Source organism: Dendrobates tinctorius, unplaced genomic scaffold, assembly GCF_039654945.1.
Source record: "Dendrobates tinctorius isolate UK_male_01 unplaced genomic scaffold, ASM3965494v1 ptg000250l, whole genome shotgun sequence".
NCBI lineage: Eukaryota > Metazoa > Chordata > Amphibia > Anura > Dendrobatidae > Dendrobates > Dendrobates tinctorius.
In genome coordinates, this window is record NW_027361917.1 from 58,818,438 (window position 1) to 58,962,616 (window position 144,179).

Genomic DNA, 144,179 nt, shown 5'->3' on the forward strand with positions numbered 1-144,179 from the left:
CTTTTGTTTCACAAAGTAAGGATTTTAAAATGTGCCCCCTGACAAAGGCAAGGCCAAAATGTGGTTGGGCGGGCACACACTCCTCCCTTGGTCCTCATCAGGAGCTGCACACTCTGCGCAATACACACAGGTAATTACCATTAATCCCCTAGGCTTTACAATAGAGACTGTGGTCTATTTTTCAATACTCTATGGGATCTTGCATTATAGCATTTGGATGTATTGTGGGTTCATTTTGGATGATAATATAATAGACATATATCTATGGTGCCTTTACTGACTAATATTTTGGTATGATGAGATGTACTGCGATATTCATGTGCAGATGTGTGTGCCCCTTTTTGTAACAGCATTTTTGCACAACTAGTCTGACATTTTATATAATCCCTTGTCCGTTATCTAGCTGTGTCTATTTTAAATATTTATAATTAATACATTTTTTTTATCTTTATTTGGACTTGCACATCATTGTTTCCTTTGGTTACTGGTTAGACGGTAGTTTTTGATGTGTCCTCTTTATGTCCAATTTTCTACATGATGTCTGATATACTGTTTTCTTAATTGTAGGCTAATGACCATGTGGTTTTGTTGGTGGAGTATTTCATATTGAAGGTTGGATGTACAAGGAACACAAAAAACACATAACTTTAGTCTATCTTAATCTCATCGCAAAAAGTAGAGTATAGGCAATCAGTAATTTTCAGACAGTCGTAAAACAGTTTTGGACACCTCCACATTAAATGGGTCCAGTTAGTCTCAGGCAATAAACACTTGGGGTATTGTGCAGTTTTTCTAATCATAATTGTTTTAATAAATAGGCTATATAGTGCTTCTTGTTTATCAGCTATTGAATCGGTTGCCTCACTTATGCACAAGAGAAATTGTTATTCAACAGTTTCAATGATCTCTGTCAACCAAAATTGCTCCCTCCAACATGCTTCATTTCTCGGTTTCACATTTAAAAAATAAGATTGAGCACATCGGACAAAGCTTTATTGTTCAACAACAAACCACAACCCCATTTGCCTTAACTAATTTCACTCCAAATTACACCTCATCACTTTTGTGCTTGTCTCATTCTCATCCGACCTCCTTTTCTACCCTCACCACTATGCTCATTTCACTCATAACCTATTTGTTCAATTTATCAAGAACCTCTGGTGTTTTTGGTTCCACTTTCAAATACTCAACAATCATTCCTCTCCTGTGGAAGACATCCCTTTACCCAACCTCAACGTCCAGCTTTCGCTCCATATAGCTACTCCCTTTCACTTCAGAACTCCTTAAGAAGCACATACAAATTGAACTTTGCTTTCACTTTTCATCCAACCCATTCTTTGACAACCTACTATCTGGTTTTGGTCCCCACCACTCTACTAAACCTTCCCTAACCAAAGTTGCAGGTGTCTTACTTAACGACAAAGCTAACCCAGAAGCTATAGGAGAGATCAGCGCAAATAGATCCTTATCCGTGAAATACAGTAAGCTTTACACTCAGAAATTAACTCACGTGTTCAATCTGTTAAAACAGCATATAACGTACTGTAGAATATCATCTGCAATGGATACACGGGTCAGCAAGCGACCATCAGACATCAGACTTTAAGGGGAGTTAGTGAACATATTCCGTGCTGCCAACAGAATTGAGGCGTATATCCAGTATGGTACAGTAAGGTGGTGATTTATTTCAACGCATTTCAAAGTATATCAAAGGGTCCTCCCATCAGTTCCTGGATCACTTTGCCACCTGGCTTCCACATTTTCTCTCCTGTGACATCCCCACCCTCATCATGGGTGATTTCAACATCCCCATCACTCTTCCCCTCTCCCCATCTGCTATTAACCTTTTATCTCTAATCTCCTCTTTAAGCCTTTCGCAGCTTACGAACTCTCCAACTCATGAAGACGGAAACTCCCTCGACTTGGTCTTCTCTTGGCTTTGCTCAGTGGATGATTTCACAAACTCTCCTCTCCCACTCTCTGACCACAACCTTCTCTCATTCTCTATCAAGAACTGCCATCCCGCTCAGGTCACCCCCACTGTCCATACTTATAGAAACACACAGGCCATTAACACTCAGAAACTCATGAAGAACTTGCAGTCATCATTGGCCCCTATCTCCTACCTCTCATGTCCTGACTCTGCACTGAAGCATTACAATGAAACACTTCAAAGTGCCCTAGATGCACTATCACCTCCTATACATAGAAAAACATGACACAGACGGCGACAACCCTGACACACCCTGCAAACACGTTTCCTGCAGCGGTGCTCCAGGTGCGCCGAACGTCTGTGGAGAAAATCCAACCTACACGAAGATTTCATCCATTAAAAGTTTATGCTTAGAACATACAACACTGCCCTTTACCTCTCCAAACAAACCTATTTCAACACCCTCACTACCTCACTGTCCAAGAACCCTAAACGTCTCTTTGACACTTTTCATTCCCTACTCAACCCAATAGTGCAGGCCCCAACCACGGATCTTCGAGCCGACGATCTGGCCAATTACTTCAATGAAAAAATTGACCATATCCGACAGGAAATTATCTCCCAATCACCTCATACCATGCATCTTCCTTCCTCCCCCAGTGCAGCTAGCTCACTCTCTGATTTAAACAATCACAGAAGAAGTAATCAGGCTCCTTGCATCTTCTCGCCCAACCACTTGCATCAGTGACCCAATTCTGTCACATCAACTCCAGTTCCTTTCCGCTGCTGTCACTGCCCACCTAACAAAAAATTTAACCTCTCTCTCTCTTCTGGTATCTTTCCCTCATTTAAGCATGCCATCATACATCCATTACTTAAAAAACCATCCCTCGACCAAAACTGTGCCGCTAACTATAGACCTGTCTCTAATCTTCCCTTCATCTCTAAACTCCTGGAACGCCTGGTCCTCTCCCATCTTATACGCTATCTCTCTGATAACTCTCTTCTCGAACCTCTACAATCCAGTTTCCGCTCTTTACACTCTACTGAAACTGCCCTCACTAAAGTCTCTAATGATCTACTAACAGCTGAATCTAATGGTCGCTACTCCATGCTAATTCTCCTGGATCTCTCAGAAGCATTCGACACTGTGGATCATCAGCTCCTCCTCACTATGCTCCGCTCCATCGGCCTCAAGGACACCATTCTCTCCTGGTTCTCCTCCTATCTCACTGACCACTCCTTCACTGTATCTCTTGCTGGCTCCTCCTCCTCTCATCTTCCACTTACTGTTGGGGTTCCTCAAGGATCGGTTCTAGGCCCCCTTCTATTCTCTTTGTATACTGCCCCTATTGGTCAAACAATCAGTAGATTTGGTTTCCAGTACCATCTCAATGCTGATGACACCCAATTATACGTTTCTTCTCCTGACATCACGCCTGCCTTTTTAGAAAACACCAGTGATTGTCTAAACGCTGTCTCTAACATCATGTCCTCCCTCTACTTGAAACTGAACCTGTCAAAAACTGAACTCCTTGTGTTTCCTCCTTCTACTAATGTACCTATGCCCAACATTGCCATTTCCGTGGGTGGTTCCACTATTACTCCTCAGCAACATGCCTGCTGTCTTGGGGTCATACTTGACTCCGAGCTTTCCTTTGCTCCCCACATCCTATCACTGGTTCGCACTTGTTATCTACACCTCAAAAACACTTCCAGAATTCGATCTTTTCTTACTTTTGATTCTGCATAAACTCTTACTGTTTCTCTTATTCATTCTCGTCTGGACTATTGCAACTCTCTACTAATCAGTCTCCCTCTTATCAAACTCTCCCCTCTCCAATCTGTCTTAAATTCTGCAGCCAGGATAATATTCCTCGCCAATCGTTACATCGATGCCTCTACCTTGTGCCAGTCATTACACTGGTTACCCATCCACTCCAGAATCCAGTACAAACTTATTACCCTCACCTACAAAGCAGTCCACCGCTCATCACCAGCCTATATCGCCTCCCTCATCTCAGTCTACCACCCTATCTGTGCCCTCCTTTCAGCTGATGACCTGAGGTTAGCATCCTCAATGATCAGAACCTCCCACTCCCGTCTCCAAGACTTTACATGTGCTGCGCCAATTCTTTGGAATGCACTACCCAGGTCAATACGATTAGTCCCCAATCCCTACAATTTTAAGCGTGCCCTAAAAACGCATTTATTCAGACTGGCCTAGCGCCTCAACACATTAACCTAACTATCCCTGTGTGGCACAGTCAAAAGTTTTACCATAACCAGGTTCCCCGAATCATGTTCCCACATGCTTTATGCATCTATTAGCCCTCTGTGTCTGTACTGTTACACACTCAACACTATGGCTGGTCTGAACAATGAAGGCAACTGTTACCTCCCACCTTTTGTGACTCCCTTTTTTCCCACATAGATTGTAAGCTTGCGAGCAGGGCCCTTATTCCTCTTGGTATCTGTTATGACCTATGTGATTACTGTTATGCTGTTATGTCTATCGTCTGTACAAGTCCCCTCTAAAATGTAAAGTGCTGCGGAATATGTCGGTACTATATAAATAAAATTATTATTATTATAGTTACTTCTTCAGGAAAAAACACATGTATGACGAGACAGCAGGAGTATCATTTAAATAGGTTAACACTTTGAATCTGGGCACCAAAAAACTAAACCACACGACAACATGTCAGGGTTCAGTCTGTTACCACATGATATATAAAACCGTTAGTAGACATCAATATAATACAATAATGTCACTTTTAAAAATGATCTGCAGTATATAAAAATCTGTTTTAATAGGACCCGCATTTACACTGTGTTCTAAATAAATTTATAAAGATGAGCCCAACACACACATTTTAAAATTTATTTTAATTTATTAAAGCAAAAAGTAAGGTTTTATTTTCATTCTTTTTTCAATTTAAGGGCTGCATTCCGAGAACAGCTAAACAATTGATACTGAACATAGTCCTTTTCCTCTTGACAAGATAGCTCACTGATCAGGGATGTTCTTTTAGTTATTCAGTTGTCCTTAGTGTTCCTCACACATTGGCCTCCTTTGGAATTTTTTTTTCTTTCTTGTGAATTCACTGCATCACTTCTTTGTCTCTTCTCTCAAGTTTCCATTTGCGAGTCCTATTAAAACAGTTTTTTATACAGTTCATTTTCAAAAATGACATTATTGTATTATATTGAAATTTACTAACATTTTTATATATCATGTGTCATACCGTGTGGTACAGGACTGAACCCTGATATGTTGTCATGTGTTTCAGTTTTTTGGCGCCTGCATTCAAAGCGTTAACGATTTAAATTATACTCCTGCTGTCTCATCATACATGTGGTTTTTCCTGAAGAAGTAACTATATACTTTGAAACTCGTTCAAATAAACCATCACCTTACTGTACCATACTGGAATATACGTCTCAATTCTGTTGGCAGCGTGGAATTTGTCCACTAACTCCCTTTAGGGTATGTTCACACGCTGCGGATTCCGCTGCGTTTCCGCAGCGTTTTTGGCCGCTGCGGACCCGCAGCAGTTTTAGCTGCGGTGTACAGTACCATTCAAATGAATGGTAAAAAAAAAACGCTGTGTAGACGTTGCGGAAAAATCAGCGAGGATTTGCTGCGGTTCTGAAACCGCAGAAAGAAGTGACATGTCAATTCTTTCTGCGGAATCCGCAGCGGGTTCCTATCTCCACCATTTTGGAGATGGTGAATCCGCAGGACCAAACCGCAGTCAAAACCGCAGATAATCCGCAGATCTTTTGACCTGCGGTTTATCTGCGGTTTTTGCAAAATCCATGCGGATTAATCCGCAGCGTCTGCACACACCCTAAAAGACACAGCAACATGCGGTTAACAAATAACCAAAAGAGCATAAACCCTTAAAACTATTTTTATTAAGTCCAAAAGTTGGTTAACATATATAAAATAGTAATACCACTGGACAATTACATGATATAACAGGGACGCCACATACGTATCCAATCAAATATCTTAGTGCATAAAAACTGCCCAGTCCTATCCTATTAACCATGGCAATAAACCATCAACTTGCTCTGCATAGTATCAGATAACAAATAACAACATTGAAATAAAGGACAGAAGATAAGGCAAATAACACTTACATAGAATAAGTAGTAAGTAGCGTCCCCGTTGCCCCAACGCACTTCATCAGGAGGCGTGTGAAGAAGAAGTAACTATATACTTTGAAACGCATTGAAATAAACTACCACCTTACTGTACCATACTGGAATTCTGTTGGCAGCGCGGAATTTGTCCACTAACTCCCTTTACAGTCTTAATGCCAAAGCTAACAGACAGTATTCTATACTTTTCCTAGACTCGTTCTCTGCTTTTGACACAGCTTAGTATTACACCCTTTTAAATATCCTCCCTTCCCTTGGCATCAAATGTCTTGCACTTCCCTCCATGTTCAATGTGGAGACACAGGGATCGGCGTGCACCCTGGTCCGATAGGCGAAACAGCATGGACCAGGGATCGCCCCCCGAATGCCCGTTCTCCTTTTAACATGTGCATAACACTACTCATACAACACAGGGTGATGGTAAAACAGTGTGACAATGCTTTATTGAATGACAAAACAGGCAGATAACATTTAGAACAGTTCAAGCAAAATACCCTAAGATGGTGCACATTACAGAGTCTCACCCTTCAGCTGACTCGCCGAGATAATGGCAGCTGTTACTTCAGAGCTCCCAGGGTCGGCTACCACACCTGTGGCATGCACAGAGAGAAGGTAACAACAAGCTTAGGAAGATGACACTCCATTGAGGTACAAGGCCAGTTGACCCGAGGGTCACAACCTGGCTTCTCTGAACATCTCCATGAGCCAGGAGTCCGGTGGGTCAATTGATGTTTGAAGAGGTGGAGGATAACCATGAGGCACAGTTGCCATCAGGTCAGCCTCAAATCGCAATTCAGAAGGAGAATCAGATTGAGGAATTCAAAGCTGGCGTGGTCGATGATGAGGCCACTAATCCAACCTGGCACGATGGCATGCCTAGTGAACACAGCAGTGCAGAGAGGGATGTATCCATATCAAGAAAACAGGCAATAAGAGGTAGTGGTTTGCCAAGATGTAGAATTCGGTCCACTGTTCCACAGATCCTCCCACTCAGCTAGATAACAGACTAAGACTGCGTTGTTCCCCTGTATGGCAGTTTTTTCTGAAAGTCCTTCAGATAAAACATCTGTAATCTGTAGCATATGCCAAACCAAGCTAAGGAGATGTTAGGGCTGGCGGAAGACACCAAATAATGAGATGGTAATAATAAGGTGCGTTCGCAGCCCGGGGTCCACTGTGTAGAGATGTTACCTGCTGCCTGGTAATGGTGGACACTATATGGCAGTATAATAGAAGAACACACACGGGTTAATGTCACCAGGTGTGTACAGAGACGGACTCTGTTGCTTCACAGAACTGCAGTACCGTGGAATATAAATGCCGTAGCCTGTTAAAGCTCACAGAGCTCGACAAAGTGAGTGCTAGTGTACAGTCACAGAACTCTGCCACAAAGACACAGGGTTAGAGTCCCTCTAGACCCATTAAGCGCGGCGCGCTGCACCTGCGAACACCACTAATAGACACTTGCTACTGTGGAGTGCAGACCAAGTGCACAGTGGCGTACAGGCAAAGCCACTACTTGGCGCTGATGCTAGTCCCTGACTCTGCCTCCTACCTGCACTATCAGCCTAGGCACTAACTGGCAAGGCTGAACAACACATGTGTAGTATGTGTGCCGACTGGGGGGTGGTCCATACAGCACACTCCGTACTTCCGATGCAATACTCGATCCTTTCCCCGATGAGCGAACAGACTTGAGTCCAGAGCAGGAGTGCTTCACACAAAACTGTTTATTCTTCTCCAGAACACAGTAACCTTTCGGACAGCTTCCATACACCTGCCTGGGTGCCTGTTGCACGTTTGATCCTTCCCTCCTCCGCTTTCCCGGTGCGACGTCGTTTCAGCCTGTTTCACTGTGCATGCCTTAGGCCATCGGCCACAGTGATCACTTACTCGGCCCGTCTGTCATGATCCATGCTGGATCATGACAGATAAAAGCACATGTAACCTTTTTTTTTTTCTCTTAAGCTTGTGCTTAAGTTTTGGTTTTGCCCCCAGTGGCCATTAGGATTATTACACAGTGGTGTCTTTTGCTCTAGTTTGCCCCTGGTGGTGGTGAGCACAATTGCACTCTGGTTTCTATAGTTTAGTGCATGTGATTATAAAGCAGGTGATTGCTCTGGCTCTGCTATATAAGAGTGTCAGGTGTTGCAATCACTGTTGGTGATAGTGTTCATTTCAAACATTCTTGGTGGAGGAAGGATCTAGAGAGAGGTCCTGGCAGCTCAGTCAGAGCCCTGTTGTGGAAGGAGTCAGAGGGGATTTCCTTGCAGCTCTGACAGAGCTTGGTGGCAGCTATTCAGGAGGAAAGCTGCATTCTGGTGGTGGACTCAGCTTTGCTCTGTTGCTCTTGCTCCCAGCAGCAAAGTGGTGTTTCCCTGTTTATATTTTTCCCTGGTGTGTATTGGTACAGCGGTGGGGCCAGTGCCTGCATCACCCAGCTCCCTAGCAAGGGATAGGTGTAGGGTGTGCTAGGGTGACAGGTATCCTGATCGGCGCCCGGTGCGGAACTGGCCTAGGGAACATTAGGAGTGTGAGGGACCCTGACTCAGGGGAGTGCAGAAGGTCTCCACATCCCCGTTCCCTATCGCAGGGCCCACCATTGTAACTATTTCCCCTTCCCCCGTGTCTTGTTTTTTAAGTTACCGGCCTGCAGGCCGTATCACACAGGACAGTTTCACGTGCCGTGTCTTGCTGTTTCAGTTACCGATCTGTGGGTCGTGTCACACAGGACGGGTCCACGTGACACCGTCCACCCACTGCCACACCTACATCCCTTCAGTGTGCAGCTCTACAACAATTTGGTACCCCAGGCTCTCGTTTCCTTCAGCTGTCTTCCAGGTTCCACCCCCTCTCTCTCTGCTGCTCTTCTCTCTCTCCCAGGTCTGGGAAAGCCCCCTCCTTTTAGTCTCTGAGTGTGGAAATCCCCTACTTGCTCCACCCACCATCCAGACTGTTCTCAGACCTTCCCTGGTGTTATGTCTCCCCCTAGTGGCCGGGTTCTGAACTCCACTGTTCCTATCTCCTGTTTTAATCACCAGTACCCATACATTTATAACAATATGAGACATACTAATACAGATACATATATTGTCACAGAAATGCATGTCACATAACCCATACACATATTAACTATTTACAGTCAGATTAGTCCATGCTTTAGTCCACCCTCCTACACATGCATACCAAGAGTAGGGGTTTCATAATGAGGCATTCACCAGAGACATTCATACATGCATACAACACTCACTCCACATGGTCTATACTAGCGCACGGCCATGTGGCCATGTGATCCTTTTATAACTGCAGCCTTCCAGGGCCTTGCTGATGGCCCAATCTGAGCTGCTTGAGGACCTGAGCATGTGACCTCCGACCACCAATGAGCGGTCATCTCATGGGCATGCTCAGATGGAGAAAAGCAGGACTTAGTCTCAGGGGCGTCTGCTAGCTGCTGACTAATGCTGGATGCTATAGCTGAACCTGTTGCAGCAGCAGCAACAAAACGCATAGCATTAGCCTGAGCAAGACGCTGAGACTAACATCTCTGCTGAGCAGGAACCTCTGTGGCTGAAAAAGAATGGGAGACTGCAGAGGACATGGCTTGAGATTCTCCCTGTGCAGTGGCTGGAACTTGACGCCTAACAGAAGAGACAAGAATACTGCTAACCTGAACACCACCAGCATGCAAAAGCACATGGCAGCCAAATTCCCCAGTAGGTGGGAGGAACTACTGGGTACCAAATCTGTGTCTGAAGGTGAAGCCACTGCCCCTTCCCCTGTGTTGCGGCCTTCTCGATCTGCTGACCATGAAGCAGGTGCTGATGTCTCCTGCCCATAACCAGCAGTTGCACACACGACAGTCAGGAACCATGTCTTCTTCATTGTCCCAGCAAAGCATTCAGTTGTCCCTGCCCCCGGCACTTACTAGAAAGCAGAACTATCCAGCCACCCACCCACAGTCCTAAATGCTAAACTTCCAGATTACTAGGCCTGAAAATTTTGCCGTTAAGACTTGAGGGAACTGAAACTTTCTGCGACCTCTTGGCCACATGGTACCCGATTCAAAGGTGACACTATTTTTTCCTGGTATGCCGTCCCCGCGTTACATAAGCACACATTACAAAATATCAGCCATGCTCAGCCCACACATAACAACTGCCGAATGGGTGTGGATTGCTGACATATGTGAAGTTCTTCAAAACTTTGAGTACTGCACCAAGATGGTGAGTGCTGATGACGATATTATGAGAGTAACCATCCCACTGCTCTGACAATTAAGACATTTGCTGCAGAATCTGAAAGAGGAAGCTATAAATGCTGAGCAGGTGGCTATGGGGCAAGACGGTACAATAGCTGATACCGTACAGCCCTACCTCACATAGTATTCTCTGGCCACATTGGGTGATGTTGAGGAAAAGGAGGATGAGGAGGAGGAACAGGATTTTTTTCTTGTGCGCTACAGCTTCATGCCTGTCCAGCATGGATGGCCTGAAGAGGAGGAGGAAAAAGCTATGCATTGTGAGCAGGAGAGTATGGTTAGTGCTGTTTCTGGTAAGGACACTGAATGTTTGACTCTTTTAGTCAGCCAATGCACAGTTCATGTCCTAATGCCTTTCCCAAGACCCTCAGATGAAAGACATTTTGCCCACCATGAAAGACTGGCTGTGCACCTTTCTTGACCCATGGTACTAGGAGAAATTTGTCCCTCTAACGTCGGAGGCAGAAGTGCCATTTTCAGTGCATGCATGCCAAAGGGCTGTAGTGGAAGGCTTGCTCAAAAGATTACCCTCAGACAAAGCTGTTGGCAGATGTACCGTCTCTTTTCACCCACAAGGATTAAAGGGGAGGGCCACAAACACCAGGTGCAACTCGGGGGGGGGGGGAGTCCATCAACTGGGCTATTTTCATGATACCGTCCCTTCAGCTAGAGCAATCTGTGGTTATAACTAGAGTTGAGCGACTTTGCCTTTTTTTGGGTCGAGTCAGGTTTCATGAAACCCGACTTTCGCAAAAGTCGGGTCGAACAAAATCGACCGATTTTTGTGAAAAGTCAAAGGCCGACTGAAACACGAAACCCAATGCAAGTCAATGGGGAAGCAAAGTCGGCAGGGAGTGGAGGCCAGGAAACACACCTACAGTGTCCTTTTGAATGCAAAAACATCAAATCTTATTACTGAAGCTTTTCAACCTTAATTTACTTCATAATACTAGTTACGCACTGAAAAATGGGGGTTATTTGGCTAAATTTGTGGGGGGGGTAGGGCTAGCTCCAGGTTTTCATGTGCCCTGGGCCAAAGAGCGCCCCTTTAACACATAGCACAACTCATGATGCTCCGATACTGCAGAGAAATAGCGGTATAGTACAATAAAAAATACTTCACTTTTTACATCTCATGACTGATATCCATTTTAAATTCTCCAATAGCTCCAAAAACGGACAGTATCTTCCTCCATACAGTATTATGGCCATCGCATAGTGCGCTATACAGAGTAATGAGGCCCATATATTTCACCATACAGAATCATTGGTCCCATATAATGTTTGAAACAGTATATGATGAGCTCCACATAATGCTACAGTATATGTTGGTCCCCATGGATGAAACTCCACTGTCTTATGGGCCCAAATAATGCTCCAAACATAATGGGCCCCATTTCTAATGCTCTAGTGTATAATGGGCCCTGTAAATGCTGCTCCAGTGTCTGATGTCCACCTTTGGAATGCTCCAGTGTATGTTGGGCCCCATATATCATTCTCCAGAGTATAGTGCTCCCCAAAAATTGCTGTCCCAACATTGAAAACAATTAAATAAGTCTCCTCAAATAAGTCTCCTCGCTAGGGAATCCCTGTACTAGTCTGGGCGTACAGACGTGTTGTCATTGCGCTCTCTGAGCAGAATATCACTGTCATGAAACGCGGAAGACGTCATGGCGGAGGAGCAGGGAGAGGTAAGTATTTCAACTTTGCAAGTGCTGTGATCCAGAGCAAGCAGGGGAGGCCCACTCGTTGGCGATGGCACTGGCACAGGGCCCCTCATAGTACGGCGGTGTGTCTGACGGCGGGTGGGCCGAACCTGCACTTTCAGCTGCACCTTCCTTTTTGTCACCGTGTAAGGTGGTACAGTATATGGGAAGGGTAATCTGAGTTTCATCTGGGTCACATTCAGGCTATGTAGAGTGCGAGGGGAATGTAGTGGTCTGGGTCAATGTACCAGCAGAATCATCTAGCAGTGGCTGGGCCTCAGTGCACTTGTGGCGCCCCCAGGAGTACGGTCGCCACAGTGGCATTACCTTCCTCCTAGGGAGTGTGATGTCATGCTTGGGAGCAACGAAGGATCTCTCTAGCAGTTAAACCAACACACAACACATTTCCCACTCCAGGCCAGCAGGGAGACCTCTGAACCTGACTGCTGAGGAGCTGCTGTCTGTGGTCGGGAGGAGGTAAGTTAGGGCAGTCTGTGAAGGGAAGGGGAAGTGTGTGGATGTGAGAAGGGGAGCTGGAGGATGAGCAGAGTTAAGGCTCACTCCTAGCTTGAGCGCATGGTCCGGATTCCGGTCCCCGAGTTTGTAAGGACACTGACGTCTCTGCAGCAGAAACCGGAGGAAGTAGCAGCTGTAAATGCTCTGTACCCAACTAAGGCTCGGAGGCCCCAGCAGCGACGTGTGGGAGCCGGAAGGAAAAGGCTATGGCTGCCTGCCATATGAGAAAGTTCCAAGAGAGAGTCAACAGGGGGAACTTCATTGAACTCAGCACTGCGAGTACCTCAAATAAGCGCTAGAACGGAGGCCACACTACCTATTTGCAGATAGAGAATTCCAAATTGACTTACAGGCTGACCAACTCCTTCTCCATCTGTACTCTGGGTCCTGGACGGCACTTACCAAGTGCAGGTAAAGGAACTGCACGACTGTGTCTGTCCTCTTTCTCCTGCTACATCCTGCACTGCACACCATCTACCAACTCTTTCATGTGCCCTGCGACAATGGCCATACCTGTGCAGGGCTTCTACATCTTAGCTGCACCACAACTTCTGTCCCAGAGAAGCGCCACTGCAGCGCTGGTCAATCTACTCAGAAACCACAGGTGGTGTCACGTATCATTCACCTATAAATGTAATTCACCCCTTTGCATGGACGCCCAGGGCCACGGAACGGGTCACCACCACTGTGACACATCCCAGGGAGACACCGTCCCAGTACCGATTAACCCCACTGCCCTGCCTGGCCACCCATACTCCATATCAGATTCATCTTGGACTGGGGAATTCACGATTTGACTTGATAACCCATGCATGGTATGATAGAAAGAGCTACATGGACTAATGTGAAGTGTGGCCTGCTGCATCATTCACTTTGGGTGGGGGTGCAGGAGACAAGGAAAGGGGTTCTTCTTGACCAGGAGCCAGCACTTGACGACTCAGTCCTTGCATTTTTTGAAACTTCAGAAGAGGAGGGCATATTTGCTGGAGTCTGTTTCGGCAATGTAAGCCCAAACCAGTTCCTCATGCTCCGGCTTTAAAAACGGTTAACCTACTCCCAGAAAAGGTAGCCTTCCAGGCGTTCCGTAGACAGACCATGACGCAGGCTCAACACCTCCTGCCTTAGCTGCTATTGTGCTTTTGCCACTACCAGCAGATGCACCACCACCATCAGCACCAGCTGCCCCCCCCACGCCCACGTCCACGGCCTCTTCCACCAAACTTTCAAGTTTAGCACAAAATAGACACAAAATAACATCACATATATGGTACTGTATCAGAAGCGTACAGCTCTATTCAGTCAAAGGATAATTGTCAATTTCCATATATATTCCATTAGTCACACAGAGACATTCCCAGGCTCAGTATGGATTAGACAAGAATATAAAAAGTAGACAAAGTGTACAGTATCATCAGATAGCAGGTATATATAGCATAGTTTAAACATTAACAATGTATGTCTATATATCATGAGGAGGCAAGTTTGTCGAATGTTCGTCGAACCACACTAAAAACAATGGCAGGCAAACACAAACTAACACATACAAAACAATTACAAAACACCTTAAAAGGTGTCCCAAAGCCGACAAAATGCTCAGAAGCCAAGAATAACATTTGGAAAAGGGCAACTACATTTACAAAAGAGATGGAGGAGTAAAAGGAGGAGGTGGAGGAGACACAGATCAAGGCTTGTCATGCCCTTATTAAGTCAAGAAAGTCTGGACTAAAAATGTAAAAACCAAACCCAAAAAAGCAAAATCTGAAAACGAACACGATCATATAACGTCGTACTTCCCACCAATAAATTATGGCAACTGACGATCTGGCGGCGTTATTCCCATGAACCTCCACACAGCATCCATGAAGCCAAAGTGTTTGCTTTCCGGGGGCAGTATGATTGCAAAGCTGAACCTTAAAGGAATGTCCAAAAGGGCACCACCAGGAGTGGAGCCTGCAGCTTAATTGGACTCCACCCGGGAAACCACAACCATGCCACCTCAAAAAAAGATGCACACATTGAAAGCTTTGTCGATTGTGTGTGTGTGGTGTGGTATGTCCGTTTGTAGTTGTGCTAGTGATTTGTCAGCTTTATTCCGTTAACGAACAAGTGTAAAGCTTACTAGAGGGATACGCGAGGCTCTGGCACGCGCAATCGAGCAATAACAGGGCTATCATGGCCTTCCATGTCCGGTTCTACATGCGCGCTACACTGAAAGGACCATCTTTTGTCGCTTACAGGTACAGATAACCCGCTGAACACCGTTAGTGATGGGGATCTGGGATTCCAATAATTCGCCGAGAACGATGATTTCCCAGTAAGTGCAGGTCAACAGCAATTCCTGATTTCGGCCTAACCGCCATTCCAGAAAAAATGCAAAACATTACGTGTCCAAACCACAGGTGCTGTAGCTTGCTTAACAGCTCTGCACCCGTTCTCAGGCCCAGTATGGATTCTACAAGATTCGAGAAAGTTGATAAAGGGTACAGTTTCACCGGATAACACGTATACATTTATATTTCTGTCTCAGTAAGACAGCCCAGACTCTCTGCAATAGGAAATTAGATGCATACAATTATTTACCTAAAGTCTAGTGATTGCAGAAATCTACGAATTACTATTCACGGGAACAACTTCTGTCACAATTCTCAGCGGCGATGCTGACCCTCAATTAATTAGTGTGTGGACACAGCAAAAACCTTTCTTTGTGAAGAAAGTGTTGCTGCATCACAGTACCGTTGATCCCATCGCCGTTACTCATATCCATCCAATTTTGATCACAGGGAGAGATGTAAACATGGTGCTCACTGCCTATCATGATCTGTCACGTAACTTTGGAGTGCAAAACACAGAAGCCACAGGCCATAGGCGATTCATTTGGATTGGCATGAGAGGGAGGGCACATTTAAAAATGTGCGCTGGAATGTCACATGTCTGTGGGTAGGAAAACTGTTAAAGCTGATGAGAAACCACCACTGCATCTCATTGTGAGTCGACGTCCATAAGAAATGGAAGCCAATGATCATCTGAAGCTGGATCCCGGCCAGCGGGACAGGGCATAGCTATGTCTTAACCATCATCTTCTATCAGTTCACCAAATTTGAAGTGCCAGTCCCAGTGATGAATTTGACAGCCCAGACTACACAGCGGAGGAGCAGGGAGAGGTAAACATTGCAAATGCTGGGGCCCTGCCCAAGCAAGGGGAGCCCACTCGTGGGCGTCGGCACTGGCACTGGGCCCCTCATAGTACGGCGGTGTGTCTGACGGCGGGTGTGCACCCCCACCGTCAGAGACACTTGATTGCACTATGAAAGACCCTGTGTCAGTGCCCATGCCCACGAGCCGGCCCACCCACCTGTCCAGGGCAATGGCACTCGCACGGTTGCGTGCGCTCGGTGGTGACCCCGGCCATTGGGGGAGGAGGCTGCCCAGTTAGGGAGGTTTGCAAAATGGCATATGTTGATGTGGGACATTCACCTGCTGCTAAAAGCGAAATTGGTCAAGTCCCAGGAACAGGCGGACCAAAGAAAACAATTTTTCTGGCAACCTATGTGTCATCAGTAGTGTTGAGCATTCCGATACCGCAAGTATCGGGTATCGGCCGATACTTGCTGTATCGGAATTCCGATACCGACTTCCGATATTTTTTCAATATCGGAATTCGGCATCGGAATCGGAAGTTCAGTTGATTGACGGCCTGACGTCATCATGATGCGCGGTGTGTGCGCATCATGATGCGCCGTCATTTCGGGCCTTCCGGGGGTCTCTGCCGGCCTGCCGGGGGGCTGTGCCGGCCTGCCGGGGGGCTGTGTGGACTGCCCGGGGTCTCTGCCGGCCTGCCGGGGGGCTGTGCCGGCCTGCCGGGGGGCTGTGCACCCAGTGGGGGTCTGTACCGGCCTGCCGGGGGGCTGTGCCGGCCTGCCGGGGGGCTGTGCTGATGTCCGGGGGTCTGTGCAAGCATCGTCCGATGGGACTACAAGTCCCATCGGGCGATGCCTGCTACCATGACAGTGATTGACACATTAGCCAATGATGGGACAGTAGTAGTCCCATCATCCGGCTAATGTGTTAAATGTTAAAAAAAAAAAAAAAAAATACTACATACATACTACATATATACTACATACATACTACATACATGCTACATACATACTACATGCATGCTACATACATACTACATATATACTACATACATACTGCATGCTACATACATACTACATACATACTACATACATACTACATGCATGCTACATATATACTACATGCTACATACATACCACATACATACTACATGCATGCTACATATATACTACATGCATGCTACATACATACTACATATATACTACATGCATGCTACATACATACTACATGCTACATGCATGCTACATACATACTACATACATGCTACATATATACTACATACATACTACATATATACTACATGCATGCTACATATATACTACATGCATGCTACATATATACTACATGCATGCTACATATATACTACATACATACTACATATATACTACATACATGCTACATACATACTACATACATACTACATATATACTACATGCATGCTACATATATACTACATGCTACATACATACCACATACATACTACATACATGCTACATATATACTACATGCATGCTACATACATACTACATATATACTACATGCATGCTACATACATACTACATGCTACATGCATGCTACATACATACTACATACATACTACATGCTACATACATACCACATATATACTACATACATACAATACATTCATACAATACATACATAGACATACAGTACATATAACATAGAGTAACATACTTACCAATACTTGTCACATTGTTCCCCGAAGCCATTGTCTTTCCGGAATAAATATTAACATAACAAACCACAAAAATACTCACCCACGATCCGAAGCAGTCCACGAGTGTGTCCCACGACGATCTTGGGTAGAGAACGGCAGCATCAGATGATGCTGCCGTTCTCTACGGGCTGCAGGAATCCAATGACGGAAGGTAGGTATCCTTCCGCACTGTATTCCTCCGCCACTTAAAAAAAAAAAAGTCCCTAGTCTCACTTTATGCCATTGCTGTGTGGGAAATTCCCACACAGCAATGGCATAAAGTGAGACTAGGGACTTTTTTTTTTTTTAAGTGGCGGAGGAATACAGTGCGGAAGGATACCTACCTTCCGTCATTGGATTCCTGCAGCCCGTAGAGAACGGCAGCATCAGCTGATGCTGCCGTTCTCTACCCAAGATCGTCGTGGGACACACTCGTGGACTGCTTCGGATCGTGGGTGAGTATTTTTGTGGTTTGTTATGTTAATATTTATTCCGTAGACGACAATGGCTTCGGGGAACAATGTGACAAGTATTGGTAAGTATGTTACTCTATGTTATATGTACTGTATGTCTATGTATGTATTGTATGAATGTATTGTATGTATGTAGTATATATGTGGTATGTATGTAGCATGTAGTATGTATGTAGTATGTATGTAGCATGCATGTAGCATGTAGTATGTATGTAGCATGCATGTAGTATATATGTAGTATGTATGTAGCATGCATGTAGTATATATGTAGCATGTATGTAGTATGTATGTGGTATGTATGTAGCATGTAGTATATATGTAGCATGCATGTAGTATATATGTAGTATGTATGTAGCATGTATGTAGTATATATGTAGTATGTATGTAGTATATATGTAGCATGCATGTAGTATATATGTAGTATGTATGTAGTATATATGTAGCATGCATGTAGTATATATGTAGTATGTATGTAGTATATATGTAGCATGTATGTAGTATGTATGTAGCATGCATGTAGCATGTAGTATGTATGTAGCATGCATGTAGTATATATGTAGTATGTATGTAGCATGCATGTAGTATATATGTAGCATGCATGTAGTATGTATGTGGTATGTATGTAGTATATATGTAGTATGTATGTAGTATATATGTAGCATGTATGTAGTATGTATGTAGCATGCATGTAGCATGTAGTATGTATGTAGCATGCATGTAGTATATATGTAGTATGTATGTAGCATGCATGTAGTATATATGTAGCATGCATGTAGTATATATGTAGTATGTATGTAGTATATATGTAGCATGTATGTAGTATGTATGTAGCATGCATGTAGCATGTAGTATGTATGTAGCATGCATGTAGTATATATGTAGTATGTATGTAGCATGCATGTAGTATATATGTAGCATGCATGTAGTATATATGTAGTATGTATGTAGCATGCATGTAGTATATATGTAGCATGCATGTAGTATATATGTAGCATGCATGTAGTATATATGTAGTATGTATGTAGTATATATGTAGCATGTATGTAGTATGTATGTAGCATGCATGTAGCATGTAGTATGTATGTAGCATGCATGTAGTATATATGTAGTATGTATGTAGCATGCATGTAGTATATATGTAGTATGTATGTAGTATATATGTAGTATGTATGTTGCATGTAGTATGAATGTAGCATGTATGTAGTATGTATGTAGCATGCATGTAGCATGTAGTATGTATGTAGCATGCATGTAGTATATATGTAGTATGTATGTAGCATGCATGTAGTATATATGTAGCATGCATGTAGTATATATGTAGTATGTATGTAGCATGTAATTTTTTTTTTTTTTTTTTTTTACATTTAACACATTAGCCGGATGATGGGACTACTACTGTCCCATCATTGGCTAATGTGTCAATCACTGTCATGGTAGCAGGCATCGCCCGATGGGACTTGTAGTCCCATCGGACGATGCCTGCACAGACCCCCGGAGCCTGCACAGACCACCGGCAGGCCGGCACAGCCCCCCGGCAGGCCGGCACAGCCCCCCGGAGCCTGCACAGACCACCGGCAGGCCGGCACAGACCACCGGAGCCTGCACAGACCCCCTGGCAGGCCGGCACAGCCCCCCGGCAGGCCGGCACAGCCCCCCGGCAGGCCGGCACAGCCCCCCGGAGCCTGCACAGACCACCGGCAGGCCGGCACAGACCACCGGAGCCTGCACAGACCCCCTGGCAGGCCGGCACAGCCCCCCGAAAGGCCCGTACAGACCCCAGAGAGGCTGTACAAGGGCAGGAAAGGGTTTTTCTTATTCCGATACCGGAAGTCCCATAGACTTGAATGGGACTTCCGGTATCGGAATCGGCGATACCGATACTTTTTTTAAAGATCGGCCGATACCATCCGATACGATACTTTGAAGTATCGGATGGTATCGCTCAACTCTAGTCATCAGGGTAAGGTGGGACAAAATCCTTGGAAACCCATGCATGGTTCATTTTAATGAAGGTTAGATCATCCACATTTTGGGTCAACAGACGGGTCCTTTTTTCTTCTGTCAGTATTGATCCAGCAGCACTGAAGACTCTTTCCGATAGCACACTTGCAGCTGGGCATGCGAGCTCCTGTAAGGCATATTGTGCCAATTCAGGCCAGGTGTCCAGTTTAGCTGCCCAATAGTCAAATGGGAATGACCTGTGAGGGAGAACATCGATATGGGAGGAAAAGTAGTTTGTAACCATACTTGACAAGTGTTGTCTCCTGTCACTTTCAATCGATGCAGTATTACCAGTCGTGTGAGGGGGACTTGAAAAATCAGTCCACAACATGGTCATGAAACCCCTGTCTCCAACGCCACTTCTGATGTGTCCACCACCAACACCACTTCCAAGTTGCCCCCGGCCCCTACGGCTCGTGTGAGAACCATCACCACTGCTGTGTGCTGGGAATGCCTCAACCAACCAGTTACCAGAGTAGCTTGTTTGTTAGCCAATATTAGGTCAAGGTTCTCCTGTGGCATGATGTTTTGGAATTTACCTTTATAGCGTGGATCCAGGATGCTGGCCAACCAGTAGTCATCATCGTTCATCATTTTGGCAATGCGGGGTCCCTTTTTAGGATCTATAAGGCATAATCTGACATGTGAGCCAATGTTCCCGGTGTCAATGATACACTGCGAGTGCTGGGTGGAGGAGCACTTTCTGGCAAAACCATATCCCTCCAGTCATGCACAAACCCTGTACCAGACCTTGCAAAGCCAACATTTTCTCTTGCCCCACGAGAAGCATCCTCCTCCCCTAAATAATCATCCCCATCATCATCCTCCTCCTCTTCCTCTTCTTCCTCCACCTCGTCCACGACAGTTCCCTGACCAGACAATGGCTGAATGTCATCAAGGCTTCCCTCCTCCTCTTCCTCATCAACCTCGGCTGCAGACGCCTGCTCCTTAATGTGCGTCAAAGTTTGCATGAGCAGACGCATACGTGGGATGCTCATGCTTATTATGGCGTCGTCAGCGCTTACCAGCCGTGTGCATTCCTCAAAACACTGAAGGACTTTACAGAGGTCTTTCAGCTTCGACCACTGCACACCTGTCAATTCCATGTCTGCCCTCAAAGTGCCTGCCCGTATATCCTCCCACAAATGCATTACGGCCTGCCTTTGTTCGCACAGCCGCTCAACCATGTGCAGGGTGGAGTTCCACCTTGTTGCAACGTTGATAATTAGGCGGTGCTTGGGAAGGTGGAGCAATCGTTGCAGCTTCTGCATACAACTGGAGTGTACCGGCGACCGGCGGATGTGCGAGCACAGTCTTCGCAACCTTAAGGAGCAGGCCTGTTAAATCTGGATAAATAGTGAGGAAGCACTGCACCACCAGGTTCAAGGTGTGAGCCAAGCAAGGTATGTGTTTGAGTTTTGAAAGGGCTATGGCTGCCACAAAATTCCGGCCGTTATCACTAACTACCTTGCCTGCCTCAAGATGTAGACTGCTCAGCCATGACTCAGTTTGTCACTGAAAGTAGTCGGCCAGTACCTCTGCGGTGTGTCTGTCGCCCAAACACATCATCTGCAACACAGCCTGCTGACGTTTTCCACTAGCTGATCGATAGGGGGACACCTCATTTGCAACACTGTCAACTGTGGATGCAGTGCTCATGCGACTGCGCTCTGTGAACCAGCTTTTGCTTCTGGAGGAGCCAACTGATTCCTATACCGTTGGCTAGGCAGCACTGTGCCACCACCGCTGTCCCCTGTGGACCTGCATCCACCACATTAACCCAGTGCGCAGTGATGGACACGTAACGGCCCTGGGAGGTGCACCTTTCCACTCACTGACAGCTTGAGTGCATAGACAATGCGGTCTTTCACATGAAGGTGGAGGGCTGGGATGGCTTTGCGTGAAAAGAAGTGGTGACTTGGTAGTTCATAGCATGGAACTGCCTAGGCCATTAGTTCGCGGAAAGCTGCGCTTTCAACCGACTGATAGGGCATCATCTCTAATGAGATTAGTTTGGCAATGTGGGTGTTCAAAGCCAGTGTACGCGGATGAGAGGATGAGTACTTTTTTGTCCTACTCATAGTCTCTGGTAGGGTGAGCTGGACTTGAGAGTTGGATATGGTGGAAGTAGCGTGGACATGGTGGACTGAGAGAGGGTTGATGATGGTGATGGAGTTGATGTTCTTTCTGATGGCCTAGATTCAGTCTTTCGCTGCAATAACAGTGTGATTCCCTGAATGATTTGCCCTTGCGACGACAACTCAACATTTGCTGTTGGTGGTGTGCTAGCCGGTGGACTTACAGTGGGGGAAACAATGTTGCGTTGCTGACTACCTTCTTTGGGAGCAGTAGCACATGTGGTACGTGAGTTTTGGTAGTCCTTCCACGCTTGCAAGTGCATGGTGGTTAAATGTCTTAGCATGCAACTGGTATTCAAATTTCTCAGATTTTTCCCTCGGCTAAAGGTCTTTGCTCACTTCTTACAGATTACCTTTGCCTGATCATTAGGATTTTGTTAAAAAAAGTGCCACACTGCACTCTTCCTACTATGGAAGACAGTTTTAGGCCTTGCATGCTGTGCTTTTTTGACCGTCTGGCCAAGCTGTCCTGCAATTTTTTGGGTTTTTGTAACCCGTTTTTGTACTGCTCCGGGCCTGTCAGATAACAACTGTTGCGATGTCGATGCCCGCTGCGGATGCTCCTCCTCCTCTTCTGAGCTATTGGCAGCGGCACACTCTACCCCCAATGGATGCCAATCTGGGTCAACAACTGGGTCATCCATCACCTCCTCTTCAATGTCATGTGCACCTTCCTCTGTGTCACCGTGTATGGTGGTATAGTATGCGGGAGGGGGCAACTGAGTTTCATCAGGGTCAGATTCTAGCTCAGTACACTGCGAGGACAATGTAGTGCTCTGAGTGAATGTACCAGCAGATAAATCTAGCAGTGGCTGTGCATCAGTGCACTCCATGTCAGATTCATCTTGGCCTGGGTAATTCCCGATTTGACTTGATAACCCAGGCATGGTATGTGAAAACAGCTCCTTGGAGTAATCTGTAGTGTGGCCTACCGCATCCTTCAATTTTGGTAGGGGTGAAAGACACAAGGAAAGGTGTGGTTCATGACCATGAGCCTCCAATGACGACTCAGTGCTTTTATTTTTTAAAACTTCAGAAGAGGAGGCGATAGAGCTGGAGGCTGAGTCAGCAATGTAAGCCAAAACTTGTTCTTGAAGCTCCAGCTTTAGAAGCGGTTTACCTACTCCCAGAAAAGGGAGCCTTCGAGGCCTTGTGGAGCCAGACGATGACACAGCCTCAACACCTCCAGTATTAGGTGCTATTTTGCTTTTGCCACTACCAGCAGATCCACCACCAACACCAACACCATCATTACCAGCTGCAAACCCCCGCCCATTTCCACGGACTCTTCCACCACACTTCCTCATTTTTTGGAAAAATTTGCCCAAATTTACACCAACTCTCTGGTACTGTAAATCAAGGTACAAGGTGTATATAGTACTGGGGAGAATTGGAATGTCTCTACACTTCAGGACACTGTGGGATTCAGTCAGGCCCTGTTTATTTAACACCGCAGTATGACAGGCAGATTCTCTATGCTGTTAGAAAGGTTTATAGAGGACTGTGGAGAATTAGAATGTCTCTACACTTCAGGATACTGTGGGATTCAGTCAGGCCCTGTTTATTTAACACCGCAATATGACAGGCAGATTATCTATGCTGTTAGAAGGGTGTATAGAGGACTGTGTAGAATTGGAATGTCTCTACACTTCAGGACACTGTGGGATTCAGTCAAGCCCTGTTTATTTAACACCGCAATATGACAGGCAGATTCTCTATGCTTTTAGAAGGGTGTATAGAGGACTGTGTAGAATTGGAATGTCTCTACACTTCAGGACACTGTGGGATTCAGTCAGGCCCTGTTTATTTAACACCGTAATGTGACTGGCAGAAATTGCCTAGTGTATGACAAACTACAAGGTGTATATAGAATTGTGCGGAACTGGAATCTCCCTACAGTGTAGGTCTGTAAGAACGGAACAACTCCTCGACTTATCCGTACAGAGTCACACACAGATAACTTCACTGTGGCCGTGATAACAGTCGTTACACGGTACTGAGAGAGGAGCGTGCAAGTACACCGCTTTCCAGTGTATGTAAAATTGTCAAGCTCCGTGTTTTAGTATACAGACTGACACATGCTGTCTCTCTATAGTTTTGAATGTAATCAAACAGCATATATACTAAACTGTTTGAAAACCTGACAAAACTATAATGTGGAGGTCTGTAAGAACGGAACAACTCCTCGACTTATCCTTACAGAGTCACACACAGATAGCTTCACTGTGGCCATGATAACAGCCGTTACACGGTACTGAGAGAGGAGCATGCACGTACACCGCTGTCCAGTGTATGTAAAATTGTCAAGCTCCGTGTTTTAGTATACAGACTGACACATGCTGTCTCTCTATAGTTTTGAATGTAATCAAACAGCAAATATACTAAATTGTTTGAAAACCAGACAAAACTATAAGGTGGAGGTCTGTAAGAATGGAACAACTCCTCGACTTATCCTTATAGAGTCACACACAGATAGCTTCACTGTGGCCGTGATAAAAGCCGTTACACGGTACTGAGAGAGGAGCGTGCACGTACACCGCTGTCCAGTGTATGTAAAATTGTCAAGCTCCGTGTTTTAGTATACGGACTGACACACGCTGTCTCTCAATAGTTTTGAATGTAATCAAACAGCATATATACTAAACTGTTTGAAAACCTGACAAAACTATAAGGTGGAGGTCTGTAAGAATGGAACAACTCCTCAACTTATCGTTACAGAGTCACACACAGATAGCTTCACTGTGGCCATGATAACAGCCGTTACACGGTACTGAGAGAGGAGCGTGCACGCACACTGCTGTCCAGTGTATGTAAAATTGTCAAGCTCTGTGTTTTAGTATACGGACTGACACATGCTGTCTCTCTATAGTTTTGAATGTAATCAAACAGCAAATATACTAAACTGTTTGAAAACCTGACAAAACTATAAGGTGGAGGTCTGTAAGAACGGAACAACTCCTCGACTTATCCTTACAGAGTCACACACAGATAGCTTCACTGTGGCCGTGATAACAGCCGTTACACGGTACTGAGAGAGGAGCGTGCACTGTTATGTATGAGTCACCGGAGGAGGAAAAAACAAAAGTACAAGCTAAGTCCAGAAAACCGGAGAGGTTGGTAGCTAGCGGATTGCAGACCCCTGATCCTATTCACAACAACTAACAGTAGCCGTGGGGTGTTCCTACGGTGGTCCTAGACACCTCGTTCACAGCCGGAGAACTAAATAAACCTAAAGAAAGAAAGGGGAAATCTAAACTGCCCCAGAGCAGACCCCAAAGCAATAGACAGCCCCCAACATGTATTGATGGTGAAAACAGATGAAAACACAAACACAGACAGAAAGACAGGCTGAGCAAATGATGGGGCCCTCACTAACTAGATTGGACAGGAAAGAAAAGCAACTGTCTGCAATCACGCAAAAACCCTGCCAAAAATAATGTCCAGCACGTCTGATAGAAAAGGCTCTGAAGTCACTAGACTTCAAAATCACTATATCAGCACTCAGGTATATTCTGAAAACAGAGCAAAGAGATCAACTGATCAGAGACAAAAATGGAGTTCAGCCAGTCCCAACCAGGGCTGGCTGAACACAAACACTAAGTAAACAGACAAAATCTCATGGAACAATAGCAGAGCAAAAACTTAGCTTTAGTAGACAGGACTAAACTAGAGGCCAGAGCTCAGAGCAGAGAGTATCACCAGCCACCCAGCAGGGCGTCGGCGGCCTTATATTCACTCAGAGATTCCGGATGTCCAATCACACTCCACCTGTTCAGATGACAGGTTTTTCCCATCCAAATCAATTTCACTACCTCCTTTCACCAGCAGAGGGAGTTCATCGGACATCAAAGGTGAAGGAGAAAATGAGCTCATAACAGTACCTCCCCCTTGAGGAGGGGTCACCAATCCCTCATCCACGCCACCAGGGCGATCAGGATGGGCCCGATGAAAAGGACGAACCAATCTTTCGGCATGAAAATCGGATGCAGAAACCCAAGAATTATCCTCCTGGCCATAACCCTTCCACTTAACCAAATACTGGAGTCTCCGTCTATCCAGACGAGAATCCAGTATCTTCTCAACCTCATATTCCACATTACCTTCAACCAATACAGGGTTAGGAGGGGCCAACACAGGAACTACTGGCTCAACAAACCTCTTTAACAGAGACTTATGAAACACGTTATGGATCTTGAATGTAACAGGAAGAGCCAATCGAAAAGAGACCGGATTAAGAATCTCCAAAATCTTGTAAGGTCCAATAAATCTAGGGTTAAACTTTGGAGAAGCCACCTTCATAGAGATATTCTTTGATGACAACTAGAGGTGAGCGACTTTTGGTTTTTTAGGGTCGAGTTTCGTTTCATGAAACCCGACTTTTCCAAACGTCGGGTCGAGCAAAATCGGCCGACTATAGGGAAAAGTCGGGGGTCCGACCGAAACACGAAACCCAATGTAAGTCAATGGGGAATTAAAGTCGGCAGTGAGAGGAGGACAGGAAACACACCTACAGTGCCCATTTGAATGCCAAAAGCATCAATTCTTATTACTTAAGCTTGTCAACCTTAATTTACTTCATAATACTAGTTACACACTGAAAAATGGGGGTTATTTGGCTACAGTTGTGGGGGGGAGGGCTGGCTCCAGATTTTCGTGGGCCCAGGGCCAAAGAGCGCCCCTTTAACACATACCACAACTCATGATGCTCCGATACAGCAGAGAAATAGCAGTATAGTACAATTAAAAATACTTTACTTCTTACATCTCATGACTGATATCCATTTTAAATTCTCCAATACCTCCAAAAACGGACAGTATATAACTCCATACAGTATTATGGCCAGCGCTTAGTGCGCTATACAGAGTAATGAGGCCCATATATTTCTCCATATGGAATCATTGATCCCATATAATGTTTCAAACCGTGTATGATGAGCTCCACATAATGCTATAGTATATGTTGGTCCCAATGGATGAAGCTCCACTGTTTTATGGGCCCAAATAATGCTCCATATATAATGGGCCCCATTTCTACTGCTCTAGTGTATAATGGGCCCTGTAAATGCTGCTCCAGTGTCTGATGTCCACCTTTGGAATGCTCCAGTGTATGGTGGGCCCCATTTATCATTCACCAGAGTATAGTGCTCCCCAAAAATTGCTGTCCCAACATTGATAACAATTACATAAGTCTCCTTGCTAGGGAATCCCAGCACTACTCTGAACTCCTTGTTGTCCCCATCTTCCATCTCACTGCACTTGGCTGTTTAGGCCCTCCCACCGGCAGAGACACTTTTGCGTACTATGCGGTGCCCTCTGCCAGTGCCATCGCCCATGAGTATGCCACCCCCACCTGCTCAAGGAACCTGCACTTTCATCTGCACCTTCCTTTTTGTCACCGTGTAAGGTGGTATAGTATGTGGGAAGGGGAACCTGAGTTTCCTCTGGGTCAGATTCTGGCAGTGTAGAGTGCGAGGGGAATGTAGTGGTCTGGGTCAATGTACCAGCAGCATCATCCAGCAGTGGCTGGGCCTCAGTGCACTTGTGGCGTCCCCAAGAGTACGGTCGCCACTGTGGCATTACCTTCCTCCTAGGGAGTGTGTTGTCAAGCTTGGGAGCAACGAAGGATCTCTCTGGCAGTGAAACCAACACACAACACATTTCCCACTCCAGGCTAGCAGGGAGACCTCTGAACCTGACTGCTGAGGAGCTGCTGTCTGTGGTCGGGAGGAGGTAAGTTAGGGCACTTTGTGCAGGGAAGGGGAAGTGTGTGGACGTGAGAAGGGGAGCTGGAGGATGAGCAGAGTTAAGGCTCACTCTTAGCTGGAGCGCATGGTCCCGATTCCGGTCTCTGAGTTTGTAGGGACACTGACGTTCCTGCAGCAGAAACCGGGGGAAGTAGCAGCTATAAATGCTCTGTACCTAACTAAGGCTTGGAGGCCCCAGCATCGACGTGTGGGAGCCAGAAGGAAAAGGCTACAGCTGTCTGCCATACAAGTAAAGTCTGAGGAACATTTGTTAGACAGGAGGTGCTTCAGTGAACCACGGTCCTGTGAGTGCTTCCCCCACAAGCGCTAGAAAGGAGACGTTCAGGAAGGTACATGTTGGCGGAGTGTTGGAAGGGAGCTTTCCATTTTGGTCCCGGAGGTTGGCTGAGGTCCTGACCCGGAGGACACAGCACGGAGGCAGGCATCTGTGTAACCTGCAGACTGTGAGTAAAGCTTTGGAACTGCACGCTCTGGTGTCCTACAGTTATTCCAAAACCGCTACATCTGGGTACCAGCACCTACACCGCCTGTGCCTTTCCCCCATCACTATATCTACTCTTCCCTGGGACTCCAGCTCCACCTGTGGGGAGCTTCACCATCTTTGCTGCACAACACCATCAGTCCCAGAGGATCTACATGCAGCGTCGGCCTAACATCTATGTTGCCGAACACCACAGGTGGCGACAATCTATCTATATAAACTCTTTAACATTATACCACGCCATTTACATGGGTGCCCAGGGCCACCGTCCGGGTCACCGCTGCTGTGACACATCCCACTGACACCGGCCCGGTACCGAGTACCCCACAGCCCTGGGAGGGCGACCCATATGCCGACTGCTGATCGGGCGGCGTTATTCCCACGGCTCCAAACAGCGCCCATGAAGGCAAAGTTTTTGGTTTCCGGGGGCAGTATGATTGCAAAGCTGAACCTTAAAGGAATGTCCAAAAGGGCACCACCAGGAGTGGAGCCTGTGGCTTAATTGGACTCCACCCGGGAAACCACAACCATGCCACCTAAAGAAAAGATGCACACTTTGAAAGCTTTGTCAATTCTCTGTGTGGTGTGGTATGTGTGTTTGTAGTTGTGCTAGCGATTTCTCAGCTTTATTCCGTTAACAACCCGAGACTCCGGCATGCCCCCGCAGTACGCGTCAAGCTTACTAGAGGGATAAGCGAGGCTCTGGCACGTGAGATCGAGCAATAACAGGTCTAGCATTCCCGTACATGTCCAGGGCTGCATGCACGCTACACTGAAAGGACCAGCTTTTGTCGCTTACAGGTGCAGATAACGTGCTGAACTCCGTTAGTGATGGGGATCTGGGATTCAGATTATTCCCCGCGAACGAACGATGATTTCCCAGTAAGTTCAGGTCAACTGCAATTCCGGAGTTAGGCCTAACCGTCATTCCAGAAAAAATTACGTGTCCAAACCACAGGTGCTGTAGCTTGCTTAACAGCTCGGCAGCCGTTCTCAGGCCCAGTATGGGATTCAACAACATTGTAGAAAGTTGATAAAGGGTTCAGTTTCACCGGATAACACGTATATATGTAGCCTAGTTTACACATTAAAAATATATGTCTATAGATCAGGAGGCAGACTCAGATGTTCTCAGGCCCAGTATGGATTTGACCAGATTGTACAAACTTGAGAAAGGGTACTTTATCACTGGATAGCAGGTATATATAGCATAGTTTAAACATGTAAAATCTCCGTATTCTCAGTATGGATTACACAGCAATCTAAAAAGTGGAAAAAAGGAAATGCATTTGAGGCGTACACAACTATATACTTTTGGTGTTATTTTTAAATCTTCAGATATATTTCTGTCTCAGTAATACAGTCCAGCCTCTCCGCAATAGGAAATGAGATGCATACAATTACTGACATAAAGGCTAGTGATTGCAGAAATCTAGGAATTACTATTCACGGGAAAAACTTCTGTCACAATTTTCACAGGCGATGCTGACCCTCAATTAATTTGTGTGTTGAGACAGTGAAAACATTTTTTTGTGAATAAAGTCTTGCTATATCGCACTTCCGTTGATTCCATCACTGTTACTCATCTCAATCAAATTTTTATCACAGGGAGCGATGTAAACATGGTGCTCACTGGCTATCATGATCTGTCACGTAACTTTGGAGTGCAAAAGACAGAAGCCACAGGCCGTAGGTGATTCTATTTGATTGGCATGAGAGGGCACATTTTAAAATGTGCGCCGGAATGTCACACGTTTGTGAGTAGGAAAACTGTGAAAGCTGATGATAAACCACCACTGCATGTCATTGTGAGTCGACGTCCATAAGAAATGGAAGCCATTGATCATCTGGAGCTAGAGCCCGGCCAGCAGGACAGGGCATAGCTACATCTTAACCATCATCTTTCAGTTCAATCAATTTGTAGTGGCACTCCCAGTGAAGGATTTGACAGTCCAGACTACACAGCGGAGGAGCAGGGAGAGGTAAACATTGCAAATGCTGGGGCCCTGCCCAAGAAAGGGGGGCACACTCGTGGGCGTCGGTACTGGCACTGGGCCCCTCATAGTACGGCGGTGTGTCTGACGGCGGGTGTGCACCACCACCGTCAGAGACACTTGATTGCACTATGAGGGACCCTGTGCCAGTGCCCGCGCCCAAGAGTCGGCCTACCCACCTGTCCAGGGCAACGGCACTCGCACGGTTTCATGTGCTAGGTGGTTACCCCGGCCATGGGGGGGAGGCAGCCCAGTTAAGGCGGTTTACAAAGTGGCATATGTTGATGTGGGACATTCAGATGCTGCAAAAGGCGAAATAGGTCAAGTTCGCGGAATAGGAGGAGGACCAAAGCAAGCCATTTTTCTGGCAACCTATGTGTTATCAAGGGAAGGTGGGACAAAATCCTTGGAAACCCATGCATGGTTCATTTTAATGAAGGTTAGATCATCCACATTTTGGGTTGACAGACGGGTCCTTTTTTCTGTCAGGATTGATCCAGCTGCACTGAAGACTCTTTCCGATAGCACACTTGCAGCTGGGCAAGCGAGCTCCTGTAAGGCATATTGGGCCAATTCAGGCCAGGTGTCCAGTTTAGCGGCCCAATAGTGAAAGGGGAATGACCTGTGCGGGAGAACATCGATATGGGAGGAAAAGTAGTTTGTAACCATAGTTGACAACTGCTGTCTCCTGTCACTTTCCATCGATGCAGTATTACCAGTTGTGTGAGCGGTACTTGAAAAATCAGTCCACAACATTGTCATGAAACCCCTGTCTCCAACGCCACTTCTGCTGTGTGCACCACGAACACCTCTGCCAAGCTGCCCCTGGCCCGTACGGCTCGTGTGAGAACCATCACCGCTGCTGTGTGCTGGGAATGCCTCAACCAACCGGTTTACCAGAGTTGCTTGTTTATTAGCCAATATTAGGTCAAGGTTCTCGTGTGGCATGATGTTTTGTAATTTGCCTTTATAGCGTGGATCCAGGATGCTGGCCAACCAGTAGTCGTCATCGTTCATCATTTTGGCAATGTGGGGGTCCCTTTTTAGGATCTGCATGGCATAATCTGACATGTGGGCTAATGTTTCCGGTGTCAATGATGCACTGCGAGTGCTGGTTGGAGGAGCACTTTCTGGCAAATCCACATCCCTCCAGTCACGCACAAACCCTGTACCAGACCTTGCCACGCCAACATTTTTACTTGCCCCACGAGATGCATCCTCCTCCCCTAAGTAATCATCCCCATCATCCTCCTCCTCCTCCTCTTCTTCCTCCACCTCGTCCAGGAGAGGTCCCTGAGCAGACAATGGCTGAATGTCATCAAGGATTCCCTCCTCCTCTTCCTCCTCGTCAACATTGGCTGCGAAGCCTGCTCCTTAAGGTGCGTCAAAGTTTGCATGAGCAGACGCATAAGTGGGATGCTCATGCTTAGGATGGCGTCGTATGCGCTTACCAGCCGTGTGCATTCCTCAAAACACTGAAGGACTTTACAGAGGTCTTTCAGCTTCGACCACTGCACACCTGTCAACTCCATGTCTGCTCTCAAAGTGCCTGGCCGTGTATCCTCCCACAAATGCATTATGGCCTGCCTTTGTTCACACAGCCGCTCAACCATGTGCAGGGTGGAGTTCCACCATGTTGCAATGTCGATAATGAGGCGGTGGTTGGGAAGGTGGAGCAATCGCTGCAGCTTCTGCATACGAATGGAGTGTACAGGCGACCGGCGGATGTGCGCACACAGTCTTCGCACCTTCTGGAACAGGGCTGTTAACTCCGGATAATTGTTGAGGAAGCACTGCACCACCATGTTCAAGGTGTGAGCCAAGCAAAGGTATGTGGCTGAGTTTTGAAAGGGCTATGGCTGCCACAAAATTATGGCCGTTATCACTAACTACCTTGCCTGCCTCAAGATGTATACTGCCCAGCCATGACTCAGTTTGTCGCTGAAAGTACTCGGCCAGCACCTCTGCAGATGTCTGTCGGCCAAACACATCATCTGCAACACAGCCTGCTGACGCTTTCCACTAGCTGCTCGATAGGGGGACACCTCGTGTGCAACAGTGGCAGCTGCAGATGGTGTGCTCGTACGACTGCGCTCTGTGGACGAGCTTTCGCTTCTGGAGGAGGAGGAGGGTCGAACGCCTACAGCCAACTGTTTCCTATACCGTGGGCTAGGCAGCACTGTCCCACCACCGCTGTCCCCTGTGGACCCTGCATCCACCACATTAACCCAGTGTGCAGTGATGGACACGTAACGGCCCTGGCCATGCCGACTGGACCATGCATCTGTTGTGAGGTGCACCTTTCCACTCACTGACTGTTTGAGTGCATGGACAATGCGGTCTTTCACATGATGGTGGATGGCTGGGATGGCTTTGCGAGAGAAGAAGTAGCGACTGGGTAGGTCATAGCGTGGTACTGCATAGGCCATGAGTTCGCGGAAAGCTGCGCTTTCCACCAACCAATAGGGCATCATCTCTAACGAGATTAGTTTGGCAATGTGGGCGTTCAAACCCAGTGTACGCGGATGAGAGACTTCTTGACCTACTCATAGTCTCTGGGAGGGTGAGCTGGACTTGAGAGCTGCATATGGTGGAACTAGCGGTGGACAGGGCGGTCTGAGAGAGGGTTGATGATGGTGATAGAGTTGGTGCTCTTTCTGATGGCCTAGATTCAGCCTTTCGTTGATATAACAGTGGGATTCCCTGACTGCTTTGGCCTTTTAACGACACCTCAACATTTGCTGCTGTGCTAACCGGTGGGCTTACAGTGGGGGAAACAATGTAGCGTTGCTGACTACCTTCTTTGTGATCAGTTGCACATGTGGTACTTGAGATTTGGTGTTGTGTCCACGCTTGCAAGTGCATGCTGGTTAAATGTCTAAGCATGCAACTGGTATTCAAATTTTTCAGATTTTTCCCTCGGCTAAAGGTCTTTGCGCACTTCTTACAGATAACCTTGGCCTGATCATGAGGATTTTGTTCAAAAAAGTGCCACACTGCACTCTTCCTACTTTGGAAGACATTTTGCGGCCTAGCACGCTGTGCTATTTTGACCGTCTGGACAAGCTGTCCAGCAACTCTTTTGATTTTTGGAACCTGTCTTTGGAGTGCTCCGGGCCTGCCAGATAACAGCTGTTGTGATGTCGATGTCTGCTGTGGATGCTCCTCCTCCTCATCTGAGCTATTGGAAGCAGCACCCTCTTCCCCCAATGGATGCCAATCTGGGTCAACAACTGGGTCATCCATCACCTCCTCTTCAATGTCATGTGCACCTTCCTCTGTGTCACCGTGTATGGTGGTATAGTATGCGGGAAGGGGCACCTGAGTTTCATCAGGGTCAGAATCTGGCTCATTACACTGCGAAGACAATGTAGTGCTCTGAGTGAATGTACCAGCAGAATCATCTATCAGTGGCTGTGCATCAGTGCACTCCATGTCAGATTCATCTTGGCCTGGGTAATTCACCATTTCACTTGATAACCCAGGCATGGTATGTGAAAACAGCTTCATGGAGCAATCAGTTGTATGGCCTGTGTCATCCTTCAATCTTGGTTGGAGTGAAGGACACAAGGAAAGGTATGGTTCATGAACATGAGCCTCCAATGACCACTCAGTGCTTTTATTTTTTACAACTTCAGAAGAGGAGGTGATTGAGCTGGAGGCTGAGTCAGCAATGTAAGCCAAAACTTTTTCCTGAAGCTCTGGCGTTAAAAGCGGTTTGCCAACTCCTAGAAAACTAAGCCTTCGAGGCCTTGTGGAGCCAGACGATGACGCAGGCTCAACACCTCCTGCATTTTGCTTTTGCCACTACCATCAGATCCACCACCAACACCATCATTACCAGCTGGCAACCCCCGCCCAATTCCACGGCCTCTTCCACCAGCCTTCCTCATTTTTGGTAAAAATGTACACAAAATCCCACAAACTATATACTAATGTAAAACAAGGTACAAGGTGTATATAGGACAGGGGAGATGTAGAATTTCTGAACACACTTGTGGACACTGTTGGATTGTGTGAGGCCCAGTGAATATCACACCGCTATGTCACAGGCTCAATGTCGCAGGTGTGAAAAATGTCACTATAGGACAGGGGAGATATAGAATTTCTGAACACACTTGTGGACACTGTTGGATTGTGTGAGGCCCAGTGAATATCACACCGCTATGTCACAGGCTCAATGTCGCAGGTGTGAAAAATGTCACTATAGGACAGGGAAGATGTAGAATTTCTGAACACACTTGTGGACACTGTTGGATTGTGTGAGGCCCAGTGAATATCACACCGGTATGTCACAGGCTCAATGTCACAGGTGTGAAAAATGTCACTATAGGACAGGGGAGATGTAGAATTTCTGAACACACTTGTGGACACTGTTGGATTGTGTGAGGCCCAGTGAATATCACACCGCTATGTCACAGGCTCAATGTCGCAGGTGTGAAAAATGTCACTATAGGACAGGGAAGATGTAGAATTTCTGAACACACTTGTGGACACTGTTGGATTGTGTGAGGCCCAGTGAATACCACATCGCTATGTCACAGGCTCAATGTCGCAGGTGTGAAAAATGTCACTATAGGATAGGGGAGATGTAGAATTTCTGAACACACTTGTGGACACTGTTGGATTGTGTGAGGCCCAGTGAATATCACACCGCTATGTCACAGGCTCAATGTCGCAGGTGTGAAAAATGTCACTATAGGACAGGGGAGATGTAGAATTTCTGAACACACTTGTGGATACTGTTGGATTGTGTGAGGCCCAGTGAATATCATACCGCTATGTCACAGGCTCAATGTCGCAGGTGTTAAAAATGTCACTTTAGGACAGGGGAGATGTAGATTTTCTGTACACACTTGTGCACACTGTTGGATTGTGTGAGGCCCAGTGAATATCACACCGCTATGTCACAGGCTCAATGTCGCAGGTGTGAAAAATGTCACTATAGAACAGGGGAGATGTAGAATTTCTGAACACACTTGTGGACACTGTTGGATTGTGTGAGGCCCAGTGAATATCACACCGCTATGTCACAGGCTCAATGTCGAAGGTGTGAAAAATGTCACTATAGGACAGGGAAGATGTAGAATTTCTGAACACACTTGTGGACACTGTTGGATTGTGTGAGGCCCAGTGAATACCACATCGCTATGTCACAGGCTCAATGTCGCAGGTGTGAAAAATGTCACTATAGGATAGGGGAGATGTAGAATTTCTGAACACACTTGTGGACACTGTTGGATTGTGTGAGGCCCAGTGAATATCACACCGCTATGTCACAGGCTCAATGTCGCAGGTGTGAAAAATGTCACTATAGGACAGGGGAGATGTAGAATTTCTGAACACACTTGTGGATACTGTTGGATTGTGTGAGGCCCAGTGAATATCATACCGCTATGTCACAGGCTCAATGTCGCAGGTGTTAAAAATGTCACTTTAGGACAGGGGAGATGTAGATTTTCTGTACACACTTGTGCACACTGTTGGATTGTGTGAGGCCCAGTGAATATCACACCGCTATGTCACAGGCTCAATGTCGCAGGTGTGAAAAATGTCACTATAGAACAGGGGAGATGTAGAATTTCTGAACACACTTGTGGACACTGTTGGATTGTGTGAGGCCCAGTGAATATCACACCGCTATGTCACAGGCTCAATGTCGAAGGTGTGAAAAATGTCACTTTAGGACAGGGGAGATGTAGAATTTCTGAACACACTTGTGGACACTGTTGGATTGTGTGAGGCCCAGTGAATATCACAGCTCTATGTCACAGGCTCAATGTCGCAGGTGTGAAAAATGTCACTATAGGACAGGGGAGATATAGAATTTCTGAACACACTTGTGGACACTGGTGGATTGTGTGAGGCCCAGTGAATATCACACCGCTATGTCACAGGCAGAAATTGGCTAGTGTATGACAAACTGCAAGGTGTATATAGAATTGGGCAGAATAGGAATCTCCCTAGAGTGTAGGTCTGTAAGAACGGAACATGTCCTCGACTTATTCTTACAGAGTCACACACAGATAGCTTCTCTGTGGCCGTGATAACAGCCGTTACATGGTACTGAAAGAGGAGCGTGCACGTACACTGCTGTCCGGTGTCCGTAAAATTGTCAAGCTCCATGTTTTTTAAGTATACGGACTGACACACGCTGTCTCTCTATAGTTTTGAATGTAATCAAACAGCAAATATACTAATCTGTTTGAAATCCAGACAAAACTATAAGGTGGAGGTCTGTAAGAATGGAGCAACTCCTCGACTTATCCTTACAGAGTCACACACTGATAGCTTCACTGTGGCCGTGATAACAGCCATTACATGGTACTGAGAGAGGAGCGCGCACGTACACCGCTTTCCAGTGTATGTAAAATTGTCAAGCTCTGTGTTTTAGTATACGGACTGACACATGCTGTCTCTCTATAGTTTTGAATGTAATCAAACAGCAACTATACTAAACTGTTTGAAAACCAGACAAAACTATAAGGTGGAGGTCTGTAAGAACAGAACAACTCCTCGACTTATCCCTACATAGTCACACACAGATAGCTTCACTGTGGCCGTGATAACAGCCGTTACACGGTACTGAGAGAGGAGCGTACACCGCTGTATGGTGCGTGAAAAATGAACGCTCAGTAACTCGCAAGGACAAACAATAAAGTCTGGATTGCTTTGAAAACAGCAGTTTGCTCAGCAGTGGGCACACAGCAATGCAGCTACCAGGTAGCCTTAAAAGGCAGCCTAATAACCAACAAAGCTGATGCACCAAAATATAGCCTCTCCTTGCACTGCACAGTGACTGGTGTGTTGTACAGGCAAAATCGCTAGCAGCAGAATCAGTTTTTGGTATCTTCTTCCCTGCCTAACACTCTCCCTACAGAATCAGCAGCAGCTCTCCCTATTTTGAGATCAGCATGAGTAACATGGCGGTCGGCGTCCCCACCCTTTTATACCCCCTGTGATGCCCCACAAAGCAAGCCAATCACTTGCATGCCCTTCTCCAAGATGGTGGTGACCGCTGTGTTATGAATGAGTCACCGTAGGAGGCAAAAACAGAAATACTAGCTAAGTCCAGAAAACCAGAGAAGTTGGCAGCTATCGGATTACAGACCCCTGAACCTATCAACAACAACTAGCAGTAGCCGTGGGGGGTTCCTACGGTGCTCTAGACCCCTCGATCACAGCCGGAGAACTACATAGGCCTAAAGACAGAAAGGGAAATCTAAACTGCTCCAGAGCAGACCCCAAAGCAATAGGCAGCCCCCAACATATAATGACGGTGAAGAAAGATGAAAAAACACTCACACAGATAGAAAGATAGGCTGAGCAAAAGATGGGGCCCAAGCTAACTACATAGGACAGGATAGAAAAGCTGCTGTCTGTAATCCGCCAAAACCCTATCAAAACAAGAGCCAACAGCTGATAGGGAAAAAAGCCCTGAAGACGCTAGGCTTCAAAAAGACTATATCAGCACTCAGGTATCTTCTGAAGACAGAGCAAAAGGAATTCAGCACACCCCAGCAGGGAATGGCAGAAATCCAGAAAAAAAAGGAAAAACAAAACCAAAACACAAATGCAAAAGGCAGAGCAGAAAACTTAGCTTTTGAGGAGCAGGAATCAGACTGGTCTCCTAGAATCCCTCAGAGAGATCACCAGCAAGGCAGAAGGGCGTCGACTGCCTTATATCCAGTCAGCAATTCCCATCACCTAGTCATCATCATCCTGCCCAGATGCTTGGTAATCAGCCTCACTTCCTTCCTTCACCAGAAGAGGGAGTTCATCAGACCTCAATGGTGAAGGGGAAAATGAACTCACAACAGCGCTGCCTATGTCATCACATTGCCCACAGTGTCCGTTCTTCCTGATTGGCTGAAAAAGGGCGCTCAAGCATCTTTTGAAACGCGACTTTGGCACTAAAGTCATCGACCTCGTGACCGACCTCACTCTAAGGTTGGGTTTCGTTTCATGAAACCCGACTTTGGCGAAAGTCGGCGACTTTTCAATTTTTTCGACCCGTTTCGCTCAACTCTACTGGTAATTGATGGTGGCTAAATCACGAATCATTGTATTCTGTATCCTGGATCTCATGTCTCCCATAGCCACTGCTGTTATTAAGCATGTACATTCCCATTCCTGTCATCACCATGCCCCTTTTACTGATCAATTCATCCAACGATTCCTCTGCCATATTTTAACTAAAAACCTGCACCTTCCCAGCAACTGTGTACTGTAGGAATCCACGTTACAGTTTTGTAAGGTGTTTATGATGCCCCTGAAAAAAAATTTACACACTATGTTGATATGTACCCCAAGTGGGAAATGTTTGTCAGCCCATACACTTAGTGTATGGGCATTCCAAGTATAGATGAAACACTCCTTTGTAATGTGAATTTTTTATTAACCCATTACTTGCCAATTTATCAATTTTCTTTTTTTTTTTTAAATGACAGATTTTTTATGATTTGGGTCCTAATGAATCAGAAACATAATTTGCCAAATTTTTACAAATTTTTAGTATGGATTTTTCAGAAAATGGCGTCCCAATTTTGGGACATTGGCAGAAAGTTTAGCAAAAACTCAGAAAAGATAGAACTTATTCAACTTTATTTTTTTGCATTTTTTGCTTACAAACTATTATGCAAACAATATGTTTATGCACTTTTTTTTCAAAATATTATATTACAAAATTCTCCAAATAGCTCAGTTAGGGGAATGGAATGCAGCAAAACACTTAGCATGAACATCACACTGTTTGCAAATTCTGGTTGTTTTTTTCTTACATAAAGCACACCTTCTTTGTGTAGCAATTGGCTTTATCAAATGATTACCAGGATCAAATCTGATGTCATCACTAACTTGGCCACCTAATAGTTTACTCCGTTGAGGTCCACATCGCTTTGGGGTTGATTGTGTTCTTTTGCTTAGATAGGCCAATGCAATCCTCCTCCTTACACTTAGCAGTGGCACCCTTTCTTCTGCATTTGCCTTTTGATATGCCGTCCAGGTGTTGACAACGGCAATGTCTATCATTTGAGTGAAAAGGGGCCACCACCACTTTTTGGAACGGACTCTGATATGGTACAGGGAGATTTGTTTGTCCAATAAATCAACTCCCCCCGTGTGGGAATAATATTCCTAAACCATCAGCGGCATTGAGATTTGGACATGTTTTTTCTGTTTTTGAGAGTACCTACGAGCTGTTGGCAAAGGCTCTATTGTGCTGAAGTTTGTGCCAAATGTGACAACCTTATTATCCTTCCATTTCACCACAAGAATGTTATTTGCTTTACCAAACCGGTAATCACAAAATCCACCTTCTTTTTGTTTTTCAATCTCCTTGCTTGGCATATGAGGACACTGTTTTGTGCGATTTTCTCTCCTAGTGCCAGTAGCTTGGATGTTTTTGTTTTTCAGCATCACCAGAGCATCAATACTTGTAAAGAAATTGTCAAAAAATAACTTGTAACTGAATGACTGGGAATTAGAAATTTCATTTGTAAGTTGTTAAATTACTCTCAAGCCTAACTGTCCTTCCTCTTTGTCAGACTTACCACAGTGTGGCACAAATTTATAGAGGTAGCTGTTGGAACTGCACAGACATCAAATTTTGCAGCCGAATTTTATTGGCTTACCTCGCATGTACATTTTTGTAGGGTGTTTGCCATAGTAGCGGAAAATCATTTCATCTAAGGAAAGTTCCTGGTGGTTACACCAAATTTCAGGAATTCTTTCCCCAGTACTTCAAGGAATAAACTAACTTTGTACATCTTGTCAGACTTGTCAATTTTAGAATTGTCATATTTAGGTGTATATATTTTTTAATTTCCCTAAAACGGTTCTTTGACATTGCTTTGTACACCAATGGAACTCCCACATCTTGAGCTTGTTCCCAGTACATGTCCTCTTGGGGGAGAGAATGATATCCAGACAGTAATAATATGCCTAAGAAAACTTGTAATTCTTCCTTGCTGATGGAAAAGGAGGGTTTATTTTTTGGTTTGCATATAGCATGCTTTGGGACAAAATAATATCCATAACATCATGGGAAAAAAACACTTCAAATACTTCAACTTCATTTCTATTTTCCAAAAGGTCACAAATGTTGCTTATTTCGGACGTATCCTGGTCCGCACTGCTTTCATATGTTGGTTGACATTTTTTCCATTTTGGAGTTGCTGCACATTGTAATGTTTCTATTGCATTTTTTTTCTTGCTCACAACTGGTTTTGAAGTTTGATTCCTTGGTCGTTTTCTGCTACTGGTACTTGAAGTTCCTGCTGAGGTGGATGGTAAATTCTCAGTTGATGCCACCTCAGGAGCCTCTTCAATTTCTGTTGAAGTGTGCAATACCTCCAAAGTTCCTGCTACATCATTCAACTCATGAGCAAGAAGCTCATTTTCCTGAAAATCTTCCTCATCAGTTGCCTCATCAGGGTCAGGAGGCACAATCACTACTTCAACATCAGAAACGTCCTCTTCTTGGTCATCTAATTCCTCAAGATAACCTAGTATTTCATCAACAGTAAGTCCTTTTTTATATCATATCGATATGCCATGTTCTTACTGCTGATACAACAAAAACAAAAATTAGTATAGTAACATTTAGAAAACTATAGCTAAAAATCTATATTATTATTTTAAATATATATATAAATATATTTCACATTTCACTATCCATTCATAAAACAAGCTAAATAAACAATTGTGAGGAATAAAAACATAAAATACCAACCTTATATACTGTGATGTGATCGTAACCAATGTCTGACAAGCCAGCAAGTTACAGGGTCTGTTCTCCTGAGTGTCTCCAGTACAGCTGAGTTATCAGGTTTCACAAAGCATATATAGTCAGAAAGGTACTGGGGAAGGGGAGTGGAGGGGTGAGGGAATTCCAGACTATCTGGTAAGAAGGAAGAAATGAAACTAAAAGACCTCTGCCTGCCTTATCAATTGTAAATGATTTAGGGTTATGTATAATAACTAGTGAATCAAACAAAAATTTCCATGTAAAAAAAAAACATCGAAAATAGTCCCAAAAGTGGGACGGCAATTTCACTTGAATATAACTCTGGCCTTGGTAAATCTACATCAATGCCATTGCATTATATACCTTCCTTCAAGTATAAACAATAGTTCTAATAACTTTGTGATCACAAAACTGTGATTTTAAATAATAATTTCAGCTTATGATCCTAATTTTGAAAAAACCTCGAAAATAGGTGCTTTGAAAGCTCTCTGGGTGGAAGAATATTCAAATAAAAATGACAATGACATGATTTCCTGTTTTGAAAACATTCATTTTACAAACACAACACAAAAAATTGGACCTAATTATAAAATCATAGTTGCTGGAAGCAAAAGATTAGGCATTCCAAAAAAGGACATTGGTAGATAATGGACCCTCCCCCACGTTTCTTCCAAGGGGGATTGTGGTGTTGCAAATTAGGGCCAGGCCTTGCGTTCACTTCATGGACAAATTTTATGGTAATAAGAAGTAAAATAATAATGGAAACTTTTTATTTCATGTGGCCATCCAGTACCCAGGTTCAAAGGCTTATTGGGGGTGCATATGACTTGATAGCAGGCTAGGCCTTGCAGTCAATGCATAAGAATACAGTTTGGGAGTACAAAATGAATAATGTGAAGTGGATTTTCCTGTGCCCATCCAGTACCTGAGTTCAAAGGCATATTGTGGTGCAGGTGACTTGGCAGCAAGGTGGGCCTTGCTAGCAATGCATAAGAAAAGAGTTTGGGAGTACAAAATGAATAATGTGAGGTGGATTTTCCTGGGCCCATCCAGTATGTGGGTTCAAAGGCTTATTGGGGTGCATATGACTTGGTAGCAGGGCAGGCCTTGAATTCAATGCAACATTTTTTATAGAAGCCATCCTGGACATCTCGTGAAAGGGGTATGGAGGTGTGTCGTAATTCTTGGCAGCCCATCCACTCACTGCATAGGCTATAAGTTAAGGAGACTCCCTGTTTAATAATGGCCCTTTAAGCAAATTAATGCTGCCTGATGCCCCTGTAAAAATAGGCTCTGTGACTTTAAGAGTCCCTCCTTCATAAATGAAACAAGATATGTCTGCTTATGTGTCACACACCACATGGCCAGCTAGGGTTGGTAAATGTTATAATGACATTTCTCAGTGAATGCATTTGTTTTGGTTGAAAGCAATGTTAAAGTTGAAAAACGCTTAAAAAACGCTGCGTCTGAACATAGCCCAAGTGGTGGAGGAACATTTTGGTCTGGAGCTATTTATTTTGCCTTATATACAAGTCATTAAACTGGAAAGGATGTACCTTAACATATTTCCCTTTTTTTTTTGGTTTGGCATGTTTTTTGGTGCACTGGTAAAAACGGCATGAAACGCTGAAAAAAAGTTTAAAACTGTGAACTAGGAGTTAGGAATGCTTCCAGGGGCAATCCCCATGATGTCCCCGTGTCATTTGAGCAGTGTTTCCATCATTTTCAGACGTTTTTAGACCTCAAAAGAGGGAATCGCGGTAAAAATGCTCGGGTCTCCCATAGACTTACATTGGGCTCATTGTCTTATGTCCAAGTACCTGAGAATTCCAATTTACTCGACCCGAACAACGAGAACCCGAGCATTTTAGTGCTCGCCCATCACTAATTATCACCAAAAAGTTCTATCGTTGTCTTATCAGACCAGAGAAACTTATTTTTCATACTCTGGGAGTCCTTCATTTGTATTTTTGCAAACAATATGCAGGCTTTCATATGTCTGGCACTGAGGAAAGGCTTCCGTCAGGCCACTCTGCCATAAAGGCCTGATGGGTGGAGGGCTGCAGTAATAATTCACTTTGTGGAACTTTCTACCATCTCTGTACTGCACCTGTGGAGCTCAGCCACAGTGATCTTGTGGTTCTTCTTTACCTCTCTCATCAAGGCTCTTCTCCGACGATTGCTCAGTTTGGCTGGAAAGCCTGGTCTAGGAAGACTTCTGGTGGTTCCAAACTTCTTCCATTTAAGGATTATGGAGGCCACTGTGCTCTTAGGAACTTTGGGTACTGCAGAAATTCTTTTGTAACCCTGGCCAGATCTGTGCATTGCCACGATTCTGTCTCTGAGCTCCTTGGCCAGTTCCTTTGACCTCATGATTCTCATTTGGTCTGAAATGCACTGTGAGCTGTGAGGACTTATATAGACAGGTGTGTGCCTTTACAAATCAAGTCCTATCAGTTTAATTAAACACAGCTGGACTCCAATGAAGGAGTAGAACCATCTCAAGGAGGATCACAGGGAAATGGACAGCATGTGACTTAAATATGAGTGTCTGAGCAAAGGGTCTGAATACTTATGACCATGTGATATTTCAGTTTTTCTTTTTCAATAAATTTGCAAAAATGTCACCATTTCTGTTTTTTTCAGTCAAGATGGGGTGCAGAATGTACATTAATAAGAAAAAACTGAACTCTTTTGAATTTACCAGATGGCTGCAATGAAACAAAGAGTGAAAAATTTAAAGGGTTCTGAATAGTTTCCGTACCCACTGTAAGAGTTAACTCTTCCGAAAAAGTGAGAAGGCAGCAGAGTGCATGGTGGAACAGTTGAAATGCAGTTTAGGGAGCACATGTCACTATAGAATGGAGGAGGGAGCACAAAGAATATCTTATCTGGAGGCTGCATGTACTGGAAGTGAGGAGGCACCTCCCTATTTGAGCCAGTGTTCTATAGGAATACTTAACCCAAGTTTATTATCTCCTATCAGTCTGAGATGACAGGAGAAGTTCCAGGGAGAGGCATATACTACTAATCAGCTGTGCAGAATTTAAACTGCAGTTGAAGCTTTCATTTAACAGTTAGGGAGTTAAGTGTGAAAGGAGGCAGTGCCAGTGCCATGACCTAATTAGCACAGCCTCAGCACACAATGCTGCCTGTAGGAAATATTTATTACACTTTGCAGGCTCCAATCAGTAACTGACTAATTGCCAATTATGTGCAGCAGATGGGTATGGTAGTCCTAGGTTTCCTCCTGAATGCACATGTAGAAGTTTGAGCAGCTCTGTAAATAGGGACCTCAGCAGGGTCTGCATCCACCAATAAGAAGATGGTGCCATTAAGTGGGGGCAACAGTCAAAATAATGATTCTGACAAAAATCAGAATTTTTCATCAGTCCCTTTCTGACCTTTCGGCTGTGACTGTCCGTGGGTCGGATAGGCACAACTGTAGGGCCAGATGTGGCCCATGGAAAGCAGTTTTCCCAGGTCTGATCATTATTTTTAAGGTTTTTGTCTGGGCTGGAATGTGAACCAATGTTCTAGTCTCAACCTCTGGATTGCCCTGTATTTAGCTCCATCCATTTTCCCATTAATTCTCACCAGCTTCCCTGTTTCCTTCTGAAGAAAAGCATCCTCGCAGCATGATATTGTCACCACCCTATTTTATGGTGGGGGTGGTGTTTTCAGGATCACATTCAGTGTTATTTTTCTACCACAGATAGCATTTTTTATTTAGACTAAATATTCTACTTTCGTCTCATCTGACCAGAGCACTTTCTTCCACATTTTAGCTATGTCCCCTGCATGGCTCTTTGTAAACTGCAAACTGGACATCTAAGGGTATGTGCACACGTAGTTTTTTGGTTGTGCGGATTTTGGAGAGAAAACCGCAGGTAAATCCACAGGGCAAAAGTCCTGCAGTTTTGCCTGCGGTTTTGCCCTGCGGTTTTACACCTCATAATGGATGAGGTGTAAAACTGCAGCGTTTCTGCACCAAACAATTGACATGCTGCGGATTGTAAACCGCGAGGAAAAATCAGCAGCATGTGTACTGCGTTTTTTTTTCCATTGAAAATAAAGGTACTGTACAACGCAGCAAAATCTGCTGCGTTTCCACAGAGCCAAAACCGCTGCGGAAACGCAGCAGATTTCACTACGTGTGCACATACCGTTATGACTTTCTTTCAAAATTGGTTTTCTTTTTGCCACTCTTTCATAAAATGGCTTTCTGCTTACTATTAGAGTTGAGCGAAACAGGTCAGTCAGATTCAAAGTCGGGTTTCGCCGTTCGAAACCCGACTCTAGCTTGAGGTCGGCCATGAGGTCGCTGATCAGAGGGCCAAAGTCGAGTTTCAAATGATGCTTTCAGCGCCTTTTTTCACCCAATGATGGAGGAAGCACACTGTGGGCAACGCGATGACATACGCAGCGGCCAGCACCATCTTAGAGAAGGCACTGAAGCGATTGGCTGGCTTTGTGTGGCGTCACAGTGGGTATAAAAGGCTGTGACCGCTGACCGCCATCTTACTTCTGTCGATCTTACAATAGGGAAAGATGCTGCTGCTGAGTCTGAACAGGGAGAGCGTTAGGCAGGGAAGAAGAAAAAAAACTGCTTCTGCTGATAGCACTATTCACTGTAGAGTTAGTGTGCAGTGAAAGGGAAGGATTTTTGTTGTGTGCAGCAGCGTTGGTGGTGATTAGGCTGCCTTTTAAGGCCACCTGCTAGCTGCATTGCTGTGTGCACACTGCTGTTCAAACTGCTTTTTTCAAAGCACTCCAAATGTTATTATTTTGTCCTGGTGAGTTACTGAACGTTCATTTTTTCACACACCGTCTAGCGGTGTACGCTCCTCACACACTACCGTGCACCGGCTGGTATCACGGACAAATAGAAGCTATCTGGGTGTGACTCTGGAAGAAAAAGCAGAGGAGTTTGTCCATTTTTCCGGACCTACACCTTAGAGTTGAGTCCGTTTTTCAAACAGTTTCATATATCTGCTGTTTGATTACAGTCAACACTACACAGAGACAGTGTGTGTCAGTCCGTATACAAATACACGGAGCTTGTACGCTCCTCACACACTACCGTGTACCAGCTGGTATCACGGACAAATAGAAGCTATCTGGGTGTGACTCTGCAAGAAAAAGCCGAGGAGTTTGTCCGTTTTTCCAGACCTACACATTAGAGTCGTGTCCGTTTTTCAAACAGTTTCGTATATCTGTTGTTTGATTACGGTCTAAATTAGACAGAGACAGCGTGTGTCAGTCCATATACAAATACACAGAGCTTGACAATTTTACATCCACACACCGTACAGCGGTGTACGCTCCTCACACACTACAGTGTACCGCCTTCTTGCACGGACAAATAGAAGCTACCTGTGTGTGACTCTAGAAAAAAAAGCCGAGGGGTTTGTCCGTTTTTCCAAACCTACACCTTAGAGTCGTGTCCGTTTTTCAAACAGTTTCGTATATCTGTTGTTTGATTACGGTCTAAATTAGACAGAGACAGCGTGTGTCAGTCCATATACAAATACACAGAGCTTGACAATTTTACATACACACACCGTACAGCGGTGTACGCTCCTCACACACTACCGTGTACCGCCTTCTGGCACAGACAAATAGAAGCTACCTGTGTGTGACTCTGGAAAAAAAAAACGAGGAGTTTTTCCGTTTTTCCAGACCTACACCTTAGAGTCGTGTCCGTTTTTCAAACAGTTTCGCATATCTGCTGTTTGATTACGGTCAAAATTAGACAGAGACAGCGTGTGTCAGTCCGTATACAAATGCACGGAGCTTGACAATTTTCCTTACACACATCGTATAGAGCTGTCCGATTCTCCAACAGTATTGTATATCTGCCGTTCGCATTACAGTCACTTTTATACCTAGTCAGCGTGTGTGTGTGACACTCCGTAAATACTGCACATATATGGAGATTGTTAGTTGCACAAAAATTTTATACAGCTGTACACTTCTGATACAGTTCCGTATATCTGCTTGTTGGATTACGGTCCAATACATACTGTGAGAGCGTCTGTGACTAACGTAATATATACGTTGATTTAATTTGTTTAATACACCTTACACAGCTGGACGCTCCTCATACAGTACCATCTGTCTGCTGGTATTTTGGTACATTTTCCCAAACATGAGGCAGTATGGTGGAAGAGGCGGCGGACTTGGGCAGGGGGGCGCAGCTGGTACTGATGGTGGTGGTGCATCGGCTGATTCTGGCAAAAGCACAATAGCAGCTAAGGCAGGAGGTGTTTAGCCTGCGTCATCCTCTGGCCCAAGAAGGCCTGTAAGGTTGCCTTTTCTTGGAGTAGGAAAACCGCTTTTAAAGCCGGAGCATCAGGGACAGGTTTGGTGTACATTGCCAAAACAGCCACCAGCTTTATTGCCTCCTCTTCTGAACGGTCGAAACCTGCAAGCAAGGAGTCGTCAGTGCAGGGTTCTGGTCATAAAAAACCCCTTTCCTTGTGTCCTTCACCCCCACCAAAAGTTAAAGATGCGGCAACCCACACTTCAGATTACTCTATGGATCTCTTTTCACATACCATGCATGGGTTATCCAGTCAAATCCTGAATTCCCCAGTCCAAGATGAATCTTACATGGAGTGCACTGATGCACAGCCACTGCTAGATGATTCTGCTGGTACATTGACCCACAGCACTACATTGCCCTCGCAGTCTACTGAGCCAGAATCTGACCCTGATGAAACCCAGGTGCCCCTTCCCGCATACTATACCACCTTTCACGGTGACACAGAGGAAGGTAAAGAGGAAGGTGCAGATGACTTTGAAGAGGAGGTGATGGATGACCCAGTTCTGGACCCGGATTGGCATCCATTGCGGGAGGAGGGTGGCGCCGGCAATAGTTCAGATAAGGAGAAGGATCCGCAGCAGGCATTGACATCGCAGCAGCGGTTATCTAGCAGGTCCGTAGCTGTCCTAAAACGTGGAACAAAAACTAAAAGAGTTGCAGGACAGCTTAGCCAGACAGTCAACTTAGCACAGCTTGCAAGGCCAGAAAATGTTTACAATAGTAGGAAGAGTGCAGTGTGGCACTTCTTTGTCCAAAATCCTACTGATGAGGCAAAGGTTACCTGTAAGAAGTGCGGAAGGACCTTTAGCCGAGGTAAACAACTCAGAAATTTGAATACCAGTTGCATGCTTAGACATTTAATCAGCATGCACTTGCAAGCGTGGAAGGACTACAAAACCTCAGGTAGCACATGTGCACCTGCTCTGACTGAAGGTAGCCAACAACGCTCCATCGCTACCCCCACTGTAAGACCACCGCCACCATTAAGCACACCACCAGCACTAAATGTGGAGGTGTTGTTGCAAGGCAGAAGCACTCAGGAAATCACAATGGTTTTGCAACACAACACTGAATCTAGGGCATCACCACCAATACCATCACCAACCCCCTCTCACTCCATCCGGTCCACCGTTACTTCCCCCATATGCAGCTCTCCAGTCCAGCTCACCCTACCAGACACTCTGAGTAGGACAAGAAAGTACTCATCCTCTCATCCGCGTACACTGTGTTTGAATGCCTACATTGCCAAACTAATCTCATTAGAGATGATGCTCTACCGTTTGGTTGAAAGCGAAGCTTTCCACGACCTCATGGCCTACGCTGTCCCACACTATGACCTACCCAGTCAGCACTTCTTTTCTCGAAAAGCCATCCCTGCCCTCCACCGGCATGTGAAAGACCGCATTGTCCATGCACTAAACAGTCAGTGAGTGGAAAGGTGCTCCTCACAACGGATGCATGGACAAGTAGGCATGGCCAGAACTGTTACGTGTCCATCACTGCGCACTAGGTTAATATGGTGGATGCAGGCTCCACTGGGGACAGCGGCGGTGGAACAGTGCTGCCTAGCCCACGGTACAGGAAACAGTTGGCTGTAGGCTTTCGCTCCTCCTCCTCCTCGTCTATCAGCGAAAGCTCGTCCACAGAGCGCAGTCGCACATCCGCAGCTGGCAGTGTTGCACACGAGGTGTCCCACTATCGAACAGCTAGTGGTAACCATCAGCAGGCTGTGTTAAAGATGATGTCTTTGGGCGACAACAGACACACTGCGGAGGTACTGGCCGACTACTTGCAGCAACAAACAGAGTCATGGCTGGGCAGTCTACATCTTGAGGAAGGCAAGGTAGTCAGTGATAATGGCAGTAATTTTGTGGCAGCCATAGCCCTTTCAAAACTCACACACATACCTTGCCTGGCTCACACTTTGAACCTGGTGGTGCAGTGCTTCCATAATAATTATCCAGAGTCAACATCCCTGCTCCATAAGGTGCGAAGACTGTGCTCGCACATCCGTTGCTCGGCCGTACACTCCAGTCGTATGCAGAAGCTTCAGCGATTGCTCCACCTCCCCAAGCACCGCCTAATCATAGACGTTGCAACAAGGTGGATCTCCACCCTGCACATGGTTGAGAGGCTGTGCGAACAGAGGCAGGCTGTAATGCATTTTTGGGAGGATACACGGGCAGGCAATTTGAGGGAAGACATGGAATTGTTGGGTGTGCAGTGGTCAAAACTGAAAGACCTCTGTAAAGTCCTTCAGTGTTTTGAGGAATGCACACGGCTGGTAAGCGCAGACGACGCCACCATAAGCATGAGCATCCCACTTATGCGTCTGCTCATGCAAAGTTTGACGCACATTAAGGATCAGGCTTCTGCAGCAGAGGAGGAGGAGGAGGGAAGCCTTGATGACAATCAGCCATTGTCTGGTCAGGGAACTGTCCTGGATGAGGTGGAGGAAGAAGATGAAGAGGAGGGGGATGAGGATGAGGGGGATGATTATTTTGGGCAGGAGGATGTTTCTTAGGGGGCAAGAGAAAATGTTGGCATTCCAAGGTCAGGGACAGTGTTTGTACGTGACTGTAGGGATGTGGATTTGCCAGAAACTGCTCCTCCACCTGTCACGGGCAGTGCATCATTGACACCTGGAACATTGGCCCCCATGTGCGATTATGCCTTGCGGATCCTAAAAAGGGACACCCGCATTGCCAAAATGAAGAGGGATGACGACTACTGGCTATCCAGCATCCTCGATCCACACTACAAAGGCAAATTACACAAAATCATGCCACAGGAGAACCTATGGATAATATTGGCAAACAAACAAGCAACTCTGGTAAACCGTTTGTTTGAGGCTTTCCCAGCACACAGCAGTGGTGCTGGTTCTCCCACGAGCCGTAGTGGGCACAATGGAAGAGGTGTTCGTGGTGCACACAGCAGAAGTGGCGTTGGAGACAGGGCTTTAATGACCATGTTGTGGAATGATTTCTCAATACCGCTCACACGACTGCTAATACTGCATCAATTAAAAGTGACAAGAGGCAGCAGTTGTCAACTATTGCCTATTTTTAAAACTTCCTAACTGGGCTGCCCACCCCTCCCCCAATGGCTGGGGTCAAGACCTGGCGCACCCGGGCAAGTGCCGTTGCTGTGAACAGGTGGATGGGCCCACTGATGGCTGACGGCAATGGCACAGGGCCCCTCATAGTACAATAGTGTCTCAGACGGTGGGAGGGCCCACTCGCCGTCAGACACACCAGCGTACTATGAGGGGCCCTGTGCCAGTACCGTCGACCACGATTGTGCCCCCCCTGCTTGGTCATGGCCACAGCACTTGAAAGTTGCAATACTTACCTCTCCCTGTTCCACCGCTGTGTAGTCTGGGCAGTTAAATCCTTCACAGGGACGGCAACTAGAAATTTGGTGTATTGATCAATGATGGTTAAGATGTAGCTATGCTAGCCTCTACCTTCAGATGATCAATGGCTACCATTTGAAATGGACGTCAACTTACAAGCGGATGCAGTGGTGGTTTATGATCACCTTTCACCTCTCACAGTTGTGATAGTCACAGACGTATGACATTCCTGCCAACATTTTTCAATGTCTCCTCTCATGCCAATCCAATAGAATCGCCTACGGCCTGTGGCTTCTGTCTTTTGCACTCCAAAATGACCAGACACATCATGATAGGCAGTGAGGACCATGGGTACATCTCTCCCTGTGATCACAATTTGATGGAGACGAGTAACGGTGATGTCATCCACGCTACTGCGATAAAGCAATCCTTTCTTCACAAAGAACCTTTTTCGCTTTCTCCACAGACACAGTAATTGAGGGTCTGCATCACCTCTGCAACATCTAGCGGGAGGTTTTCCAAGTCATGAGTAATTCCAAAATTTCTGCTAACACTCGACTTTGCGTCTTTACTTGAATCCATGTAGTTTCCAGTAGTGGAGATTCTTGACTGGCTTACTGAGATTGAAATATATACGAAGATTTAAAAGTACCACAACACTGTATACTGGTGTACGCTATGAATACCTTTCCCTTTTTCTACTTTTTTAATTCTGGTATAATACATACCTTCAGTCTGTGTCTGACTCCGGAAGTATAGATGGAAATTTAACCCTAGACTGGACACACCTGGTATGTGCTGATACAGTACCTTGTTTCAAAAATTTGTATTAAAGTATCATCTGTAGGATAACCAACTGTGGGGGGACCCTCTTCTTGCCGCAGACAAACACGAGACTGAGACAGAGTTTGTATTGAACAGGTCCGTTTTTAGTGCACATCCGTCTGTCGACAACAGGAATTCACCACAGCCGTTTCACATTTCTCTGTACACAGGCCCCGATACCTTCACTTCCATTGTAACTATAATCGTGGCATCCTCTGTGGCTCTTCCACTGTGGCTGGCCTATACCCAACCTCCACAGCACTGCACCAGTCTGAGCACACCGTCCGTATGATAGCCCCAGGCCGTCTTAGTCTGCGGCTACCGTCCTCTGGTCCACCCCCCGTGACCGCCTCAACTGTCAGTCCTCTGTGGAGCCTTTCCACTGTCTCTATTTCCTCAGCAGAACTTCCTCTTTACTGTGCCCCCTTTGCTGACTGACTCTTCCAGAACCTTCCCTCAGCTTTTTATACTTCCAGTTCTGGTAACTCTGCCCACCATCACCTAACAGTTTCTCTGACCAATGGCAGTTATTCTGTCCCACTCCTACACTCTCCACTGCCCTCCAATGGGCAAGCTAAAACACTGCACCCTTTCTCTTTATCTTAGCGGTTTCACACCTACACTGCGCTACACCTCTACTTCTCACTACAGGCTGGTTTGACTGTCAGTCCACCTTCCCTACATCATCCATAGTGATTGAGTGTGTGTGGCTTACGTCTTCTATATATACAGTGAATCAGAGAAACAAATTTTTACACTATACTCGATTCAGCTTGTATCTTGTTATACAGTACCTTTGTTCGACATTTAGCATTACGGTCAAATCCACACTGTGTAAGCGTCTGAGAGTGACTACGGGACTATTTATATGGAGATTTCAATTGTACCCTAAAAGATATATATTTGCTATCTTATTATCCAGGACCTTTTTTACATTTTTTATTATGGTCAAAACCAAACTGAGTGAGCGTCTGAGGGTGACTACGGAAATATATACCGATAATTTCAATTTGGCCAACACTGTATACAGCAGAACGCTTCTGATACAGCAACCTTTTAGCTATTTAGATTCTGGTGTAATCCATAATGAGCCTGTAAACGTCTGTCTGTTACTCTGGCAATATTTTTGGAACTTTAAGATTACCCCAACACTGTATACAGCTGTACGCTTGTGTTACATAACCCATTTACAGCTTTTCATATTCTTGTGTAATCCATACTGGGCCTGACAGCATTTGTGTCTGCCTCCTGAAATGTATATGGAGAATCAGAATGTTTACACTATACTATATATACCTTGTATCTGGTGATACTGTACCCTTTTTCAACTTGTTATTTTATTGGGTAATCCATACTGAGCCTGTGGGCGTCTGTGTATGCCTCATGAAATATATACGGAGATTTACTGTTATCCATAGACTGTATAGAGTTGTACGCTTCTGATACAGTACCATATATCTGCTGGTATTTTGGGTCCATTTTCAAAAACATGAGGAAGTATGTTGGAAGAGGAGTCAGATGTGGGCGTGGAGGGTCACCTGGTTCTGATGGTGTTGGTGGTGCATCTGCTGGTAGTGCCAAAAACAAAATAGCAGTAAAGGCAGGAGGTGTTGAGCCGGGGTCATGGTGTAGCTCTGGAAAGCCTATAAGGCTCCCTTTTTTTTGGAGTATGTAGACTGCTTTTAAAGCCTGAGTATCAGGAACTGTTTGTGGCTTACATTGCTGAAACAGCCTCCAGCTCTATCACCTCCTCTTCTGAAGTTGTAAAAAATGCAAGCACTGAGTCGTAACTTCAGGCTTCTGGTCAGGAGCAACCCCTTTCCTTGTCTCCTTCACCCACACCAAAAGTGAAGGATGTGGAAGCACACACCTCAGATTACTCCATGGAGCTTTTTTCACATACCATGCCTGGGTTAATTAAAAATAGGGCCCATCATGTACTGAAGCATTGTAAATGGAGCAGATCAGACACTGGAGCAGCATCTAAGGGGCACATTATACACTGGAGCATTACAAATGGGGCCCATTATATATGGAGCATTATTGGAGCCCATCATACACTGGAGCATCATCCATGAATCCTTGAGGCCCATCATGTACTGGAGCAATGTAAATGGGGCAGATCAGACACTGGAGCAGCATCTAAGGTGCACATTATACACTGGAGCATTACAAAAGGGGCATTATGTGGAGCTCATCAGATACTGTATGGAACATTATATGTGACTAATTATTTGGTATGGAGAAATATATGGGGCTCATTATTCTGTATGGTGCACAATGTGGTGGCCATAACACTGTATGGAGTAATATACTGTCCTGTTTTTCAGCTATTGTACAATTTAAAATAGATCAGTCATGTCATGTAAGCTGTGAAGTATGTGTCATTGTACTGTAGCGCCCCCAGTAGCATGGTCACCACAGTGACATTACCTTCCTCCTAGGGAGTGTGATGTCATGCTTGGAAGCAATAAAGAGTCTCTCTATCAGTCAAACACAACACACAGCACAGTTCTCACTCCAAGCCAGCAGCGGGAGCTCTGAACCAAAACTGGGGGAGGAGCTTCTCTCTGAGGGCCAGGAAGGGGAAATTGGTTACTTCGTGTGAGGAGGGAAATGTGTGTGGATGTGAGGAGGCGAGCTGGAAGATTGAGCAGAGTTGAGTCTCACGTCTAGCTGTAGCGCATAGTCTGGAATCCGGTCTCCAAGGTTGTGCGGATACTGATGTTCCTGCAGCAGAAACCGGAGGAATAGGAAGCTGTAAATGCTCTGTTCCCACATAAGACTTGGAGGCACAAAGCAACGTGTGAGCCAGGAGAAGGAGGCTACAGCTGTCTGCCATACGAGGTAGTTCTAAAAGAGAACAAGCAAGTGGAACTTCAGTGTAACACAGTACTGCAAGTACCTCAGAAAGCGCTAGAAAGGAGACTACACAACCCATCTGCATAGAGATTCCTAAGTTGCTTCCAAGCTGGCCAGCCTCTGTTCCATCTGTAATCTGGACCCTGGACCGCACTTACAGAGCACAGTAAAGGTAACGGAAACTGCACCCTGTTGTGTCATTGCATTCTTCCTGCAAACCCTCCAGCACTGCTACATCTCTGTGCCAGACACTACACCCTCTTCCTCTACACCTATTACCACTGCCCTGGGATCACAGCTCCACCTGTGGGGAGCTATTACATCTTGCTGCCTTATACCATCTGTCCCAGAGGATCTGCCTGCAGCGTCGGCTTAACCCCTTCATTGCCGATCACCACAGGTGGCGTCACGTATCATCCACTTATAAACTTTAATCAGCCACGCTCAACCCCTTTTACATGGACGCCCAGGGCCACGGACCGGGTCACCGCTACTGTGACACTTCCCTCTGAGATACCGGCCCAGTACCGAGTACCCCACTGCCCTGTCGGGCGACCCATTTTGGCATCACAAACAGGATTTACAGAGCCCGGTGTCCCCGGGTCCGGTGTGCCAGAGACCGTGTTGTGTGCCATATACTATTTGCGCATTTGCCGCCAATACCCCGTCACTTGGCACGCTTGGGAAGCCAAAGGGGCGGGCCGTCGTGGATGGAGCCAGCCGAAAAGCGCGAAAAAGTGAAGTGCTGCACGGGAAGAGGCCAGCGCGTGGGAAGTGAGAAGCTGAGGCCTGCAGTCCCGGCGTCCCCCCGATCATCCAGCCTGCAAAGCAGCAACCGGTAAGCCAGCGCAACCCAGGGCCTGGCCAACGTTAACTGGGGGGGAGGAGAATGTCTGAGGCAAGAGCAGATGCAGCGGTGGACGCCACCGTTCCCCCCACAGTGCCGCAATATGCAGGGGCCAGCGCAGCTGCGGCCCCAATGGCACTGCAGAATCCAGCAGCCAGCGCCGCTTCCAGAGCGCAGCAGGAACAGGTGCCCATCACAGCAGTCCCCATAATGCCGCTGTCCATGCCCTATATACCGGGAGCAGCCTGGCTACCACAGTTCTCAGGGGAGTCACATACCCTGAGTGAATTTAAAGAGAGACTGTGCAGTTTGTTTGAGGTGTATGCTCTGTCTGAAAGCCAAAAAGTGAACAACCTTACTGGGCAGCTAACTGGTGCAGCGCAGAGAGAAGTAAAAGCCTGGCAGGACACTGATAAATAGACTGTTAAAAAGTTTCTGGCTCAGCTAAGAAGCACCTTTAACACCCGCACAGCAGCTGAAATAAAAATGAGATTCTTTGGGTGTAAGCAGAGAGTGGAGGACAGTATATGGGACTATGCTCTTAACCTGCAGGAGGCGCTGCGAGCCATAAAGCAGATTGACCCAGACAGTGTGAAAGATGGAGACAGGCTGTTAAAGGAGCAATTTACTGAGGGACTCCTATCCAGTACCAACAGAGCACAGCTGCGCATCATAACCCTACAAAACCCTGACCTAGACTTTGCAGACTTCAAAGACAGGGCTATTCGGGTGCTGCATGAACTAAATGTCAGCCGTCCAGCGTCCCCTAGGCGCCCAGCGATCACATACCACCAGGAAGCAGCATCTTTCCCTCCCAGCCCTGTGGGGGCTGATGCACAGACTCTGGATAATGATCCATCTACAGAACTGCCCCTTCAGGTCCAAGAGCTGACCCAGCAACCTCCATGAAGTACGTCAATTCCTCGGGTTGGTAGGCTACTACCAAAGGTTCATCAAAGGCTTCACTGAGATAGCCACACCTATGCAAAATCTTCTGGTGGGCCAGCCCAAGAAAGCCAGACAGAAGAGTCCTACATTTGAATGGAATGAGGTACTGGAGAGGTCCGACTGAAAATGGCTCTCACAGGAGATGAAGTTCTGGCCTACCCAGATTATGACCAACCATTTGTTCTGTATACTGATGCCAGCAACGTGGGATTGGGAGCAGTACTGTCACAGGTACAGAATGGCAAAGAAAGAGTGATCTCCTACACCAGCAGGAAGCTTTGTCCCACTGAAAGGAACCCTGACAACTGCAGCTCCTTCAAACTGGAGTTCCTCTCCATAGTCTGGGCTGTGACAGAACGATTCAAGCATTACCTAGATTCAGCCAAGTTTACCATCTTCACAGACAACAACCCATTGACTCACTTGGAAACTGCAAAACTAGGTGCACTGGAGCAGCGATGGATGGCCCGGCTGTCTAACTATGAATTCACCATCAAGTACCGAGCGGGGCACAAGAATGCCAATGCTGATGCGCTGTCCAGAATGCCCAATCTGCCAGATGCAGGAGAAGACCCTGAGGCACTCGAAAAAATAGAGTTACCTGCCTTCCACCGGCAAATTGCGACCCAACGTGCCCAAGGAGTGAGAAACAGACGGTCTATCATGAAAGAGGCCACCCTAAGTCCCTTGCCTCATCATGACTGGGCAGAAACCCAGGATAGCGACCCCGCAGTCTGCCTGGTAAAGTAGCTACTGTCACAAGCTGACTCATGCCCAAGTCCAGATGCTCCTGAAAAAACCCAGCAGTTGTGGAATAAAAGAGGCCGGCTGTTCATCTATGAGGGAAAGCTGTGTCGGAGGAGTATCAGTGCTCGCACTCATGAGCTGGTCTGGCAGGTGGTAGTCCCAAAGAGGGAGGCATCAATGGTCTTGGAAGCATACCACAATGGAGCTGGACACTTCGGATGGAAGAAGTTGGAGGCCTTGCTCCGGGAGAGATTCTATTGGGCTGGTGTGAGGAAGGCCATTGAAAATTGGTGCCGGGAGTGTGGACAATGCAACCTGTGCAGGAAGGACCGTAACAGCCAGCGTGCTCCTTTGCAGCCAATAATAACCAAACAACCACTTGAGTTGGTAGCCCTGGACCATGTGAAGCTGGTTCCAAGTCGTTCAGGCTACATTTATGCTCTTACCATCATTGACCACTACTTGAGATTCCTGGTAGTCGTGCCTGTCAAGGATTAAACAGCCAGGGCAGCAGCCAGAGCATTCCAACAGCACTTTTGTCGACCACACAGATATCCCCAGCGAGTGCTTACAGATCAAGGTCCAGCCTTTGAGGCAGAAGTGTTCCAGGAATTCTGTAACTTGTACGGTTGCAAGAAGATCAGGACAATACCGTACCATCCACAGACCAATGGCATGTGTGAAAAGATGAATCAGGTGGTGATCGATCTACTGAAGACCTTGCCTTTGGAAGAGAGGAATCTGTGGCCAGAGAAGTTGCCTGATCTGGTAGACCTCTACAATCACATTCCTGTGAATTCCACCAACTGTACTCCAGCCTACCTAATGAGAGCGAGGCCTGGCAAGTTGCCTATTGATTTGGATATGGGAGTCCTTACACCTGAGGTGACATCACCAGATGCTGACTGGGATACAGAGTGTCAGCAGCAGTACCGTAGAGTACAAGAGTGCGTAGAAAAGAGTCTAGCTCAGGCGAGACAAAAACAGGAAAAGAACTACAATCAACATGCACCTGCAGTTCCCTTGTCACCAGGAGAACACGTCCTAAAGAGGAAAAGTAGGATGCATAAATTGGATGACCAATGGGAAGCTGAACCCTACACCTTTCTACCATCAAACCTTGACAACACCAAAGTGTGCCTTATCAGTAAGGATGGAGGACAAACCTCATCAGCAGTGTCGAGGGATCATCTGAAACTGTGCCCTGACCAGCTAAAGGACAGAATGGAAGAGCAAAACAACCTTCAGCCCATAGAGGAAGAAGAAGAAAAGGTCAGCACTGTACTCGGAGAATTCCCTGCAAATTGGACTAGAGCGAATCAAGCCATAGTGGTGCCAGTTTTGACCTTTCCCCAACTGGTAGTGCAAGAAGAAGTGACTCAAAACCACCCTGAAAACCAGCAAGTACAGGCAGCGGATGCCACACCAGCAGTGGAACAAGAGAATTCTCACCCTGCCAGTGGTGAATCTGTCATGCCCACAGTGAGTAGAAGTGGTCCTAAGAAATCTAGTATTCCTGTGCTACGCAGAACCAACAGTAGTGTAGACAATACAACACACACTACACCAGTAGGAGTTAACACAAGGCATCCAGTAAGGTCCCCAACACCAGTGCTATGTAGGTCTGTCCGCAGTACCCAAGGTATACCACCCTTAAGGTTTCGTATATAAATAATTAATGTAAATGGTAAACTGTTAATATGCAACATTTTCAAGCTTATGTGCCTACAGAGACTCTGTAATAACTTTTTGAACAATCAGTTTGTTTTTGATGGACAATTGGGCCACATGACTATGTGTGGCCAAAACTGTACTTGTACATAGTTACCAACTGCTCAGGAAATGAACCATGTACATTGACGCATGGACTAATCATCATCAGGAATATTTTTGAGCTTTGGGTTTTTGTAATTTTTCATTTTTTTGAAATCTTGTAACAGTTACAATTGTTCATTTGTTAATACATTTAGCATGTTTTCCTCAGTCCGGGAGTACTGAATTGCACTAGGGGGGAATGTGGCGCCCCCAGGAGCATGGTCACCATAGTGGCATTACCTTCCTCCTAGGGAGTGTGATGTCATGCTTGGAAGCAATAAAGGATCTCTCTTTCAGTTAAACACAGCACACAGCACAGTTCCCACTCCAGTCCAGCAGAGGGAGCTCTGAACCAAAACTGGGGGAGGAGCTGCTCTCTGGGGGCCAGGAAAAGGAAATTGGTTAGTTCGTGTGAGGAGGGAAACGTTTGTGGATGTGAGGAGAAAAGCTGGAAGATTGAGCAGTGGTCAGGCTCACTTCTAGCTGTAGCGCATGGTCTGGAGTCCGGTCTCCAAGGTTGTACGGATACTGATGTTCCTGCAGCAGAAACCGGAGGAATTGGAAGCTGTAAATTCTCTGTTCCCACATAAGACTCGGAGGCACAACAGCAACGTGTGAGCCAGAAGAAGGAGGCTACAGCTCTCTGCCATACGAGGGAGTTCTAAAAGAGAACAAGCAAGTGGAACTTCAGTGTAACACAGTACTGCAAGTACCTCAGAAAGCGCTAGAAAGGAGACTACACAACCCATCTGCATAGAGAGATTCCTAAGTTGCTTCCAAGCTGGCCAGCCTCTGTTCCATCAGTAATCTGGACCCTGGACTGCACTTACAAAGCACAGTAAAGGTAATGGAAACTGCACCCTGTTGTGTCATTGCATTCTTCCTGCAAACCCTCCAGCACTGCTACATCTCTGTGCCAGACTCTACACCCTCTTCTTCAACACCTATTACCACTGCCCTGGGACCAATGCTCCACCTGTGGGGAGCTATTACATCTTGCTGCCTTATACCATCTGTCCCAGAGGATCTGCCTACAGCGTCGGCTTAACGCCTTCATTGCCGATCACCACAGGTGGCGTCAGGTATCATCCACTTATAAACTTTAATCAGCCACGCTCAACCCCTTTTACATGGACGCCAAGGGCCACGGATCGGGTCACCGCTACTGTGACACTTCCCTTTGAGATACCGTCCCGGTACCGAGTACCCCACTGCCCTGTCGGGCGACCCAGTACTATACCTATATTTCTGTGGCGTATCGGAGCATCATAAGTTGTGGTATGTGTTAAACGGGTGCACTGACACTCTTTGGCCCAGGGCACACGAAAACCTGGAGCCAGCCCAACCCCCCCACAACTTTAGCCAAATAACCCCCAGTTTTCAATGCATAACTATTATTAGGAAATAAATTAAGGCTGACAAGCTTCAGTTATAAGAATTGATGTTTTTGGCATTGAAATGGGCACTGTAGGTGTGTTTACTGTCTTCCACTCCCTGCCGACTTTGCTTCCCCATTGACTTGCTTTGGGTTTCGTGTTTCAGTCGGCCTCCGACTTTTCCCTATAGTCAGCCAATTTCGTTCGACCCGACTTTTGTGAAAGTCGGGTTTCATGAAACCCGACTCGACCCGAAAAAAGGCAAAGAAGTCGCTCATCTCCACTTACCATTCTTCCACAAAAGTCAGATTTGTTAAATATTCGACAAATAGTGGTAATGTGGGCAGATTCTACAACCTGAGCTTTGGATCTCTGCAGATGCTTCAGAGTGACCACACGCTTTGTGGCTGCTACTTTAATTAATATATTAATTAAACTATAATACCCATTTTTTCCCCAAATTTGGCAAGAAAATGTTGGAGCGGCTTATAATCCGAATATAGCTTACCAGTGCGTGGGGGGCAGTGATGGAGCAGGTTTGCAGCTGTAGAACCCATGAGGGCAGAAGTGGAGCAATCCAAATGCAAAGAGATGAAGGATGGCACTCACCGTTCAATAATATAAGGCTTTATTCAGCAATATACAGGCATCAGCACGGGAGATATATGCAAAGTATGGACTACAGCCGTTCGTGCTGCCGCGCTTCAACTGAATGAAGCCTTATAATATTGAACGGTGAGTGCCATCCTTCATCTCTTTCCATTTGGATTCACAATATTGTTGTTTTATTGATTGAGCACCCGTTCTAAGTGGGGTCATTTTGGCAGTATGAATTTGTGTGATATTAGACCTCTTGGATTGCATTTTGAGGTCGGGGGCGGCATAGTGGTGCTAAGTTTTTTCTTTCACTTGGAGCTTTCACCGAAGTTGAGCAATACATAGTGCCCTTAGTGCTTATAGGGAGAGGTGTCCTGGAGTTGCGAGGCAGGATCTGAGTCGCCTCTGCACACATTGACCTCACGGTGGGTTTCAGGAAGATGGCGCCAGATGGCGCATGCACAGTTTTATATCTCATCTCAATAACAAGTCACACAACACCTTTAAACAACCAACAACATCCTACCTCAGTATCTCATTATGGAAAAAATGTAATAACATTCTGCTGATTTATTACTGTTACATTATCACATTTTTGTTAAACCATTTTTTTAAATATAGTAAATCTTAATGTTAGTGAAATAATTGAGAAAACCAAACTAAGCCACAGAGTTCTAAAATAATACACTTTACGTGCAAGAATTGATTTTTAATATTGAACACAAACCTAATGCTTGGAATAGCCTACAGACTTTTTTATTATACTACACTGTAATAGCCTAGAGGGATGGCTTGGGTCTCAATGCAATATGCTGATTTAGAAATGAACTTTTTGTTATTCGATCTGTGGAGAAATTAAAATTTATTTTTCGTTCCCAAGTATTGCTTTGTGGACATGGCTCTGTTTAAGTGTTAACTCTTACTGAATGTATTAATGTTTATTACATTTCCGAAACAAGAAAATATAGGCATAGGCTTATACGTAAAGACACAAATAAACAGAGAAAAAATAATAATTTTTTAAGGCATCGGTGATGCTTTATCAGTACAAAAATGCAGATTAAAAAGAATTCAAGAACAATGCGTTGTTGAGAATTATATTACCAAAAAAAGAGGTCTTAAAAATTAATAACAATTAACACCAAATAAATACATATTAGATCATAGTCATAGACCAGGCTATGTTGAATTGCAAATGTAAAAGGAAAAATAAAAAAAATAAAAAAGCCTCCCATACAAATAAATAACAGAGAAAGTTATAATATAACAAATACCATATATACTAGTGTATAAGTCGACCTGAGTATAAGCTGGGGCACCTAATTTTGGCATGAAAAACTGGGAAAATGCATTGACTCGAGTATAAGCTGGGTATGTATTGTCCCCGCATCCCCATCCTGGTACGCACAGCACCCTCATCCCTGTCCTGGTATGCATAGCTGCTTATCCCCATCCTTGTATGCATGTGAATTTATTTTCCACAAATCACATTTATGGGCAAAATTTGGAAAATAATTTCAATTTCAAATAATCCGACCAACTCTAATGATGATGTATACATTTTCATCACTGTTTGCTGTGATGAATGCCATTCACCACTCATATGATCATTTGGTTAAAAAAAAAGTATACTGCTGTATTAAATGCCTGGTGTGACACTGTGCTTAATTGATATCATTACACAAAGGACAAATTTTAAATCATTTCTCACATATATAGTACAAGCAAAAGTAACCCAAAAAAGACCCTCTAATGTGGTGACCAATTTGACTTGCGACCCTGTAAAACAATAAGACTAGAGTGACCTGAAGTTGGTGTCACGACTGCGGCCGTGACCGAGCAGATGGCTCTACGGTGATGGCAAGTGGCGGACATCCCCTGGGGACGCAATATAGACCCTCTATACCACAAAGGGGGACCCGAGCCTACCCAAACTAGGGAAGGGCAGTGACCAGGATTCTGTGCCAGCTGAGCATGTGGACAAAGAAGACACGTAGGACTTGATAACACCGCACATCTTCAGGTATAAAGAACGTAAAGTATACTAAAGTAAAGTCACACAGTACATAGACAAAACAGGGCTATGCCAGGCTCCCGATTCCACACCTCCCAGAAGGGTACCACCCAGTGGACCCCAAGGCACCAACGGATCACCAAGGCACACATAGGCGGGATATTGGGACACAGGCAGAACATAAGGGTACATGAGGACATCAGGACACAGGCTGGACATCAGGACACAGGCTTGACATCCAGACACAGGCTGGACTTCAGGGCATCAGAACACAGGCTGGACATCAGGGTCACCCACAGGACATAAGAGTCACAGGCAGACATCAGACAGGAGTTGTTCGGTTCTGGACATCTGACATAACCTACAGGCACCACTGCGGTCATCAGGCTCCAGGCAGCGGTCATCAGGTTCCAGACTGCGGTCATCAGGCTCCGGGCATCGGACCTAGGAAGGAACTCAAGCGTGATGGTGCTAGAGCCGCAGGATTGTTGGGCCTGTATAGAGCTAGCACCTCATGATAGTCAGAGCACAGGGTAGTAGATGATAAGCAGGAACACCAGTTACAAGAGACTCAGTCACTGCGTGTAAAACTCCAAACACAGAGGGATTCCAGAAACATAACAGCAGACACAATTCAGTCAGGGTCAGGTACAGGACAGGTAGAGGATCAAGGATTCAGGCCTGGATATACCGCCTCCAGGGCAGGGTGCAGGAACAGGACAAAGCAGCCACAAAGGCAGGGACTTTGGTACCAAAGCAGAGACAGGAGAGGTCCAGGGACACAGACACAAAACACACATGGCAAAGTTCAGGAGCTTTGTGAGTAGCTCAGGCCATGCCCAGCAGGGAAGGGGAAGTTTATAAAGGACCTGCCCCTCAGCAATTGGCTGGGGACAGCATTTCAAGTACACACACGAACCCTGACAAAAGCAGGGGAGGTGTGGCCGTGCACGCCCTAAGCACACACAGAAACCATTGCAGTACAATCAGTGCAGGAACTGCAGCTTAAAGCACCTGGCATTGTCTGCAAGCCTAGACACATGTGGAAAGTCATGCACCAGTTGCAAATGACCTCACAACCCGCAGACAGCTTCCACAGCAGCATCCAGGGACCGCACATGCGGATTGTCAAGCAGCAGAGAAAAGACCTAACAACACATGCATGGCTACACAGCAGAGCAGGGAACTGAGCAAGCTCCATACAGGTAACAGCCAGCAGTATCCCAGCTCAATTAGGCGGAAAGGAGCAAAGGGTTAAAGAAAAAGCATGCATTGTCACGCCAACAAGCGGATACAAGCAGAACGGCGTGACAGTTGGGCTCTCTGCTATCTCAATATTTTGACAGCTATCTATGAATTCCTGCTTTTTAGCTGTAAGAAGCTACAATGTGGGGGAATCTTTTAGTTGTTTGAAGACTCATGGCTATAGTCTGCATTCACTGTCTGCTGGATGTAGTTATGCACTTTTGAATGGATGATTTATGTATATTTTGAAGAACCAGGAGACAGAGGAGGCTAGAAAAGGCATACATAAAAGTGAATCCTGTTTTCATTGTAGAGAGATTCAAATTTTCATTTAGCAAGAAGCCCTCCGCTAGAAAATTAATCATTTACAAGAAGCTCTATCCATGTTCTTTATCTAGGGCTATAAAATACAGAGTGACAATCTATTACATGGCAGATAAATAACAATGTTTCATATTTAGTAACGCGCAGGCTTCTCTAATTTGTGGCTTGTTGGGAAAATTGATGCATTTCTTGGGTTTATACTATGACTTTGGTAGATTTCTGAAAGAAATAGGCAAGTGGGTTTTTCCATTATATTATATGGATCAGTGACTCTAGAAAACAGCAAAACAGGCGCAGAATGCATCATAAATCCTTCTAGATCTGGGTACAATGCATTCTCTAGAATTCAGATGCAGTATATAAAATCAGCTCCCACCTAGCTGGTGGCATCTCCTAAATAAAAAAAAAACTCACCAGATATTGAGTTTAGTAAAATTAATATAAAACCTGTGCTGAGGGAAATCATAATTGATATGCGTATTTGAAAATAGCCATAACATTTCTTCCATTTCTTCTTCTGTCAATTTTTTTGTGTTTTTCTCAGAAGTGAAAGGTACTTTATAACCCCTTCGCCCCGAAGCCTGTTTTCACCTTCCTGACCGGGCCAATTTTTACAATTCTGACCATTGTCATTTTATGAGGTCACAACTATGGAACAATTCAATCGATCCTACTGATTCTGAGAATGTTTTCTCAAGACATATTGTACTTCATGATGGTGGTTAAATTTCTTTGATATGACTTGCATTTATTTGTGAAAAAAACGGAAATTTGGCAATAATTTAGAAAATTTTGCAATTTTCAAACTTTTAATTTTTAAGCCCTTAAATCAGAAAGTGGTGTCACACAAAATAGTTAATAAATAACATTTATGTCTAATTTACATCTGCACAATTTTTGAAACTTTTTTTGTTAGGAAGTTATAAGGGGAGGGGCGTGGTTTGCAAGGGAAGGGAGCAGAACTGTTTTGCAGGAGCTCCGGTAAATTCCCTTTTTTAGTTACTAAAGTTTACTAATATTGTGGAATATTTGGACTGAAAATCAAAAGAACATACCTGGATCAAGATTCAAGAAAAGAAAAGCAGTTCCTCTGGAGAAAAATCCACTGCCCGGACTGAGAAGCACTGAGAAGGCTTCCAGCGGGGGGCCTTCTCGACTCCGGAGGTAAATAAGCCATAGCTGAGCATCGGACAGCTGCTCCACACAGCAAGCCGGTGGAATTGGGAGCCTGTGGAGTCCAGAAAGCCCATGGGACATCAGCGGTGAAGATTCCTGTGCACAGCGTGGCCCCAGCTCCAGATTCTGAAGCTTAGAAGAAACGCCAAGGGATTGCGGTGAATGCCGCGGCTGAGTTGCAGACAGGGAGAGCTGCAGAGGAGACGTCGCTGCAGAGACCTGTCAGTTCTTCCTCTGCTGGCGGTGAAGCTTTGAAGAAATGCTGGGAGACCGTGGTGAATTCCGTGGCCAAGCGGCAGCTGGGGAGAGCTGGGGAAGAGGTTCCTGCTTCTGCGCTGCATGGTCCTGCCAGTTTTTCCTTTGTAGCCCAGTATCTTTGGAGTAGCCTTCAGTATGATGCAGCTGAGTTTGTGCCTGCAGTGGCAAGCACCTGTGAAAGTCAGGAGCCTGCGGCGGGGATGGAGAAGGAGAGCAAATCGTCACAGCTTCACAGCGCATCAGGAGGATTTCTCCCTGATTGTGTGGAGGTATTTCATCTTAGAGATCAGCTGGGACAATGCGAGAAAGGGGATAAACCCCCTCAGAACATTACAAATCTTACTAAGGAGACACGTGGAAATGCTTCCATTCATCTACCTTCTGGGGCGGTAAGTGTAAAGCCGCTACTAATTTGCAATGGGGTGCAACCTTCTTCTGGATCAAAGAAGCCTGCTATCTATCAAAATAATATAGGGGGCAAATTTTATTTTTACGGACGACATCACATTTGAAGCCACTTTGAGGGGTCTATATGATAGAAAATACCCAAAAGTGATACCATTCTAAAAACTGCACCCCTTAAGGTGTCAAAACCACATTCAAGAAGTTTATTAACCCTTTAAGTGCATCACAGGAATTTTTTGAATATTTAAAAAAAAATGAACATCTAACTTTTTTCACAAAAAAAATTCTTCAGGTTCAATTTTTTTTTATTTTACCAAGGGTAACAGGACAAATTGGACTGCGAAAGTTATTGTGCAATTTGTCCTGAGTACACTGATACCTGATATGTGGGGGACCACTGTTTCAGCGCATGGCAGAGCTCAGAAGGGAAGGTGCGCCGTTTGACTTTTTCAATGCAAAATTGGCTGGAAATCAGATCGGACGCCATGTCACGTTTGGAGAGCCCCTGATGTACCTAAACAGTAGAAACCCCCCACAAGTAGAGTTGAGCGATACCGTCCGATACTTCAAAGTATCGGATCGGAATGGATCGGCCGATCTTAAAAAAAAGTATCGTTATCGCCGATTCCGATACCGGAAGTCCCATTCAAGTCTATGGGACTTCCGGTATCGGAATAAGAAAAACCCTGTTTTTGCCTTGTACAGCCTCTCTGGGGTCTGTACGGGCCTTTCGGGGGGCTGTGCCGGCCTGCCAGGGGGTCTGTGCAGGCTCTGGTGGTCTGTGCCGGCCTGCCGGGGGGCTGTGCCGGCCTGCCGGGGGGGCTGTGCAGGCTCCGGGGGGCTGTGCCGGCCTGCCGGTGGTCTGTGCAGGCTCCGGTGGGCTGTGCCGGCCTGCCGGGGGGCTGTGCCGGCCTGCCGGGGGGCTGTGCCGGCCTGCCGGGGGGCTGTGCAGGCTCCGGGGGGCTGTGCCGGCCTGCCGGTGGTCTGTGCAGGCTCCGGTGGGCTGTGCCGGCCTGCCGGGGGGCTGTGCCGGCCTGCCGGTGGTCTGTGCAGGCTCCGGTGGGCTGTGCCGGCCTGCCGGGGGGGCTGTGCCGGCCTGCTGGGGGTCTGTGCAGGCTTCGGGGGTCTGTGCAGGCATCGTCCAATGGGACTACAAGTCCCATCGGGCGATGCCTGCTACCATGACAGTGATTGACACATTAGCCAATGATGGGACAGTAGGAATTTCCCACGCAGCAATGGCATAAAGTGAGACTAGGGACTTTTTTTTTTTAAGTGGCGGAGGAATACAGTGCGGAAGGATACCTACCTTCCGTCATTGGATTCCTGCAGCCTGTAGAGAACGGCAGCATCAGCTGATGCTGCAGTTCTCTACCCAAGATCGTCGTGGGACACACTCGTGGACTGCTTCGGATCGTGGGTGAGTATTTTTGTGGTTTGTTATGTTAATATTAATTCCGTAAAAGACAATGGCTTCGGGGAACAATGTGACAAGTATTGGTAAGTAGTATGTATGTAGCATGCATGTAGTATATATGTAGTATGTATGTAGCATGTAGTATGTATGTAGCATGCATGTAGTATGTATGTAGTATGTATGTGGTATGTATGTGGTATGTATGTAGCATGTAGTATGAATGTATCATGCATGTAGTATGTATGTAGTATGTATGTAGTATGTATGTGGTATGTATGTAGCATGTAGTATGTATGTAGCATGCATGTAGTATATATGTGTTATGTATGTAGTATGTATGTAGTATGTATGTAGCATGCATGTAGTATGTATGTAGTATATGTGGTATGTATGTAGTATGTATGTAGCATGCAGTATGTATGTAGCATGCATGTAGTATATATGTAGTATGTATGTAGCATGTAGTATGTATGTAGCATGCATGTAGTATATATGTAGTATGTATGTAGCATGTAGTATGTATGTAGCATGCATGTAGTATGTATGTAGTATTTTTCTTTTTTTTTTTTTAACATTTAACACATTAGCCGGATGATGGGACTACTACTGTCCCATCATTGGCTAATGTGTCAATCACTGTCATGGTAGCAGGCATCGCCAGATGGGACTTATAGTCCCATCGGACGATGCTTGCACAGACCCCCGGACATCAGCACAGCCCCCCGGCAGGCCGGCACAGCCCCCCGGCAGGCCGGTACAGACCCCCACAGGGTGCACAGACCACCGGCAGGCCGGCACAGCCCCCCGGCAGGCCGGTACAGACCCCGGGCAGTCCACACAGCCCCCCGGCAGGCCGGCACAACCCCCGGCAGGCCGGTACAGACCCCGGGCAGTCCACACAGCCCCCCGGCAGGCCGGCAGAGACCCCCGGAAGGCCCGAAATGACGGCGCATCATGATGCGCACACACCGCGCATCATGATGACGTCAGGCTGTCAATCAACTTTGAACTTCCGATTCCGATGCCGACTTCCGATATTGAAAAAATATCGGAAGTCGGTATCGGAATTCCGATACAGCAAGTATCGGCCGATACCCGATACTTGCGGTATCGGAATGCTCAAAACTACGCACAAGTGACCACATTTTGGAAACTAGACCCCCTAAGGAACTTATGTAGATATGTGGTGAGAGCTTTGAACCCACAAGGGCTTCTCAGAAGTTTATAACGTACAGCGGTACAATTAAAAAATCATATTTTTTCCACAAAAATGATCTTTTCACCCCCAATTTTTATTTTCCCAAGGGTAACAGGGCCCTAAAAGTTATTGTGCAATTTACGCTGATACCCCACTTGTGGGGGTAAACCACTATTTGGGCGCATGGCAGAGCTCGGAAGGGAAGCAGCGCCATTTGACGTTTTTGGCTGGAATTGAGATCGGACACCATGTCGCGATTGGAAAACCCCTGATGTACCAAAACAGTGGAAACCCCCCACAAATGACACCATTTTGGAAACTAGACCCCGCCCCAATGAACTTATCTAGATGTGTGGTGAGCACTTTGAACCCCCCAGTGCTTCACTGAAGTTTATAACGCCCGGGCGTGAAAATAAAAAATTTGTATTTTTTCCACAAACATGATCTTTTAGTCACCAATTTTTTTTATTTTCCCAAGGGTACCAGGAGAAATTGGACCCCAAAAGTTGTTGTCCAATTTGTCCTGAGTACGCTGATACCCCATATGTGGGAGAAAACTATTGTATGGGCACACGTCGGGGCTCGGAAGGGAAGTAGTGACGTTTTGAAATGCAGACTTTGATGGAATGGTCTGCGGGTGTCATGTGCGTTTGGAGAGCCCCTGATGTACCTAAACTATTGAAACTCCCCACAAATGATCCCATTTTGGACACTAGACCCCCCGAGGAACTTGTCTAGATGTGTGGTGAGCACTTTGAACCCCCAAGGGCTTCACAGAAGTTTATAATGCCAGGGCATGAAAATAAAAAAATTGTATTTTTTCCTCAAATATGATCAATTAGTCCACAATTTTTTTTTATTTTCCCAAGGGTAACAGGAGAAATTGAACCTCAAAAGTTGTTGTCCAATTACTCCTGAGTACGCTGACACCCCATATGTGGGAGAAAACTATTGTATGGGCACACGTCGGGGCTCGGAAGGGAAGTAGTGATGTTTTGGAATGCAGACTTTGATGGAATGGTCTGCGGGTGTCATGTGCGTTTAGAGAGCCCCTGATGTACCTAAACTATTGAAGCTTCCCACAAGTGTCCCCATTTTGGACACTAGACCCCCCATGGAACTTATCTAGATGTGTGGTGAGCACTTTGAACCCCCAAGTGCTTCACAGAAGTTTATAACGCCCGGGTGTGAAAATAAAAAAATCCTTTTTTTCCACAAAAATGATATTTTTGCCCCCAATTTTTTATTTTCCTAAGGGTAACAGGAGAAATTGGACCCCAAAATTTTTTTTTACAATTTGTCCTGAGTAGGCTGATACCCTACATGTGGGGGTAAAACACTGTTTGGGTGCATGGCAGAGCTTGGAAGGGAAGGACCACCATTTGACTTTTTCAACGCAGAATTGGCTGGAATTGAGATCAGATGCCATGTTGCATTTAGAGAGCACCTGATGTGCCCAAACAGTGGAAAACCCCAATTCTAACTCCAACCCGAACCCCAACACACCCCTAACCCTAAACTCAGCCCTAACCCTAGCCCTAACCCTAGCCCTAACCCTAGCCCTAGCCCTAACCCTAGACCTAGCCCTAACTCTAACCCTAACCCTAGCCCTAGCCCTAACTCTAACCCTAACCTTGGCCCTAACCCTAACCCTAATGGGAAAATGGAAATAAATACATTTTCTTTTAATTTTATTATTTTTCCCTAACTAAGGGGGTGATAACTGGGGGTTTGATTTACTGTTTGGCAGCTGTCAAACGCTAAAAGACGCTTTTTATTGTAAAAATAGTTTTTGCATCACCACATATTGAGAGCTATCATTTTTCCGTGTTTTGACCCACCAAGTCATGTGAGGCCTTATTTTTTGCGGGACGAGTTGACGTTTTTATTGGTGCCATATTCGGGCATGTGACATTTTTTGATCGCTTTTTATTCCGATTTTTGGGACGCAGAATGAACAAAAACCAGTGTTTCATGAATTTCTTTTGGGGGGGTGCGTTTACACCATTCCACGTGAGGTAAAATTGATAAAGCGGTTTTATTCTTCAGGTCAGTACGGTTACAATGATACCTCACTTAGGTCGTTTTTTTGTTTTGTCGGTTTTATGCAATGAAAACTATTTTATATAAAATATATTTATTTTTACATCGCTTTATTCTGCGAGCTATAACTTTTTTATTTTTTTGCTGATGATGCTGTTTCATGGCTCGTTTTTTGTGGGACAAGATGACATTTTCAGCGGTACCATGGATATTTATATGCGTCTTTTTGATCGCGCGTTATTGCACTTTTTGTTTGGTGGTATGATGATAAATCATTATTTTTTGCTTCGTTTTTTATTTTTATTTTTTAAGGGGTTCGCTAAAGGGGTTAACTAATGGGACAGTTTTATAGAGCAGGTCGTTATGGACGCGGCGATACCTAATATGTGTACTTTTATTGTTTTTTTTTTTATTTCCAAAAAATGGAGTTATTGGGGAAATATTTTTTTTTTCTAATTTATTTGGCGATTTTTTTTTAAATCATTTTAACACTTTTTTTTTTTTTAACTTTATTACATAGTCCCAGGTGGGACATCACTGTCCTTTGACAGATCGCTGATCTGTCACATCACAGATCACTGTGACATATCAGCGATCTGTCACAGGCACTGTTGCAGACTTCCTCATGCCTGCGCTTTGCAGGCACTGAGGAAGTCAGCTCCCTGCAGGCCCCCGAAGGCCCCGTTGCCATCTTGGATTTGGGGGCCTGCAGGGAAGGAGCCCCCCACGGCAGCACTGAACATTGCGCTGCTGTGGGGGGCTCAGGGAAGCACGGAGGGAGCCCCCTCCCTGCCGATGCTTCCCTTTAACCCCCGGTACACCGCGATCATGTTTGATCGCGGTGTGCAAGGGGATAACGTGTCGGTGGCGGTCCGTGACCGCCCCTGACACATTGTGCTGGGTGTCAGCTGTGATAATCAGCTGACACCCGACCGCGATCAGCGGCGCACACCACATGGGCGCCGCTGATCGCGCTAGACGTACTATCCCGTCCATGGGCATAGGGGCCCGTGTCCCATGGACGGGATAGTACGTCTGATGTCAGAAAGGGGTTAATGCTATTGTTTCTTCAATTGGGGAGGTTAGGGTGAATGGGACCACAAATATACATAATGTGACACAGGAGAGACTACTGGCATCTTCAAAGGGAGTGGAATCCTACAGTCCTCTGAACCTACAATTCCTACAATTACTTGTCACAAGTCCTCTCCAAATACATCTATTAATAATCAATCAGATGTCTCTTTTAAACAATATGAAACAATCTGTTTAAAATCTATATTTGAGGAAAACAGACGCTTAATTGACAGCATTAGTTTTGCTAATGGGGTTCAAGCAAATATGAGAGTCAACAAAAATATAGAAGATTGTATAGATCAGTATGCCTCATACTCTGAGTCAGAGAAGTCTTCTGAATCTGGAGAAAAGCCAGAAAGCACATATCTGAAAGAACTTACTGATGGGATGGCACCTTCTGATGATATGGGAAGTGACCCTTCTGATGAAACGGACTTTGATGAAATATCTTCATTATACTCTTCTTCTCCGGAGAATTCTTGTCACCATGAGGACATTGAGTGTGAACAGAAATCTTTGCTACATGCTGATGGCAATTCTATATTATTAGATACATTTCCAGCTTCTGACAAATACCCTACTGAAGGTTTCTTGATTAATCTATGTAAAGCTTTTCTATCATCGTTGGACACATTGGGGAAACTTGTTAATAATGAGGGTGATTCAGGACTAACATCTGAAATTAAACATAAAAAAGCAAACCCTCTGTATATTGATACTCAAGATATCAGAGAGCTTTATTAAGAAACTTTTTAAAGACACATTATCATCATTAGCTGGAGATATCAATGTAAAATCTAATGAAATATCTAATATCTCTCTTAACGACTCGAAAATATTGAATTCTGCAATCAATAACCAATAAATCTCGTATTCTAAAGATGTTCCAAGTCTTTATAAACTCTCGAATTCTCTAAGAAATATTCAGAAGGATATTACTTCTTTCAGATGCTGTTTGTCTAACTATGAAGATTTAAAAAGGAAAAATTATCTGAAGGTCAGAGGTATCCCAGATTCAATTCACCAGTCTCGACTAAGGGATTATATTTCTTCAATGGTGTGTCATCTAATACCAGATACTAAAGGGAAAAATTTGATTGAAAGAGTATTTAGGATCTGAAGACAATCCTCTTGCCGTCTGATCTAGCTAGTGATGTCATCGTTTCGTTTTATCCTAATTGGTTGAGAAACGCGCTCCTCGGTATTTCTAAAGAGTCAGTTTTCCGCTCATCACCATATAACAACTTAATTGTCTTTAAGGATTTATCCAGAAACACTTTGCAAAAACGCAGGTAATTTCACCAGACCACAAGAGAACTTCAGTGTGTTGGTATTAATTACAACTGGACCCAAACATCTACATTACTCGTGAAATTTGCCTCCAAGCTAATTACTATCCAATCTTCAGAAGAGGGTATTGACTTTCTTCAAAATGCGGTAATTGCTACTTCAGCGTTTCCTCCAGATGCTCCACATCCGTCTACTCAAGATCTCCATCTTTACCCAACTTGAAAATCATGGACTGCCAAGATGCTCACTTTTTATTTTGGATTATAATTAATGCTTGCAAAAGTGACTTTAATAGAAGCTTTGAATTTATTAGGATGTGTATTTCACTAGTATAGTTTGAGAAAGAAAAACAAACTTTTCCTCCACTTGGTTCTTAGGTCACCAAGGGTGTAATCGGACCAATTGCAACAAGTTTGCATATATTTTATACTAGCTGAAGAGCCCAGCGTTGCCTGGGCATAGTAACCAACTGTGGTTAGTTATAACAAATTATAATGATTATATTGCACAGAAAACATTTCACATCATATATTCAACACTACAGATTTGCAACACAAATTAACTAAACGATTACCAAAGTATTGATAGTATTTTATTTTCAACTCATTCAAGAGCCTTTTGATAAACAACATGTGTATCTGTGTATCTAACCCTATCCTGCGTGATAATGTCTGCTGAGCTGTGTATCTAATCCTATTGTGTGTTACTGACTGCTCAGCCGTGCATCTAATCCTATTGTGTGTTACTGACTGCTCAGCCGTGTATCTAATCCTATCCTGTGTGATACTGACTGCAGAGCAGTCTATCTAATCCTATCCTGTGTGATACTGCCTGCTGAGCCGTGTATCTAACCCTATCCTGTGTGATACTGGCTGCTGAGCCGTGTATCTAATCTTATTCTGTGTGATACTGTCTGCTGAGCCATGTATCTAATACTATTCTGTGTGATACTGTGGGCTGAGCTGTATATCTAATCCTATCCTGTGTGATACTGACTGCTGAGCTGTGTATCTAATCCTATCCTGTGTGATACTGTCTGCTGAGCCGTGTATCTATTCCTATACTGTGTGATACTGACTGCTGAGCTGTGTATCTAATCCTATCCTGTGTGATACTGACTTCTGAGCTGTGTATCTAATCCTATCCTGTGTGATACTGACTGCAGAGCCGTGTATCTATTCCTATCCTATGTGATACTGACTGCTGAGCTGTGTATCTAATCCTATCCTATGTGATACTGACTGCTGAGCCGTGTATCTAATCCTCTCCTGTGTGATACTGACTGCTGAGCTGTGTATCTAATCCTATCCTGTGTGATACTGTCTGCTTAGCTGTGTATCTATTCCTATCCTGTGTGATACTGACTGCTGAGCCGTGTATCTAATCCTCTCCTGTGTGATGCTGACTGCTGAGCTGTGTATCTAATCCTATCCTGTGTGATACTGACTGCGGAACAGTGTATCTAATCCTATTCTGTGTGATACTGTCTGCTGAGCCATGTATCTAACACTATTCTATGTGATACTGTGAGCTGAGTTGTGTATCTAATCCTATTCTGTGTGATACTCTCTGCTGAGCTGTGTATCTATTCCTATCCTGTGTGATACTGACTGCTGAGCTGTGTATCTAATCCTATCCTGTGTGATACTGTCTGTTGAGCTGTGTATCTAATCCTCTCCTGTGTGATACTGACTGCTGAGCTGTGTATCTAATCCTATCCTGTGTGATACTGACTGCTGAGCCATGTGTCTAATCCTATCCTGTGTGATACTGACTGCTGAGCTGTGTATCTAATCCTATCCTGTGTGATACTGACTGCAGAGCCGTGTATCTATTCCTATCCTATGTGATACTGACTGCTGAGCTGTGTATCTAATCCTCTCCTGTGTGATACTGACTGCTGAGCCGTGTATCTAATCCTCTCCTGTGTGATACTGACTGCTGAGCTGTGTATCTAATCCTATCCTGTGTGATACTGACTGCTGAGCCATGTGTCTAATCCTATCCTGTGTGATACTGACTGCTGAGCTGTGTATCTAATCCTATCCTGTGTGATACTGACTGCAGAGCCGTGTATCTATTCCTATCCTATGTGATACTGACTGCTGAGCTGTGTATCTAATCCTATCCTGTGTGATACTGACTGCTGAGCCGTGTATCTAATCCTCTCCTGTGTGATACTGACTGCTGAGATGTGTATCTAATCCTATCCTGTGTGATACTGTGTGCTGAGCTGCGTATCTAATCCTATCCTGTGTGATACTGTCTGCTTAGCTGTGTATCTATTCCTATCCTATGTGATACAGACTGCTGAGCCGTGTATCTAATCCTCTCCTGTGTGATACTGTGTGCTGAGCTGTGTATCTAATCCTATCCTGTGTGATACTGTCTGCTGAGCCTTGTATCTAATCCTCTCCTGTGTGATACTGACTGCTGAGCCGTGTATCTAATCCTCTCCTGTATGATACTGACTGCTGAGCCGTGTATCTAATCCTCTCCTGTGTGATACTGACTGCTGAGCCGTGTATCTAATCTATTTTACAGCAAATGGATAGGAATAATTCTAAAATATAACTTTTATTTCACAGATATAAAATCTAAAAAAGTGCAAGGTGCTCAGGTGAATAACGAACCAACAATTAAAGAAACAGGAGAAACTGGTAACTACAGCATAACTCATCAATTCTATTACATACTTTAATCACATAGATCTTATTCAGATGTTATGCATCAATCCTGTAGTGTCAGACCGCTTTAGGGCACAAGATATATACATACAGTGGGGCAAAAAAGTATTTAGTCAGTCAGCAATAGTGCAAGTTCCACCACTTAAAAAGATGAGAGGCGTCTGTAATTTACATCATAGGTAGACCTCAACTATGGGAGACAAACTGAGAAAAAAAAATCCAGAAAATCACATTGTCTGTTTTTTTTTTCCTTTTATTTGCATATTATGGTGGAAAATAAGTATTTGGTCAGAAACAAGCAATCAAGATTTCTGGCTCTCACAGACCTGTAACTTCTTCTTTAAGAGTCTCCTCTTTCCTCCACTCATTACCTGTAGTAATGGCACCTGTTTAAACTTGTTATCAGTATAAAAAGACACCTGTGCACACCCTCAAACAGTCTGACTCCAAACTCCACTATGGTGAAGACCAAAGAGCTGTCAAAGGACACCAGAAACAAAATTGTAGCCCTGCATCAGGCTGGGAAGACTGAATCTGCAATAGCCAACCAGCTTGGAGTGAAGAAATCAACTGTGGGAGCAATAATTAGAAAATGGAAGACATACAAGACCACTGATAATCTCCATCGATCTGGTGCTCCACGCAAAATCCCACCCCGTGGGGTCAGAATGATCACAAGAACGGTGAGCAAAAATCCCAGAACCACGCGGGGGGACCTAGTGAATGAACTGCAGAGAGCTGGGACCAATGTAACAAGGCCTACCATAAGTAACACACTACGCCACCATGGACTCAGATCCTGCAGTGCCAGACGTGTCCCACTGCTTAAGCCTGTACATGTCCGGGCCCGTCTGAAGTTTGCTAGAGAGCATTTGGATGATCCAGAGGAGTTTTGGGAGAATGTCCTATGGTCTGATGAAACCAAACTGGAACTGTTTGGTAGAAACACAACTTGTCTTGTTTGGAGGAAAAAGAATACTGAGTTGCATCCATCAAACACCATACCTACTGTAAAGCATGGTGGTGGAAACATCATGCTTTGGGGCTGTTTCTCTGCAAAGGGGCCAGGACGACTGATCCGGGTACATGAAAGAATGAATGGGGCCATGTATCGTGAGATTTTGAGTGCAAACCTCCTTCCATCAGCAAGGGCATTGATGATGAAACGTGGCTGGGTCTTTCAACATGACAATGATCCAAAGCACACCGCCAGGGCAACGAAGGAGTGGCTTCGTAAGAAGCATTTCAAGGTCCTGGAGTGGCCTAGCCAGTCTCCAGATCTCAACCCTATAGAAAACCTTTGGAGGGAGTTGAAAGTCCGTGTTGCCAAGCAAAAAGCCAAAAACATCACTGCTCTAGAGGAGATCTGCATGGAGGAATGGGCCAACATACCAACAACAGTGTGTGGCAACCTTGTGAAGACTTACAGAAAACGTTTGACCTCTGTCATTGTCAACAAAGGATATATCACAAAGTATTGAGATGAAATTTTGTTTCTGACCAAATACTTATTTTCCACCATAATATGCAAATAAAATGAAAAAAAAACAGACAATGTGATTTTCTGGATTTTTTTTCTCAGTTTGTCTCCCATAGTTGAGGTCTACCTATGATGTAAATTACAGACGCCTCTCATCTTTTTAAGTGGTGGAACTTGCACTATTGCTGACTGACTAAATACTTTTTTGCCCCACTGTATAGTGTTATCCTAAATCACCTCTGTGCCTTGTCATTAAATATTGCCACTTGCCCACACGGCCTCTAGCATTGTTCTCTGATGGGAATGAATAGCCAAATACCATTAGGATACCCGTAGTCCATAAGTATAGGTTAAACATACATATATTCACCTCACCATCCAGTATATCTCATACGCTAATAAGGCAGGTTATAACCAAAATACTGCCCCAACAAGATACAAAAACCAGCTTTCTCCAATCAACCTCAGTTTTTTGTTTACTGCAGGCTCTAATAAAATGCACAGATATTCATGACATCATAGTCCTTTCTTTAAGTGTCCCCTTTGAGGTAATCTTATTGTACATATCACCGTGTGTCCCCTCAATCCGAGTATTATATTTCACACATATATATATATAACGTCATTATTCCATTAGGTGCCTCTTATTTCTGCTGAAGGCATTTGTTTTGACACAGGACTAATGATATGTATAAGACAAGGAACCGTCTCACCAAATTAACAGGGTCATGGTCAGGTATATTACCATCCCCATAAGTGATGAACGCGATGCCCCTTTCTCCTGACGCGTTTCGTTAGCTCTCATCAGGAAAGTCAACTGGGGTCTTAATTGTTGTATGTCACAGGTGGCCATTTCATATCCAAACCGACATCATATGTGTGTATAGTAGCGCGTTACCTCCTTTTATATGTTCGCGCCTTGCCGTCCCAGGAAGCCGACACTTCCGGTCTCTTGCTTATCTCACATCCTGTGGCTGGGCCGCACACGTCATCAGCGCGTTCGCTCTGTGAAGCGCATCACACGCTCGGGGCACGCTAGACAGCCACCAAGCATGCGCTAAAACACGCTGCCATGATTGGAGGGAAGGATGAAACCATGCACGACATCACAGCGCTCATTTCTGGGAGCATATAATACATAGACAAATCGCAATGTCCTCAAAAATATAAGCGCTCAGTATTACCACTTACATAGCAGGAATGTACATAATTACTTGTCTCAAAATTCCTATTTAAATCCTTCCTATATTATTTGCTGAAAAATCCAGTTTACCTAACGGATTTTTCACCACTATTAAGGCCATGTACAGGTACCTAGACACTGGAGACTTTTTAGGATTTCTCTTAGGGATTTTCAATATATGCGTTCTCTGAAAATTAAACACTACCTCCACAACTTTAAAGATAATATACTATATGCTATAATTAGTGTTGAGCATTCCGATACTGCAATATCGGGTATCGGCCGATATTCGCGGTATCGGAGTTCCGATACTGAGTTCTGATACTTTTAGAATATCGAATACCGGAATCAGAAGTTCCCATAATGCAATGAGCCAGTTTGATTTTATTCAGCCAATGAGGAATCCTAAGAAGTGTGGGCACATCCTGTTATGCGTGTTAGGCATGTTAACTAATGGCATGGCTGTGATTGGCTGCTGAAATGATGTCATGATGTACTATAAAAGCCGCCGCCGCCATTTTGGGTTCACTCTGTTTAATAGGAGTGGATATACTAGTGCTATTAGTGCTATTCGTGCCGTGTATCTAATCCTATCCTGTGTGATACTGGGCTCTCCCTGCAGTCTGTGTCAGAGGGTGGTCTGTGTTGGCACGGTAATAAATTGTGTTATTTACAGCTATACAGAAGGATGATAACACCATAGAAATGAAAAAATTGTTTGGTGAATTGGAACGCGCAGGGTTAAAATTTCTCCTCATAGCATAGCCTATGATGCTCTTGGGGTCCAGACGTGTAACTGTGCAAAATTTTGTGGCTGTAGCTGCGACGGTGCAGATGCCAATCCCAGACATACACACATACATACACACACACATTGAGCTTTATATATTAGATTTTGAGGGTACCTTTTTTTTTACTTTATATTGTATAAATCCTCCATAAGTGCTGTAATATAAGCAAACCTAAATATTTGCTAATCTGTGTAATATATGTATGCTTGTTTATTACTTTATTTCTTTGGGGTTTTTTATGTAACCCCTATTTGAATCACATAGAAGAAACAGAATAATGTTAGTTTTTCAGTATTTATATATATTGATGCAATCTCTACTTCAACCACATTGTTGTAATTCAATACTGTTAATTTTAAGAAAAATTTCAATAAAGTTATTTGGAAAAAGGAAGTTTTAAGGGTTAAAAGTTGACTAGAGATTTCTCATTTTTACAACAAATTTGCAAAACCATTTTTTTTAAGGACCACCTCACATTTGAAGTCCCTTTAAGGGGCCTCTATGACAGAAAATACCCAAAGGTGACACCATTCTAAAAACTGCACCTCTCAAGGTACTCAGAACCACATTCAATAAGTTTACTAAACCCTTCAGGTGCTTCACAGGAATTTTTTGAATGTTTATAAAAATGAACATTTAACTTTTTTTCACAAAAAAATTACTTCAGCTCCAATTTTTTTATTTTACCAAGGGTAACAGGAGAAATTGGACCCCAAAAGGAAAAAATAAACATTTACTTTTCTCTCACAAAAATTTTCCTTTAGACCTTTTTTTTTTTTTTTACTTTCGCAAGGGTAACAGGAGAAAAATGGTCTATATAGTTTGTTGTGCTATTTATCCTGAGTATGTCGATGCCCCATATGTGGGGGAAAACAACTGTTTGGATGCATGGCAGGGCTTGGAGGCGAAAGAGCATCATTTGACTTTTAATGTAGAATTTACTGGAATAATTTGCTGAGGCCATGTCACATTTTGGAGAGCCCCTAATGTGCCTAAACAGTGGAAACCCCCAACAAGTGACACCATTTTGGTAGCTAGACCCCATATGGAGCTTATGTAGATGTTTATTTTGCACCTTGAACCAACAGGTGCTTTACAGAAGCTTATCGCAGAGTCCTGAAAATAAAAAAATCACATTTTTCCCAGACAAATCTTTTTCAGCTCCAAATTCTGCATTTTCATAAGGCGAAAAGGAGAAATTGCTCCATACAATTTGTTGACCAATTTCTCTTTAATACAGGTAATATTAATATAGGTAATGAGTGCAGAGTAGGAGGGCTTCTTAATGAAAAACAGGTCTATGAGAGACAGAATTCTTGCTGGTTGATAGGTGATACAATAATTAATTAATGCAATTAAATGCAATTTAATTATTTAAAAAACATACAATGTGATTTTCTATTTTTTATTTTCAAATTCTGCATCTCACAGTTGAAATGTACCTGAAATGAAGTGAAATGTTAAAAATTACAGCCCTATCCAAAACTGGCTCAGGTACAAATACTTATTTTCCCCACTGTATGTAAGGGCTTTTTCACAATGGTTAGGGAATTCCATTTGTTTTTCCAAAATTAGGATCAGACAAATGAAATTAGTCTCTTTGCGCTTCTTTTCTTAGCCACAGTAAGTCACCATAAAGATGTGATTGTATGGAGGAGTTTCAAGAGCTGAGCGTTCTCCGTACCAGGCAGATGTCAGGTGTGATTCATAAACAGAAACAGCAGTAATCAGACCTACCCTTGATTGTTGCTATTTTACATATTTAACTCCTTTCCGACATCGGGCGTACATATACTCAAACGTCGGACTCCCTCCCTTTGATGTGGGCTCCAGCGGTGAGCCCACATCTTTCTCGGGAAATGTCAGCTGTTTTGAACAGCTGACATTTACCCACAATAGCCGCGGGTGGAATCGCGATCCACCTGCGGCTATTAAATAGATAAATGCCGCTGTCAAGCTCTGACAGCAGCATTTAACAAGTGCTTCCGGAAATCGCACCGGAAATGCGCACACCGGTGACCCCCGTCACGTGATCGCAGGTCAACGGTGTGTCAGCATGACATCCGGAGGTCTCCTGGAGACCTCTATGGTTGTCAGTGCTGACTTGCTGTGAGCAAGCTATATAAGATGAGATCTGATCATCGCCTCTATGTAGCAGAGCCGATAGGATTGTGGCAGCTTCTAGCCTCCCATGGAGACTCTTGAAGCAATGCAAAAGTAAAAAGAAAATGTTTTTTAAAAATATTAAAAAATAAAAAAATATAAAAGTTCAAATCACCACACTTTCGCCCCATTCAAAACAAAGCTATAAAAATAAAATCAAACATACATATATTTGGCTTCGCTGCATTCAGAATAGCCCGATCTATCAATGGAAAAAGGATTAACCTGATCGCTAAATGGCGTAACGAGAAAAAAGTCAAAACGCCAGAATTACATTTATTTGGTCGCTGCAACATTGCATTAAAATGCAATAGCGGGTGATCAAAAGATCGTATCTGCACCAAAATGGTATCATTGAAAATGTCAGCTCAGCATGCAAAAAAATAAGCCCTCAACCATTCTGAGATCATGAAAAATGGGGAAGCTATGGGTCTCGTAAAATGACACAATTTTTTTTAACAAATTTTAGATTTTTTTTCACTACTTAAATAAAAAAGAACCCAGACATCTTTGGTGTCTATGAACTTGTAATGACCTGCAGAATAGTGTTGAGCATTCCGATACTGCAAATATCGGGTATCGGCCGATATTCGCTGTATCGGAGTTCCGATACCGAGTACCGATATTTTTACAATATTGAATACCGGAATCGGAAGTTTCCATAATGCAATGAGCCAGTTGTGTTAGCCATGTTAACTAATGGCATGGCTGTGATTGGCTGCTGAAATGATGTCATCATGATGCGTAGTCTGTGTGGGCCTGCCGGGGGTCTGTGAGGGCCTGCCGGGGGTCTGTGCGGGCTGCCGGGGGTCTGTGTGGGCCTGCCGGGGGTCTGTGCGGGCTGCCGGGGGTCTATACGGGCCTGCTGGGGGTCTATACGGGCCTGCCGGGGGCCTGTGCAGCCTGCCGGGGGTCTGTGCGGGCCTGCCGGGGGTTGTGTGTGTGTGCAGGCATCGTCCGATGGGACTACAAGTCCCATCGGGCTATGCCTGCTACAATGACAATGATTGACACATTAGCCAATGATGGGACAGTAGTAGTCCCATCATCCGGCTAATGTGTTGAATGTAAAAAAAAAATACATACTACATACATACTACATATATACTACATCCACAAAACATATACATACTACATATATACTACATTCATACAACATACATACATACTACATAATAAATACATACTACATTCATACAGCATACATACTACATATATACAACATACTACATACATACATACTACATATATGCTACATTCATACAACATACATACATACTGCATATATACTACATTCATTACAACATACATACTACATTCATCCGGCTAATGTGTTGAATGTAAAAAAAAACAAAAACATACATACTACATACTACATATATACAACATTCATACAACATACATACATACTACCTACTGCCTACATACTTCATATATACTACATTAATACAACATACATACATACTACATACATACTACATATATACTACATTCATACAGCATACATAATACATACATACTACATACATACTACATTCATACAACATACATGCATACATACTACATACTACATACATACTACATACATACTACATTCATACAACATACATACATACTACATACATACTACATACATTCATACAACATACATACATACTACATACTAAATACATACTACATATATACTACATTCATACAACATACATACATACATACAACATACATACATACGTACTACATACTACATACATACTACATATACACTACATTCATACAACATACATACATACTACATAATACATACATACTACATATATACTACATTCATACAACATACATACATACATACTACATATATACTATATTCATGCAACATACATACATACTACATACTACATACATACTTCATATATACTACATTAATACAACATACATACATACTACATTCATACAGCATACATACATACTACATACTACACACATACTACATTCATACAACATACATACATACATACTACATACATACTACATTCATACAACATACATACATACAACATACATACTACATATATACTACATTCATACAACATACATACATACGTACTACATACATACTACATATATAATACATTCATACAACATACATACATACTACATAATACATACATGCTACATATATACTACATTCATACAACATACATACATACATACTACATATATACTACATTCATACAACATACATACATACTACACACTACATATATACTACATTCATACAACATACATACATACATGCCACATACATACAGCATACATACTACATACATACTACATACAATACATTCATACAATACATACATATAGACATACAGTACATATAACATAGAGTACATACTCACATCACTTGTCACTTTGATCCCCGAAGCCAGTGTCATCTTACTGTAAGGCTGTGTTCACACACAGCGTTTCTTATCGTTTTTTTAGCGGTTTTGACTATAAAACCACTATAAAACAACTAAAAATAAGCTTCCCGTTAATTTATATGCATTTTGCACTTTTTGTGCATATTGATGCGTTTTTTACCATGAAAAAAACACATCGCGGTAAAAAACGCAGCATGCTCTTTAATTTTGTGGATTTTTCCGCATTTCTGGCTATTTCAATGCATCTTGAAAATGCGCCGGAAAAAAACGCATCAAAACCGCGCAAAAAACACGACGGAAGCGCGAGGAAAACGAGAAGACAAAAAAGGCCCGGTTTCTGGGAAGGGAGTTAGGTTTTTGAGCAGAAATTTTCTGCTACGTGTGCACTTAGCCTAAAAAATATTAAAATAACAAACAACCAATATACTCCCTGATCCACAAAAATCCACGAGTGTCACACGACGATCTCCTGCAGTGCATCACTGAGAGGTTACTATAGTTCACTGGTCTCACTTTATGGCAAAAGCTGCGTGGGAACTTTCTCACACAGCAATGCCAAAAGTGAGACTAGGGACTATTTTTTTACAGTGGTGGAGGAATACAGTGTGGAAGGATACCTACCTCCTGTCATTGTATTCCTGGTGCCCCTAGAGAGCGGTTGCATCAGCTGATAATGCTGTTCTCCACGGGAGATCGTCGTGGGACACTCGTGGATTTCTGCAGATCAGGGAGTATATTGATTGTTTGTTATTTTAATATTTTTTACAGATGACACTGGCTTAGGGGATCAAAGTGACAAGTGATGGTGAGTATGTACTCTATGTTACAGTGGGGCAAAAAAGTATTTAGTCAGTCAGCAATAGTGCAAGTTCCACCACTTAAAAAGATGAGAGGCGTCTGTAATTTACATCATAGGTAGACCTCAACTATGGGAGACAAACTGAGAAAAAAAAATCCAGAAAATCACATTGTCTGTTTTTTTTCATTTTATTTGCATATTATGGTGGAAAATAAGTATTTGGTCAGAAACAAAATTTCATCTCAATACTTTGTGATATATCCTTTGTTGGCAATGACAGAGGTCAAACGTTTTCTGTAAGTCTTCACAAGGTTGCCACACACTGTTGTTGGTATGTTGGCCCATTCCTCCATGCAGATCTCCTCTAGAGCAGTGATGTTTTTGGCTTTTCGCTTGGCAACACGGACTTTCAACTCCCTCCAAAGGTTTTCTATAGGGTTGAGATCTGGAGACTAGCTAGGCCACTCCAGGACCTTGAAATGCTTCTTACGAAGCCACTCCTTCGTTGCCCTGGCGGTGTGCTTTGGATCATTGTCATGTTGAAAGACCCAGCCACGTTTCATATTCAATGCCCTTGCTGATGGAAGGAGGTTTGCACTCAAAATCTCACGATACATGGCCCCATTCATTCTTTCATGTACCCGGATCAGTCGTCCTGGCCCCTTTGCAGAGAAACAGCCCCAAAGCATGATGTTTCCACCACCATGCTTTACAGTAGGTATGGTGTTTGATGGATGCAACTCAGTATTCTTTTTCCTCCAAACACGACAAGTTGTGTTTCTACCAAACAGTTCCAGTTTGGTTTCATCAGACCATAGGACATTCTCCCAAAACTCCTATGGATCATCCAAATGCTCTCTAGCAAACTTCAGACGGGCCCGGACATATACAGGCTTAAGCAGTGGGACACGTCTGGCACTGCAGGATCTGAGTCCATGGTGGCGTAGTGTGTTACTTATGGTAGGCCTTGTTACATTGGTCCCAGCTCTCTGCAGTTCATTCACTAGGTCCCCCCGCGTGGTTCTGGGATTTTTGCTCACCGTTCTTGTGATCATTCTGACCCCACGGGGTGGGATTTTGCGTGGAGCACCAGATCGAGGGAGATTATCAGTGGTCTTGTATGTCTTCCATTTTCTAATTATTGCTCCCACAGTTGATTTCTTCACTCCAAGCTGGTTGGCTATTGCAGATTCAGTCTTCCCAGCCTGGTGCAGGGCTACAATTTTGTTTCTGGTGTCCTTTGACAGCTCTTTGGTCTTCACCATAGTGGAGTTTGGAGTCAGACTGTTTGAGGGTGTGCACAGGTGTCTTTTTATACTGATAACAAGTTTAAACAGGTGCCATTACTACAGGTAATGAGTGGAGGAAAGAGGAGACTCTTAAAGAAAAAGTTACAGGTCTGTGAGAGCCAGAAATCTTGATTGCTTGTTTCTGACCAAATACTTATTTTCCACCATAATATGCAAATAAAATGAAAAAAAAACAGACAATGTGATTTTCTGGATTTTTTTTTCTCAGTTTCATAGTTGAGGTCTACCTATGATGTAAATTACAGACGCCTCTCATCTTTTTAAGTGGTGGAACTTGCACTATTGCTGACTGACTAAATACTTTTTTGCCCCACTGTATATGTACTGTATGTCTATATGTATGTATTGTATGAATGTATGAATGTATTGTATGTAGTATGTTTGTAGTATGTATGTAGTATGTATGTTGTATGTCTGTAGCATGTTTTATGTATGTCTGTAGTATGTATGTAGTATGTACTATGTAAGTATGTTGCATGAATGTAGTATATATATATATATATAGTATGTATGTAGTATATATGTATGTATGTTGTATGAATGTAGTATGTATGTAGTATGTATGTATGTTGTATGAATGTAGTATATATGAAGTATGTATGTATGTTGTACAGTATATATGTAGTATGTATGTATGTATGTATGTATGTTGTATGAATGTAGTATATATGTAGTATGTATGTATGCATGTATGTTGTATGAATGTAGTACATATGTAGTATGTATGTAGTATGTATGAATGTAGCATATATGTAGTATGTTTGTAGTATGTATGTTTTTTTTCTTACATTCAACACATTAGACAGATGATGGGACTACTACTGTCCCATCATTGGCTAATGTGTCAATCACTGTCACTGTAGCAGGCATAGCCCGATGGGACTTGTAGTCCCATTGGACTATGCCTGCACACACACACAACCCCCTGCAGGCCCGCACAGACCCGCGGCAGGCCCGCACAGACCCCCGGCAGCCCGCACAGACCTCTGGCAGGCCCGTACAGACCCCCGAGAGGCCCGTACAGACCCCGCCCACACACACAGACACGCACAGTGTCCGCCCACACACCGCCCACACTCTTCCCACCTCCTGAACTGGATGTGCAAGTAAAGAAAGGGTTTATTTTCATTCCGATATTTGTGCCCCATTGACTTGCATGGGTTTCCGGTATCGGAATAGGCGATACCCGATATTTTTGGGGTATCGGTCCGATCCAATCCGATCCGATATTTCCCGATATCGGAAGGTATCGCTCAACACTACAGGAGAATCATAAAGGCAGGTCAGTTTTAGCATTTAGTGAACCTAGTAAAAACAAAAAAAAAAAACAAGTATTGCACTTTTTTTTGCAATTTCACAGCACTTGGAATTTTTTTTGCGTTTTTTAGTACATGACGTGGTAAAACCAATTGTATTGTTAAAAAGTACAACTCCTCCCACAAAAAACAAGCCCCCACATGGCCATATTGATGGAAAAATAAAAAATATACGGCTCTGGGAAGAAGGGGAATGAAAAAAAAAAAGGAAAACCGAAAAAAGCTTCAGGGTTTAAGGGGTTAAATACCCTTGTCAATCACTGTTGGTGGCATTTAGATGGCAGGGGTATGCACTCACCTGCTCCCATAAGCCTCCTGTGATGCAATCATTGGTTACTGATGGGTTGCCATGTGTTGCTGATATGTTGGTCGTTCTATGATGCCCAGCCTGACATTGGACTCCTTGGAAGATGACACAAAGTGCCTGGATGGTATTACATCATTGTGAAGGAGACCGGTTTCTCCCACGTCACCAATGTGATGTAACTACACAGGCACAGCTCTCCGGCGCCCCCTTTGTCTCTCAGGTCAGTAAGGGAACTGCACCTAGAACAAATGGAGTAAAAGCATCAGCCCAAGATTAATTTTATGGTTTAATTGCCTTAAGGGTGCACTAGATAATTACAGAAATATACAGTAAGTTATACAACTGAATTACAGTGGATTTGCAGTCAGATTAAAAAATAACAATAATGGTACAAGACTTAGAGATATTAAGCTGGAAGTCAATTTACCAGGTTGCAGGTTGCATGTGGATGCCGGGAGCTCTGCAGTCCACAGGTATAAGAATCTTATACCCTTGGCAGATCTGTCCCCAGTTCCTTCTTAGATCATCATCATCTGGTTCTTCTGTGAGAGTGTGTCTCTGCCATGTGCTCTCAGTTCTTAAGCATGCTGGGTTCCTCCCCCCTGTGTCAGAGGGTGGGCTTATAATCTCCACCCTTTAGCTTCCTGCAGAATTTATTCCCAATATCTAAGAAAGGGGGTAACTTTCTCCAGGATGATCGGATCAGGACACGAGAGGTACCAGTGAATGCGGTTTGTTTTGCCTGTCGTGTGGAGAGCAAACATGGCCCCATTGGGTCACTGTGGAGGGCCAATCTCTATATCTCAGGTCCAAGAGCCATCACTGACTTGGGAGTCGCACTGTCAGATGTGCGATTTCCTCAGGGTCACGCGGATATTTTTTATGAGTCTGTAACTCGAAAGGTGTGCTCATAATCCATGATCCTAGGATGGAGTCGGAGTGGCTGGGAGATACAATGGATGTGTCCAGCTGACAGATATATTCTAATTGTAGCCCCCAGGCACCTTCATGCTCCATGCTGGCGTGGCTCCTACTCAAGCTTTGAAGTTCTGTTTTGACCTTATCTCATTATCATACTAAAAGACCTTGCTATTCAACATTGGAGCACTAAATCCTGTTTTCTTCCATATGCTTACAGGCCATGAGGGGTAGGAGCAGTTAGCTGCCTGTGACTCTTGTGAAATCAGACAAATGGCGTCACTGGGACAGGCCAAGCTCAGACATGAGGTGAGCATTATGCCCCATATCCAAGTTGGCGGCTGCTCCTTCATCACAATCATGTTCACTTTGTAGCAAGCGGTGACTGCAACATTTTCTTGTACTGACCCTATGACAGGAAGCAAGTGGCGGCAGGGAGAATAAAATGTAATTTTTCCCCTGTAGCCAGCCCTTTTTCAGAAAGCTGGTCTAAAATGCTATTTCTCTGCAGATTAGCCCTATATCATCACATAAAGAGTGTTTCTTGAGGTGACAACTTACCCTTAAAGAAGTATCCAGTACAGTTGTAGTATTTCACACTGACTCATAACAATGTGTAATGTACTGTTAGGATTCGTCTGATTTCAAACTTTCTGAGCTCGTTACAATACAAAATTGTTTCCATTGAGAAACGCAGAAGAGAAAGAGGTTGTCATGATTTTATGTAGTCAAGCTGTATATAGAGTGGTAATTTGATAAGCACAAAGGATGTGAAAACAGCCAAATCGTAACATTATCCAAAAACTAAATCAGAACTATTTTTTTAGGGACTTTTTGTTGCTTGTTTTTTTTTACGTTGCAAAAGGACCTCGCAATATAACTTTTGTAGTGTTCAGCTTTTGGCAACATAACTTTCTATGTGATGAATTAGGCAAAACTTTGAAGCTGTGTCCCTCTAGACCTACCGTGTGTGCGGCGTCGCTTCTGCAAGCGCCAAGAAGGGCTGCAACTGCAGCATGGCGGAGGACACTGCCGCTCGATGACAAAGCTAGAAAGCCAGTGCAATGTTGGACTCTAGCGTAGTGGTGCGGTGTGCACAGTGGCTTAAGGCTTGCCACTGACTGGCGCTGACTGCGAAACTAATTCCCTATCCTCATGCGCAATATCAGAGGGAAGGGGTTTCATAATAAGTCAGTCACCAGAGTCATACATCCGTCACCATTCACACATAGCAAGTATAGTCTATACTAGCACATGGCCGAACGGTCATGTGCGCTTTTTATAGCAGCCGGGACCTTCCGGAAGTTTCCAGGTCTCCGAGATGGACCAATGAGATCTGGAGCAGGACCTGAGCACATGACTCCCGATCTCCAATAGGAGATCGTCCCATGAGCATGCTCAGTAGGAGAACAGAACGACTTAGCCTCTGGAGAGATTTGCTACAATGCAATCTCCTCTGCAATCTCCTCTGCGGTAGATAAACAGCAGGAGACTGCAGAATGTGAGGGTCTGGATTCCTGCAGAGCAAGAGCAGAAATCTGATGCCTAACAGATCCAATGTTGTCCTAAATGACTAATGATGAAAAATATAATCCACCTGTGTGTAATCAAGTCTCCGTATAAATGCACCTGCTCTGTGATAGTCTCAGGGTTCTGTTTGAAGCACATAGAGCATCATGAAGACCAAGGAACACAACAGGCAGGTCCGTGATACTGTTGTGGAGAAGTTTAAAGCCGGATTTGGATACAAAATGATTTCCAAAACTTTAAACATCCCAAGGTGCACTGTGCAAGTGATCATACTGAAATGGAAGGAGTATCATGCCATTGCAAGTCTACCAAGACCCGGCCGTCCCTCTAAACTTTCATCTCAAACAATGAGAAGACTGATCAGAGATGCAGCCAAGAGGCCCATGATCACTCTTGATGAACTGCAGAGATCTACAGCTAAGGTGGGACAGTCTGTCCATAGGACAACAATCAGTCATACACTGCACAAATCTGGCCTTTATGGAGGAGTGGCAAGAAGAAAGCCATTTCTCGAAGATATCCATAAAAAGTGTAGTTTAAAGTTTGCAGCAAGCCACCTGGAAGACACACTAAACATGTGGAAAAAGGTGCTCTGGTCAGATGAAACCAAAATCAAACTTTTTGGCAACAATGCCAAACGATATGTTTGGTGTAAAGGCAACACAGCTCATTACCCTGAACACACCATCCCCACTGTCTAACATGGTGGTGGCTGCATCATGGTTTGGGGCTGCTTTTCTTTAGCAGGGAGGGACAGGGAAGATGGTTAAAATTGATGGGAAGATGGATGGAGCCAAATACAGGACCATACTTGATGAAAACCTGTTGGAGTCTGCAAAAGACCCGATACTGGGACGGAGATTTGTCTTCCAATGAGACAATGATCCCAAACATAAAGCAAAATCTACAATGGAATGGTTCATAAATAAACGTATCCAGGTGTTAGAATGGCCAAGTCAAAGTTCACACCTGAATCCAATCGAGAATCTGTTGAAAGAGCTGAAAACTGCTGTTCACAAACGATCTCCATCAAACCTCTCTGAGCTCGAGCTGTTTGCCAAGGAAGAATGGGCAAGAATTTCAGTCTCTCGATGTACAAAACTGATAGAGACATACCCCAAGCGACTTGCAGCTGTAATCGCAGCAAAAGGTGGCGCAACAATGTATTAAATTAAAGGGGCTGAATAATATTGCACGCCCCACTTTTCAGTTTTTGAATTTCCACATAAATTTAAAATAACCAATAAATTTCATTCAACTTCACAATTGTCTCCCACTTGTTGTTGATTCTTCATCAAAAATTTACATTTGGTATCTTTATGTTTGAAGCATGATATGTGGGAAAAGGTTGAAAAGTTCCAGGGGGCTGAATACTTTCACAAGGCACTGTATCTATGTGGTAAGTGCAGTTCTGTTCGCATATCTGTCCAGTAAGCTTGGTTGTTACCATATTTATGTAATAAATTCAGTTTTGATACCATATTTTTGCAGTAAGCTTGGTTCTTTTCCTGTATCTGTGCTGCAGTTTCTTTCCATTCCTGTATCTATCTAGTAATCTCCATTCTGTTCACATTTGTACCAGCCACCATTATATTTAAAGCCTGTTACCTTTGCTGCCTTATTCCAGTAGCCAGAGATGAGTAGGCTGTAGATGGGCAGCTGCAACTTGAGAGCCACTGTTTTATGATTCTTTATGATTGTCGCCCCGAGTCAAAATTTGCCAGCCCCCTCTAAACAGCATATTGATGGTCAGGTTTAGGCAATAGAAATAAGGAGTGCCAGACCAGCGGTAGCTGTGGTCTGCAGACACCCTACTTAGGGGGATTCAGAATTAGTGCTGCTCTAGTGCAAATAATAAATAGTGTTGCTTATCCCTAGCATTATGCAACAGTTCTGACATATGATCTATTGTATGTACTAAATATTTAAAGTTTGTCTCAGAGTCAAGAGTCACCTTTCTTTCCATTGCTCGGCTGAATTACTGCCACTGCCAGTCCACAAACTTGACCATAAGAATGCAGGCTGCTGCAGTACAAGTGAAGCATTGGTAACTGAAGAGGAAGAGAGGTTGGTCATTGTGGTGTGTGTGGGTGGAGGAGCACCATGCGCATGGGGGTGAGTGGCTCACAATCCTCATTTGCCTAGGGCACAGAAATACCTTGTTCCCAGGGGCATAATGACTGCGGTTAGAGGCTCACCGATGGCAGCAGAAGTTTCAACTGGATGTGCACCCTCAGACAGACAACCAGTTGAAGCAAATTGCGGAATACAGACACGTCGGGTCAGCGAGCTACAATACACGCTGCTGGCCAATCAGAGGCAAGCAGCTGACGTCGGCATGCACACGACGGGGCACATGCCAGTGATGTCATCCGCTCCTGTACATCAGTCAGCTGCCAGCTTCACATAGCGGGGAACGAATAGAAGGTGAGTTGTTGTGAGTTCATTTTCCCCTTCACTACTGAGGCCCGAGGAACTCCCTCTTCTGGTAAAGAAAGGTAGTGAGCCTGATTATCAAACACCTGAGCCTGATTATGATGACTGGCTGAGTGGAGTTACTGACTGGATATAAGGCTGCCGACACCCTTCTGCCCTGCGGGTGATTTCTCTGTGGGATCCTTGGAGACCAGTCTGAATTCCTGCTCTTCTAAAGTTAAGTTTTCTGCTCGGCTTTTTGCATTTGTGCTTTGACTTTGTTTTGCTTTGTTTTTCTGGATTTCTGCCATTCCCTGCTGGGGTGTGCTGAATTCCTTTAGCTGAAAATACCTGAGTGCTGATTTAGTTTTTGAAGCCTAGCTGCTTCAGGGTCTTTTTCCAAATCAGCTTGTTGGCTTATGTCTTTGATAGGGTTTTGGCAGATTGCAGACAGCAACCTTCCTTTCCTGTTCTGTTTAGTTAGCTTGGGCCCCATCGTTTGCTCAGCCTATCTTTCTATCTGTGTGAGTGTTTTTCATCTTGCTTCACCGTCATTATATGTTGGGGGCTGCCTTTTACTTTGGGGTCTGCTCTGGGGCAGTTTAGATTTCCTTTTCTGTCTTTAGTCTATTTAGCACTCCGGCTGTGATCGAGGGGTCTAGGGCATCGTAGGAACCCCCCACGGCTACTGCTAGTTGTGTTGATAGGTTCAGGGGTCTGCAATCTGATAGTTGCCAACTTCTCTGGTTTTCTGGACGTAGCTTCTATTTTTGTGTCTGCCTCCTACGGTGACTCAATCATAACAGTGAGTATTTATTTTTTATTTTTAAATCAGTGGCCATACTAGCACATGGATGACTATGGGGTGCATTATACTAGCATGGATGACTGTGGGGGTGCATTATACTTTATGAATGACTATGGGGTGCATTATGCTTTATGGATGACCATGGCTGTGCATTAAACTTTTTGGTCGACTATGAGCTGTGCATTATATTATATGAAGAATATGGGCTGTGCATTATACCAATAAGGATGACTATGGGCTGTGCATTATACCAAAAAGGATGACTATGGGCTGTGCATTATACCAAAAAGGATGACTATGGGCTGTGCATTATACTACATGGATGACTGCAGAAAGGGGGACATATATGAAGATGAGGGATATATATAACAGAAGGATTTCAGCGCTCAGCAGTATAAAGAAGAGGTTCCAAAGACCAGGTGAGCAATGAGGTAAGGCAGATTTTGTTTTCTACACTTTGCCAGGTATCCACGGTTCAGCAAAATGGCTGCCATCTGGCTGTAATTGGCGTAGAGTGAACAAACGTACGAGAATTAATTCACCAACGTTCCAAATAAGGTAAAATCCCAGATCTTTATTATATAGTCTTAAAAAAGCAATGAATAAGGGCCATAATGGTTCATCACACATAATCAGATTACTGCATTTGTCCTCTTTTTGGAATATGCCTCATTGCTATTTTAAGAATATAAAATAAAGATCTGTGATTTTACCTTATTTGGGACAAATTTGTCTTCTGAAGTTTGCTGGTTCTGCTGCCAGCCATATCATCAATATTCAAGGGGTGAGCTGACTATTTTCTTTGTTTACTTGAATTACAAAACTGTATCCTGGAGAATTAAATTCCACTCAAATTAATCCGCCCATCTCTAACAGCAACAGAAAAGAGCACAGTTAGCAAATAATATGACACTTTAATCCACACAAGAAGCAAGACATCACATGATAATTCTGAATTTCTGTTGTTTTTGAAGAACACTAAATTAGAATAAAAAAAATGTGTGTTAGGGCTGGCGGACCAAATAATAAGAGGATGGTAGTAAGGTGCGTTCACAGCCCGGGGTCCACCGTGCAGAGATGTTAACTGCTGCTTGGTAATGGCGGACACAAAATGGCGGTATCACAAAGGACAAACGTGGGTTAAATGTCACCCAGTGTGTAGTAGCAATGGGCCCTGTTGCTTCACAGAGCCACGGAACCGCAAACCACAGACACCGTACCCTGTTGGCTATCACAGGGCACAGCTGAATCAGCGCTATTGTACGGTCACAAGACTCTGCCCCGAGGATGCGGGGTAAGAGCCTCTCTAGACCCACTAAATGCACGGCGTCGCACCTGCGAACACCACTAATAGACGCTGGCTACTGTGGAGTGTAGACCAAGTGCACAGAGGCATACAGGAAAAGCCTCTACTTGGCACTGAAGCTAGTCCCTGACTCTGCCTCCTACCTGCACTATCAGCCTAAGCACTAACTGGCAAGGCTGAACAACACATCTGTACCAAAGGTAGGAGTTTCATAATGAGTCATTCACCAGAGACATTCATACATGCATACAACACTCACTCCACATTGACTATTCTATCGTGCGGTCGTGCGATCCTTTTAAAGCCGCAGCCTTCCAGGACCTTGCTGATGGCCCAATCCGAGCTGCTTGAGGACCTGAGCATGTGACCTCCAACCACCAATGAGTGGTCGTCTCATGGGCATGCTCAGATGGGAAAAAACAGGACAGTCCCAGGAGTGTCTGTTCGCCACTGACTAATGCTGTATGCTATAACTGAACCTGGGGCGGCAGCAACAACCAGAGGCATCGCATCAGCCTGAGAAAGACGCTGGGTCTGACGTCTCTGCTGAGCAAGAGCCTCTGCGGCTGAAGGAGAATGGGAGACTGCAGAGGGCATAGCTTGGGATTCTCCCTGTGCAGTGGCGGGAACTCGGTGAATAACATTTTGTTTGTCTAATATTGGGTGAGAATTAATATTTTAACCAAAAAATTAATATTTCTTTAAAACCTTAAAAGCCATTGACCTTTATGAGTCACCAAACTTCTTAGAACAATAAGCAAAACATTATGCATAATGACTTCAAATTGGAGAAAATTCTAAGTGTAAATTATTTACATAATGTTAAACAGTGCAATTAAAATACTCATTAGTAATTCATGATAAATTATTGCTGTCATAACCTGGGCTTGATTAATAACTGACTCTGACTTTTTATTGTCCATTATATTTGCTCTGTAAAGATTTTTATGAAGGTCAAAGATGATGAATGACAACAAGAGACAGAATTAATTTGCAGGTGCAACAAGTTTTATATAAATTAACATGAAGACATGTAAGCCCTGTCACCCAAGGATAGGAGCAATATTGCATTACCATTTCTGTCAAATTACTCACTTGTTCTGCCATTCAAAATGTTGTGTTCACATATATTAATGTATATTTTGTATTTATCAATAGAGCTGAGCGAATCTGTAGCTGTTTGGGTTCGCCGCGTTTGACAAACATACAGTAAAAAGTTTGATTCAGGTCTGAACTTGACCTCGAACTTGACCCCGGACCCAAGACCAGTAGAAATCAAAAGAAATTTGCTGCTTTAAAATGGCTGTAAAATGGTGGTCATAGTGAGGGCTAGTGTGGTTCCAAAGGATGCTAAATGGGAGTAAGGGCAGGACAATTGCTCTGCAAACAAATGTGGATAGGAAAATGATTTAAAAGAAGACAGAAAAAAAGGAAAAAATAATAATATTGAACCAGGAGACAGAGGTCCAAGTGGAAGGGGTGGGCGTAGCGGTGTAGGGGGAAGAGGCAAGGGAGGAGGTATCCAGCACTGTTTTAGTGTTTTTTGCTTTAGTTAGGAAACAGACTTAAAAGAACATAAAATAAAAAAAATAAAAAAAAACCAAAAACAAAAAAAACAGCTTAGAACCAGGAGGTAGACATCCAAGTGGAGGAGCAGGTTGAGGTGTAGATGGCATCGAAGGAGGAGGTAACCAACATTGGCTTTGTTCCTTTAGTTTTGTTGTGGTGAACCTATGAAAACAAGCAGTGCAATAATCATATATAGGCTATGAAATACTCTGCACTTTTTTGGATGAAAACAATGAGGAGAGCATCAAGTAGAGGACATGGCTGTGTTACTGCTGGTGATGGTGAGACTGGTGCTGGGAGAGGAAGGACACGGTAGATCTGTGTCTGCTACCAGGGATGCGTAGTCGGAGTCGTGGAGTTGGTGTACAATTTGGTGGAATCTGAGTCCGTTTAAAATAGTCCGAATCCAATTCCTAAAATATCTAATAAATTGGGTACACTAGTTCAATGAAGTATGTGCTGTAAACTTTTTAATAAGAATTTGGGAAAGTTATGAAATGTACTATATATGTCTGTTCTATTACTGATGTAAGCATGTAGGCTTTTAGTTGAGATGAATCTGTGCTACACGTTATGTACATGTTCAATAGTGAGGCAGTTCTGTGGAGTTGTGTAGTAAGGAGTCAGGGAAATTAAGAAGTCATAGGTTTGGCTTACCAACTCCAAAGCTCTGTCTGTTATGTGCCCAAATTAAAAACCTTCCTCTGGTGCACACAATCATCAGAACATTCTGCCCAATTTAGTAGGCACGAGTACTGCTGGACAAATGAGGCCAAAACAAGAATAGGTGGTTATAGATTGGTTGGCTAAGAGTGCCGTCTGTTCATTTGTTTGGTCTTCCACCCGGTCCGCTGCTGAAAACACAGATTTTGCACACATGGGCTACGGAGATATGTCTTCCATCTCAACCCTTGCAAATTACGCAAGCTGTCTGAGCCACAAGTCATGCAGAAGTGACTTCTGCTTTTGCATTACTCTATTGGCTGTGGTTGCATGGGTTACCCACCTGGCCCTGACCAACATTTGTAAGGCTAAGTTCACATTTGCGTTCAGGAGGGCTGCGGATGTCTGCGTACTTCCACCTTTCTTCCTCCCCGATACTCCGCCTACGCTCCTCCTACTTCTGTATGCGTCCTGCGTTTCCCTGCATACCTATCTTTTACATTGGGTATGCAAGGACATGCATTGTATGCGGATGCATCTGCATGCGGCGATTTGACGTGTGCGGCGACTGCACGGAAACGCGACATGTTGGTGTTCCTGATGAAGAAGTCGTGTACTTTGAAACACATTGAATAAATCCACAATTGAATGGCTACATGTTTTGGACCTTGAATCATTCAGCAGCGCAGATTAAATTTCACTCATTTGTTTCTCGGATAAGACCCTATTGCGCTATTTTCTCCAGCAGGATACAGTATATGAGTTTGCAGAGTACACATGGCTGTTTAAAAGATAGTACTTCCACAGGTTAGGGGAGTGAAAAGTACACATAGTGGCTTAGGCTACTTTCACGCTTTAGGCTTCTAGAATCCGGCGGCCTGCGGTGAATAAAATTAAAACCGGATCCGGCGATGCTTCTCACCGGATCGTTTTTTCCCCATTGACTTAAATTGGCACCGCATGGACACACGGCACGTCGGGCTTTTGCCGGATCCGGCAAAAAGTGATGGTGCGGCGTCTGGAAAAAACATTACATGTAACGTTTTTTGTTTGTGTCGCAAAACCAGATGATGCCGGATCCAGTGTCATCCTTTTTTTGTATAATGGAAGCCTATGGGCGCCAGATCCGGAGTCATCCATTTTTTTCCAGATCCGGCGGCCGGATCTGGTTTTTCTGTCTGAGCATGCTCACAAAGTATCAACGCATCCTAAAAAGCTGGCAAACAAACCCCACAGAAAAGGTATAAAAAACTGATAGGTAGGGCTTCATTCATCCTGTCATGATCTCAGTGCGGGTTTGACTCGCACATGTGGGGTTAATGTCTGGAACCAATGCTGATGACTGGCATTTCTGGGGTTAAAGGTTGTGATCCCAGTGCAGGCTTACCTGCACACCTGGGGCTTATGATTGTGGCCTCTCCCTGGTTCTGGGAAAGGCTTCTTATAGCCTCAGGAAGCTCCTATCCCCGTCAGTTATACTTTTGCCCTTGGCATAATGTGGTGACCCCTGAATGTGTTTGTGCTGTGTTCTTGTTTATCTGATATTCTGTGCACGACTCGGTCTGTTCTCTGGATACTGCTTGTGGGATTCTGCTTGGTACCTTCTATGTCTGTTTGGCTTTGACCACTGCCTGTCCCCAACTCTCCGTTCTGTCTCATCCCTGGTATTTTAATGTTATCTCTGTGTATGACCCGGTTTGTCTGACTTTGAGAATTCCTGTATTAGTGTTCTGCCTATCTCTGACAGCAGGATGCTAAGCCATGCCCCCTTGCGGTCACATGACTGTAGGTCCTTCACTGCTCACTGACTTTAGCTTCTCCAGGTCCTGTTTGCCTGAACTATCCGGCCGTGTCTGACCCCGGGCTCCTCTGCAGTGTGGGTGAGTCCTTGCTCAGCAGTGGCTGCACGCCGACCTTAACAGGGCTGTGACACATCCATTGTCCTTCAAGACACCAGAGGAGCCATACAGCAAGACTTCAATCCTGCCATCCATCCATCAGGAGTTGCCAGCCATCCTGCCAGCTATCCAGTGGGAGTTGCCAGCCATCCTGCCATCCATCCATCAGGAGTTGCCAGCCATTCAGCAGCAGTTGCCAGCCATCCAGCAGGAGTTGCCAGCCACCCATCCTGCCAGCCATTCAGCAGCAGTTGCCAGCCATCCATCAAGGAGTTGCCAGCCATCCTGCCAGCCATTCAGCGGGATTTGCCAGCCATCCAGTTTCAGAATGAGTTTCTCAACGCAATGTCCTTTTTTTGTTTTTCATAATGTTATAGTATTTAAAATAAAGAGCTGTGAAGCTCCTTTTTTATTTTAAAAACAACTGAGCCAAAAAATATTACTTAACCCCTTTCTGACATCCGACGTACTATCCCGTCCATGGGACCCGGGCCCCTATGGCCATGGACGGGATAGTACGTCTCAGCGATAAGCGGCGCCCACGTGGTGAGCGCCGCTGATTGCGGCCGGGTGTCAGCTGATTATCACAGCTGACACCCGGCACAATGTGTCAGGGGCGGTCACGGACCGCCCCGACACGTTAACCCTTTGCACACCGCGATCAAACACGATCGCGGTGTACCGGGGGTTAAAGGGAAGCATCGGCAGGGAGTGGGCTCCCTCCGTGCTTCCCTGAGCCCCCCACGGCAGCGCAATGTGCAGCGCTGCTGCGGGGGGCTCCTTTCCTGCAGGCCCCCGAATCCAAGATGGCGACGGGGGCCTTCGGGGGCCTGCAGGAAGCTGGCTTCCTCAGTGCCCGCAAAGCGCAGGCAAGAGGAAGTCTTCTTCAATGCCTGTGACAGATTGCTGATCTGTTACAGGACAGTGATGTCCCACCTGGGACTATTTAATAAAGTTAAAAAAAAAATAAAAGAAAGTGTTAAAATAATTAAAAAAAATCGCCAAATAAATTAGAAAAAAAAAAAATATTCCCCCAAATAAATCCATTTTTTGGAAATAAAAAAAAATCAATAAAAGTACACATATTAGGTATTGCCGCGTCCGTAACGACCCACCCTATAAAACTGTCCCATTAGTTAACCCCTTTAGCAAACCCCTTAAAAAATAAAAATAAAAAACGAAGCAAAAAATAATGATTTATTATCATACCGCCAAACAAAAAGTGTAATAACGCGCGATCAAAAAGACGCATATAAATATCCATGGTACCGCTGAAAACATCATCTTGTCCCGCAAAAAACGAGCCACCACTCAGCATCATCAGCAAAAAAATAAAAAAGTTATAGCTCGCTGAATAAAGCGATGCAAAAATTATTATTTTTTATATAAAATAGTTTTCATTGCATAAAACCGACAAAACATAAAAAAACGACCTAAATGAGGTATCGCTGTAACCGTACTGACCTGAAGAATAAAACCGCTTTATCAATTTTACCGCACGCGGAACGGTGTAAACGCACACCCCCCAAAAGAAATTCATGAAACGCTGGTTTTTGTTCATTCTGTGTCCCAAAAATCGGAATAAAAAGCGATCAAAAAATGTCACGTGCCCGAAAATGATACCAATAAAAACGACAACTCGTCCCGCAAAAAATAAGACCTCACATGACTCAGTGGGTCAAAATACGGAAAAATTATAGCTCTCAATATGTGGTGATGCAAAAACTATTTTTACAATAAAAAGCGTCTTTTAGCGTGCGACAGCTGCCAAACATAAAAACCGCCATAAATAGTAAATCAAACCCCCTGTTATCACCCCCTTAGTTAGGGAAAAATAATAAAATAAAAAAAATGTATTTATTTCCATTTTACCATTAGGGTTAGGGTTAGGGCTGGGTTAGGGCTAGGGTTAGGGTTAGGGTAGGGTTAGGGTTAGGGTAGGGTTAGGGCTAGGGTTAGGGTTAGGGCTAGGGCTAGGGTTAGGGCTGAGATTAGGGTTAGGGGTGTGTTGGGGTTCGGGTTGGAGTTAGAATTGGGGGTTTCCACTGTTTGGGCACATCAGGGGCTCTCCAAATGCAACATTGCGTCTGATCTCAATTCCAGCCAATTCTGAGTTGAAAAAGTCAAATGGTGCTCCTTCCCTTCCAAGCTCTGCCATGCGCCCAAACAGTGTTTTATCCCCACATGTAGGGTATCAGCCTACTCAGGACAAATTGCAAAACAATTTTTGGGGTCCAATTTCTCCTGTTACCCTTAGGAAAATAAAAAATTGGGGGCAAAAATATCATTTTTGTGGAAAAAAATGATTTTTTTATTTTCACGTCCGAGCGTTATAAACTTCTGTGAAGCACTTGGGGGTTCAAAGTGCTCACCACACATCTAGATAAGTTCCGTGGGGGGTCTAGTGTCCAAAATGGGGTCACTTGTGGGGAGTTTCAATAGTTTAGGTACATCAGGGGCTCTCCAAACGCACATGACACCCGCAGACCATTCCATCAAAGTCTGCATTCCAAAACGTCACTGCTTCCCTTCCGAGCCCCGACGTGTGTCCATACAGTAGTTTTCTCCCACATATCGGGTGTCAGCGTACTCATGACAAATTGGACAACAACTTTTGGGGTCCAATTTCTCCTGTTACCCTTGGGAAAATAAAAAAATTGGGGACTAATTGATCATGTTTGTGGAAAAAATACGATTTTTTTATTTTCATGCCCTGGCATTATAAACTTCTGTGAAGCCCTTGAGGGTTCAAAGTGCTCACCTCACATCTAGATAAGTTCCTTAGGGGTCTAGTTTTCAAAATGGGGTTACTTGTGGGGGTTTCCACTGTTTAGGTACATTAGGGGCTCTCCAAAGGCAACATGACACCCGCAGACCATTCCATCAATGTCTGCATTCCAAAACGTCACTACTTCCCTTCCGAGCCCTGACGTGTGTCCATACAGTAGTTTTCTCCCACATATGGGGTATCAGCGTACTCAGGACAAATTGGACAACAACTTTTGGGGTTCAATTTCTCCTGTTACCCTTGGGAAAATAAAAAAATTGGGGATTAATTGATCATGTTTGTGGAAAAAATACGATTTTTTTATTTTCATGCCCTGGCATTATAAACTTCTGTGAAGCCCTTGGGGGTTCAAAGTGCGCACCTCACATCTAGATAAGTTCCTTAGGGGGTCTAGTTTTCAAAATGGGGTCATTTGTGGGGGGTTTCCACTGTTTAGGTACATTAGGGGCTCTCCAAAGGCAACATGACACCCGCAGACCATTCCATCAATGTCTGCATTCCAAAACATCACTACTTCCCTTCCGAGCCCCAACGTGTGCCCATACAGTAGTTTTCTCCCACATATGGGGTATCAGCATACTCAGGACAAATTGGACAACAACTTTTGAGGTCCAATTTCTCCTGTTACCCTTGGGAAAATAAAAAAATGGTGACTAAAAGATCATGTTTGTGGAAAAAATACGAATTTTTTATTTTCACGCCCTGGCGTTACAAACTTCTGTGAAGCACTGGGGGGTTCAAAGTGCTCACCACACATCTAGATAAGTTCCTTGGGGGGGTCTAGTTTACAAAATGGTGTCATTTGTGGGGGGTTTCCACTGTTTAGGTACATCAGGGGTTTTCCAATCGCGACATGGTGTCCGATCTCAATTCCAGCCAAAAACGTCAAATGGTGCTGCTTCACTTCCGAGCTCTGCCATGCGCCCAAATAGTGGTTTACCCCCATATGTGGGGTATCAGCGTACTCAGGACAAATTGCACAATAACTTTTAGGGTGCTGTTACCCTTGGAAAAATAAGAATTGTGGGTGAAAAGATCATTTTTGTGGAAAAAATATGATTTTTTAATTGTACGGCTTTATGTTATAAACTTCTGTGAAGCCCTTGGGGGTTCAAAGTTCTCACCACACATCTAGATAAGTTCCTTAGGGGGTCTAGTTTCCAAAATGGTGTCATTTGTGGGGGGTTTCCACTGTTTTGGTACATCAGGGGTTTTCCAATCGCGACATGGTGTCCGATCTCAATTCCAGCCAAAAACGTCAAATGGCGCTGCTTCCCTTCCGAGCTCTGCCATGCTCCCAAATAGTGGTTTACCCCCACATGTGGGGTATCAGCGTACTCAGGACAAATTGCACAATAACGTTTAGGGTCCTGTTTCCCTTGGAAAAATAAGAATTGTGGGTGAAAAGATCATTTTTGTGGAAAAAATATGATTTTTTAATTGTACGGCTGTATGTTATAAACTTTTGTGAAGCCCTTAGGGGATCAAAGTTCTCACCACACATCTAGATAACTTCCTTAGGGGGTCTAGTTTCCAAAATGGTGTCATTTGTGGGGGGTTTCCACTGTTTTGGTACATCAGGGGTTTTCCAATCGCGACATGGTGTCTGATCTCAATTCCAGCCAAAAACGTCAAATGGCACTGCTTCCCTTCCAAGCTCTGCCATGCGCCCAAATAGTGGTTTACCCCCACATGTGGGGTATCAGCGTACTCAGGACAAATTGCACAATAACTTTTAGGGTCCTGTTACCCTTGGGAAAATAAAAATTGGGGTGAAAAGATCATTTTTGTGGAAAAAATATGATTTTTTAATTGTACCGCTGTACGTTATAAACTTCTGTAAAGCTCTTGTGGGTTCAAAGTTCTCACCACATATCTAGATAAGTTCCTTGGGGGGTCTAGTTTCCAAAATGGGGTCACTTGTAGGGGGCTTCCACTGTTTAGGTACATCAGGGACTCTCCAAATGTGACATGACGTCCGATCTGAATTCCAGCCAATTTTGCATTGAAAAAGTCAAACGGTGCTCCTTCCATTCTGAGCTCTGCCATGCGCCGAAACGGTCGTTCCCTCCCACAAATCAGGTATCAGCGTACTCAGGACAAATTGCACAATAACTTTTGCAGTCCAATTTCTCCTGTTACCCTTGGTAAAATAAAAAAAATTGAACCTGAAGTATTTTTTTGTGAAAAAAAGTTAGATGTTCATTTTTTTTTAAATATTCAAAAAAATTCCTGTGACGCACCTAATGGGTTAATAAACTTCTTAAATGTGCTTTTGAGCATCTTAAGGGGTGCAGTTTTAAGAATGGTGTCACTTTTGGGTATTTTTTTTAACATATAGACCCCTCAAAGTGGCTTCAAATGTGATGTGGTCCTAAAAATAAAATGGTGTTGTAAAAATGAGAAATCGCTGGTCAACTTTTAACCCTTATAACTTCCTAACAAAAAAAAATTTTGGTTCCAAAATTGTGCTGATGTAAAGTAAACATGTGGGAAATGTTAGTTATCAAGTTTTTTGTCTGCCGTATCTCTGTGATTTAAGGGCATAAAAATGCAAAGTTGGAAAATTGCGAAATTTTCAAAATTTTTGCCAAATTTCATTTTTTTCACATATAATATTTTTCACAAATAAGTTATTTGAATGAAATTTTACCACTAACATGAAGTACAATATGTCACGAGAAAACAATGTCAGAATCACCAGGATTCATGGAAGCGTTCCAGAGTTATGACCTCATAAAGGTACAGTGGTCAGAATTGTAAAAATTGGCCCGGTCATGAACGTGCAAACCACCCTTGGGGGTAAAGGGGTTAAAAAAAAACATATTAAAAAACCTTGGCATCTGTAGAATTTTTTCGCTGTATGTTTTAAGCAAGGTAACTTTAATAATTTGGGTTGTATGTCGCCGGAAACCACCCGTGGTGATTAGTGTTGTGGTCTAGATAGGGGTTTCTAGTTTTCATTTTTAAAAACTATGTTGTTACCAAATGGGGAATTCACACATTGGTGTTCGTACATTTTCCAAGTGTTTTTAAATATTTACATCAGTGACCAATATATATTTAGGTGTGGGTAGGGATTTAAAGTGTATTTTCTTTTTTTGAGGGGGGGCAAGGGTTGAAATCTAAGTACCCACACAAAAAAAATTTAGTCAGTCCTGTGTATTTCTTGCATGAAGTTGCCCAGGCTGCTGCCACCGGGACACAGACTGTTTATACCCAGACAGTACAACTCATCATATAAGTAAGGCCTGAAAGCTTTAACTATGCTTTGGGTATGGGCTAACAAGTGTTTTTACTTGTAGATTGGTTTGCCAGGCTACGTGGGCCACCGCTGACACCAGGACAAAGAGTGCTGACCCAGAGACCTGCCACCCATCATGTAAGTATGAAGGCCTGAAAGCTTCAACTATGCTTTGTGCAGTAGCTACCAAGTCTTTCTACTTGCAGATACTTTGCCAGAGATGTCTTCTTCTGGGAGCCCTCCCTCACATCATCAGCGAATTGAGGTAATTTTTTTTATTTAATTTATTTGTTTTTAAATTTTTGGAACACATAACCCTATATGCATTTTGTTTTAACAGGAAGAGCTGCAGAAGAGGGTCTTCCAGAAGGAGACGGACGGGGTGGAGAAATACCTGAAGTGGGCTCTCGTATGTGTAAGTATCTTTACATGCATCGCACAAACAAATCATCATACACATCACAGTACATCCAAATCATATGCCAGCAACCAATAACATATTATTACTTTTTGTTTTTACATTATAGGTTTCCGTTTCTGGTGCTTGACCCAGAAGTCCTCAAAGTGCCTCTCAGAGTCCTCGGCGAAATTGTCGCCGTGGTCGCCAGAGAGTAAGTTTTGATATTGAATTTTTCTTTTTTTTTTCTTTTTGTGTTTTAAATTTCATGTTGATGATTTGATTTTAATGTTTTTTTTTTTTTTTTACAGGTGGAACAGCGTGCTCCTGACTCTGAGGGTGAGGGGGCAGATATAGACCTTCTCATTGACCAAGTCAGAGAGCGTGAACCACTCTGGAACATGAGTGACCACCACCATGCAGATTTAACCGTAACCCGACAACTCTGGAAGGACGTTTGCCAGTCTGTGGTGAATTGGGAAGACCTCCATCCTAGGGGCCAGAATCAAGCACGTGAGTATTCACAGTTCAGTAAGTTATGTTGCAGGATGTATTGTGTTGTATCCTAACCAATTTATGCTTTCACTTTGCAGGGGAAAAAGTTCAGAAGCGGTGGCTGTCCATCTGAGATCGCTTCAAGAAGGAGTTCAGTAAGGAGATGCAGGCCCCGAGTGAATCAAGAGGACGCAGGAGCAAGTACAAATAAGCACGAGCCCTGTCGTTCCTCAGATCGACAATGGTTTCCATAAGGTAAATATTCCTATCACCATTTACTAAGTAAAACTGTGTACATGTCTAACCTTTTTCTTTTTTTTTTTTCAGCCAGGGCTAACTTCTAGCATGATATTAATTCCAAAATATTTTCCTTTTTTTCAACAGCACCTTCACCAGCACTCGGGGTCCTGAAGAATTGTACCCTTCTGGAGCGATTATGCAGGAGACCGCCACTGTGGACCATTTCGCCACAACCAACCTGTCTGCACCTTCCCAGCATTCCCTCGTGTGTGATCCCTCAGCCCCATCCAACTGCGCTGGAGCATCTTTGCAGACTTCGCTACATGCTGGTTACGAGGTAGCTTTCCCTTTACCCCACCCCTCTGACACTGCCTTCTCTGGAACATCTGTGCGTTCTATGCGGCAGCGTCAGTGAGGTCAGGAAAGGATGTATGCGCCAGAGTTCTTCCATCTAAATGCATCATTCCAGAACGCGTTAAAAATTGTCAGAACAAATTAGGTCTGGCTTCACTGTTGTTAGTAAAGATATGCTCGATTTGAGCAGGCGTCTGGCTAGGATGCATTTAGATTCAAGACAATCTCCTCATCATACTTTTTTTTCAAGCGGTAGTAGAGTGCATGGACATGCTATCTCCTGACCAGTAGATGCATGTAATGCAAGCCTTCAAGGTTGCTCTAGCTCAGGTAACATCACAAGCCCCTCCACCCACCCCAGACCTTCCTCCTGCACCTAACCCCTGTCCTGCCTCTGTCCTTCCTTCCCTTACTGTACCATACCAGTTTCATCCCCAGTACCAACCTCCTGCCCCTTACCAGCCTCCTTCCCAGTACTAGTTCCCAACCCCTGCCCAACCTGTACTCCCTGCCCACTACCAACAGTCTCCTTCCACCTCCATGTCCCAAGTCCAACCTTCCATCCCCAACACCTCTTTTGTCTCCCAATCCACTTCCCAGAGTTTTGTTTCTGCCACGTCTGTTGTTTTCTCTACCCCTACACATACTTTCTCCCCTTCACCTTCTTTCCCCAGCGTACCTTCTCCTCTTGTGTCTGACCCCTCCCCAATCCCAACCACATTCCATAATCCCAGTGTCGAAGTGGTTCCTGAGAGCCCTTCTAGTAGTATTTCCACCCAAAGTTTCTTTAATCTATGATGGGTTGCAATAAAAAAAGTTTGGACATGGGTTGCAATAAAGATTGGGTTTATGGGTTTACATTGGTTTCCTAACCATCAGTTTTTTGGTTATATAAACTGTGTTAAATAAATTATTTTTTTGGATTGAAACAGCTTCAGTGTATTTGATTTATTTCATAATGTAGAAGGTGAAACGTGTAAAATGTGGATTAATGAGTTTAAAAAAGGTACATACCAACAAAACATGGTCAAATAAAGGTTTAATAGTTGGTAAAAAACGAGACAATACAGGTAGCAAAATATTTGGTAAATAAAGGTTTAATACTTTGAAAAAACATGGTATATACTGGTTTAAAAAAAAAAAAAGGTTTGGTTTACTTGGTTTAAAAAAAAGTATATACTTGGTTTAAGACAGGGGAAAAGAAGGTATAATACCTAATTCCAGCAATGCACAACGTAAAGAAAGGTGCAATACTTACATACAAGGTACAGCTTTGATAGTACAATCTCAAACCATGTCATCCTGCCATTCAACTCTACCTTCAGGTGACATAAAATACTCAGCAAATTTGTCCCTCATTCTGGACACTGCAACAGTACTTCGAACATAAACAGTGCGATAATCAGGCAAGGTGGTTTCTACATCATAGTCTTCAATGGCAATCTGTTCCTTGTTAGTGACAAAATTGTATAGGACCACACATGCTTTGACCACCTCATCCACAGTTTCAGTTTTCAAGTTAATTGCGGTCAACAGTACTCTCCATTTTGCAGTCAGAATTCCAAATGTACATTCCACCATCCTCCGTGCTCGTGTCAACCGATAATTGAACACTCTTTTGATTGGCGTCAAGTCTCTGCTTGCGTACGGCTTGAGCAGGTGTTCCGACAGTTGGAAAGCTTCATCCCCAATGCATACAAATGGCAGTGGTGGCCCACAAGTTTGAGGTAGCGGTCTTGGAGGTGGAAATTGGAATGTGTTTCCATACAAATTACGTCCCATTGCTGACAGTTTAAAAACTTGGGAGTCATTGGAGCAGCCATAGGCCCCAATATACACCGCAATGAATTTGTACTTGGCATCTGCAATGGCCATCAGGACTATGGAAAAATATTTTTTATAGTTAAAAAATTCGGATCCCGATAAAAGCTGGTTTTGTGATCCTGATGTGCTTGCCATCAACTGCACCCAGGCAGTTAGAAAACTGACAGATGTTGTAAAATTGGTCAGCTATTTCCAGCCACCTCTCCTTTGTGGGTTGTGGGATAAACTCTTCCTGTAGACATGCATGGCATGTGTGCATGACGATACCCGATAAAGTTGAAATCCCAATCCTATATTGGTTATGTAGTGAGGAAAGGGATTCACCAGTTGCAAGGAATCTGTTAATAAAAGCAAGAACAATAATTAATACAAAATACCAGCAACAACATTACAGTTACAGGAGGAGAAACATTAGCTTTAACAGGAGGAGAAACATTACAGTTATAAGTCTGCTTTTGAGGAGAAAAAATAGAAAATGGCTTACCGGAGAGTCACCATCAAGCGCTCTGCAGGTGAGATGGAGAAGCGGCAGTAGGTGTCATGTCTCCGGATCAGTTCTCCAACAAGGTCCACCAGAAAGTCAAAGCTTTCCGCTTTCATCCTCACATAATTTGAAAATTTCTCCGGATTTCCTCGCAACTCCAGATATAAAGTGGAAAATACCCCACGTGTCATCCTCAGTGCCGTTATAGAGTGAATCCAAATCTGAAGACGGCGAAGATGCATGACACGCTGTCTTTCTTGCTCCTTCTCCATGACAATCATTGCCAAACGATTGATCTCAAAAGTAAAATCCACATATACTGTATCTGCAAGATGTTTGCAATAACAGCTTCCATTTTTCCTCTTGCTCTCCAACACTCTCCAACAACCTAACAAGCAAGGGGTGTAAAACCAATGTATATATAGGCTTCCTGTAGTTTTCCAGTAGCCAATAAAGTTTTTGGGGCATTTCTAAAAACCGGATCCGGCAAAAAAAACGGACGAAATGGGTGGAAAACTGGATGAAACCGCATGCGCCGGATCCGGTTCATGCGGTTTCCGCATTTTATGCCGCAGGGCGCTGGATTAAAAAAACCTGAAGTGTGAAAGTAGCCTTAAAGGACAGCACTCCCACAGGCAGGCTCATGTAGCGTAAACACAGCGGTTTTAGCACAATTCTCACACAGATGAGTTTGAAGAATACACACAGAAACTTAAAGGATGGTACTATCTGTGAGGTAGAAACAAGTGTTATATGCGACAGTCATCATGTGTTTCCCAGGATGCACACAGAAGTGTATTGAGGCCGCTGGAGTGTATTGCAGTCACAGGCAAAGCTGTGATTACAGTGCAAAATAAAAGTAAGTTTGGTCTTGGGCAAGCTATTTGCCCAGTGCAGATTTAAGAAAACTTGGCATGGGCTTTTATTTTTGGAGCGGACAACAGGATGGTAGTGAGGTGGTCTGCTTCCTCCAGGATGGGTCTTACAAGTGGCCCATGGACACAGACTTCATTTAAAAACCCTGCAGCAAAGGGTTGGTTGTGTCTGTTTTGGTTTGCAAACTTCAGACCAGATGGCCCTGCAAAGCTTCAACCTGTGTGAAGTAACACAGAGCCAAGCATAGCCAAAAGGCCTGGCAAACCCTCAGCGTACACGGCGGTACAGTCGCTCATGGCATCCGATCTCGGACACGGATTGTCTTGTTTCCCGGCTGCGATCTGGAAGATTCCAATATGTTTTTGTTTTTTGAGTACACTGAACATTAAAAGGACCTTGCTTTGAACTTTTCTCTGGTCACTTCCTGTCTGTCATACTGCACCAATCCTGCTGCACTGCATACCACAGACAGAGGGGTGCAGAGTACAAACAGGTGATTTTTAGCACAGTACAATCACAGACCGGTTTTCAGAGTACACAAGCAGCTGAAAAAAGAGTACTCCAAAAGTAAGGCGGTGCAGTGTACATACAGGTGACTTTTAGTACAGTACAATCACAGACGAGCTGTAATTTTGAATGATACTATTGGTTTTAGCATATTGTGTACTCCAAAACGGAAATAAATTCCAAGTGTGGTGAAATTGCAAAAAAGTGCAATTCTACAACTGTTTTCTGGATTTTTTTTACCATATTCACCAAATGCTAAAACTGATCTGCCTTTATGATTCTCCAGGTCATTACGAGTTCATAGACACCAAACATGTCTAGGTATTTTTTTAGTTAAGTGGTGAAAAAAAATCCAAAATTTGTTTAAAAAAAATTGCATCATTTTACAAGACTCATAGCGTCCCCATTTTTCCTGATCTCGGTGTGATTGAGAGCTTATATTTTGCATGTTGAGCTGACGTTTCTAATGATAAAATTTTGATGCAGATGCGATCTTTTGATTGCCCATTATTGCATTTTAATGCAATGTTGCGGCGACCAAAAAAAACATAATTCTGGCTTTTTGACTTTTTTTCTCTTTTTCTCGTTACGCCGTTTAGCAATTGGGTTTATTTTTTTATAGTGATAGATTGGGTGATTCTGAAAGTGGCAATACCAAATATGTGTATGTTAGATTCTTTTAATGTTTTATTTTGAATGGGGGTGATATAAACTTTTATATTTTTTTTATTTGCAATATTTTTAAAATTTCTTTTTGTTTCATTTGGCATGTTTCAATAGTCTCCATGGGAAACTAAAAGCTGCCATAACCCGATCGCCTCTGCCACATACTGGCGATGATCAGATCACCTCTATGTAGCAGAATTTCTATGAGCGCCGACCACCAGGCTGTGTTCATAGCAATCCGGCATTGACAACCATAGAGGTCTCCAGGAGACCTCTGGTTGTCATGCCAACCTATCAGTGACCCATGATCACGTGACACCGATGGGCAAATTTCCGGCGTGATTGCTGGAATCGTATGTTAAATGCCGCTGTCATAGCAGCGGGTGGATTGCAATTCCACCCACTGTTGTTCTGGGCACATGTCAGTTTTTCAAAACCGCTGTCATAAACCAGGTAAGATGTGGGCTCACCACCGGAGCCCACATCAAAGGGGGGACTCGACATGTGCCATACTAGTACGGATCATGTCCTGAAGGGGTTAAAGTAGAGTACTCCCACAGACAGGGGTGCAGAGTACACGTAGCTGATTTTTCACACAGTACAATAACAGACAGGTTTTCAGAGTACACACAGCGGCTTAAAGAACAGTACTCCCACAGGCAGGGGGGTGCAGCGTACATAGAGCGACTTAAAAGAGAGTACTCCCACAGACGGGGTGCAGAACACACAGCTGATTTTTCACACAGTGCAATCACAGACAGGATTTTAGCAGAATACTCTCACAGATGGCTTTGAAGAGTACACACAGTGTCTTAAAGGACAGGACTCCCACATGCAGGGTGGTGCAGAGTGCACACAGCAACTTAAAGGAAAGTGCTCCCATATGTGGGGGATGCAAAGTACACACAGCATATTTTAGCACAGTACTCTCACAGATAGGTTTTACAAGTACACACCAGCGACTTAAAGGACTGTTTTCCAAAAGGCATGGGTGCAGAGTACACACAGCAGATTATAGCACAGTACTATCACAGATGGGTTTGAAGAGTAAACACAGCAGCCTAACAGATGGTAGTCACACAGGCAGGGGTGCGGAGTGCACACAGTGACTTAAAGGACAATATTCCCACAAGCAGGGAGGTGCAAAGTACACACAGCATATTTTAGCACAGTACTCTCACAAACGAGTTTGAAGAGTGCGCACAGCAGCTTAAAGGACAGTACTGTCACAGACGGAGGGTGCATAGTACACACAGTGGATTCTGGCACATTACTCTCACAGACAGGTTAAAATAGTACACATAGCAGCTTAAAGGGCAGTACTCCACCAGGCAGAGGTGCAGAGTGCAGACAGCGGCTTAAGGGACAGTGATCCCACAGTTAGATGGGTGCAGAGTACACACAGCAGATTTTAGCACAGTACTTTAACAGATGGGTTTAAAGAGTACACACAACAGCTTAAAGTACAGTATCCCCACAGGTGGGGGTACAGAGTACACACAAAGGCTTAAAGGACAGTATGCCCATAAGCAGGGGGGTGCAGAGTACACACAATGGCTTAAAGAACAGTATTCCCTTAAGCAGGGGGGTGCAGAGCAAATACAGCATCTTAAAGGAAAATACTCCCACAGACAAGGGGGGGTGCAAAGTACACAGCATTGTTTTGCAGAAACACGGTCACTATCTGTCCCATAGTCCAGCTGTGTCCTATCCCTACACTAATGAGAGCATAATGGCAGCGGCACCAGGGATCTGGACTTTATGGAAGCCGGGTCACGTGCTGCGCAGGCCAATCACAGCAATGGTAATACTTGCCATGGCTGTCATGGCTCCAGGACGGCCCACTGTCTAAAAGCATTTTGATTGGCTGTGCTGCAGCTTTTCAACAAGGTTTTTAGACTGGTGAACCAGAATAGGAAACCAGACATATAATAAAAAGTCCTTGTTCTGGTTCAGTAATGGACAGTAGATGTTTGGTACAGACCCTGAACTATCGCATTAGGATTCACTCATCCCTAGCTTTGAACTTGCAAAGCCCAAGACTTTTTGCCAAAAACTTGGCTCTGCATCATAAAAATCAAAATGCAACTGATAAATAATGCCTATTTAATATCTGCAAATATTGTTTTCATCAGTATTCAACTATTCATGCATCTTGTTGCCTTTCTCAATACCAAATATTTGATTTAATAAACATTTACATTTAGAAATGATTTTTTTTTTAAAGTGAAGGAGATTCCAGTTTTCTAACCAAAATTTGTTGTGTGCAGTCTATAATAATAATAATAATAAATATTATTTCGATAGCTCCGACATATTCCTCAACACTTTACATTTCAGAGGGGACTTGTACAGACGATAGACATTACAGCATAACAATAATCACATAGATCATAACAGATACCAAGAGGAATGAGGGTCCTGCTCGCAAGTTTACAATCTATGAGGAAAAAAGGTAGACACGAAAGGTGGATGGTAACAATTGCCCTGATTGTATGGACCAGCCATAATGTTAAGTGTGTAACAGTACAGACACAGAGGTCTAATAGATGCATAAAGCATGTGGGAACATGATGTGGGGAACCTGGTTATGGCAAAATTTTTGACTGTGCCACACAGGGATAGTTAGGTTAATGTGTTGAGGCGGTAGGCCATGCTGAATAAATGTGTTTTCAGGGCACACTTAAAATTGTAGGGATTGGGGACTAATCGTATTGATCTGGGAAGTGCCTTCCAAAGAATTGGCGCAGCACGTGTATAGACTTGGAGATGGGAGTGGGAGGTTCTGATTATTCAGGATGCTAACCTCAGGTCATCAGCAGAACGGAGGGCGCAGGTAGGGTGGTATACTGAAACAAGGGAGGAGATGTAGGGTGGTGCTGAGCCATGGAGAGCTTTGTGGGTGAGGGTAATAAGTTTGTACTGGATTCTGGAGTGGATGGGTAGCCAGTGTAATGACTTGGACAAGGTAGAGGCAACGGTGTAATGATTGGCGAGGAATATGATCCTGGCTGCAGTCTTCAAGATAGATTGGAGGGGGGAGAGTTTGGTAAGAGGGAGACTGATTAGAAGAGAGTTACAATAGTCGAGACGAGAATGAATAAGAGAAACAGTAAGAGTTTTTGCAGAGTCAAAAGTAAGAAAAGGTCGAATTCTTGAAATGTTTTTTGAGGTGTAGATAACAAGCCAGTGAAAGGATGTGGGGGGCAATGGAAAGCTCGGAGTCAAGTATGACCCCAAGACAGCGGGCATGTTGCTGGGGAGTAATAGTGGAACCACACACAGAAATGTCGGGTATATGTACATTAGTATCAGGAGGAAACACAAGAAGTTCAGTCTTTGACAGGTTCAGTTTCAGATATAGTGAGGACATGATGTTAGACACAGCGTTTAGACAATCACTAGTGTTTTCTAGAAAGGCTGGCATGATGTCAGGAGAAGAAGCGTATAATTGGGTGTCATCAGCATAGAGATGGTACTGGAAACCAAATCTACTGATTGTTTGACCAATAGGGGCAGTGTACAAAGAGGAGAGGAGGAGGCCTAGGACTGAGCCTTGAGGAACCCCAACAGTAAGGGGAAGATGAGAGGAGGAGGAACAAGCAAAATATACAGTAAAGGAGCGGTCTGAGAGATAGGAGGAGAAGCAGGAAAGAACGGTGTCCTTGAGGCCAATGGAACGGAGCATAGTGAGGAGGAGCTAATGATCCACAGTGTCGAATGCTGCAGAGAGATCCAAGAGAATTAGCATGGAGTAATGACCATTTGATTTAGCTGTTAGTAGATCATTAGAGACTTTAGTGAGGGCAGTTTCAGTAGAGTATAAAGAGCGGAAACCGGATTGGAGAGGGTCGAGAAGAGAGTTACTAGAGAAATAGCGGATAAGACACGAGTGGAACAGGCATTCCAGGAGTTTAGAGATGAAGGAAAGATTAGAGACAGGTCTATAGTTAGCGGCACAGTTTTGGTTGAGGGATGTTTTTTTTTAAGTAGTGGATGTATGATAGCATGCTTAAATGAGGAGGGAAAGATACCAGAAGAGAGAGAGGTTAAATATTTTAGTTAGGTGAGTGGTGACAGCAGGGGAATGGGACTGGAGGAGATGTGACGGAAATGGGTCACTGGTGCAAGTGGTTGGGCGAGAAGATGCAAGGAGCCTGCTTACTTCTTCTTCTGTGACTGGTTCAAAATCAGAGAGTGAGCTAGATGCAGTGGGCGAGGGAGGACAGTGTATGGTATGAAGTGATTGGGAGATAATTTCCTGTCAGATCTGGTCAATTTTTTCTTTGAAGTAATTGGCCAGATCGTCAGCTAGAAACTCCGTGGTTGGGGCGTGTACTCTTAGGTTGTGTAGAGAATGAAGTGTCAAAGAGACGTTTAGGGTTATTGGACAGTGAGGTGATGAGGGTGTTGAAATAGGTTTGTTTTGAGAGGTGAAGGTCAGTGTTGTATGTTCTAAGCAAAAACTTACAATGGATGAAATCTTCATGTAGACTGGATTTTCTCCACAGACGTTTGGCGCGCCTGGAGCACCGCTGCAGGAAACATGTTTGCAGGGTGTGCCAGGGTTGTCGCCGTCTGTGTTGTGGTGTTCTATTTATAGGAGGGCACTTTGAAGTGTTTCATTGTAATGCTTCAATGCAGAATCAGGACATGAGAGGGAGGAGATAGGGGCCAATGAGACTGCAAGTTCTTCATAAGTTTCTGGGTGTTAATGGCCTGTATGTTTCTATAAGTATGGACAGTGGGGGTGACCTGAGTGGACTGGCAGTTCTTGATGGAGAATGAAAGAAGATTGTGGTCAGAGAGTGGGAGAGGGGAGTTTGCAAAATCATCCACTGCACAAAGCCGAGAGAAGACCAAGTCGAGGGAGTTTCCGTCTTCATGTGTTGGAGAATTAGTAAGCTGCGAAAGGCCAAACGAGGAGGTTAGAGATAAAAGGTGAGTAGCAGATGAGGAGAGGGGAAGAGCAATGGGGATGTTGAAATCGCCCATGATGAGGGTAGGGATGTCACAGGAGAGAAAATGTGGAAGCCAAGTGGCAAAATGATCCAGGAACTGATGGGAGGGGCCGGAAGACGATATACCCTCACCACTCGCATGGAGAAGTAGAGTCTGATGGCATGGACCTCAAAAGAAGGGAAGACAAATGAGGGCACTTGAGGGATAACCTGAAAGGTACATTTTGGTGATAGGAGCAGACCAACGCCTCCACCTGCTCTATTGTCTGATCTTGGAGTATGAGAGAAGTGTAGTCCACCATATGAAAGAGCAGCAGCAGCAGTAGTGTCTGACTGCTGGATCCAGGTTTCAGTAAGAGCCAGAAGTTTAAGAGAATTAGAAAGGAAGAAGTCATGGATGAAGGAGAGTTTGATACACACTGAGCGAGAATTCCAAAGGGCACAATTAAGAGAGACAGATGGCATGCAAGGAATATTAATAAGATTAGAGGGGTTTCTGAGTGTAGCAGTTGGGGGGTTTGACTTTCTATAACATGGGGGACCAGGGTTGGGAGCAATGTCTCCTGCGACTAGGAGAAGGAGGATAGAAAGAGTGAGCAGATGGTTAAGTGATTTGTGAGAGCGTCTCTGATGTTGAATAGTGGGACTGAATGGATCTGTGAAATTTAGCAATGTGAAAAGAGCATAAGTGCTATACATAGGAGAGGAAAGGAGTGAGGGGACGATATGGATGGAGTGTAGACAGTTAATGCCAGGGCGGTGGATGTGTGTGAATGCAACGGCCAGGATATAAATTACACAAATGCATGTGGTATATATTTATTGTATTCCAAATGTGCAGGAAGTAGATGTATATAAATGTCTTACCTGTCTCCTGCCCTGTCTAACTGTCATGTTATAACTGCCTCATACTTTGATCAAATGTACTTCGATTAAATGTGCATAAATGCCCCCTGCATAAATGCCTTCCCCAAGCTGAGTCTGAATATATAGGAGGCTTAGGCTTTGTTCTCCTTTTTTTTTGCTGTCTCTTCTCATTAATCAAACAAACTAAACTAAGACAGCGGGGCCCAATAAATGTTGGGCTCAGATACACCGATGTCCAGGCCTACATTCATCATAAACCACTTTGAAAAGTTTCTTGACCTCACAGCATAAGGGGACAAGCAGAGTTAGTTGAAATAACTATATACCAGATATAAGCTTGCATAGTTGAAAAGATATATGTAGCATTCAGCTTACTGGCACAGAATGGAGTGGGTATACACAGGAGTTGAAATCAGAGCAGGAATTGAGTAAGCTGGTTACCAGATATAAGCTTGCATAGTTGAAAAGACAACTAGGTTGTTGAGAAAAATCTAGTAGAATATCATCACAACGCTGTTTTAGACTCTGTTCAGAATGTCTGTCAGCAATTCCATTACTTTTATGGTTCATCATGTATACAGATCTACAGTAGTTAATCAACATGATTGGTAACTGTCACAGAACCGTTTGCTGCTATCCAAAAACAAACAGTAGAATATATAGCCATTAGAGATGAGTGAATCAATTGTATTTGAATATAGTTTTCGTTAAGTCTTTTGAAAGCAAATGGACTAGGCTAATTTAAACAATCTGTCATTTTGTTTGCGTGAATCTCCAAAAATGTCAGTCACAATTTTACACAATGTGAGAGATTGTGTAAGCTAGGGAAGGGTCACATGATCTCAAGTGCTGTGGGTGGGTTTTCCCATAATGCCTTACATCTTTTACAACAAATGGTATAGCACGCCAGTCAAAGGGAACCTATATAAAAGCAGAAGCAGGGAATGCAGCAGTCATTTTGAAGTGATTCTGAATTTACAGCTTTGGTATTCTGGATTTACAGCTTAGTCATAAAACACTGTGTGAGGTAGCGCTGTTATTCAGATAGGGGATCCTCACTAGGCAGTGAATTAAACACATCCGGCACCAGGTTTTCATAAACCATAACACAGTCCATGCGGTTTATTCAGCAGCATAAGCCCATAGAAGCAACATAACATTCATATACCAGCATAGCGTCCATTATAGCTTCACTCTGGTTATCCTGTTATCACACAGGTTAAGCAAATGTCCAGCATACAGGCTCTTCAGCCTCAGTGTTATCTCACCCATGTCAGGAGGGTCACTCAGGGTTCCTTCACCAACATGCGGCAGACGTCCATTCCCTCCAGGGAACTCTCAGGCACATGCAGCCATTAACACAGCGCTCACTGCTGTCAGAAGGCAGCCCAATCCTACTCAGATGGGACCTTCCACACTGGACCAACCAGGTCCCAGCATTCACCCCATGTGACCTACCCTGGCCACATTATATGGTCCATAGCCACGCCCACCGGGTCACATGACTATGACCTCATCACAGGTCCTTCACCCACTCACATATATACTTTACAATAGCGTTAATAAACACACCCCCTGGGTGGGTTTGGAGGTAACGAGTTCCTGACACATTGAACCAGCACCTCAGCAGTATCACTGCTGATTAGCACACACATAAATCTCCATCTCAAGGCCACTCACCTTGAGATACATAACGGTCATTCCATCTTTCGCCATTCATCCACTCTCCTGGGACATCCATACAGCACCCCCTAGTGGACACAGTGGTTACTACACCACATACCTCCCCCCTCTGTTCAAACTTGTGGGGTTGAACACACAACATTACATCAGGCTCTCGAAACCGGGCACTCATTACACCTTGCCCCACAGGTCGAGAGAACTGTCTCCATCTATCATATGGCCTTATCTCTACGTTAGGTCTCCCCGCCCCCAGCGGTCAGAATACTGGCCCTGATCTTTGGCCCTCCAGTTACAGTCTGTTTTGCGTAGTGTTGAGCGATACCATCTGATAACGTGAAATATCGGATCGGATTGGATTGGACCGATACCCAAAAAGTATCGGATATCGCCGATTCCGACACCGCAAACCAATGCAAGTCAATGAGACAGAAATATTGAATTAAAAAAAAACCTTACTTTCCTTGTAGGTTAATTCTACATGAAGGAAAACAACTAAGAATAATGTAGAATGTATTGGGGGAGGTGGAGGAGACATTAAAGGCATAGAGGTTTAGCCCAATCAAATGGAATAGCAGGAATAAAAAATTTTTTTAAAGACGTTCGGAGTTACAAAGATATTGACTATGTTAACCATTTTTATATTTTGTCAGATATGTATGTTTCACTACTTCCATGCTCATCACCTTCTTTTTTACTTCTCCCACACTTTCTCCTTCAAGTTCCTCAGCAGCAGCAGCATCTTTTTCTTCCACTTCTTCTTCACCTTATTCATCTTCTTCACCTTCTTCCTATTTTTCTTTTTTTTACATTCTTCATATTCTTCTTATTCAACTATTCTTCTTCTTCATATTCTACTTCTTCATCTTCTTCCTATTCTTCTTCTTCATCATCATCATTCTTATCATCATCATCATCATTCTTATTTGTGACAGGCATTTGTGTAGGTGTTATCTATAAAAGTTTGAAGATTACACCTTCCGTTCTGCCTGTCTCAAAAGATTTACAACAGGATTTGTCCGCGTTCAGTTTAGCCTGCAGCAGCAGGCATTTTCCAGGGGCACAACGAGGAGGAACGGACTCACCCCAAACACTGCTTAGTCTTCTTCTGCTTATAATTTAGATAATATCTTTTGCTCTGATTTTTAGTCTTATGCTTAATGTTCTTCTGCTTGTTGGTCTTCTGCTTGTTGGTCTTCTGTCTCTTGTTGTTCTGTATCTTGGTGGTTGTCTTCATGTTCTTTGTCCTCTTGGTCATCTTCTTCAGGGTCATCTTTAAGGTCTTCTTTGGGGTGGTCTTCCGGGTCATCGTCTTCAGGGTCATCGTTTTCGTGGTCGTCGTCTTCTTCGGGGTGGTCTTCAGGGTCGTCGTCTTCAGGGTTGTCGTCAGGGAGATCCAGAGTGATAATAACCAAAAACCATTTCCAAAAGCTTAAACTTGGAAATGTAGCAGAAGGTACAAGAAGGCTGAGGAACTGCCGATAACCAGCTGTCGGTACTGGAACCCGGATGGGTAGCAGAAGGAACAAGAGCCAATGGCACTACCGAGGACTAGCTGACGGTGCTGGAACCCGGAGGGGCAGCAGAAGGAACAAGAGCCAATGGCACTACTGAGGACCAGCTGACAGTGCTGGAACCTGGTTACTAAGCAGGAGGTACCTGTGCTAGAAAGCACTACCAAGGACCAGCAGACGTTGCTGGAACTCGGATACCGAGATGAAGGCACCTAAGCCAAAGGCACTGCCGAGAACCAGCTGACGTGCTGGAACCCGGAGGGGCAGCAGAAGGAACAAGAGGCAATGGAACTACCGAGGACCAGCTGACGGTGCTGGAACCCGGATGGGTAGCAGAAGGAACAAGAGCCAATGGCACTACTGAGGACCCGCTGATGTTACTGGAACTCGGTTACTAAGCAGGAGGTACCTGTGCTAGAAAGAACTACCAAGGACCAGCAGATGTTGCTGGAACTCGGATACCGAGATGGAGGCACCTAAGCCAAAGGCACTGCGGAGATCGAGCTGACGGTGCTGGAACCCTGAGGGGCAGCAGAAGGTACCCATGAAAAACAAAGTTGCAAGGCTGCGAGCTGGCCGCAGTTTCCCGAAACCCACAGTCCTACAGGGGGTGCTTGTCCTATTGGCACTATGGAACCAGCCTTTATTGCCAGAACCCGCAGCCCACATAGGAAGCACCTAAACTGCAGGCACCATAGAGAACCAGCTGACGGTACTGGAACCAAGATGGGTAGCAGAAGCTGCAAGAGCCAAAAGAACTAGCGAGGACCAGCTGACGGTGCTGGAATCCTGAGGGGCAGCAGAAGGAACAAGAGCCAATGGCACTACCGAGGACCAGCTGACGGTGCTGGAACCTGGTTACTAAGCAGGAGATACCTGTGCTAGAAAGCACTACCAAGGACCAGCAGACGTTGCTGGAACTCGGATACTGAGAACGAGGCACCTAAGCAAAAGGCACTGCCGAGAATGAGCTGATGGTACTGGAACCCGGATGGGTAGCAGAAGGCACCCATGAAAAACAAAGTTGCAAGGCCGCGAGCGGGCCGCAGTTACCAAAACCCATAGTCCTACAGGGGGTGCTTGTCCTATTGGCACTATGGAACCAGCCTTTGTTGCCAGATCCCGCAGCCCACATAGGAAGCACATAAACTGCAGGCTCCATAGAGTCGGCTAACCCGACCGCAACACGACAGGACAACGTATTGGTGGCAAAGTGACATTGACACTATCCAGAAACAGCAGGCATGCTGGAACCAGGCAGGGCAGGAGGGAGTATCTGTGCCAAAGACAATGTCGGGAAACAGCTGGCGGTGCTGGAACCCAGGGAAAATACTATAAACAGAGTGGAGACAGAGGCCTAATTGGAGCAAGTTTAAAATCTGTAGTTGTGTGAGTGTGGACAGAGCAGGAGGAATTGCCGGACACACAGCTGGGGATCAGATGACATTTCTGAACCCCAATAACACTGGAGCATATGTTGACTGTGCAGACGGCACTTCTGAGCAGCAAATGGCGATATTGGAGCCCAGGGTCAATCAGGGTGTAGGCTGAGGCCTAATTTCATCAAGTTTAATATCTGTTGTAGACTACTACTGATTTTAAACGTGCTCCAATAAGGCCTCTGGCTCCACTCTGTCTCTAGCATTTACCCTGGCCTCCAACACTGCCAGTTGTTGCTCAGAAGTGCCGTCTGCACAATCAACACTTGTTCCTGCGTTACTGGGGTTCACTAGTAGTGGGAATGTGGACAGAGCAGGAGACATTGCCGGACACACATCAGGGGATCAGCTGACGATACTGAACCCCACTAACACAGGAGCTAGTGTTATTTTCTGTGCAGACGGCACTTCTGAGCAACAACTGGCAGTGTTGGAGCCCAGGATCAATCGTGGTGTAGGCTGAGGCCTACTTGGAGCAAGTTTAATATCTGATGTAGTTTGAATGTGAAGGGAGCAGGAGACATTGCCGGACACACAGCAGGGGAGCAGCTGACGTTACTGAACCCCAGTAACACAGGAACAAGTGTTGATTGTGCAGACGGCACTTCTGAGCAGCAACTGGCGTCTTGGAGGCCAGGGTAAATACTAGAGACAGAGTGGAGCCAGAGGCATAATTGGAGCAAGTTTGAAATCAGTAGTAGTGTGAATGTGAAGGCAGCAGTAGACTTTGCCGGACACACAGCAGGGGAGCAGCTGGCGTTACTGAACCCCACTAACACTGGAGCATGTGTTTTTCTCTGTGCAGACTGCACTTCTGAGCAGCAACTGGCGATGTTGGAGCCCAGGGTCAATCATGGTGTAGGCTGGGGCCTACTAGGAGCAAGTGTAAAATCTGATGTAGTTTGAATGTGGAGGGAGCAGGAGATATTGCCGGACACGCAGCAGGGGAGCAGCTGGCATTACTGAACCCCACTAACACTGGAGCATGTGTTTTTCTCTGTGCAGATGGCACGTCTGAGCAGCAACTGGCGGTGTTGGAGCCCAGGTTCAATCAGGGTTTATGCTGATGCCTAATTGGAGCAAGTTTTATATCTGATGTAGTTTGAATGTTGAGGCAGCAGGAGACTTTGCCGGACACACAGCAGGGGAGCAGCTGGCGTTACTGAACCCCACTAACACTGGAGCATGTGTTTTTCTCTGTGCAGATGGAACTTCTGAGCAGCAACTGGCGATGTTGGAGCCCAGGGTCAATCATGAAGTAGGCTGAGGCCTACTAGGAGCAAGTGTAAAATCTGATGTAGTTTGAATGTAGAGGGAGCTGGACACATTGCTGGACACACAGCAGGGGAGCAGCTGACGCTACTGAACCCCACTAACACAGGAGCATGTGTTTTTCTCTGTGCAGACGGCACTTCTGAGCAGCAACTGGCGATGTTGGAGCCCAGGGTCAATCACGGAGTAGGCTGAGGCCTACTTGGAGCAAGTTTTATATCTGATGTAGTTTGAATGTGAAGGCAGCAGGAGACTTTGCCGGACACACAGCACGGGAGCAGCTGGCGTTACTGAACCCCACTAACACTGGATCATGTGTTTTTCTCTGTGCAGACGGCACTTCTGAGCAGCAACTGGCGATGTTGGAGCCCAGGGTCAATCATGGTGTAGGCTGAGGCCTACTTGGAGCAAGTTTAATATCTGATCTAGTTTGAATGTGGATGGAGCAGGAGACATTGCCGGACACACAGCAGGGGAGCAGCTGGCATTACTGATCCCCACTAACACAGGAGGTAGTGTTTTTCTCTGTGCAGACGGCACTTCTGAGCAACAACTGGCAGTGTTGGAGCCCAGGATCAATCATGGTGGAGGTTGAGGCCTACTTGGAGCAAGTTGAATATCTGATGTAGTTTGAATGTGGAGGGAGCAGGAGACATTGCCGGACACACAGCAGGGGAGCAGCTGGCAATACTGAACCCCACTAACACAGGAGTTAGTGTTTTTTTCTGTGCAGACGGCACTTCTGAGCAACAACTGGCAGTGTTGGAGCCCAGGATCAATCATGGTGTAGGCTGAGGCCTATTTGGAGCAAGTTTAATATCTGATGTAGTTTGAATGCGGAGGGAGCAGGAGACATGCCGGACACACAGCAGGGGAGCAGCTGGCATTACTGAATCCCACTAACACAGGAGCTAGTGTTTTTTTCTGAGCAGACGGCACTTCTGAGCAGCAACTGGCAATGTTGATGCCCAGGATCAATCATGGTGTAGGCTGAGGCCTACTTGGAGCAAGTTTAATATCTGATGTAGTTTGAATGTGGAGGGAGCAGGAGACATTGCCGGACACACAGCAGGGGAGCAGCTGGCGTTACTGAACCCCACTTTCACAGAAGATAGTGTTTTTTTCTGTGCAGACGACACTTCTGAGAAACAACTGGCAGTGTTGGAGCCCAGGATCAATCATGGTGTAGGCTGAGGCCTACTTGGAGCAAGTTTAATATCTGATGTTGTTTGAATGTGAAGGGAGCAGGAGACATTGCCGGACACACAGCAGGGGAGCGGCTGGCGTTACTGAACCCCACTAACACAGGAGCTAGTGTTTTTCTCTGTGCAGATGGCACTTCTGAGCAGCAACTGGCAGTGTTGATGCCCAGGATCAATCATGGTGTAGGCTGAGGCCTACTTGGAGCAAGTTTAATATCTGATGTAGTTTGAATGTGGAGGGAGCAGGAGACATTGCCGGACACACAGCAGGGGAGCAGCTGGCGTTACTGAACCCCACTAACACAGGAGCTAATGTTTTTCTCTGTGCAGATGGCACTTCTGAGCAACAACTGGCAGTGTTGGAGCCCAGGGTCAATCAAGGAGTAGGCTGAGGCCTAATTGGAGCAAGTTTAATATCTGATGCGGGGTGAATGTGGAGGGAGCAGGAGATATTGCCGTACACACAGCAGGGGAGCAGCTGGCGTTACTGATCCCCACTAACACAGGAGCTAGTGTTTTTCTCTGTGCAGACAGCACTTCTGAGCAACAACTGGCGGTGATGGAGCCCAGGGATTACAGTTCAGGTGGTAGAAACATGAACACAACAGGAGACCTGGATACTGTTGCCAACCAATTATTTATTATGGAAGAGGACTGGCAAATTCCGGCGAGATCCAGACCTTGTTCATTTTCAGAAAAGTAAGCCGGTCAATGTTATCGGAGGATAGTCGCATGTGACGGTCTGTTAGTACACCACCTGCGGCACTAAAGACGCGTTCTGATAATACAGTTGTGGCCAAAAGTATTGACACTCCTGCAATTCTGTCAGATAATACTCAGTTTTTTCCTGAAAATGATCGCAAACACAAATTTTTTGGTATTTATATCTTCATTTAATTTGTCTTAAATGAAAAAACACAAAAAGAATTGTTCTAAAGCAAAATTGGATATAATTCCACACCAAACATTAAAAAGAGGGTGGACAAAAGTATTGTCACTGTTCGAAAAATCATGTGATGCTTCTCTAATTTGTGTAATTAACAGCACCTGTAACTTACCTGTGGCACCAAACAGGTGTTGGCAATAACTAAATCACACTTGCAGGCAGTTGACATGAATTAAAGTTGACTCAACCTCTGTCTTGTGTCCTTGTGTGTACCACATTGAGCATGGAGAAAAGAAAGTAGACCAAAGAACTGTCTGAGGACTTGAGAAACCAAATTGTGAGGAAGCATGAGCAATCTCAAGGCTACAAGTCCATCTCCAAAGACCTGAATGTTCCTGTGTCTACTGTGCGCAGTGTCATAAAGAAGTTTAAAGCCCATGGCACTGTGGCTAACCTCCCTAGATGTGGACGGAAAAGAAAAATTGACAAGCGATTTCAACGCAAGATTGTGCGGATGTTGGATAAAGAACCTCGACTAACATCCAAACAAGTTGAAGCTGCCCTGCAGTCCGAGGGCACAACAGTGTCAACCCGTACTATCCGTCGGCGTCTGAATGAAAAGGGACTTTATGGTAGGAGACCCAGGAAGACCCCACTTCTTACCCCGAGGCATAAAAAAGCCAGGCTGGAGTTTGCCAAAACTTACCTGAAAAATCCTAAAACGTTTTGGAAGAATGTTGTCTGGTCAGATGAGACAAAAGTAGAGCTTTTTGGGCAAAGGCATCAACATAGAGTTTACAGGAGAAAAAAAGAGGCATTCAAAGAAAAGAACACGGTCCCTACAGTCAAACATGGCGGAGGTTCCCTGATGTTTTGGGGTTGCTTTGCTGCCTCTGGCACTGGACTGCTTGAGCGCGTGCATGGCATTATGAAGTCTGAAGACTACCCACAAATTTTGCAGCATAATGTAGGGCCTAGTGTGAGAAAGCTGGGTCTCCCTCAGAGGTCATGGGTCTTCCAGCAGGACAATGACCCAAAACACACTTCAAAAAGCACTAGAAAATGGTTTGAGAGAAAGCACTGGAGACTTCTAAGGTGGCCAGCAATGAGTCTAGACCTGAATCCTATAGAACACCTGTGGAGAGATCTAAAAATGGCAGTTTGGAGAAGGCGTCCTTCAAATATCAGGGACCTAGAGCAGTTTGCCAAAGAAGAATGGTCTAAAATTCCAGCAGAGCATTGTAAGAAACTCATTGATGGTTACCGGAAGCGGTTGGTCGCAGTTATTTTGGCTAAATGTTGTGCAGCCAAGTATTAGGCTGAGTGTGCCAATACTTTGTCTGGCCCATTTTTGGAGTTTTATGTGAAATGATCAATGTTTTGCTTCATTCTCTTTTGTGTTTTTTCATTTAAGACAAATTAAATGAAGATAATAATACCAAAGAATTTGTGTTTGCAATCATTTTCAGGAAGAAACTGAGTATTATCTGACAGAATTGCAGGGGTGTCAATACTTTTGGCCACAACTGTACACTAGCAGCAGGGCAAGCCAGCACCACCAATGCATACTGGCTAAGCTCTGGCCATGTATCCAGCTTAGAGACCCAAAACTTGAAGGGGGAAGAGCCGTCTGGGAGTACACTGACAGGGCAAGACATGTAGTCTGCCACCATCTGACGGAAATGTTGTCTCCTGCTGACTGGAGCCGTCTGTGATGGTGTAGACATTTGTGGCGGGCACACAAAACTTTGCCACATTTGGGCCAAACTGGTTTTGCCTTGTGCTGAGGCGCTGCCTCTGCTCCCTCTTTGTGCAGACCTTCCTCCACTGCCTCAACGCACAGAGCTGCTTTGTAAAGCACTAGCAGCACTGTTCTCGGGTGGAATGGAGAACATGATGGAATGCACCAGTGTGTCTTGGTACTCCCGCATTTTATGCTCCCGGTTCAACCGTGTTATGAGGTTTTGTAAAAGTTGTCCCGGTAGCGAGGATCTAGGAGGGTGTACACCCAATAATCAGCCGTGTTGAGAATGTGGGCGGTCGTTTCTCAGGCACTGCAGCATGAAATCAACCATGTGCTGCAGACTCCCAACTGCCCAAGAAACGCTGTCCCCTCGCTGTACATACTGACTACTAGAGCATTGTGTATCTCCCTCCTCTGGAGAGATGTCTTCCTCCTCCACTGACTCCTCCTCATCCTCCTCACAAAGTGTCCCCTACCTAGGCCTTTGTGAGGAACCACGTTGCGCAGACTGTCCAGAAACAGATGGCATTTGTGACTCCTCATCCTCCACCTCTTCCAAAACCTCCTCCTTTAGTGCTTGCAGTGTTTTTTGAAGCAGGCAGATAAGGGGGACAGTCATGCTGACTAGTGCATCATCTGCACTCGCCATCCGCGTGGAATCATCGAAGGCACACAAAACATGGCAGATGTCCTTCATAGAGGCCCACTCAGTGGTGCTGAAGTGTGACCGGCACACAGTGCGACTTGTTTGCGCCTGATGCAGCTGGTACTCCATTACTGCTGCCTGCTGCTCACACAGCCGCTCCAACATATGTAACGCTGAATTCCACCTGGTGGGTAGGTCACATATGATGCGATGTTCCGGAAGGCGGAATCGGCGCTGCAGAGCTGCAATGCGCGATCTTGCCATGCTGGAATGCCGCAAGTGAGCGCACTCTATGCGGACCTTGTGCAGCAGTGCATCAAGATCCGGATAGTCCCTCAGAAAGCTCTGCACGACCAAGTTGAGCACGTGCCGACATGGGATGTGAGTGAGGTTGCCTAGACCCAGAGCTGCCACCAGATTTCGGCCATTGTCACACCCTACCAAGCCTGGCTGGAGATTCGCTGGCACAAACCACACGTCGCTCTTCTGCTTGATGGCATTCCAGAGCTCCTGCACTGTGTGGCTTCGATTCCCCAAAGAAATTATTTTCAGTATGGCCTGTTGACGTTTGGCCACAGCTGTGCTCATATCGGTCGTAACAGGCTCCTGCAGCGCTGATTCCGAGGAACTGGAGTATGAGGAGGATTCAGTGTGTACAGACTGGATTCCTGCAATCCTTGGAGTTGGCAGAACATGTACAGCACCACTCTCAAAATCTGTACCCAGCTCCACAACATTGACCCAATGGGCAGTGAGGGAAAGGTATCGCCCCTGTCCATGGTTACTGGTCCACGCATCGGTGGTCAGGTGAACCTTGCTACTGACTGCGTTTAGTAGCACATGTTTAATTTTTCCCTCCACATGCTTTTGCAGGGCAGGGACGGCTTGCCTGCTGAAATAAAAGCAGCTGGGCACGGTGTATTGTGGGCCTGCCAATGCCATGAAATTACGGAAGGTGTCAGTCTCCACCAGTCTGAACGAGAGCATTTCAAGGGCCAGTAGTTTTGCAATGCCAGCATTCAGAGCCTGTGCTCGGGGATGGTTTGCCGAGTATGGCCGCCTTTTCTCCCATGCCTGTGCTACCGATGGCTGTAGAGTGGCCTGGGAGTGTGAGGATGACAGGGAACGTGGTGCTGTGGGTGGAATGTCACTGGGTCTCTGGACAACAGTGCCAGAGGTTCTTCCAAGGCGATCCTGTGAGGAAGCTGAACCAGCTGTGTGTGAGCAGGAGGAAGAGGCTACAACACGAGCTGAAAAGGTGGTAGGTGGTGCTGTAGGTCGGCCTACGTCTTCAGCGTGTCTGTGTAACTCCACCTCGTGTTTGGTCCGCACATGCTTCCACATATTTATGGTATTCAGGTTGCTGACACTTTTCCCTCTTTTGACTTTATGATTACAAAGCTTGCATTTGACAAAGCAAATGTCATCTGCAACTGTGTCAAAAAAGGACCATGCACTGCAAGTCCTGGGAGTGCCCGTTTTGGGTTTTGGAAGAGGAATGCTCCTAACGGGTGCCGAAGTGGAGGCTACAGGCAACCAAGTCTGCCCCCTCCCTCTCCCTCCTGTTTTGGCCGTTCGGGGAATCTCTTCCTCAGAGCTGCTCCCACCACCTTCCTGTTCCTCACGCCATGATGGGTCAAGGACCTCATCATCTACACTCCCCTCTTCAAACACCTGCTTCTCCTGGGTAGTCTCGCCAGCACCGTACACACCAGAAAGTGGCACCTGAGTCTCATCATCTGATGCGTACTGAGGTGTGCTGACCATAGGCACTGGCCCACCCGCCTCTTCCGATTCAGAGGGACAAAGCAGTTGCGCATCACTGCATACTCCCTCTTCATCACATTCTAGAATGCTGCTTGGCTGGCCCCCTTTTTGCAAGCCAACAGATTCAGAGAACAGAAGTAGAGAATGAGATGGCTCCTGTCCAGGGCTCTCTGACTGCCTGGGCAATTTGGCAGGTGGTGAAGAGACAGATGGTTGCTCTTCAGTTCTCTGGCCCTGAGAGGATGTGGAAGTCATTGAAGTCGATGCGTTAGCTGCCATCCATCCGACAACGGCTTCAATTTGTTCATCCCGCAGCAGTGGGGTAAGGTGAGGTCCTACAAAGCTGCGCATAAAGGACTGTTGCCTGGTAATACTGGGGAATGCTGAGTCACTGGTGCCCGCAGCAGGCACAGAATCAACACGTCCTCTCCCTGCTGAAACTCCACTCCCACGACCACGTGCCTTACTCCCTGCCTTCTTCATCTTGGTAGACTGATAAAGATAGGCAGAAAAGTACAAAGGGGGGGCTTAGTGTGCTTATTCCTGAACAGCTGCTAACAGGTATAAGAAACACTAATTTTATAAAGTGTGTGCACTACACTTTAATATGAGCTAATGTGGCCTACACAACTGTCAAGTGGAGTGTTTGGTGAACTTTATTTACGTGTTTTTTAAAAAAACAAAAAGGATGTGACCAAAGATGTGAAAGCGAAAGTATCACTAAGTTTTTGGAGCTATTACAATGCAGGAAGGTAACCTACAATGCAATAGATGAGGCTCCAAAAAATAGGCTAATACTAATCTGGCTGCGGCTGTAGGGCACAAGCCAGCAAAAAGGCTCCTCTATCTACTCCTATATAGCATTTGCAACCAACCAATGTAGATGGATACGGATGGAAGCACACTAATAGGAGAAAAAAATCAGGAAAAATGAGCTGCAATAAAACAAAAAAAGGACTATGTATGAGGCAGTGACGCACGCTGAGCAGACTACAACCAGAGGTGGGTGCAGAACACACTACAACGTGAGCTGCGCTCACACACAGATACCTCACAGACAGCCATGAACAGTGCAGAGAACTGGGTACTAGCACTGAAAGGCTGCAGAAAGGCTCCGCTGTCTACTCCTATAGTGTTTGCAACCAATATAGATGGATACGAATGGATGCACACTAATAGGAGAATTAATGAAAAATGAGCAGCAATAAAACAAAAATATGTATGAGGCAGTGACGCACGCTGAGCGGCCTACAACCAGAGGTGGCTGCAGGACGCACTACAGCATGAGCTGCACTCACACAGACCTTGCAGACAGCTGTGAACAGCGCTGCAAGGCAAAAGAAAACTACAGTGATTGATAATGTAGCCTGGGTAAAGCACAATATTATTTAGCAAATCGCTATCTCTAACTGTCCCTCAGAGTCTTGAACAGCAGCCTGTCCCTAACTGAATTCACAGCAGAGTGAACCCTAAATGGTGGCGGCGGCTTTTATAGTGCATCATGACATCATTTCAGCAGCCAATCACAGTCATGCCATTAGTTAACATGCCTACATGCCTAACAGGATGTGCCCACACTTCTGAGGATTCCTCATTGGCTGAATCAAATCAAACTGGCTCATAGCATTATGGGAACTTCTGATTCTGGTATTCGATATGCAAAAAGTATCGGAACTCAGTATCGGACTTCCGATACCGCGAATATCGGCCGATACACGATATTTGCGGTATCGGAATGCTCAACACTATATCTGCGTCATCGGACACTGTTTGTTCACCATGTTCCTCTCCCTGTTTGTTCCGTTCCCCGACCATCTCCCCCGGTTGGTACGGTCATCAGTCTTAATCGGTCCTACTGTCTGGCCTGAGTCTGACTCATTCATGGTTTCACAGGAATTACGGTCTCTCAACGTCGTACGGCCCACTGAACTGCCACTTACTGACATTCTTCGGCCATCTGCCCTGTCACTTCTTGGCGGAACCCTTCGGGTCCTTACATCTTGGGTTGCAGGCAGCCGCCACCTGGTATTCCGCACTTTATTAATTCGCCGGCGGTCCAGCCTCAACTGCTCAATTTCTTGCAGGTACCCCACACAATACTCCACGAGCATCCGAAAGTCTCTCAGGCATTCCACGGAGCCAACCACCATGATGGGAATCCTACCCACTTCACTGGATACCTGGTCTTCCTCATCAGGAGGGATCCTCACCCTTGCCACACCGGAGATATTCACAAGGTCTTGCATTACCTTCCCGAATCTTCCAATGATTCTCCTAATCAGACCATTGGGAACCGGAACTACATCTTTCCGCAAACCCAGCCGATCCATAGCCTCTCTTGCTAACTCTAAGCGTCGAGCAGCTTTCATATTACTCCACCTAACCAGCTGTTTGGTGTGAAGACATTGCAGATGCATGTTTTTCAGGACAGCCACCCGCTTTGCTGTGTCTTCCCTGGCTGATATTATCACCAACTGCCGAGTCTCAGGCGCCCAGTGCACCTTACACGCTTTAACCGCCTCTTTGAATGCCTCATGCACACCTTCCTCAGCACAGGCTTCTTGCATGTCTTTTGGCACATCAATCACAAACTTGAAGGTCGTAACCTTGCTTTCTTCCAGACCAGGAGGCTCTGGCTTTACCACGGACACTTCCCACCCTACAGTTGCCCCTACCGGGTGACTGTCTTCTTCAGTTCTCAGCTCCTCAACCTCACGAGATCTCATCTCTTCACGACCGTCTGCCATGACGGGCACCGGCAGCTCCGTTCCACCACCAGTCGGACCCGGCCGCTGTTCATCACTGTCCAAGTTCTTCTCCCGCAGAAGACCACTTACAGTTTCTTTGAGCTCTAAGACCTCTTTCTCGTGCTCCTCAACCCTGTGCTCGGCCATTTGTCTCAGGACTCTTTCCCGTTTGACATGTTCTTCCACTTCTTCCCTAAGCACCTTGTTCACGTTTTGCCACATTGACAGGTGGCCTCTGAGCTCAGAGACTTCCTTCTCTAGCCCTTCCATTCTGTGCTCTCTTTCTCTCTCAGAGCCACAGTCAACCCCAGAGTCTGAGTCACCCTGGCCTGTCGAGTAACCCATCCAGTTACCCACTAACCGTGTTTTTCCCCCAGTCGTCTCATCTCCAAGCCTACCATCCGTCATATCACGAGGCGTCAGGTCCGTAAGTTGGGCAGATGTACTATGTACTTCTTCTTCCGGTCAGTTCCACCTCTGACCTGTCCACGTCAGGAGCAGTCACTGTCTCAATATCTGTTAGCCCAACAGTAGAAATGTCTCCAACCTCCTGCCATATGTCATCAAATGCTACAAAGTCCCGGCCCCTCTCCAAGGCATAGACTAAGTCTCGTGGTATCCCGTTCCCTTGGCACGCACCACATATGGGCCCCTCAAACATCACTCTGTCTACCGTAAATTTCACGGTGACCCCATGTTTATAGCGAACCTGGACCATTTTCTCGGTCAGACAGAAAGTGAGAGGAGATCCTGTCAGAGTGACCTGACACTTTGAGCCCAGCTGACCCGAGACTCCATCTCAGTGCAGCATTAAGGTACACACCTGTGGCCCATCATTATCCGTAAAGAATATTCCACACTCCTCAAAACTTATACAGACACACTGCGGTTCCCCAGACATACCCACTGAGGCAACCAGTGCTGCCATTTCCCGAACCATCCCAATTTGGGTCATCGCCCCCCTCTGGGACTCCACTTCTTTTTGGGTTACCACCCCAATTTTAGTCACTGCCCCTTCTGGGCCTCAACCCCCTTTTGGACTACCACTCCGATTTGGGCCACTGCCCCCTTTCGGGATTTCCCCATGTCCGTTATACCGGTCTTCTCAGACCACAGTTCACACCACACAGTTTGTGTCTCTTACGATACAACACAAGTCCTTGTTTGCACCACCACAGCTCCTGCTGTCACCGATCACTGACACCACCGGCTGCTGTTCACACACAGCGGCTGCAGTCCTCTTCGTAACCCCGCCGAGTTACAGGAAGCCGCTTGTCCCCTTCGTAACCCCACCGAGTTACAGGAAGCCGCTTGTTCCCTTTGTAACCCCGCCGAGTTACAGGAAGCCACTTGTCATTTTCTTGACTCACACTGTGCCACCGCAGGCTGAGTTGAGAAAAGAAGAAAAAAAACCACACCACAAAAAACTCACGTGTCCTTTTTGTGTGCTATTCAGGACGTACCATCTCCGCCTGAGACCGTCCAACACACAGGGCGCACCAGGTGCTATTCAGGGAGCGACCCTCCTCCCAGGGTTTCCCAACACACTGGCCACACCAACACACCACACAAAACTCACGTGTCCTGTCTGTGTGCTATTCAGGATGTTCTGTCTCTGCCTGAGACCGTCCAACACACAGGGCGCACTGGGTGCTATTCAGGGAGCGGCCCTCCTCCCAGGGTTTCCCAACACACCGGCCTCTCCAGGTCCAGGGGCTTAGCGGGTGCTCTTCAGGACATCCGTCTCTGCCTGAGACTGCCCAACACTCATGCTTCACCAGGTCCAAGGTCATACCACGTGCTCCAGGGATCCGATTCTTCTCCTAGAATCTCCCAACATTGACCCTCCAGGACCTTGCTCACTGAACCCTCCAGGTACACAGTCTTTCCCACTGACCCAGGTCAGTACAACATGGTTTTTACGACCGTAACCTGCTGGCCGCGCAGGTCCTCGGATACCTCTTCTCCACAGAGGCACCCTATAGCAATCACCAGTCTCTTTCTCACTGACCATGGTCAGTACGACACGGTTTTCACGACCGTCACCTGCTGGCCGCGCAGGTTCTCGGACCCCTATAAGTCTCTTTCTCCTGGGGAAACGGCCGCACTGGGCTCACCGACAGTGCCTTACTCACTAGGCCGACCCACGGTTCCAGAACCACAGCCGTGCAGTAGCTTCCCCAACCGTCAGCCCTCCTGGCTCAGCGTTGCCAGCACAGCAACATGTGCCTTTGGAAACAGTTGCCCTTAGCAACCAAAACTTTGCAGTCCTCTTCCGTTGCTCCTAGAAACAAGGCTACAACATTGTCCATAGGTTTCTCCACCAATTGTGAGGTAGCGCTGTTATTCAGATAGGGGATCCTCGCTAGGCAGCGAATTAAACACATCCGGCACCAGGTTTTCATAAACCATAACACAGTCCATGCGGTTTATTCAGCAGCATAAACCCATAGAAGCAACATAACGTTCATATACCAGCATAGCGTCCATTATAGCTTCACTCTGGTTATCCTGTTATCACGCAGGTTAAGCAAATGTCCAGCATACAGGCTCTTCAGCCTCAGTGTTATGTCACCCACATCAGGGTCACTCAGGGTTCCTTCACCATCATGCGGCAGATGTCCATTCCCTCCAGGGAACTCTCAGGCACGTGCAGCCATTAACACAGCGTTCACTACTGTCAGAAGGCAGCCCCATCTCACTCAGACGGGACCTTCCACACTGGACCAACCAGGTCCCAGCATTCATAGCCATGCCCACCGGGTCACATGACTTTGACCTCATCACAGGTCCTTCACCCTCTCACATATATACTTTACAATAGCGTTAATAAACACACCCCCTGGGTGGGATTGGAGGTAACTAGTTCCTGACACATTGAACTAGCACCTCAGCAGTATAACTGCTGATTAACACACACATACAGTTGTGGCCAAAAGTATTGACACCCCTGCAATTCTGTCAGATAATACTCAGTTTCTTCCTGAAAATGATTGCAAACACAAATTCTTTGGTATTATTATCTTCATTTAATTTGTCTTAAATGAAAAAACACAAAAGAGAATGAAGCAAAAAGCAAAACATTGATTATTTCACACAAAACTCAAAAAATGGGCGAGACAAAAGTATTGGCACCCTCAGCCTAATACATGGTTGCGCAACCTTTAGCCAAAATAACTGAGACCAACCGCTTCCGGTAACCATCAATGCGTTTCTTACAATGCTCTGCTGGAATTTTAGACCATTAGTACGGGTTGACACTGTTGTACCCTCGGACTGCAGGGCAGCTTGAACTTGTTTGGATGTTAGTCGAGATTCTTTATCCAACATCCGCACGATCTTGGGTTGAAATCTCTTGTCAACTTTTCTTTTCCGTTCACATCTAGGGAGGTGAGCCACAGTGCCATGGGCTTTAACCCCTTCACCCCCAAGGGTGGTTTGCACGTTCATGACCGGGCCAATTTTTACAATTCTGACCACTGTACCTTTATGAGGTCATAACTCTGGAACGCTTCCATTGATCCCGGTGATTCTGACATTGTTTTCTCGTGACATATTGTACTTCATGTTAGTGGTAAAATTTCATTCAAATAACTTGCGTTTATTTGTGAAAAAAATGGAAATTTGGCAAAAATTTTGAAAATTTCGCAATTTTCCAACTTTGAATTTTTATGCCCTTAAATCACAGAGATACGGCACACAAAAAGCTTGATAAGTAACATTTCCCACATGTTTACTTTACATCAGCACAATTTTGGAACCAAAATTTTTTTTTGTTAGGAAGTTATAAGGGTTAAAAGTTGACCAGCGATTTCTCATTTTTACAACACCATTTTATTTTTAGGACCACATCATATTTGAAGCCACTTTGAGGGGTCTATATGATAGAAAATACCCAAAAGTGACACCATTCTAAAAACTGAACCCCTTAAGGTACTCAAAACCACATTCAAGAAGTTTATTAACCCATTAGGTGCGTCACAGGAATTTTTTTGAATATTTAAAAAGAAATGAACATCTAACTTTTTTTCACAAATAAAATACTTCAGGTTCAATTTTTTTTATTTTACCAAGGGTAACAGCAGAAATTGGACTGCAAAAGTTATTGTGCAATTTGTCCTGAGTACGCTGATACCTGATTTGTGGGGGGGAACGACTGTTTCGGCGCATGGCAGAGCTCAGAATGGAAGGAGCGCCGTTTGACTTTTTCAATGCAAAATTGGCTGGAATTCAGATCGGACGCCATGTCACGTTTGGAGAGTCCCTGATGTACCTAAACAGTGGAAACCCCCTACAAGTGACCACATTTTGGAAACTAGACCCCCCAAGGAACTTATCTAGATATGTGGTGAGAACTTTGAACCCACAAGGGCTTTACAGAAGTTTATAACGTACAGCGGTACAATTAAAAAATCATATTTTTTCCACAAAAATGATCTTTTCACCCCAATTTTTATTTTCCCAAGGGTAACAGGACCCTAAAAGTTATTGTGCAATTTGTCCTGAGTACGCTGATACCCCACATGTGGGGGTAAACCACTATTTGGGCGCATGGCAGAGCTCGGAAGGGAAGCAATGCCATTTGACGTTTTTGGCTGGAATTGAGATCGGACACCATGTCGCGTTTGGAAAACCCCTGATGTACCAAAACAGTGGAAACCCCCCACAAATGACACCATTTTGGAAACTAGACCCCCTAAGGAACTTATCTAGATGTGTGGTGAGAACTTTGAACCCCCATGGGCTTCACAGAAGTTTATAACATACAGCCATACGATTAAAAAATCATATTTTTTCCACAAAAATGATCTTTTCACCCTCAATTCTTATTTTTCCAAGGGTAACAGGACCTTAAAAGTTATTGTGCAATTTGTCCTGAGTACGCTGATACCCCACATGTGGGGGTAAACCACTATTTGGGCGCATGGCAGAGCTCGGAAGGGAAGCAGCGCCATTTGACGTTTTTGGCTGGAATTGAGATCGGACACCATGTCGCGTTTGGAAAACCCCTGATGTACCAAAACAGTGGAAATCCCCCACAAATGACACCATTTTGGAAACTAGACCCCCTAAGGAACTTATCTAGATGTGTGGTGAGAACTTTGAACCCCCATGGGCTTCACAGAAGTTTATAACATAAAGCCATACAATTAAAAAATCATATTTTTTCCACAAAAATGATCTTTTCACCCTCAATTCTTATTTTTCCAAGGGTAACAGGACCGTAAAAGTTATTGTGCAATTTGTTCTGAGTACGCTGATACCCCACATGTGGGGGTAAACCACTATTTGGGCGCATGGCAGAGCTCGGAAGGGAAGCAGTGCCATTTGACGTTTTTGGCTGGAATTGAGATCGGACACCATGTCGCGTTTGGAAAACTCCTGATGTACCAAAACAGTGGAAACCCCCCACAAATGACACCATTTTGGAAACTAGACCCCCTAAGGAACTTATCTAGATGTGTGGTGAGCACTTTGACCCCCTCAGTGCTTCACAGAAGTTTATAATGCCCGGGCGTGAAAATAAATAATTCGTATTTTTTCCACAAACATGATCTTTTAGTCACCATTTTTTTATTTTCCCAAGGGTACCAGGAGAAATTGGACCCCAAAAGTTGTTGTCCAATTTGTCCTGAGTATGCTGATACCCCATATGTGGGAGAAAACTACTGTATGGGCACACGTCGGGGCACGGAAGGGAAGTAGTGACGTTTTGGAATGCAGACTTTGATGGAATGTTCTGCGGGTGTCATGTTGCCTTTGGAGAGCCCCTAATGTACCTAAACAGTGGAAACCCCCCACAAATGACACCATTTTGTAAACTAGACCCCCCAAGGAACTTATCTAGATGTGTGGTCAGCACTTTGAACCCTCCAGTGCTTCACAGAAGTTTATAACGCCCGGGCGTGAAAATAAAAAATTCGTATTTTTTCCACAAACATGATCTTTTAGTCACCATTTTTTTATTTTCCCAAGGGTACCAGGAGAAATTGGACCCCAAAAGTTGTTGTCCAATTTGTCCTGAGTATGCTGATACCCCATATGTGGGTGAAAACTACTGTATGGGCACACGTCGGGGCTCGGAAGGGAAGTAGTGACGTTTTGGTATGCAGACTTTGATGGAATGGTCTGCGGGTGTCATGTTGCCTTTGGAGAGCCCCTAATGTACCTAAACAGTGGAAACCCCCCACAAATGACCCCATTTTGAAAACTAGACCCACTAAGGAACTTATCTAGATGTGAGGTGAGCACTTTGAACCCCCAAGGGCTTCACAGAAGTTTATAATGCCAGGGCATGAAAATAAAAAAATCGTATTTTTTCCAGAAACATGATCAATTAGTCCCCAATTTTTTCATTTTCCCAAGGGTAACAGGAGAAATTGGACCCCAAAAGTTGTTGTCCAATTTGGCCTGAGTACGCTGACACCCCATATGTGGGAGAAAACTACTGTATGGACACACGTCGGGGCTCGGAAGGGAAGCAGTGACGTTTTGGAATGCAGACTTTGATGGAATGGTCTGCGGGTGTCATGTGCGTTTGGAGAGCCCCTGATGTACCTAAACTATTGAAACTCCCCACAAGTGACCCCATTTTGGACACTAGACCCCCCACGGAACTTATCTAGATGTGTGGTGAGCACTTTGAACCCCCAAGTGCTTCACAGAAGTTTATAACACTCGGACGTGAAAATAAAAAAATCATTTTTTTCCACAAAAATGATATTTTTGCCCCCAATTTTTTATTTTCCTAAGGGTAACAGGAGAAATTGGACCCCAAAAATTGTTTTGCAATTTGTCCTGAGTAGGCTGATACCCTACATGTGGGGGTAAAACACTGTTTGGGCGCATGGCAGAGCTTGGAAGGGAAGGAGCACCATTTGACTTTTTCAACTCAGAATTGGCTGGAATTGAGATCAGACGCCATGTTGCCTTTGGAGAGCCCCTGATGTGCCCAAACAGTGGAAACCCCCAATTATAACTCCAATCCTAACCCCAACACACCCCTAACCCTAATCTGAGCCCTAATCCTAGCCCTAGCCCTAGCCCTAGCCCTAACCCTAGCCCTAACCCTAACCCTAGCCCTAACCCTAACCCTAACCCTAACCCTAGCCCTAACCCTAGTCCTAACCCTAGCCCTAAACCTAAGGCTGTGTGCACACGCTGCAGATTTTGCTGCGGTTCCGCAGCGGTTTTGGCTGCTGCGGACCCCAGTACCATGATTCCCTATGGGAATCAAAAACCGCAGTGCAGACGGTGCGGAATTTTCCGCGCGGATTATCTGCGGTTTTCAATCCGCAGAAAGAATTGACATGTCAATTCTTTCTGCAGATTCTCCTGCGGTTTGCCATCTCCTCTATTGAGGAGATGAAAAACCGCAGGACAAAACCGCAGAGCAATCTGCAGGTAAAACCGCAGGTCTTTTGACCTGCGGTTTCACCTGCGGATTTTACAAAATCCGCGCGGATGAATCCGCACCTAATCCGCAGCGTGTGCACACGGCCTTACCCTAACGGGAAAATGGAGATAAATACTTTTTTTTTAGTTTTATTATTTTTCCCTAACTAAGGGGGTGATAACGGGGGGTTTGATTTACTATTTATGGCGGTTTTTATTTTTGGCAGCTGTCACACGCTAAAAGACGCTTTTTATTGTAAAATAGTTTTTGCATCACCACATTTTGAGAGCTATAATTTTTCCGTATTTTGACCCACAGAGTCATGTGAGGTCTTATTCTTTGCGGGACGAGTTGATGTTTTTATTGGTACCATTTTCGGGCACGTGACATTTTTTGATCGCTTTTTATTCCTATTTTTGGGACGCAGAATGAACAAAAACCAGCGTTTCATGAATTTCTTTTGGGGGGGTGCGTTTACACCGTTCTGCGTGCGGTAAAATTGATAAAGCGGTTTTATTCTTCGGGTCAGTACGGTTACAGCGATACCTCATGTAGGTCGTTTTTTTATGTTTTTTTCGGTTTTATGCAATGAAAACTATTTTATATAAAAAATAATTATTTTTGCATCGCTTTATTCTGTGAGCTATAACTTTTTTATTTTTTCGCTGATGATGCTGTGTGGCGGCTCGTTTTTTGCGGGACAAGATGACGTTTTCAGCGGTACCATGGATATTTATATGCGTCTTTTTAATTGCGCGTTATTACACTTTTTGTTTGGTGGTATGATAATAAATCATTATTTTTTGCTTCGTTTTTTATTTTTATTTTTTAAGGGGTTCACTAAAAGGGTTAACTAATGGGACAGTTTTATAGGGCGGGTCATTACGGACGCGGCGATACCTAATATGTGTACTTTTATTGTTTTTTTTTATTATTATTTTCAAAAAATGAATTTATTGGGGAATATTTTTTTTTTTTTTTTACTAATTTATTTGGCGATTTTTTTTTATTTATTTTTACATTTTTTTTTACTTTTTTTTTTACTTTATTACATAGTCCCAGGTGGGACATCACTGTCCTGTGACAGATCGCTGATCTGTCACATCACAGATCACTGTGACAGATCAGCAATCTGTCACAGGCATTGAAGCAGACTTCCTCTTGCCTGCGCTTTGCAGGCACTGAGGAAGCCAGCTTCCTCAGGTCCCCGAAGGCCCCCGTCGCCATCTTGGATTCGGGGGCCTGGAGGATAGAAGCCCCCCGCAGCAGCGCTGCACATTGCGCTGCCGTGGGGGGCTCAGGGAAGCACGGAGGGAGCCCCCTCCCTGCCGATGCTTCCCTTTAACTCCCGGTACACCGCGATCATGTTTGATCGCGGTGTGCAAGGGGTTAACGTGTCGGGGGCGGTCCGTGACCGCCCCTGACACATAGTGCCGGGTGTCAGCTGTGATAATCAGCTGACACCCGGCCGCGATCAGCGGCGCTCACCACGTGGGCGCCGCTGATCGCGCCGACGTACTATCCCGTCCCCGGTCATACGGGCCCGGGTACCGTGGACGGGATAGTACGTCGGATGGCAGGAAGGGGTTAAACTTCTTGATGACACTGCGCACGGTAGACACAGGAACATTCAGGTCTTTGGAGATGGACTTGTATCCTTGAGATCGCTCATGCTTCCTCACAATTTGGTTTCTCAAGTCCTCAGACAGTTCTTTGGTCTTCTTTCTTTTCTCCATGCTCAATGTGGTACACACAAGGACACAAGACAGAGGTTGAGTCAGCTTTAATCCATGTCAACTGGCTGCAAGTGTGATTTAGTTATTGCCAACACCTGTTAGGTGCCACAGGTAAGTTACAGGTGCTGTTAATTACACAAATTAGAGAAGCATCACATGATTTTTCGAACAGTGCCAATACTTTTGTCCACCCTCTTTTTTATGTTTGGTGTGGAATTATATCCAATTTGGTTTTAGGACAATACTTTTTGTGTTTTTTCATTTAAGACAAATTAAATGAAGATAATAATACCAAAGAATTTGTGTTTGCAATCATTTTCAGGAAGAAACTGAGTATTATCTGACAGAATTGCAGGGGTGTCAATACTTTTGGCCACAACTGTAAATCTCAATCTCAAGGCCACCCACCTTGAGATACATAACAGTCATTCCGTATTTCGCCATTCATCCACTCTCCTGGGACATCCATACAGCGCCCCCTAGCGGACACAGTGGTTACTACACCACAACTGAAAAACCATTACATATAATGTGTGACAACACACCAGTGAAGAACAGTTACCAACTTTTTTCCATACTCATATATGTTAAGGTCACTTTTATATTAACCCCTTCATGACCAGAGATATTTCCGCTTTTGGGTTTTTGCTTTTTGCTCCTTTTCTTCCCAGAGCCATAACTTTTTTATTTTTTGGTCAATTTGGCCATGGGAGGGCTTGTTTTTTGCAGGACAAGTTGTAGTTTCCAAGGACACCATTGGTAACATATCGTGCACTGGAAAACTGGAAAAAAATTCAAAGTGCGGTGAAAAAAGGCGCAATTCCACAATCATTTTTGCTTTGCTTTTTTACTATGTTCACTAAATGCTATAACTAATCTGCCATTATGATTCTCCAGGTCATTACGAGTTCATAGACACCAAATATGTCTAGTTTCTTTTTTATTTAAGTGGTGAAAAAAATTCCAAAATTTGTTAAAAAAATTGTCCCATTTTCCGACACCCATAGGGTCTCCAGTTTTTGTTATCCCGGGTTGGGTGAGGGCTTATTTTTTGAGTGCCAAGCTGACATTTTTAATGATACCATGCGGGGCGGCGCTCATAGCAATCTGGCAATGACAACCATAGAGGTCTGCAGGAGACCTCTGGTTGTTATGCCAACCCATCGGTGACCTGCGATCATGTGACAGGGGTCACCGATGGGTGGATTTCTGGCTCGCTTGCTGGAAGCACATGCTAAATACTGCTGTCAGAGTTTGACAGCAGCATTTGATGGGTTTATAGCTGCGGGTGGATCGCGATTCCACCCGCGGCTGTTCCGGGTACATGTCAGCTGTTCAAAACAGCTGACATGTTCCCGGAAAGATGTGGGCTCATCGTCAGAGCCCACATCAAAGGGAGGGTGTCCAACATCAGCATATTATTAAGCCCAATGTCAGAAATAGGTTAAAACTGTATTTTTATTTAAAAGTTTGAAATGAGTTGGATACAGCTTGAGGAGTCCTCGGAGTATGATAAGCATCTTTTCAGGGCAATAGAAGTACTTGGAAATTGCAGAAAATATATATTTTTAATTATTTATTTATGTCTATAAAGAACACCAATTTGGGAAGGAAAGATTAACATTGAGAATGAAGCATATAATTGTAAATATCACACATTTAAACATTTTGATAGATGTCTGTGAGAAAACCTTGTTAGTAAAGATCTTATCAAAAGAATAAAATATAATTACTGTCTTATTGTTTATAATAGTGAAGGAAAGATAAAAAGTATTAAAAAAACTTACAGTAAAGGCTACGGGCACATTATCAGCAAGATAAATCCTTCACGTCTTTGAAGTGAAGAGTATATAAGTAACATGTGGGTGGAAATAAAGGAATATGCTGTAAAAGAAGAAAGAGAACATCAAAGCAACTAAATTATCTGGATCCATAGGTGTTTTATCTTTATCTTCACTAAATTTAAAATGAAGACTAGAGAATAGCTTTAGACAACACTATCAATGTTTCATTTTCTTTGAAGAAAAACTGAAAATACTAATTTCCATAAATGCAATGATATTTAATCTATTTACAATTAAAGAAACTTCCAATCTTGCCTTACGCATTAGTTAATGGAATATGGTATTATTCTGTTTGGTATTTCATATAGGTGAAATGCATTTCCTCTATAAGAGGGGAAATAAATGTACCTAAAGCAATTTGAAAATGGATACCTTAAAAAAAGAATTAAAAATAATCAAAAATCAGGAACTGGCTTCTTGCCTAGATGGAATACTTACAATAAGCACTGATAACAGGTATGATTAGTCTCAGCTGCAGCTGTGGAAACCAATTGTATGCTTGAAGGATTTTCTACATCTTTCCATACACTTTTTCATGAAAATCATCTTGACATTTGTGTCTATAGCTCCGATGATACCTCTTTGTCCCCTTTATTAAAGAGTACATAGAGAAACCATGTCTAGGCCTTCTAACCAGTAACAGTGAAACTCGGCACTCAGTAGGATGCTATGCAAGAATTGTGGATTTATTAACAATTAAGGACAGTCAATAACTTAATCATAAACATTCATCAGAAATTTGCTGTATTGTTGGGATGTGTAGTGAATGTATACCATTCATAAGTGTATTTATTTAGTCCTAACCAGTAGATACCTCTGTTTAAGGGCTCATTCAGACAGCAGTGATATTTCTTGTAAGCAAAAGTGGTCCAAGTTTAATAAATCTTTTTATTCAGTTTTAACAATTTTATGTAGGATGTACCAAAGTTGATAAGGTAAATGTCAGTGTTGTGCATGATGACGATGTGTTTCATTGTACAGGAGAGCTCAGCCATGTCAAACTGAGGGGTGAAGATAATGAGGATCCCCGAAAAGGAATTATAGAATCATAGAAAGGTACATTTAGAAGGGACTTCCTGGGTCATCTGGTCCAAACCCTTGCTCAGGAGTTAGAATTAGTGTTATTGAAGATGGGGACAGGTGTGAGCGGCAGCCAGGGCCGTAGTCATGGCCCACAAAGGTATCTGCTTTAGCACTTCCTGATCACCCGCATCACATATATACAGTCCTACTGTCTCACTTATCTGGTTCTCCAAGGCCTCCCTCAGACGCAGAGACACCTCTTTCCTTGGTCTGGCACATAAAGAGACAGAGTCCAATTCCAACGTAAACCGTAGAACTTTACTTGTTTTCATTCGCAGCACTTCCACATTAGTTACAGCATCAACACAGAGTTCTGCACAGTTCACATCCTTCACTTTCCCTGTGCTCTTCCCTATGTCCTTCAGTTTGTACCCGGGTCGTCCCGTCTCGACCGGTACCGCAGCGTCCTCCTGTTCAGCTTCACTACATTCAGGAGTTCCCTTGTCCATTTTGCCCCAGACATGAGGGCATCTGCCCATGTTGTAAGCTGCCACATCTTAGATTGACTTGCGTGTCACTACTGCTGCATTTCTGGCCCAAGGGCCTTGGACGGCTGGGCTCCCCAATTCCCAATGTTACGGAGTTAAGTGCTCTATCTGGGCTCTGTAGCCATACTAACTAGGAAAAGGAAACCCCTCTATCTTATCCACGGTTGGGCTCCTCCTTTGTCAACTATGTACACTATTGTACCTCCATCTAGTGTCCACCTTGAGGTACTGTACTTTCCCTATCTACACAACAAATAAATATATGTACATAAACATTATACA